General features: G+C 25.4%; 4 protein-coding genes across 7 annotated transcripts in view; 1 reads left to right on the forward strand and 3 right to left on the reverse strand.

Moving 5' to 3' along the window:
* The window catches only part of LOC112599565, a 22,406-nt gene extending 11,199 nt beyond the window's left edge, over nucleotides 1-11,207 (reverse strand). The window contains exons 1-13 of the mRNA XM_025346503.1: nucleotides 10,946-11,207; nucleotides 9,456-9,532; nucleotides 8,420-8,737; nucleotides 8,054-8,201; nucleotides 7,801-7,967; nucleotides 7,489-7,602; nucleotides 6,928-7,079; nucleotides 6,699-6,860; nucleotides 2,979-3,109; nucleotides 941-1,017; nucleotides 535-855; nucleotides 239-386; nucleotides 1-123 (exon numbers count right to left, since the gene is read on the reverse strand). The exon at nucleotides 1-123 is cut by the window's left edge and continues 44 nt beyond it. Of these exons, the coding sequence (XP_025202288.1) occupies nucleotides 1-123; nucleotides 239-386; nucleotides 535-855; nucleotides 941-1,017; nucleotides 2,979-3,109; nucleotides 6,699-6,860; nucleotides 6,928-7,079; nucleotides 7,489-7,602; nucleotides 7,801-7,967; nucleotides 8,054-8,201; nucleotides 8,420-8,737; nucleotides 9,456-9,525 (1,931 nt within the window). The 5' untranslated portion in view covers nucleotides 9,526-9,532; nucleotides 10,946-11,207. The remainder of the gene's footprint in view (nucleotides 124-238; nucleotides 387-534; nucleotides 856-940; nucleotides 1,018-2,978; nucleotides 3,110-6,698; nucleotides 6,861-6,927; nucleotides 7,080-7,488; nucleotides 7,603-7,800; nucleotides 7,968-8,053; nucleotides 8,202-8,419; nucleotides 8,738-9,455; nucleotides 9,533-10,945) is intronic.
* Nucleotides 11,208-15,230: 4,023 nt separating this feature from the next.
* Nucleotides 15,231-44,002, reverse strand: LOC112599595 (protein PRY1-like). Of its 3 annotated transcripts, none has more exons than XM_025346551.1 (10): nucleotides 43,649-44,002; nucleotides 26,225-26,387; nucleotides 25,789-25,906; nucleotides 25,250-25,323; nucleotides 23,162-23,290; nucleotides 21,624-21,831; nucleotides 18,809-18,956; nucleotides 18,556-18,694; nucleotides 18,007-18,205; nucleotides 15,231-15,493 (listed from the first exon to the last, which is right to left on the reverse strand). In XM_025346551.1, exons 1-10 carry the CDS (start codon nucleotides 43,726-43,728, stop codon nucleotides 15,342-15,344), a joined length of 1,410 nt encoding a protein of 469 aa, XP_025202336.1. In that variant the 5' UTR covers nucleotides 43,729-44,002; the 3' UTR covers nucleotides 15,231-15,341. The 3 variants fall into 3 exon arrangements, with proteins under 3 accessions (XP_025202336.1, XP_025202338.1, XP_025202337.1); XM_025346553.1 differs by lacking the exon at nucleotides 43,649-44,002 and adding an exon at nucleotides 35,152-35,241; XM_025346552.1 differs by lacking the exon at nucleotides 43,649-44,002 and adding an exon at nucleotides 29,179-29,504.
* An 11,820-nt stretch (nucleotides 44,003-55,822) lies between these two features.
* Nucleotides 55,823-95,204, reverse strand: LOC112599545 (aryl hydrocarbon receptor nuclear translocator-like protein 2). Of its 2 annotated transcripts, XM_025346477.1 has the most exons (17): nucleotides 94,672-95,204; nucleotides 88,896-89,046; nucleotides 68,970-69,136; nucleotides 68,796-68,875; nucleotides 67,755-67,841; nucleotides 63,136-63,244; nucleotides 61,074-61,250; nucleotides 60,851-61,004; nucleotides 59,365-59,471; nucleotides 59,043-59,299; nucleotides 58,346-58,985; nucleotides 58,185-58,222; nucleotides 57,554-57,614; nucleotides 57,446-57,489; nucleotides 57,186-57,368; nucleotides 57,004-57,110; nucleotides 55,823-55,969 (listed from the first exon to the last, which is right to left on the reverse strand). In XM_025346477.1, the coding sequence occupies exons 2-16, from the start codon at nucleotides 89,033-89,035 to the stop codon at nucleotides 57,042-57,044; spliced, it is 2,313 nt and encodes a 770-aa protein (XP_025202262.1). In that variant the 5' UTR covers nucleotides 89,036-89,046; nucleotides 94,672-95,204; the 3' UTR covers nucleotides 55,823-55,969; nucleotides 57,004-57,041. The 2 variants fall into 2 exon arrangements, with proteins under 2 accessions (XP_025202262.1, XP_025202261.1); XM_025346476.1 differs by lacking the exons at nucleotides 88,896-89,046; nucleotides 94,672-95,204 and adding an exon at nucleotides 84,172-85,271.
* A 22,488-nt stretch (nucleotides 95,205-117,692) lies between these two features.
* LOC112599580 (transcriptional activator GLI3-like) lies at nucleotides 117,693-128,700 on the forward strand. Its single transcript, XM_025346526.1, has 8 exons — nucleotides 117,693-118,516; nucleotides 119,906-120,025; nucleotides 120,751-120,817; nucleotides 123,206-123,453; nucleotides 125,964-126,125; nucleotides 127,593-127,691; nucleotides 127,867-127,948; nucleotides 128,476-128,700. The coding sequence occupies exons 1-8, from the start codon at nucleotides 118,094-118,096 to the stop codon at nucleotides 128,526-128,528; spliced, it is 1,254 nt and encodes a 417-aa protein (XP_025202311.1). The 5' UTR covers nucleotides 117,693-118,093; the 3' UTR covers nucleotides 128,529-128,700.
* Nucleotides 128,701-144,179: the final 15,479 nt, after the last annotated feature.

Below are 144,179 nucleotides of genomic sequence, written 5' to 3' on the forward strand. Positions count from 1 at the left end.
TTAGTGTTGTCTCGAGAGTTGTACATTTCGTGCACTAAAATATTTTCTATGGGAACATCTAACGGTGTCGCACCATCGTTAACCTTAAAATCCAAATCCAAATCTCCTAAGCGTGCCACTGTTCTAAAATATTAAGATTAAAAAAATGTATACGTTTAAAATACTGTATATCAGGTGAATGAATTTGTGTAGTATTAAATTACTATTGACGCATATAAACTATGATATAATTACTTACAACCTAACAGTATTTGGATTAGTTACACATTGTGCAGCTGTTAATACGTGTGTATTTGTGATCAAAGCACCACCACATAGCCAATGTAATTCTTGACTATTTTCATTTAAATCCTGGTATCCCATAGCTACCATCCAAGGCCAAGAACCTATAAAATTGTTCAATATCAGTTTATTGTATTTATTTTCTACTTCACAATGTGTTTCAGTCATCTTACAAATATAATATAGTACAAGTATTTGCATATTAAATCAATTCAAATAAATTTCATTTAAATATTTCAATTAAGTTCAAACCTAATACAGATTTTCTCCCTCCAAAAATTCGATTGTCAACAGAAAAACTTTGTCCACACGTTTCTTGTGATGGTAATTTTGATGATTTAATTTTTTTATTAATTGAAGACTCTTTTATGTTGTTTGGTTTTGATTCATCTGAAAATGTATTTTCTAAAGGACAGCATACTTTTGTAATACCATTTTCATGTCCACAAAAAGATTTCTTCAGAAAAGTTATTACAGATGGAATTTGTCTTTGGTTTTCCAACAGCACTAATAACTTTTTGCAATGCTTAATATCAATACAAGCGCCGTTTTCATTGTTTGGTGTATGGCATACTGTAGTCATAAAAAAAACCAATAATTACATTTGAAATTGACTTAAAAGCTCATATAACCTTTATAAAATTAAAAATAAGCTTACCATTATTAGGATATGCAGTGATCACTCTGGTTATAAATATCATAAAAATAAAATATTGGTATTTCCTCATGTTAAAACTGCAAAAACATAAATTATTGTTTTGTAATGTGAATAACGAAAATCATACATTTTATAATAGGAGGATAAATTCTAATTTCTTAAAAGTATTATTACATATTTTGACGTTAAGTTTTATTTTTAATCATTATCTCTTTGTAAGAGTATAAACTAAAAAACGGGACAAGTAAGTAAGCATTAAGCACTATACCATAGAACAAGCGTGTGAATGCCCTCGTCATTGAGTAAGTTATTATAATGGATAATATGTTAAATTTGAATTCAATAATAAATCATTCTATACGAAAAACGATTCTGTTCAAAGACGGTCTATTGATTGATAAATTAATCTGTCAGCCAATATTATTAAATATATTTCATTACATATTTATATTGTTACTACAGCAATTTTTATTACTATATTAATAATACGGTATAATAAGATAAAGCTTAAAATTACATTAAATATTTTAAAAACATCATTTCGTATAGTAAAATATAATTTTTGATTATATACGTGAAAATTTCAAGTACAATTTTTAAATTATAACAAAATATAACTGAAATTCTTGTTTTTTGTTTTTAATAACTATCAAATTTTATCAACAATTAATCACATATTTATAAAAAAAATTTATTTATTTTTATAATTTTTAAATTTTAGTAAAAACTATTTATAAGAAGTCTATTATTAAATTGTCTAGCTTAAGCTTTAAAAATCAAACATTTTATACATTTCTTATCATAAAAACTACTTTTATTACATTTTCACAGATTTTTTGACAGAGGTAAAACATCAAAAAATAAACTTGCATTAATTTATTATTATTATTATTTATTTATTTATTTATTATTTATATTTAGTATAAATATTTTGAAAATTACACTGTGTATAGAAAATAATAATTTAATTACTTGTGGAATATTTCAAGTTTTTGCGATCAAAACTTTGTTTAGCTCGGAATCTAAAATTAATTGAAATTTAGTTAACTTAATAATTTATTGGTAACAAGTTAAGGCATATTTATTTGTCATATTTTTGTTAGATATACAGTGTAAAATATACAAACATTAATTTATGATGTTTTTCATCATCTAGCATATGTCATAGGTAAATATGACAAATCCTTAACAAATAAATGAAAGCCAACAAACATTTTTTTTCATAAAAAATTACATTAAAATATTTGTATATTCTCATACATAAAAAAAATGGCAACGTTTCAATAATTTTTACGTTCAGTTATAATAATACCTTCTATAAAAAATATTAAAAGAAAAATTTTTTGAAAAAATTTTTTACGTTGTACAGTTATTTTATACAAATACCGGAATATACTGATATACCTACCATTCAATATTTGCATGTATTATATATGAGGATATTGCAAACCAGTTGTTTTTGCTTCTATTAATGATTCATCGTTCTTCAAAATGTTATCATACAATCGATTTAAATACATTTTTGAATTTTACTAACATAAATATCGAAAACATTGAATTTTAGTAATAATTATAAATTAAAAGAAATGTAAAGTTTCGTTATAGATAGGTAAAATTTACTTTTTTAACATTCAATGTTAAAAGTGTATACCTAGTTTTCACACTAATAACACTCAAATCACTGTTATTCCCGTTGATCTTAGGTTGAAATATATTGTAAAATTCCATAAGCTATTAAACCCAATTTATATGCAAAGTATTAGTTCAATCTAAATGTTTGATTAAAACTTAATATGTCACAATAAAGATTTTAAGAAAATATTTTTTTTTTTTTTTTTATAATATTTTATCAGTCATTATCTGAAGAGTCACTGAAGTAAACTTGAGATCATATAGTCGAAGGATTTAAAATTAATTGAAAAAGTAAATTATACCTGAATCGATGGTTTTCTTCCGTTCTATGGGCAACGTCAATGATATATTTTAATTAGACGTTTATACAATGCGTTTGTACAGGTATAGAATATGAATAACTTACTATAAAATGAGACGATCCAAATCTGCGTATACGTATACATCGGAACTGAAAACGAGTATGAAGCAGAACTGGTATGCAAGAAGCTGCCATATGATGACTCTAATATATAATACTACCTTGAATAGCAAGTTCTGCACGTATGGGTAGACGAGTATTTAAGGAGTGGTTATGATTATTTTTAGATAATAAAGTCTCGATATATTTTTTTGATATAGGTGGTCATAAAAAAATATTTTAACAATGTATTGTACATATTTTGAAATTAATTACTATTAGAAAAACATATATAAAACCTTATATTAAATATTCAAGATCTTAACTAACAAATGTTTTTAACGTCAATCTAAAAAAAAAAAAAACTAAAAAATTATCGACCATTTTAAATGCATTTAAATTAATTTTAATTTTAAGTGATTAGTTTTCTCAGATATTACTGTACAGTAATAGATTTTCAATATTTTAAGGCTATATGTGATAAAATGTTTTATATTTTTATAAAATTTTATATAACGTTTCAATAAATTATACAAGTCCATTAATATATACAAAAAGAATTTATCAATGGAATATGTACAAATAATTTTTTAAGTAACATAATAATATTTAAGATTAAGAACGCAAAATGTGTTTGTATTTTGTGTGATGAAACAACTGATTAAAATATTTGTTTAAATTACAAAAAAAATATCTATCCATATTACATAAAGACAGATATCATAATTCTTATATATTCGTGTACGAATGTTCATCGTTATTCGATTATATCGTATATCATTTATGCACCGCTATTGTCATTTAAAGTTTTAGACCATTTTTGTGAGATAATTGTGTATCATTCAGTTTTCAGATTATATATCGTTTTCACATTGTATGTATTACTTTAGGTAAAATTTTAATACGTCAATTAGTCATAACAATATAACTGGAAAAAATTAAGAAGACCCTAAAGAGAATAAATTAATTTAAAACTGTAAGCTTAAAAATGTATACTTATAATATTTAATTTTTAAATTTTTGCTTGAAAATATATACCATAATATTATTAGTAGGTATTTTTGTTTAAAAATGTATACCATCCAAGAACATGACAAAATTTAATAATTAAAGGTATGAGTGACTAACTGTAATTAACACAAAATAATAACGTATTGGTGTATAACAGCTGTGGTTAAAAGGATATTTAGGCCGTTAAGCACATTAATATATACAGTATATTGCCGTTTTTACTATTTATACATATTTATTTTTATTATTATAAATTACCAGTTAAAACAATATTATTAAATTTTCTATTCTTTCTATTATTCGATATATTAATGCGTAAATAATGAATAACATTTTAAAGCAGATAAATAGATGATGCACCATTCATATTATGAAGGTATGTGATATGTATCTGTATATGTTAGTGCGGGTCCAAATGTGTGTGTTCACTTTAAAATTAAAATGAATTAACTTATAATCAAATTTATAGATAATAATATTATTTAAAGCAAGAATATTGTTTTTATTAATATTTATTATTTAAATTAAAAAGTTGGTTATAACTATATAAAATATTACAATTTTAAATAATCATACTTTAATTTAAAATTAAAATTTTTGAAATACTCTAAATAATATAAATACTTTTAAATTTTATAATAAATCAAATTCATTGTAATATTAAAGGTAATAATACTAGATTGGATTTTTTGAACACAATATTTTTGTGTTGTTGGTGGGTCAGAGATAGAAAAAAATTTGTCCGCTGACATCTTAAGTATAGTAGAGGTACATATAATTAGTTGTATACTTAATCAGTTTTAATGACGCACGATTATTTGAATATGTCATGGATTTAATACTGTAAAAATGGTAGACAAGTGAGTACCGCTATAGCTGGTGTCGGGTTAATCACTTGAATGAATTTGTTAAATTTGAATTCATTGATATATCGTTGTATACAAACAATGATTCCGAGTGGAAATGGTCTGTCTTCCTATCAAGTATGATAATATAATAGTAATTTCATAAAATGATTTTTCGATATTGCTATTAAAGTCATTTTTTTTTTTTTTTTTTTTTTTTTTTTAATATAACGGTATAGATTGCTATAAATCTATCCAAATATATTAAATTTATTATGTTATTAAAATAATGTAAATTTTTAGCATATTATATTATCTTATAAAACTTAAAATGTAATAAAATCTTTCTGTAAATACCTACCATAAAACAGTATAAATAGATACAAATCATATTAATAACATTCATATTTATGAAATTATATATTCTATTAATATATTAATGCAGATGTCATAGGTAAATTCTTTATTGAAGCATAATTGATGGGGTTTGGAATACCGAATTTTCTACCTTTATTTTATTACTTAGATAATAAAGTCAGTGTTAATACTGTTATAATATATCTGAGGTAATGATTCATTGTGTATAATAGTATGGTAATTGAAACATTTATATGTTAGTTACATAAAAAAACCTCATATTTGGTAACTGTGTTATTATGATAACTTACTTATGTACCTACTTAAAGTAAGGTTAGTCTCTTGTATTCTTGTATCCAAAGGATAGAAGTCTATAGAGTAAATGAATTTATAACAAAGAAGTAATGTTATTTGAAAGAAATTATTGAAATGTTTCTGAGTAATATAAATAAAACAGTAATAATAATAAAAATAATAATTCTCACATATTATTGTTGTGATCGTCATTGATAAGACGAGACTTTATTACTTTACTAGTAAACATACATATAAATCATTGAAAACTGACCGATTGATTCACTGACGAAGTATTTTAATTAATTAAATTTGGACGTACTTATACAATTGCCTTATTATATTTGTTTGTATATCTTAATCTTCTACTTGATAGAATCCAAATTGTCTACATTAAGTTTGAAATTGGTCAAGTCAATTAAGTGCTTTTGAGTAATAGACTTAAAAAAAGTTTCTATTTCATTTATAAGGTACTTAATTAAATAGCACTCGATTGATATTAAAACAATTAATCAAATAATGAATGTCATATTTTTTTTATATTTTCTACGATTAAATAATAAATTGCTGACTTCAACGTATTTTTTTAAATTTTAGTTTACGTTTAATATAGATGAATAATAACATATACGAATTAAAGTTTAAACTAAAAGTAGTAAAACAAGTGTTAAATAAATGTTCAAGTTATCGAAGTTGAAGTCAAAACACAATCTCAACATTTTATGTTACTTATATATACAAGTATAGAACACGATGTCTATCCAAATATGTATTGTTTAAAAACTGTATAACGCAACTTCTCTTGGTTTGTATGTACTTAAAAAATATATATACATTTATATTTATTTTATGTAAATACATATTTATTTTTTACAGTAAAACTTAACTTAAAGAATTAAATAGACACTTTACTATATTCAGAAGTGATGTTTATTTGAATGATGACCCTAGCTGTTACATATAAGTAAAAGAGTCCAAGCTTACTAATATTAAAATTGAAACACTAAAAGTTATAGGATTTTCTGTATCTTTCTTTTATTAGCATGGATAAAAAAAAGTCCAATATTTCGTATAAATTATATAATAAAACAAATTACAGACTGAAATTTTCATAGAATAATCACATTAATTAATCATTCAAAATGCCTTCATAGCGCAGAGAAATATGAAAATTATTAAGAAAGTTATGACTTTATGAGTTATGCATTTATGGAACTCAATTTTTACCTATTTTATCAACAACCCAATCCATGAATGAAGCTACCTTAGTGTAGACGCCTGGATATCCTGGTTCACCACATTTTTTATATCCGTAAGAAACTATACCCACCAAATAAAATTGTTTTCCTTTTGGAAACATTAATGGACCTCCTGAATCACCCTGAAATCAATTAAAAATTAGTAAGTTATATGTTTTTTTTCTGTATGCAATCGAATGAGTAAATTACCCTGCATGAGTCTTTTCCTCCTTCTGGATATCCAGCACATAATACTCTATCATCAATTACTGAAGCAGGTTCGTTTGAATAAACACGTTCACATTCCTGACTGTTCGTTATTGGAACTTGAACTTCCATCAAAGTAGTTACGGGTGGAACACCTAAATAATAACATTTTTTTTTATAAATTTTACTAATTTTTAATGAATGACATTTATTGGCGGTCACCATTATCGATATTTTATACATTTTATAATCTTAATGAAATATAGAATGTTATATAAAGTTATATTTTAGTATGAACTAACAATACCCAGTTCACGAAAAATAAATTGTACATATAAACCTAATAACACACTCTAAAAATAGAGTATATTATTTTCATACTCCTATAATTCTTTTCCCATGAACTCAATTTTTACACTCAACTAAGGACAAAATTATTGGTTCAAAAACGTCTAATAAAAACAGTAGAAAAAATAAGGTTTATAAAAATACATCGAGTTTTCGATATTTGATTAGTTTTTCTACCGAACAAATTTACCTAAATAAATTCTTACTATCTCTTACTGTAAGTAGCCGTAGGAACAGTGGTACCCCAACCGGCAACAAATGGCAAACTTCTCGACATATCTATCCGTTTCATATTTGAAGTCATTGGCATGCATATAGGTTGTATTAATTCTAAACAAAATATATAATGTATATATTATACACCAAAATGCATCAAAACGACAATATTATTATTTCTTTTTTCAACGCTATAAACATTTATCTTCTATTACTTACTAGGCTTTACACATGTTTTAAGACTTTTATACAGTGGTCGCTTTACTTTTACTACAACTGATTAATGAACAACAAAATTATTTGAAAACTCACCATTAAAAGTTACACTATTTTTTAATTTTAATAATGCTATGTCATTGACTATCTTAATTCCGTTATATCCCTCATGAATAATGATACGTTCAACTGGAACATCTAATGGTCTTGCATTGTCTATGACATTAGGATCCAAATCCAATTCACCTAATCGTACAGTAGTCCTAAAAAATGAAATTGTTCATACTATCAATAGGAGTAAGATTTAAAATTTTAATTATTTACACGGAAATTTGATCAATTCACTTACAATCTTGCATTATTAATATTATAAACACAGTGCGCGGCTGTTAGCACGTGTGTTTTTGTTACCAATGTACCACCGCAACGCCACTGTAATGCACGGTTATTTTTATTTGTACCCTGATAGCCTAGAGCTGCCATCCAAGGCCAAGCTCCTAAACAATAATATAATATGTTTATAGTTATTATAATGATTCAGTTGATAACTTATTGTTTTAACCATCAATCATCTACATACTAAATTTAATCTAGTACATTATACATATGGTTTATGTGTGTTATGATGTTATAAATAGCGTAATAATAATGTTGATCAGTAGTTATGTTATAAACAAATTAATTTTTAATTTTGAATTAATTCTGAAATTCTTACCTAATTCTGCTGGGTTTCCTCCAATGATTCGAATGCGGGTGACATTGCTTATTCCACACGTTGTTTCCGATGGTATTTTTGAATTTAAACCCAAACCAATGCCCCCAGTCTGTTCCACTGCATTTGGTGTAAACGGTGCAACATTATTTTCTAAAGCACAGCACACTTTTGTATTTTTGCCTTCAAATCCACAAAAAGATTTCTTAAGAAAGACTAAAACAGACGGCACTTGTCTTTGATTTTCTAATAGAGTTAGTAACTTTGGACAGCGTTTAATATTGACACAAACACCTTTTTCAAAATTTGGAGTATTGCAATCTGTTGATGAGAATAAAAACAAATATTAGTGTTATCATTGTGACGATTAATTATTTCTAGTGCTGGTGAATGGTGATGATATTTATATTCATCATGCTAGGTATAACGAATGAAAAATCTTAGCGAGTGATAAGTTATGTTAACGAACGTAGTTTATTAAACTACCAACAAACTATAGTTTGTAAACTATACATATAACATTTTAATTCTACTAAAAATATTAAAAACCCATAAAATGTTGATAAAAATGTATGTCTCTACAGTAATTAATTTTCGAATTATAATATGAAACAAGATTGATTTTGTTAAAAACTCTCATTGTATAAATAACAGTATATATTCCCATCTTTCATATTTTTTTTTCAGTTTTTCCGTTTGTTTTGATAAATATTATATTTGACATTTTTTTACTACCTATTAACTCTTTCAAATTCTAACAAAAATTCTTTTCAATAAAAATATTGAAAACAATTTTTTTTCTGTTATGAAAGAGGTTTAGATATAAAAAAAAAAATAAAACGCTATTGTAAAACTAATACAACGTGATATACTCTCCTTTAAATCTAAAATGTTATAGTATAGTACTAAATAAGATAAATGTCAACAAAAATGTATAAACGATAGCATAGGCGGTAAAATGAAAAAAAATGCTCAAAATTAGAAGAAAAAAGTTATGTAGGAATAAAAATATATTAATATATTATTGAAAATGACTTACCACTGTTGGACTGAGCTACTGCCATTCCAAACATGCATACTAAAATAACAAAACACTTTACTTTTCTCATGTTTATACTGAAAATGAAAGAAAATTATTATATTATTGATTGCATTATAAAAATGAATATAATTACTTCCTTATAATCAAACAAACAATGTTTATTTATACAAGTATAATATATTGCTCATTAAAAACTACTTTAAAATGTATTTATTTTTTTAAGTTTTAACTATTTAAGATAATAAAAGTGATTGAATAACAATATTTATGATTTTTTTAGCAGATTCACTACAGATGAATGATTATTATATAATTATTTATTATCATATAACACATAAAGTTAGTCGTTTATAATATAATATTTTATATACAATTTTTTTTCTTAAAAATAAAATATTCAATTTACTTATTATTATGATGAATTCCATTAATTAAGCAATGATTATACAGGTAAAAATATAGTAAAAATACAAAAAATGTACAAACATATAACTCAACTACTTTAACTCATAGTTTTTCGAGAAAAAATTCACTCATACCTATTATTCGTACAACTATCATAGATAGAAATCTCTAGTATCAATCAATGTACATTATCTTCTACTAGTTTACTACTGAGAAACTTGCTAATATTAGAAAAATCGTTACATAAAGTTACCAAACCCATTAATGGTAATACGATTTAATTACAAATATAGTTAGATATAATAAATTAATAATTTTAAATTATCAACAACGTAAAAATATTTATAACCTATAGGTAATCTGAATAACTGTACGGCGTAAATAATAGGCAAATAAAGTACACATTGAGTGTTTGATGATGTTGAACTAGAATGTTATTAAATTTCATTTCATTTAACTTATAATAAAAATAAGAGTATCAGACCTTTATTACTTAGATTTAATGTCACAAGTGATAAAGTTGGGTTCGATAATTTATTATCGAGTGGTTTATAAAGTACTACAGACTAATAAACAGAAAAATATATTAAAATATATCGGATTGAAATTTTTATCAAATTGATCCATGTGAAAACTTCATAATTGATATCACAAACCAGTTTTATAGATTTTTTTTACGTTATTCATAAATTTGTCCTTCAATTATTATTTTCTTAAAATCTGTATACATTTACGCTATTAAATTGTATGTTGATGATAAATTTTTATAAACACAAAGTGATTAATGCTATCTATACCACAATGAAATATTTTTGTACTTGAACATGGTTATAATTATATAGGTATTTTGCTAGTTAGATTTTTAATAAAATTAGATATTTAAAATACTTTATATAGGTTTTCGAATTTCATATAATAACTATATACCCTAGACTGGTTCACGAATTTATTTTAAAGATTTTATTTACCACGTCGAATATTTTTTTCATAAAAGTTTGGCACAGAAATATGCCATACAATTTTATCCAAGCATATTGTAATAATAAAACTATTATGTCAAGTATAGTCGTGTAAGTACTCACTGGTTCAATATTTCTGGTATGCGATCGTTAGCAGTGGTATTCCTCGTAATTGTATAGGTACGACAATACTTGTATTATTATTAATATTCGCTAATTGTTTTCATGTCGAACAATACTAACGATAAACAAATCGAAATTTCATATAGGCGAAATCGATTTCTCGACTTACTGATACGACGCACAACGTTTGTCTGTAATATTCTAATGCTGTAAAATATTGAGCGCCGGTATACGTCTACGTATACCGATATTGGCACGGTAAACTGAGAGCCAATTGCCGTCTAACAGTTTTATATATACGATGCGAATTTTTATTATTGTTTTGTTATTAACCGCCAACGGGTTAAACCGGTATGGAAAACGCCATTTGATATAATGTGACGTCGCGTGTATCATACACTTATACTTCCAATGGAAAATTCGCATCATAAATAATTAACAGTAATTCGTGGGTACGAATATACACGCTGCAAATTTTGGAGGGGCAAAGTTTTTTTTGACTCTATCAAGAGAGATTTAAGAATTTTTGTAATTTTGGTTATGGCGTTTAACCATCGAAAAGAAACGTGAGGAGGCACATTAAATGACGAAATTATAGACGTGTGATTAGTGGTAATTCCAAGAAAACATCTCAATATTTCTAGCTTCTGCAAATTATACACTTGATATAAAATATTCGGTAAATCTATAATATAATATTAATATGTATCTAAAACTCAATGTGTATTATATTCGTGATCAATTGTGATTTGGGTCACACCCAAAAAGTGTAGTACCTATCTTTATTTTGAGTAAAGTAATTTTTGCCCCTGGATGACCTTGAATTTATTATTACCAATCGTAAACACTATTGTACATTTTATTGGCATAAAAATCAATTTTTATAGATTATAATAAGAATTAGGATCTAACAGTTATATTAATACGAGAGGCAAACGAATTAGTTATTTTTAAATCATGAAGTGGACATGCAATCTATCGACTAATTAGATACGTTTAAACCAAAAACCTTAATCATTTAAAAACAAAAATAACACAATTTAAAATATACTTCACTGCCATTGGTATTGGATGAAAGAAATAAAAACAAAAACGTAGAATGTGAAATACCTACCTACTAAAAAATGCATTACATGAATCTTCCCCTATATTCTCCCTTACATAATTAATATATATCACCTTTCAGTATACATATAGATCTCTGAAGCCTCGATCTACTTAAGCGCCATCACAGCAGATAACTTTGGAATATAATATTAGTTTACTACGAATAATCAGCTAGAGGTCATTGAATCTATGTTACGCGTACTTATTCCATAATAGACTTGACTACGAAAGAATTTACATTCGAACAGAAAACATCAGCTATTACAGAGATTGAGCAAGTGGCCAGTTTGTATTAAGTTTTACATTTCATTATACCTACGTTGTTTCAAATTTTTGTTCGTGAAAAACAACCGACTATACTGATGATACGTTGTACACTATACTAAACTATGAATATAATAAATCCATGTTTATCGAATTTTATCAACTTCCGATCAAATGATGATCGATAAAAATTTGAAAATACTTGGGTACATGGTATTTATTTATAATCAAGTCAGGATCAATACTAAAATTTCATAACAAAACAAAATGACATGTAAATAACCTAATTAAAAAATAAAATGTATGACAATAAATCTAAAATTTTAAATACCCGAGTTCTATTCATAGTTATGATAATAATCATAATTTAAATGTCAATGTAAATGAAATAAAATTGCAAAATAATGACCTATTGATGTTAAAGCTTTTTTTCTTAATAAATAAATTATAAAAAAATTAATGATTACAAATTACAATAAGAATACAGTATAATATATTTATCTACTCTACTGTTAGTATTTAGCCAATTCGTGTTCAACAAAATTAATATTTACAGTTTAAGTGTAAAAAACATAAAAAAATAAAACAGTTTAAGTCAAAATGTAAGTAAAGTAAAAAATGTTATAGAAATTTTAACGTTTAATTTTATAAATGATCTTCTTTACGGATTGGTGAGTTAACTATGGTGATGTATTAATGTATTAGAAACATTCATACATGCTTTTAAAAATACTATGTTACGAGTTTCAAATAAATATATAAATAATGAATTTTATTTTCGTATGTTCACTAATTAAAATACAAACTTTTACTACTAAAAATATTAAAATATTTAAACATAATATTATGAGATACTTATCTATATTTATCAATTTAATGGCTTCCAATAAACAAACTCTACAAGACACTACACCTGCCGTCGCATCAAAAAATGAACCAAGTAAGCAACGAAAAAGAAAATATAAACGACGACAATAAATCTTTTTTATGAATAAGCAGTTATATTAAGCACTCAACTAGTTAATGAAAAATCCAAACAGACGTATATTTTATTATTATAAAATATAATAAGCAACCTATTTAATTTATTATAAATTCCTGTATTTTGTTCCTATATTTTAAAAATGTTATCTCTGAATCAATTTTTTTAATCAACTTACAAATTATAGAATTATTAATCACGGGGTTTTTTTTTTATACTTATAATTTTTGTTCACATTTCTATGTTCGAATATTTAACTACGTGTCGGGCATTATAACTATTTATATTTGAACGGAAACTAGTACAATACATTTTAATACAACCGATTGAATCAAATTGCTTTTGAAAATAACCATCGAAATTATTTATGTTAAATTTTACATATTATCTATACACAATTTACACGCATATAATAATTATAATTTACATATATCAATATTGGTAGCAGCCTATAATTTATAGCATGTTAATAATTATTCCGATGCTGACGAAACGTGTAAAACCAGAAGTTGTCAGTGAGTGTAAAAATACCAATTACTTACACGGGAATTTGTCTGGTCTGTAAAAAATTATATTACACGCACCTTAAAATGTATCATAGTTTAGGTATATTTATTGGTGGTTTATCTGATGCATATTTAATAAATCAAAATCGTCAATGTCGCTAAAGTTTTAATTCGAATAGGTACGTTATTTTACAGTCATTGCGTAATCGTTTGAACGTCTAGATGTTTATACGCGAATATACGCCATTTAAAATATTCTGCTGAGCAAAATAAGAAAGCATAATTTCATATTTTACCATTTGTCTTACGAACAATAAATAATACGACACAATGAATAGTTTTGATTTTATATATTATAGATATATCTTACATTTAAAGTTCAAGGAAAATGTACATTTATGCGCAGATCGCAGGAATCGGATAATAATTATTTGATAGTTCAAAACGATTAATGTTTTTTTTATTATACGGGTTGATTAAACTATTCATCAATAATCTAGACGTGTGTAGAACGATAGAAGTATTAAGTAAAGGTGCATAATAATTTATAATATTGTGATTTTTAATATTCTTATATTCTCACTTGAAGCTAAATAGGCAACCTAACCAACGCATTATTTATTTTAAAAATTGCCGATAATACGAACATAAATTTATTTGATATATTGATAAAAATGATTAAAATGAATCAACATCCTGATAAATAATTCAATAAATTAAACTATATATTTCTACTTTAGTTTACTACCTACTTAAAACGTGTTTCTATTGTGTTCAATACAAATTTTATTTAAACAAAATAACGTCATGATTGGAAAAAATAATTTAAAATTTAGTTCAATAAAATTTGAATATTTGTCTGTATTCGAATTTTCTTATTATTATCTAATCGTATTTAATGTATTATATATCATGGTATATTTTCATTGAATTGTCTACAATAATATATTATATAGTTTCATCGAATCGCATTTGTTTTTGATCTAAGTTTTTAGAAAACTTATACAAATGTTTTTAACTAATCACTTCATGTAAATATATAATGATTTATAACTAATACAGCACAAAAAATATAATTCATATTAAAGAAACAAAGCAGACATGATTAAAATATTATATTGTAAATTTTTGAGTTTATTTACTTAATAATATAAATATATTAAAATAATAATCTCGCATATTAAAAATATAGTTTGGCAAAAATAATTGTAGTTATTTGAACATTTTGAACATTTTGATTCTACTACTATAAACTATAATCTAGTACAATCGTAATTTGCGCATCATGTTGTAATATGTAAAAAACATTTCTAATAATTTAATAGCCATATTATGTATAGTATGTAAAATGTACATATATATATATATAAATTATTTATTTTTTTTTTTTAATGAAAGACAATAATAATACTTTTGAAATCAGTATACATAATAACGATTGTATAAAATAATAGAAAAAAAAAATGAAAATAGATATTTGAATTAAAAAAAAAGGAATGAAAGTTTATGACTAATGTGTATAGATAACATAAATGATCTAATTAGGTTTTAGAACGTTATCCATAAACTGTCCCATTATGTTGCCGGGTGGGTTATAATTTGCGACGATCACAATTCTTCCAGACTTGCCTTTCACCATCGCTATACCCATGGAGTGTGAGCCCTTCCACACGAGTTGAGTGAATTGTCCTGTAATCAAAACAGATCGTGTATCCAATTACTGTAAAATGTTTAAATATATAGGTTATAAATCGTACTCTGAGCGTTTACAGATAACTTTAGACGTAAAAAATTTTCAATTGGTTCGTTTTCGAAGAAACTACAATAGATGTACAATGTACACTGTACTTATTATAATGTTTTACTAAACAATTCGTGACATTTCCCGTAGCTCCGTAGGTAATATACGGTTTAAATTCAAATCGTTTCAAAAACATTACTAAAACAATTTGAAACCACAAACCTAATCTAATAATATATTTTTAGGTTTAGCGCGTTAACCAATTAGTTAACTGATTAGGAACATTTTTTGAGTATATATTTTTGCTCAAACGTTAATATTATACTACAGAAAAATCGATCTTCCGATTACAGCGTATTATTAATTTTAATTTTTCATTTTCTGGCTACATCATTTTGCGGTAACCTTCACCGCAAATAAACTGGTTTAAGAATTAAAATATTAAAACAGATTTTGTATTACCACATTTTTATCTAGGTATATTTATGTGATTTATAATAGGTACAACAAAAATATTTAGCTATTAAATACATTTTAATGATTTTCAAAAATTAAATACCTAACTCTTTATTTTTATCAAGAAAAGTACTAGAATTTTTTTATATTTGACGTCCTCTTCTACCAATTAGATTCATTTTCTTAAAAAAAAAAAATATTCAAGTTGAAAATCTAAGCATTTTTACTGCTCCAATAAATGATATGTATAAAAAGAAAAAAACACTCATCATTGTAAAGCAATTTCGTTTAAAAGCTAAAATTAATAATTAATAACAACTATCGACGCATTTAAAAACATCTATTTCATTTATATGATTTCAATACAGATAATAAATATTACTATGTTTTATTAAACCTTCTAACCGTCATTATTTTACCGATCAATTCGTTTAAGCGATAACATTTTTAAAAACAAATTTGACTTTTGTTGAATTCTCTTAAAGAATTTCACGATAAACTATTTGCCTATTTTTAATTTTTAAATTAAATCGACTTATGGATCATAAAATTCAGTAGATCAAAATATTTACTATACTATGGAAGTATGGAATTAAAATATGAAATATTTAGTAAAGAATGAAAAATATTTTAAATTATTCATCACAAATTAAGATTTGCTTTCAGAAGTATTATCAAGGACAGTTTTTTTTACCAATTATTTTTTAATTTGAAAAACAGTTTGTTGATTTCTTCGAGTATTGAAAAATAAAATTATATTAAGTATATAATTTATAGCGTAAGTACAAAATACATTGATATAAAATAGTTTTTAATATCGTTGCGATATAGCATATATTTTTAGCTATAAGTTATGAATAATAAGTATCTAATATACGTATATTAATTTTATTCATTAAAAACCGTCGATTATATAGACTAGATATAAATATAGGATATTCGATAAATTGAATTTTGCAGATTAAAGATTCCCAAATTCAATAGCTAATCCCGGGCGTCGATCTTTAATGGTTGTGGTTTGATTATTTTCCTATAGCTTTTTATTTTAATAGGTATATATATATTTTTCTTATTATAATATAATTACGGTTGTTCAATGTACATATTTTATGCCGAATAACGTCTATGTAACGTCTAAAAATGGTAAGATATGAGTTACTAGGAAGTTTATAATATCAGATAGTAGTTGTTATAGTGTTATTTAAATGTTGGAAGACACGTTAAATCTATGTTAATGAAACATAATTAATGCAATATTATAAAATGTGGATATTAGCTGTGCCATCGATGTTAATTAAGATTTAAGTAATTAATACGCAAAAGAAACAACAAAATATGCTATGTTACATGTTGATTTGAAATTTCCTTTAAATGTTTTTTTAAGCATAATATTGAAAAGTTAGTAGTCAGATATTGTAATAGCATGCGCATGCGTACATTAGGCATCATAATATACACGACGATATTATTATTACACATCACAAGGCTCGTACCTACCAACGTTTCTTCACATTGCCTACATGGAACTCCTTGAAAACGAACCGTTTACAAAACAAAAAGGACGATTTTAGCGGATAAGTGAAACACACTAACACTCGAGGTCTCTACAGAATACAAGATGTTGTGAAGAATTTTTTTTTAAATATTATTTGTAGTCGATACAATTATTTGTGTAAGCTATAAGCTATAGTACATTTAGAAACTTTACGCCGTGATAAAAATTCAATATACAATAGTTTTTGTAATTTCTGAATAGCGAAAAAAAAATTGTGTTATATTTCTGTATCTATGCTGATAAGTAAAAAATACTCATCAGTCATAAATAGTAAAAAAAAACCTCGGTTCAACGTGAACTGTGCAGGTAGGTAAGTTGTTTTTTACTCAGACCGACGTCTGACGACATTCTACGAACTTTCTAATAATTTTCATGATAATATAATAATATGCTCAGAAAACATTTAATGAGCCACTTGTCGTACGCTTAATCGTGTGCTATGATCGTTACCTGATTTTATAATTCTCGGTTCTCTCGAATAATCGTAATCTTTTCCCGCTTTGTACCAGTTGCATATCGCGTCTCTGGCCGTCACTTGATTCGACGACCAAATGCTGAACAAATTCTCGCCAAAAGGATTATCTGGTTGATGGATGAATTTGTCATCTTTGGCTAATGTTTTTGCCCAGGTCAACGCGTTGCGACATAACTGACAAAAATAAAAATAATAAACACAAATTCCAAACCCATAATAATAAAACTTTTACATACAATCTGAGAAAAACTCCTGTATATATATAAGAGAATCTATGATATTGATAAATTATTATTACGTACAAGTGATCGTTTTGATTGGACAAATTGTAGCTTATTAACCATATTTAATGAAGTTATTAAAAATCGTTTACAAATTTAAGATCTATTATTTAAAAAAAAAAAATTTCTTTTACACTTCTTTAAAATATCATCCATATAATACGTATGTGATTATTACGCAATATGTATGATATGTTTAAAATGTTTAAATTGATGTATATATATATGCGTATTATTGCTCACCATTTTGTTCAAAGTCAGCGGCCCGGAACCATGTTTCAGCCGGTAGTCATTATGTAGTTTTAAACTGTCTTTGTACAACTGTTCGTCCGTGTACGACAGTTGTAAAAGATGAGGACTGAGCGGCGCATCTTTAAAACCACTAAAACCAAACGTGTTATATACATTATTATATTATACTATATTATTTCCATTGTGTCTTTGACGAGTATAAAAAAAAAAAAAAACACAAAATAAAACAATAGATTTGATTTACCCGACAGGTGGAACGTTTTCTCTAAACTGACCGAGGAAATTTCCAGCGGGATCGTAACAGGCGACTACGAATATTTGGCCGGAACGATTGGACGCTACGCCGACTCCCATCTCCTTGCTGGTCGCCCACACCACCTGAGAAAAATGACCTGCAGACGCGATGAAAATTAATCAAATAATGTTTTCGACATATGCGAACTTAAACTTATAAATCTGCAGACGCGAGACTATCGTCTAACTAAATAATAGTAGGTATTGAAAGTGCATGTAGACGTGTGGCAAAAACTGCAGCGATGACGTGGTGCGGTCAGAACTCCAAGCGATTGCATCACGATATTATTATCGTGTGATGTGCCCCGAGCACATAATATACACCGCGGCAGACAGACGATGCCGCTATGTGGATCCAGAACGGACGAACACGATCAATATGTTTACAAGCGTCACATCGTTTCGTGCCGTCAAAACTAGCCACGTAATAATATAATATTATGATTTATAATACGAATGTTATGTTTTAATGCATTCAACGTGTTTTACGTTATGCATTATGATATACGCGTGCGCGTGATTATCCGGCAAAGATCATTTCGTGTAATACGGATAGATACAGCAGCGACTCACTGAAGCAGTACGCATTTTTATAGTTCCTTCTCGAAAATATTTTTGTGCCAACGAATCCGACTCTGCGATCTCGGCTGTATACATTCATATATACATTTAAGAAAATTTTCTCCGTATAGTATTATAGCTGATGTGATCACGACGAGGGTTAAATAGTTAAAAATAAAATAGTAAATTATCAAATGTGGAAGTGTGAACCGTTAAAAATGAGAATTGCGATGAATACTATTGTTAAGAATAATAAATGGAACAATAATGCATCTATATAAACTCATTAAAAAAAGTTCAGATATTTATTATGATGACTAAATAATCACGATACATATTATATAATAGAAAATAAAATTCACCAGAGACGTGGCCGTTTATTACTTTGATTGATAAATAAATTAAAATAAATGCTCGTTTATATTCTTTAGAAGATAAGAGAAATAATATATCAATTGCTAGGCAAATTGAACGCAGTAGAAATACATTTTGGAAAAATCAAAAAAAAAAAATAGTCACGTTCCGTCACACTTCATTTATTTGATTAATTCTAAATCTGAACAAATTATAATATAAAACAAACAATAACTAAAAAAATATTAAATAACTCGTATTTTCAATTTATTATCCATTATTGTGAGTATGTTAGAGCAGGCTTTACACTTTGAGTGAGACGTGTTAACAGCTTAGAGTTTAGTGGACATAGTGGACAGTATAATATGCGTCGTCGAGCAACAATAATTATAGACTTGATAATGATGTAATATGTATATGACGTAAGCGCAGATAGCCAACAGAGACATTACAATCCAGAGTATCATCAGTGTCACTTTCTAGAATTCGAATCAACAGTAATTCAAAACGATAATATTTCGTTTTGCAAAATAATGTGCTATAAATTTTAATTAAATTAAAAAAAAATAATAATAATGTAGTCCATAACGTTTAAGAAGTTTTTACACGCAAATATTTTGATTTAATTTAATTATTTATTTTAATGTGCTATCGGTTTATTATGTTCAACTATATATTTTACAATAATTATTAGAACAATATTGTTATCTTATTATAATAGTAAGTATATTTTAATAATTAAATTTGTATATCTTTGATTAAAAATTTTATCACGTAAAAATCACACCAATTTTTCAAACTGAACAAAATATTACAATGTTGTTTAAATGTATGTATTATAATATAGATTTTAATTAATGACCAAGTTATAAATTTATACATTATATTAGTGACAGTGAATGATAGAATGTATTTGATGTATTACTATTTTAACATGCAGTTTAGATGAATATCTCATTACGAGTTTACGAATTACATTTGAAAAAAAAAATGATACATTATTATATGTACTACATGATCTATATATATACTCGTAAACCTATCGGTTTTTCATCTAGCTGGTACACATTATATATAATAGCTTTTAGCACGTACTAATAGTTTATATAGTGTTCATATACCATTATGTAACGTAATTAATAAAACGAAATAATAAATACGCGTAAATTATAAAATTTAAGTGTTAATAATTATTAGTATACAACCACGACATATTATGTTCGTGGTGACACACTAAGACACCTTTCATTGAAAATGAAATCATTAAGTACTTATATACACATAATTTTACAACGAGTTTTAAATTACATTTTGTATTGTCGCGAGTATTGTATCAAATAATGAATGTACCTTTAAATTACGTATAAAGAAACTTACTATGACGGTGTGCGTACGCATTATCTAATACACATCAATCTAATACCAACCGCTGGCTGGAGTATAAAGAAGTATGCTATTATTACGACGTACGCGTGTAAGCATTAAAAAAAAAAAAAAAAAAACTACGTAGGCCGTAAGTGTACAGTAGCGGTAATACCATCGATCGGAGTTATGGCATAATAAATTTATTGGCTAGTACGATGGCGTAACCTATACAGTACTAGATCATTCTCTGGGTGGATTTGACAAATATTGAACAAGTTTAATACATAAATATTGAATCTTGACCGATAACAAATCCGCGGATTCGTTGGCCAAACGAGCAATCAAATGTACCTATACTTAGACAGCCGAACTACGGTAAAGGTAGTATGAAATGCGGCGACATTAAATCGTACAAAATATGATTTCTGACACGGGACATAATATTTTATAACGGTCATAATGATAAACGAGATCGCGCGAATTACCTGATTTCAGGGTGGTGGGTTCGCGGCCGAAAGGATGAAATTTAATTTCTTCGTACCAACTGTCCACTGGTTCCCTGCCTTCAATCCTGTGGTTGGGTAGCGACGTCCAAGAGCAAAACAGGTTTTCGCCATACGACGACGAAGGTCTGTGCTCCAGTAGACCTTTGACACTAAGATAATTCGCCCATTCTTCTGCATATTTACAAAGCTATATGCAAGACATTTTTAAAGTTAAATTCATATGATTATATATTAATTGTTACAATGAATGTAACAACAGTATTATAAGTGGCATACAAATTTTAATATTTTAATTTACAAACAATATTACCAAAGCAGCTTTATTTAAATTATGATAATATTATTGTAAAACTTTTGTTGTTATTCAAAGAAAATTAATTGTGTTAAGCAAAACTAATATTCAAACTGGCATAGTCATAACAAATCATGTTTATTTTTTGTTATCCATTACTAAACTCGATTTCTAACAATAAAAAGAACAAGGCTTGATTCCATAGATTTTTATGGAGCATGGAGTAACTTTTAAAGAAAATCATTAGATCGAGTACAAAAATAAAATGTAATTAATAGGACTTGTAACAGTTAATTGTCTTGTTTAATCTTGTTTAAAGAACTTATGATGGTTCTATATATATATATATCAACATTTAAAGTGAAACAGAGTTTACGTTTGGCAAACATAACGGTTACATAACATGTAATCAAACCATTACGAAAATAATATAAAAACGTAGTGGTATATAATATACGTTAGTCTTCAATCAAACATAAACTAAAGGAAGTGAAAAAAAAACACAAATCAAAGATAAATTAATACCGAGGCAAGAGTATAAAAAAAATAAAAAAAATAAAAGTATATTCTATACTGTAAATTTTGAGAATAATGCAAATTAACTGAACTAGTAAATGTAAATTTTGATTTTCCATTCACTCTACAAACATTAAAACGATTACGTTTTTTTCTTTTTTATATTGCAGGTACGTCAATCATGTTTTAATAATAATGCACGTGATAAAATAAAACGTACAGTAACAAGAGAAACAAGAAATATTTATATTAAATACATATATTTTTTTTTTACATTTTGTCTGCTGACCACGAAGTGAAAGCACAGTTGTCACGTTTTATTATGCGGTTTTGATTCCCCCTGGCCCCTACTATAGAGGTGGTTTGCACTTAACTTCGGAAACCCTACCTACTGCGTTTTGACAGCCTTCGTTGTACAAGACAAGTGGATGTATTGTTATCGTGTCAACATGTAATATATCCAAAATATTTCTATTACGAAGTTCAACACCAACATTATGACACGGAATGAAGAAAAACAAATTATTGTAGTGATGAGGATGGCAGAAACAATTTGACCAAAAAAGTAATTTCATCGATTTCATTTGATTTAGAAATTGCACATAATAAAATAACATACTTAAAATGTAATATATATTAGCATAGGTTCATAACATTATGCTATATACAATACAGTAATCGATATTCGTATATTTGAATATATTCTTACTTTTTTACTCAGAATCATAGGAGGAACCATGTGTTTTTTCCTGTATTGATTGTGTGCTTCCAAACATTCTTGTATAAATGTCTTGTTGTCAATGATTATTTTTTTCTGTGATTTTATAGCTGTACATCTCTAAAATAAATTAAATACACGTTTTATTTTAAATCCTAAAATATACACATGTAAACAAATTATAGTAACAACAATTTAAGTAATGTAAAATACTACTTTTATCTATATAACATATATATTGAATTTTATCATGAAATGTATATAAAAAAAAAAAAAAAAATAGTTACCGATATTTGTTATGATACAGAAACCAAATTATCAATTATACTTAAATAAAATACAATTTTCTGTATATAATCGTGTATTGAAGTTGAGTAATTTGTTTTAATTAATTATTGAAAGTTGGACAATTAAAATGATTTTTAGAAATGTGTTTTTTATCATTGTGAATTGTAGTCTGTAATACATGACTGACTTTAACAATAATATAATACACGTATACATAAAATTTTATCAATATCTGTAATTTAATATAAATTATGAATCAATGATATCTACCGGTTTCATATGTAACATTATATTAAAAATATTAGTAGATTATTATAACTGATAAAATTACGATTATAATGAAGTTTTTATAGTCATAGTGATTTATTTTTATGAATAATCATAATTTTAAGATATCTATCAATAATTATCATAACAATTGTCTTTTTTTGTATCAAAATACAACGGGTTCCAATCTCAATGCATAAATTGGTACTCAATTCTGTATTCATCACGCAGTTCTCCAGTACCTTGATTAAGGGCACACGTGTAATAAATAAGTTTTTGATGTATTCAATCAAAAAATGACATAAATGTCCTTCTTAGTTTTCACATTTAAAAATATAATTTTTTTAGCACAAAAAAAAAATATTCTTGCAACTGTTCGGTATACCGAGTTGATTACCAACAATTAAAAGCAATATGTTTTTAATAAGACTCAATTAAATGTTTTAAATAGTTAATTAAATTTTAATTTCAAGTAAAAATTTAACTAGAACAATCAAACAGGCTTGCTTACGTTTTTAAATTTATACTGATATTTGGGCATATATTACATTTAATATATCTTATACCTATATTTTTAAGTAAAGTATAAATAGTACAGTAACTTTTTGTCTACCTCTTACAACCATGTCTATATATACTTCAGTTATTATTATATTTATTTAACTATACATTTAAAAATGAAAAACTACACTTTTATGTTACATGATATCATTATTAATGCACAAATGCAAGCTTGGTGATTATGCGTCCTTGTTGATTTTCAACAACATGATCACTTGAGCAGATCTGTCGGAATTGTATGACAAGGTTTCTATGCATTATGTATCTCAACACTGATACGTGATCACAAGGTAGTTGCATATGCGTATATCAAACATGCACAAACGTCACTTATGTGATACTTTCAGTATATCAATCTGAAGTTTAATTAACACATCCTATTACAGTCATGCTTAATACATATCATAAGATACTCGTAACTTCATTGAACTATAGAATAGCTGCGAATACGAAAATGACAATATTTTCAACACGTTTGTCAATAAATTTTCATGACAAAACTTACGTTTCCGCTTTCAATTTGTAAATGTACATCGGGACATATATTTATCCTGTTAATATTAATTTATATCATAGGACACTATAAACTCAATATACCTATAGTTTATAATTGAACAAGCAGTAAAAGTAATTATTAATACAGTTGTTTTTTCTTCTATATTTACTACATATTTTTAATAAAATTTAGTTAGTAGATCAATATGTAGATATTATATTATATTAATTTTAAATGAACTTTTTAGTGCTTTTGTTTTAGAAAGTCGTATTAAGTTGACATATATAATAAATTAATAAATATTATTACCTACTTAATTCACCGAAATTTCAGTTACAACGTTTAACGTTTTACATTAAGAAAATGGTTAAGTATACAAAAAAAAAAAAATCAGAGGATAATGCTAAAAAAAATTAAAATGATATTTATACTTAAAATAATAATATTTATCAAACTACACGTCTTACTTGTTTGTATGATGTTTTTAATTCTTGCGATGAAGTTGACGGCGACAACGATGAAAGGAAGTCATCAGATCCATCTTTGAAAACAAACATTAATAAATTGTATATTCAACGACATTTCAATGATAAATTTGAAGTGATGTAAATATAGTTCTTTTTAGACTTTACATATTATGCAAATTATGTTTTAATTTCAAAGTAGTAGCAAAAAAAAAAAATCTTGACAAATTGGTTTGTAAATAGGTAGAAGGAGAGAATTATTTCTGGAACGAAATTGGGAAACCAACCGTTGCATGAAGATTAGATAAACAATTGTCAGAAGTTTTTCAATGTCATTGCCACGAATGTCACGGGAAATATAATTTATGCCCTACGCCAATTTGTTAGAAGATTTAATGCATTTTCTAGGTAATTTCATATACAGGGTACACACGTGTGATATGCGAATTCGTCTGTATAAAGCTGTGCAACTTTAAAAAAAAATATAATACAAACTGTTTTAATGCCATTTATACGTATCAGATTATATTTTCTATACGCACCCAATTTATTATCAATAGTTTCTTCTATGTTTTTCGTTTCAGAAGTCACTTTCCTTTCTGTTTTGTTACCCCGAAACGTCTGCACGGTTTCTTTGGTCAGAGTTTCAAACTTGGGTTTCTATGAAGAAAAAAAACATTGTCAACAAGATAAAATATTTATTAATTATTTTGTAATATTGCTAATATTTATTTTGATTTGAAGGTACTCCCAAGTAAATTTTTATCTTTTTAAATATACCTTGCATCGTTGCATCATATAAATATTGTTTTATTGTCAATGGTAATGGTACTTTTTGAATTTCGATTAACCCATATCCGGTTATACGAGATTAAAAAATAAAATTTAACGACTGAATCAACCATCGACCATTAATTCAATTGGTACAGATGAGTTGTTTAGTTGTTTCGTTTTTTAATATAATATTTAATTATGCACCTGTCCCAATTTTGAAGGGGCGACAAATATCCTCCGTTCCGTTTTTCTGGTCATGACTACTCGACTATGACCTTGATTGAAGTCATGCCCATGGGTGGAGTCTTGGAAAGATGTTAAGTCGATGGAACTACTTGCATATCTTTGTCTCGGCAAACAACGTAGTCTAAAACAAAACATTTTTCCTGATTGTAATTAAGCCAATTATGAATGTACATTTGATATTAGCTATGATCAATGGTTTTAGTTTTAGTTATTTGACAGAAATTTGATTACATTGTTTAAAAAAAAATATTATTTACATATATAACACAACACTTTATACAATACATAATTATTTTTGATATTAATAATCTATTTTATAACGTAGGTACTGTGTTATGCGATAAAAGTAATACAAATTTGTACTTTTATACTATAAAAGCTTATCCTATAATAATTTTTAGAAATGTTTTTCATAACTGATGTCTAGGATACTATATATCATAGTTTAAATTTAAAATTTTAAAATTTAATATTTCAACTGTAAACTGACTTCAAGTGCTTATGTTTCCGAGTTTTAAAGAAAATCTATAATGCATGATATAATATAAATGCACGAACAAATTATGTTTATCTATACTTAAAAACACTACTTGGTACTGACTTAAATTACTTTTTATTTATGTATAGTTCTAACATCTTTATATATATTAAACACCATTTTAAATATGCCTATTTAAAAGTAAAAATAGTTGAAAAGTTAAAACGTTATTTTGCATAAAAAATTTAAAATATTTTTTGGATGTAACATTTAATAATATTAATTAGGTATTATTATATTATTTTATGCTTACATTTATTTCAGTAAAAATACATGTTAAATTTGATACAACATAAATCATTATTTTTACATTGAAATTGGTATCTTATAGATAATGAATAACATTTTTTTTTTTTTTTTTTGATGAATCAATATTAGTATTGCAGTGTTGTATCTATACAGCCGTATATAATATAGATACCTAACAGTAAACACTTCATGACACATTAACTTCTAATATTTATATTTTCATTATTAACATACCGTGTTGAAATTATTTTAAAATAAAAATATAATTTATGTATATATAATTATTTTTAACATATCTTATTATGTATTCAACTATTTACTTAACTAGAATTAACACATGTGTAACAAATCTAAGTTAGTGTGAAATTCATGGATGAAAGATTTCAAAAGTTTTTGACTATAAAAATTTGGTGTTTATTTATTAAGTTATAAATTAGTTATATTAGTTTATGAAAGTATGTTTAAATTGTATAATTAAAAGCATATAATATACCATACATATTAAATTTGTTCTAAATAATCATATACCATGATTTATTAGTAATGATTATGTTTGTTAAGAATTAAGATGATTTTTAATTACAGCTTTATATTTTACATTAATAATATGAATAAAACATAAAAACAAAAAACAAGAGAAAATATGATTTGCAATGGAATACAAAAAACTTACAAATTTCCTACCTATATTCGTGATATAAACCATAAAAATAAAATAGTAATTGGGTTCAACAGTTACAATATCTAAAGTTATTATAAAAATGTATATCTTCAAATAAATATTTTATAAAAATTAATAATAAATCAATAGAAAAAAATAAACCAAATCTTATTTTCCATTTAAGTTTGATTTAATCTCAATTATAAAATTAAAACGGAACAAAGTAAACACGGAAAGTATTAAAATCAAATATAAAATGTATTACGAACATTAATATAGAGAAACGTGCTCATGTTTGCCATTATGGAAATGGAATCATCCTGTAGGGTAATGAGTTAAGTACATGTTCCGGTTTTATGAATCATAAATTAACAATATACTGCGTGATACTAAGATTTCTATTTATTGGCCTCCTTAATCTTATATTATTTATATTTGTTTTAATTTAAAAATATTATTTGAACGATAAGTAAGAGTTGTATTATAGTAGTAGAGTTGACATAATTAATACGAAAAATTGAAAAATATTGATAGATACTTTTATAATAATTAAGACTGTTAAATATTTACAGTTACAACTATATTATATATTATACACACGTGTAATCATATTTCCAGAGAAAATTAATTTGACAAATTTTACTAACATTTGAAATTCTATCAAAAAAGTATTATTTAGCACTTAGTATGAAAAATTGTACCACGGTATTAGTAAAACATTTAGAGTTATTAGATACGTATATGAAATCGTTGACATTTTTAAATACCAGAATGAAACAACACAATAATTGTTTGAAAAAAAAAAATTATAAATTTATCGAGAAATCCATAATCAATAGATAATTAAATTCATTGACCATTACCAATATTACATAAAATATTTGGCTTAATATCACTAATAATAAGAAACAATTGTTATTAGATAAAAAAAAAACACACTAATCATATAAATAATAACTTTAATAGATTAAAACGTGATTCATAAAATATAAATAAATCTAGTTATAAATGTTTAATAAAAATGATTTGCAAATTTAATAATTGTTCGTTGAACAGAAAAAAGGAAGTACATGGTGTTAATACATTTAAATTGCATTTAAACCATTAAAATTAAATAATTACTCGAAGTAATGTATCATAAAACTCGTATGACAATATTAATAGATATATTGATACTGTACGAATAATGTTCTAAAACGAGTGTGTACAGACTTACGATAGCACGATATGCCGATTACATAGACAGTATAAGTATATTCACGTTGTTAACTATATCTTAATCGGATTAGACTAGGAACGAGTACCTAAAATACGATATTATGTATATATATATATTATATATTATATATATCATTTTTTTTAATCACATGTGTTTGTTGTAATATACTCTAACATAGACCGAACACACCCATGGAAAGGCACTTATAAAATTATAGAATACAGCAATGAATTAGGCGTACTAACCTTTCGACGACGTCGGGTCTAGACGGCGGTTCTTTAATCACCATATTAATATAGCATTTAATTGATTAAAAAACAATACACAACGCACGCATGGTAAAAAAATTAAATTTACCTATTATTACCGCTACCAGTGTCTACTATTGCTATGCCACCTATACTATAGGCACTAATAATATTACACTACAACTATGGTTATTACTACGATTACACCGTCGAAATTTTATATCGTCATGATTGCAGTTATTATTGTTATTATTATTATTATTATTATTATTTTGCTACTGTTATAACCACACAAACACTCTAATATTGGTAAATATCGAAACGCTTACGCGGTATATATATATATATATATTATTCGCGCCGAATTCGAACGGAGTTTCGTCAGCGCGCGAGCAACGTACCGCTCTGCAAACGTGTAGTAGGCACACGCAGACACCGCGCGAACCGCATTTCAGAGAGTGATTACTGCACAATGAGCTGAGTCTTACTGCCTAGTGTCTACCTGTACCATCGGCTGCAGGTACCTACGACTGTTGTTCCGAATCGTCGCGCACCTGTGCGCATGCTCTTTACTAAGACTTTTAATGTTTTTTTTTTTTTTTTTCTACTATGATTTTTTTTTTTTTTATTGTTACATTTAACTTTTGCAACGTAGAGCTATACCCATAATAGTACCTATAATATGTCACATTATTATCACGATTAAACGCGCGTAAAATATTTTCGTGTGCGATATTTTTTTGCCAACGCGTCAAAAGCTGTATTTTTATCCCGAATTTTCGTATGATATCCATTCAAAAAATCTAGCCAAATAAACAACCGATTTGAAACAACAATTCGCTCGACTGCAATGCACACATTATTTATTTTATAAGTAACGGGTGCGAAATAAAATTCAATTTTACCCGTATACGATTATTAGTTATTTTGACAGTTATCGTGATAACACACAATAACTGCAGATAAACAAGACTTTTATTGATTTGATGTAATAATAATACATAAAGTTAATTCCCGCGTAAAGGAATGTCAAAAATCTTATATTGTAGAATTTTTTTCAGATGAAAAACTTAAAACCAACAGAGAAACAAAAAATGGAAAACAATACCTGCAAATGTTGATAAATTAAAAATTAATAATACGCAACGTAAACAATAATATTATAATATATATTATACAAAATGCAATACTAGGTATATTATACTAGATTGAAGGTATATCTGCATGTCAATTAAAACATTTAAAACATAATAATTTGAAAATTATTTATTATAGGTAGCTAGATTTGTTTTTTCTGTGCATACTTACAATGGTATGTAATTATACATAATTAGTAGTCTTTGAACATTGTTTCCGTCGATATCCCATTATACTCAAGTAGTGTTCTGTTCGCAATTAAAATGTGCAAAAATTTGTCGACGCTTAAATGTACTTAAACATCTATGTTTTGTTATAACTGTGTACTGTATAGTTTACAAAGTACAACATATAATTAAGTAGATTTATTTAGTTTATACCAATTACAATTTATGATTATTGTGACTTATGAATACATATACTTTTTTAAATTTACTCTCAGACAAATTATACATCATTAACCTAAACAATAAAACTATAAATATGTTAAATAGAAATGTTGAATTTCTCACTGTTAGAAGTAATATTGAAAATATATAAAACAACCATCACTAAATTATTATAATGATATTAATAACACTTACTGAGTGTTAATTTTTTTAATTATGAATAATACCACTTGCAAATAAATTATATAATATTGTATATATCTAACGTATTTAACTTTAATGCATAGGAATACTAGTAATAATAATTTTGTTATACTCGGTTTTCTATTGTTATGGTACCAATATAAATTAAACACAAGATTTTACAATAATATACCGGTCATTTAAACCAATAAAAAATAAATAAAAAGCTAGTTTTTTATATTGTTTTTATTCGTCTATTTAGGAACATTCACATTTTTTTCAAAGTAATAGACACTTTTTAACTAAACAAGTAACATAGATACATAAAAATATTATACAGCTCGTATTTAATATCAATCCATGGTACCCGATTAATAATTTAAGTATATACAAGACCCACGCATTTTTAAAATTTTAAATAATTTTTTTAAATAAACATGTAAACCATTATATTACTAAATAATATTAATAATTTGATAGCTTGTAATAAATACGACAGTAAAATTTGGTATATTATCTGAATACGTTATAAACAACTGATAATTAAAGGACATCGTGTTGATAAATATTAAATAGGTCACTAAATCGTTGCAGTGAAGTTTTAAAATTAATGACAAAAAATTATTATAAAATCAACAATTTCATGAGAAGACATAGAAAAAATTAAACTTTATATTGATATCTGAAAACTAATAACGTCTAAAACTGAAAATTGTTATTAAAATATTAATTCAAATGATCAAATGAGAAAAATAAGTAAATTTCCAAATCAAAACTACTTACTTTTGCTTTTTTTATAAATAGTTTATAAATAACAACTAATAATTTAATAATGAAAAAAAAAAAAATAAATAATTTACACATTTATTAAGGTATTTCGTAATGTACAATCATTAGAAATTATTATTGTTGTGCAACAGTCTTATCTAAATGTATAATAAAAGAGTTCACACGATGCAAATACTAGTACTTACAAGTACCAAGTATAAACCCATTAAAAACATCCATAAAAATATAATATATTTAACATACGTATTGGTACTTATATATATATATATATATATATATATAGCAGTATATACTATATATTATATACTAAAGTACAATACTATAACATTATTTCACGAATAAATATAAAACATACGTAATAAATTTCGACATAAATTGTTTTCGATGTAAACACTCGAATTTATTTTTCACAATAGATACATTACCAATTCATTAATTAACCAAAATTTGAATTAGCAAAAAGTACACGAATATTCGAGTCTTGTATAACAAAAAAAAAAAACAGGGTTATTTTCCGCAATTTAGAATTTAATATTTTATGATAGACACACTGTACGCGTTCATTCAAATAATTCGGAGGTACGAGTCGTATCACGTGTGGACATTGAAAATCCAAATTCTAACTGAACCATAGTCCATATTATATATAATAGTTAATCTCGTAAAAAATACGAAAAAAATATAATATCAGTGACGGGTATCAATTATATTTTCCTGAATAGAAGTCTATTATTAGAAACCTATACGATTTGTCACAAGCGTCATGTATACATACAAATATGTTATTTTTCCATTTTCACTTTTCTAATCCATTCAAAACGCGCGTTTCCTACTGCAACTGAACGACATGACTGTCTAATAACCAAACATCATTATAATGTTACGAAATCAACAATACCAATAAGATATATATTATTTTTGGAAAACGAATTATAATTAATTAAAACTTGAGTTTTTTTTTAATTTTATATCATCGCATAACCGTAATAAACACCTTAAAATTTGAATAAGACTTTCATAAAATCTAAAATTAAAATACTTGAAAAAATATGTAATTTTTCACAAAAATAATACATTTTAATTAATTATTCATAAATTCATAACGTTTGGAACTTAATTACTTAAAAAGACTTCAATGCCTATATGTAAGTCTTAGAAAATATGTAAAATATACTAATAAACCATGCATAAAACGAGTAAAATATGTTAAAAAAAAAAAACGGGTTAAATATAATTAAAATATTATATTCCAACATTCATTATATTGCTTATTTTAGAATAAAACGATGCGGTAAAAATAATATTAAAAAAAAAAAATCCAAACCCATAATAACTAGTTTAAATAACATAGGACATCATTCAATGCAATCACTTGTGAAGAGAAACGACGTCTTTATTTAAAAAAAAAAAAACTTTTCACAAAACCTAAATTAAATAACAATTTTAAAAATACTTCTTATCACAAAAACCAAACGATTTTTAAAAGCTGTTCTCAACGCCGAAACCGTCAAATCATGCCGGTATCAAGCTCAGATGAAGTGAGTATATTTTTCGTTCTCATACATATTATCGTACCTATACGTGTGGCTACTAATATTATATACTATTATATCATAATCGCAAGATCGCGTGTATGCTAATCGGATTTGTGTTTGAAACACATAACATTGTATCGGGATATCGCAGGTTAGCGGCTTTACATGCGGTATTGTACAGTGCTTCATATAAATTGAACACAATTGACTACAATTAGTACGTGGGACGATGATTATACATGTTTTTAGGGCCTTCCCCAAAACAGACTTTGATGAAGACGATGTAAAAAATTAGGAAACAAAAAACACATGGACCGAGTTACGAATATTATTGTGTGTTGTATGGGTACCGTTTTATTTCTCTCGTCTGTCGCGGTCGGGTAAACGCTGATGATTACGGGAGCATCGGAACAATTTTTCTAACCGACAATCACTATTTAATAATATTATTATATTATTTATGCCACACGGGAGTTGTATCTACACGTACGAAACGACTCCACTTCGGCCGTAATGATCGTTATACTCCATTATTATAATAAAAACTGGCATGAGGTGATGACCGCCGCCGATCCGGATACACACACACATACACATATTATATCCTATATTATGTATGTATATATTATTATAATGGCACTGCACCGTAACGGTATATTATTATAGTGCAGCGAATCACTGTGTACAGCGTATGTACGAGCATAATATGACGATAGATAAAACACAAAGCGACGGTGGTCTGCACTCAACAGTGTACTATGTAAGCTGCCACAATCGATTATTGGTAAACTATATCTATATGCCAACATATTGACATTATATTATACACTTATTTATTCCGTCCACATGTATACGGCAATAAGACATCGTATTGTAATAATAACATTATACTTGAGCTGCCTGGCGTGCAGTAGAAATGACGACGAGGTAACTTTTCTTTTTATTTTTATTTTTTTTTAGTACATTATTTATAGGTCGACGCACGTTTTACAGAAAATCACTATGCGAATATTCCGGACGAAAATGGTATATAACTACAATAAAAATATATATAAATATATATTTGAGTTATAATTACTTTTGATCCTTTACATCTAAAAATTGGATATATTCTACCTATGTACCAATATCACACAATACTCAACGATCAAGATTTTAATGAGTAATGAACGAGTAATTTTGGTTTGTTAGTATACATTTTTTATTTTAAGTACACATATATCTCAAGAAAATTCTAAGTAACAAACAACTTTACTATATGATTTAATAATACAGGAAACCATAATGATGATAACACAATATCTACACAAATTATGCTTACTATACTAAAATACTATATGTATTAGTTTTTTTAAATTTTATGTAATCTATAGATATTTATCAGTTGGTAATCATTAAATTGTTTTTAATTTCAAATGCATGCAAAACACCTATAGTATAATTAATTAAATTCCGTTAAAAAAGAAACTATTTTAAAAATATTTTTTTAAACAATAAAAATATATTAAAATAAAACGTTCAACATTTTTTTTTTTTTTTGAAACCCCGCGGCCGATTTAAACAATAGTATATCAATTATTTTACGTAGTGCACATTAGATATTGAAAAATATGCATTCATATTTGAAAAAAAAAATTGTCTAAAGAAAAATATAATAACAATGAGAAATTACTTTCTGTCGAATAATTCAAAATATATTATAAAAATGAAAACACGAAAACAAATTTTATATCATTTATAAAACGTTTACTGACGATTAATTTAAGTCAATGCATAATAAAATATATGTAAAATCAACATTTTATAAAATGATATAAATCGACCAAATATTTAGCTTTATATATAAGTACTTAATGCTTATATTAGTTAATAATTAAAAAAAAAAAAAAATGCAACTACCTACAATACCTTGTAAATAGTAAAATATAGGTACTCACATTTCTCATTATTTTGTTAACAAAACTTGAATAATTCACAAAGACAATTTCTAAGAATTCATGTGTTCTATCAATGTGTTATAGTAAAAGACTAAACAAATTTAATGTAGGTACTATAAATACGAACAAATTTACACACTTAAATACCACAATATTAATTATTTCATCCTTTGTTTCAAATTGTGTGACTGATAATTCTGACTAAATGATTAACAATGTGTTTCCTCTTTTTAATAAATTCATACATTTTAATTTGTATGACTATATAGATAATTTATACAATATGCTGAATTGTTAAATAAATACTTTGTTTAGATTTACTTAATAATTTTATTTATTTTATTCATTATATTGTTTTCTAACATAATACAGTTATTGAAAAAGTTTATTTTAAAAAACGTTCATTATTTTTTTACAAAAAAAAATTATTGCGTGTTTGATAAGTATAAATTCTTATAAACCAAACCTATAATTATTCAGTCAATATTCGCAATATTAAATTCTATCACCCAAAAAAATTAAATTCCTTATAACTTTATGTTTGCAAAATTTAAATAAACCACCATTAGTTTTAGACCTTCACAGAGAATTACTGAAGATTTATAAATAGTCATTTTATCGATTTAGGTATTTATAACAAAATTAACGATGCAATGATATTTTTGGTATTCCTCCATTAAACCCCTAAAAACATACATTTATATATATTTTTAAAGCTACACAGTTTCAAGTGGATTCATTGAGTATTTAAGTAAGTCACTGCAAATAACGTGCTTAATTTGAATATGAATAAATATTGCATACGAAAAATGATTCTGAGCGAATATAGTCATTTAATCTTAACTATTACTAACTATATTACAAAATATATTTATATTATAAAAAAAGTGATTAATTTTACTATTAGTGATATTGTAGCTTAAATTATTTTAAAAACATTACATTCTAAAATATCATTGTATGTATAAAATATAACAATATGCTTACAAGTTTAAAATCTGGACAAGTAAGTAATATTTTTAATTACAATATAATATTTTTTTTCTTTTTTAATTGTTAATTATAAAGTAATAAAACCAATATATAAAATTTATACTACAAATTTGTCGTGTTTCATTACATAAAAATAGTCTATATAATTTTTATTATGATATATTAAAAACAAATCTGATTAGATAATCGGTAATTGTATTTAAAAATATATAACAATTTTGTTATAAAATTATTAAAGCAAGTACATAAAAGAGTACCTAATCTATACTCGAAAAATATATTTAATAACACGTATTTACATGTCTTAATAACTTTGATGTTTTTTTTTTTTTTTTTGAATTTTTGGATTTTTGCTCACAAAATTATAAAATGTTTTGTCAACGTGATAATTATTATAAAACATGCAATCAAAATATATAATTTTCTTATAACATGCAATACAATATCAAAACAGAAAAATTTGATTATAGTGTTTTTCAAGCGTGATAATACAAAAGGTACCTAGAAGCGTATACTTACACTACTAAATGCTATACAATTCTATTGATTTTTATTTTTTTTTAAGTATGAACTACCCATAACTTTATGCAATATAATTTATTATTGATTGTTATTTCTATTAGCATACGTTTTATAAGGAGTCATTTTTCAAGAAAATAAAGATAGTAGCCATGTCCCTCCCTTGAAAATTAATAAAAATATACAATTTAATGAAACAAAAACTCTATAGATATTATGTTCTAATAAAAAAAAAAACACAATAAAGCTTTATTGATATACAATTTGAAATTTGAATATCAAAAATAATTGTATGTGAATAAGTATATACAAAATTGTAATAAAAGCTAAATGCTTGAAAGGTCAGATGAAAAGTTGTAGAGCTCTGATAATACACAGTATAGCTAGACTTCTAACTAATAAAATTGTATATATATATATTTTTTTTTATTTCTGAATTCTATTACACACATAATATGAACAATAAGTTCAAAAATTGTTTAATAACTGGCAAAGTGACAAGTATAATATATTATTGTAATACACTAATACGTGTGCAAATAAAAGATACCTTATAGTAGCAAGTGAAATTTTATTATGAATTAACTATAAATTTAAAAATAAAATGTTATTATATAATTATTTATACATGTTTTATTACTAAACCATTAAACGTTATATTACGTAATAAATAAAAAATAATCCTTTAAAATAAATATTTGATATGAATTATCTTGAAATTATTGTATAATCACTTCAAGGAAACGTTGTTAAATTATTGAAAACATCAGCCCTTATCCTAATAAAGCGTTTAGGCACCACTAATTTTGAAAAACAAAACACAGAACACCAATACATTTAACACTGTATAGAATAGGTAATAATGAAATTTAATTATTTCCTATATTTAAATGCGTCCAAATCTCCTAAGTTGTTATTTTAAATAATCTGTGCACTACTATTTTAATGGAAACTTATATAATTGTATGATATATTTTATAATATACGTACCATGTGTATGCATTTTTGTGCAAAGAAAATATAGAACATATTATATAAATGTCTTTGTTTTGACGCATCGATGGTGAAAAGTGATAAACTAGTATATGTTTTTAGAACTATATATATTAAGTACTTATATAAGCAGTAAACCATCAAATAATTTCTAGTAAATTAAATATGAATAAACATTGTATTTTTTCAAAGATATTCTTAATATTTTATATACTCTAAACAGTCTAAACAGTACGAGTATAAGAAAAATACTAGATGTTAGTTTTGAAATTTTTTTATGACGTGTTAGAATTCTGAGTTATTATATTGTGTTAAAAAATATGAAATCTTAAAAAAGTAAAATTTATTTTTTTTTTTGATAAAATAGATAATGCTGTATGATGACCCATATTTTTAAGAGTTTTTGATAAAATAATCATAAATATTTAAAAGTTATAAATAAAAGCTGTACGTGCACATAAAATAATAGTAATTCAAAAAATCTAATAATGAAATCAATGCTTTACTGCTGCCCTTGATGTTAAGAGAATACACTTATAAATAGGTGTATACATGGGTACATAGGTAAATTGTTTTACTGATGTTCAGTAATATTTCAATAATATTATTGTTTCATCGTTTTTATAATTTGAAATATATATATATAAACTACTGTAAAAGAACACAAGGCATATACTTGTGTTAATAATAATTAATAACTATCGATAAGGATATTATTTACAAAGTAATATTAAATAAACATACTTAATATTTATGTATTGTACATGATAAATTTCTACATCCGATAGCTATATAGTGTTTTAAAACACTCATGTTTATATTTTAATTTTTTTCTTCGAGATAAAAGTACTTGAAGTTATGATGAATGAATTTTATTAGGTTACATTTATATATTTATCAATGATAAATACTTATATAAGTAACCACAACTTTGAACAATTTATCATCATTCATTACAAGATAACACATAATTCAAGGAATTCATCTGTGGATAAACTACTTCTATCACATTTTTTTTATCAATAAAAATTGTTTGATTTAAAATTTACATTAAAAACATTGATGTGTCGATTAGCACATTATATAAAATATTAAAGAAATATAACAGATCTATAGACAATAATAATAATATTTATTTAACGATTTTCTAAGATTATTATCATTATTTTTTTTTGTTAAATTACATACATAGATTACATCATAGGAAATAACAGTCAACAAGTACATAAGTCGTGTTGTCGAGTTACTATATTTTTTTAGACTATACTCACTACTCAGTGCACTCAGCTAAATAATTATTGTTTGTCAATTTTCAAATTTGCACACACAATAATAATTATTATTGTGTATTTTTGTAGTCATGCCAAAAAACATTTTGAAATAATAAAAGAACGATGAATAGTCATAATCAGTTTTGTTATGTATTCAAATATTTGTACATTGTATACTTTTTAAATAATTCAAATGATTCCAAAATAAATGTTGACAATTTTATTTTAAATACTTTAAAAATACTTTTTCTCATTGTTTTTATTCCAGGTTAGGTTAAGTAAACAGATTACTAAATACTATTTTTGTTATACCATTGTATTTTAATGATCAATATTTTTGTATTTTATTGTTTTAAATTTGGTTCCTAAAATAATATTTAATAATGATGCATAAAATTTATAATATTTTATCAAATAAACAAATAACAAAATATCTAAAATTTATATTTACCGATCAGAAGTTGATCTTGACTTGATTAACTGACATAATTATATTTTAATAAATTACATTTGAACTTCATGAACCTATTGATGTATATGTATTTATTAACTATTTAATTAAAATATTTATAAGTATTTTTAAATAGGTATCTATTTATTTTAAGTATAAAAATATTTCAATATCAAATTTATTGAGCTTAAAAAAAAAAGGATTCATAAAATATAATGAATATTTTTAAAAATTGTTTGCATTTATATTCAAATACCTTTCAAATAAAATATTCACAAACGCATTTCAAATACCTAAGTAGCGACACCAAGTACCTAAATACGTATTCAAAATAAATTTTATAAATATTAATATTACTGTTGATAATGTAAATCGAGTAGGTATTATTTTATGTAAATATCTTAATCCTCTATTAATTTTTGTGATAAAAATTATGATTTTTCTAATTTAAAACTTTTATTGGTTTTAAATTAACAAGGATGATGGTATGCACTATGCACATAAATATGTTAAAATAAGAAGCAAATAGACATTATAACTAAATACTAAAATAAAAAACAGTATGTAATCTAGTTTTTTTTCCTAGTAATCATTTATTGCATTTGCAGAGTAATAAGTCAAACAAAATTTATATTTTTGAAATTAATTTAACATTGATTTAAAAAAAATTAATATATATATATATATTATGATAAAAAAAAAAATGATAAGGAATATTATCATTTTTATAAAAATTATAAAATAATTAACATTATAATTATGTTTATTTCTGTGTTATTAAAGTAATTAATGTGCTACACTTTTGTCCTATTTTTTCAACGTCTTGCCATTCATCTATTTATAAAAGATATAAAATATATTAGAGCTTATTTAATATTTAAATTTACATATTTTTATTACAATTTATTACTATATCTACAATATTAAAATACATATTATCTTAACACATTGATATCAGAAAACATTTGACAGTAATTCCAACTAAAAATATATTTACTGTTTTTCTTTTTTTTATTCATAATAAACATATTATAAATTATGAGGTAAATCCATTTAACTTTTTTTTTTTTTTTTTGAGTTCAATAGCTTTTTTGTAAAAAAAATATAATAACATAAACCATATTTTTAATATTTAAAAAATTAACTGTTTTCTTGTTTCTTGCATAGTTTTTATGACTTAAGTGCTATTTAGGAGAGAATTACTAAAGATTAGTCTCAAAAATAATCCTCAAGCTATCCCTAAAAAAATAAATAGTTTAACGTTAGAATATTTTAATCAAAAATAAATTATATTGAATTATTACCAAACTTAAAAATATTCTGTTTTTTCAAGTTGAATTTCGGGAATATTTAAAATTTAAGCTAGTTTTTAAATTGCAACACTTTACAAACATGAATAAAACTTGCTTGAATATTAAAAATCAACAAAATCAGAAAACGACACTTCTCCTATATTACAATTTATGACAATATTACTACTGCTAATGAGAATAAACATGAACTAATGAAGGCACATTTTGCTGTTACGCGCCTACAAGACGTACATAACAAATGCGGGTGTGGCGTCTTCATGATAGTTTTTACTTTTTATCATAGCATGTCTCACCCAGAAAACAAAACAATTTTTTTTTTTTTTTTTTTAGTTGTTATAAAACTAAAATGTTAATTTTTCTATAGTCATAGAAATTCAATGTTTGGTTATAATTTATTTATAAAATGTTTCGAGAATAGATTTATTATTAATTTATTACACAATAGGTCATATTTAAGATATAATTAACAAAAAATTTAAAACATCTTAATGAGGGGGGTTGATCATGGGAATTTATTTGTCCATTTAATCAAGTTTAATTTAAGTACCACCTCAACTTCAAATAAATCTTCACTTATGATTTTTTAATTGGTTTCACATGAAGTAAATGCTCATGTAGAGAACGTGATTTTAAATCTACTTTTTACATCGTAATTTATTTAGAGATATGACTATTTAATCATAATTGAAGTTTAGTTTATGTTAGTTGTTGTAATATTTAAATGTATTTAATTTTCATTCTCAACAACCAACATATATTATTCCTTCTTATTTTTGTTAAACTGAAAATATTATTGAAGTATAGTTTTCGAAGGCTATGAACGGACCAATATTTCTGTATATATATATATTCTATTTATATGTAATAAAAATGTTTGATACCATTAAGATCGCTCATTAAATAACAATTAGTCAATACTCCGCATATAACTAAAATTTAAATTTATCTTAAGCTTGTATATTATTATTATTATTATGTAATGATAAATATTTATACTATTAAATTATATAGTTTTCAAATTATTATTTATAATAAATTAAGTCAACAAGACTAAGTTTATCAAGATAAGCATTTGATAATATTGATTGTTTTTACTAAAATAATTAATGGATTATAAATAATAATACAACATATGCAATTTTTAAATTATAGTATCTCATAATTAATAATTATTTATTTATAGATTACGACTGTAAAATATAAAATCTTATATAAAAATATTTAAATACAAAGTTCATCCTGAATTTTACTTAATATTTGATTATTCTATTTATGTACATATATGATTTTAAAACTAACATTGTTATTTTTTACTAAATATTATTACTTATTAAAAAAATCAAGATAAGTGTATTGAGAAATGAAATATCAAATAAATTTAATAATAATTTCTATAACAGTTAATAAATCTGAATAAAATTAATTTGAATAGGGATACCTAAAATGAAAGTTTTTTGACAAGAATGCATCAATTAAAAAAAAAAAAATCTGAATTTTACTTAAATTCATCTTATTTATTAAAATTATATTTTTAATCTGAAAACAATTAATTTTACCCACTATGTATAAAACAATAAATCATATTTATTATTAATTAAATATATGTATAATAGAAATTCAAGAAAAAATTCATGATTTTTTTGTATTAGTTATTTTTAAATATAAATATGTCATATTATTTATGTATATTATATATTATGTACACTATGTTAATTTAAATTAAAAAGGTAAGAATATTATATTATAAGTTTTTTTTTACAAGACAAATTTATTAATATAAAAACATTAATTCCAAAATAATCTAATATGTTAAAAAATTAATTCATCTGTAATTTTTAAACCGAAAATCTTAGGAATAAAATGACATCACCAAACTTAATCTAAATTTTTAAATTATAACAATTAAAGTAAAAAAAAAAACTTAAAGCCGTCAATCATGAAGTATCATTCAGTTTTTTTAAAGTACATGTGAATTTAATAATCATAATTTATAACACAACGCACAGCAGCGTAGAAATACTAAAAACGCATTAAATACTTATGACGTTTTATTAATTGTACATCTGATTCTTAGTCGAATTGAACACATAAACATTTAACTAGGTAATAGGTATATACCTACAAATTTAGGTTCAAAGTCAAATATAGACTAAACAACCAAATAGTCCTGTAAATATAAACAATTAATTAATTATTTTTACCTACTCTAATTTTATTATAAATTATAATATAAATTATATAAATATGTTCTTGGACATGCTATAGGTAGTATTTTTAAACGATATATATATACGTAAAATAATACCTGGGAAATACACGCAGTTGTATAACCAAGGGTTTTTTTTGTCCTATACAAAATGTGTTTTATAAATAGATATTTTAAAACTCTTTGTATAATAAATTTATAGTTTTTGTACTTTCTAAATTTTAAAATAAAACATACATTTCATGTATATATTATTTTAATTAGTTAATGCGACTATACTAGTTAAAAATAAATTATTTAAAAGTACATAATAATAATAATAGTGTATTCTATGTATTTTCTTCTGACCAACGATTAATTAATATGTGTTTTATTTTAATAAAAACGACGATGAGTGGCCGCGTTACTTACTGGAGGAAATCGGGCCTCCATGACCGCTTAATAAATTTACCCCATCTATATGCACAAACGTGTCGTGTTCTTTTACTGGACGTAATTTTAATTATTGTAAGTATAGTTAGTATCTACTAATCAAGGAAATTTCTAAGCTAACGTTACGTCCGTAACCATAAATTATTTTCTCAATACATTATAAATAATGTGCGTAGAGTACTCCTTTGCACCCTTGTCCAAGTACTAACCGACTATTATTATACGATTGGATTAATAATAAATTAATCGACGATATACCATGTACGATACCTATAATACTGTGTAGTGCAATTTATACGTCATAATGATTCGCACTTACGATGGTTCCGGTGCATCTGCGGTGGTAGTACGGCTGGCGGACGGTGCTGAACGCGCCGTCGTCGGCCTGGACAACATCATCGTGGCCGAGGAAATGATGGCGCACAGTTCAACGCAGTGAATGCAATCGTTTCTATGTCAAACAACGTCTTACATGTTGTTCCGGCGAAGTGTACAAACGTTTCCGACAATATTGTACAAGACCACGTTATTATTGGTTTGATTTTCCACGTTTTCTTAGATGAAAAGCACGAATGCACGGACACGGCACAGCGGTGAAAACGACGAGCGCAACGATCGACGGGCGGACATACTCTGCCGAGTGCCGGCGAAACGCGCGGACTGCCGGCAACGCCGACCCTTATCGCGACGGCGCAGCACGACCGGCGGTGGCGTCGCGCATCGTTACTATGACGATCCGAGAACCTCTCAAAAATGCGTCGGAAAAATGTTATTTCGTCGGGGGTAGAAATTGAATGACGGGGAGGTTGTGTTGCAGTTTTTCCGCAGCCTCCTAGTTCCACTGCGGACTACGGAAGGCGAATGGAATTCAATCGACATGGGGCTAGGTCGTTTTACCTAATATTTCTACATGGTTCGGGGGAAATTTGGGAAAATTTATTTTTATATTTAGGTCATTTTTATACACTATATGTCTATATAGGTGATGTAGGCGATTGTTTTTTTTTCCTTCCATTCCTATAGTAATAAAACCGATTTAAAACAATCTAATTAGGCGTAGAACAATCATTCTTGGACTCAGAGTAATAAAATCGGTTGCCTAATGCCTAATAATGTCATGATATAAAATTCCCACGGCCTGTTGTCATATTTGGACGCGTTATCGATGGATAAAAATATTCCGTTTTAGGTACCGGACTTATCACTAAAAACGGACGATCATTATATCATAGTGTTATCGGGTCTTTTTTATCTGCATAATCTATAAAATATACAAGGACGAGAAAAAGGAAAAACTATAGTGAGTGTTTATTTTTAAAATCAACGCGGATTCGATGGTGTTAAAATATTTTAAAAAATTTCGAAGCGGGCGTATAAATTAGTTTTTTTTTAACGACACGTTACAATATTTTATGAGATGCGATTTTACCATGCATGGCATCTGCAACGCAGCTGCTCTCGTTTTTTTACGTCAAACACGTCCATCACCAACAACTCGATCGTATCCACGATGAAATATTGGATTAATATCACTCGCAAGAGAATTTATAGGTACTCGAAAATTTATCAATTTTATCATATTATGTTTGATGATCGATTAGATATCTCTGTTCGTAGCGCGTTCAAAATATTATGTAGTATTGTTATAGCAGCATGTGTCATAGGTTTTCATACGAAAACCATCACTACGACTCACTGGCCACATTAAGATATTAAAATATAAAAATTGAATGTATTACATATTGACATAATGATTGTTTGTTTGCAATATGCATTTCTATGTTTTCTCGAAAAGTGCGATCGCATGTGTTCACGCAGGAGGAAATTAGACGCTCACGCAAATTATTACATAACATAAAATAATATTTGGAGGCATCCCGAATTGATTCAAAATACAATCCAAAATGACATTACCCATCACACGCATACACATGTTGTATTCATGTGTATGTAAATAAATAGAAACACTCGAGCGATTTTTACGTTAATAACAGTTTTCGTGACTGAAGCTCGACCTAGTGGCTGGTGGAGGGAGTGATTAAAATTTCTTGTGCAACCACTGACATACAGGGTTCTCCCACCATATCCCAAATTAATCAATATCTTGGTGTGTTTTTTTTAATAATAATAAACAATTATCATATTTTATTTATTTATATTTATGTGTACACAATTGTACCTATTCGTATACTAGTAACAGGCAATTTAAACAGAATAATAAAATAAATTAACACTTTATCGACGCGTTCAAATTGGTTTTCTAAGTTCGTTTATCGTTATATAATAATACGATCAACAAAATGCGGTCTTTACATAACATATGGTGCGCATCATCTATAGAATAAAGAGATACGTAGCAATAATGATCGTAGGTACACATTAACACTTAACATTCGTGTTTCGTTAATTATTTCAAAAACAACAATACAACTGACACGGTGACACCAATAATCAATAAGGCTATTAGAAAATACAAGTACTCACACATAAATGCGATATCGATATAATAAATATTTTACATTATATATAGGTACAAAATAGGTAGAATTGATTATCAACTTTTATAATGTATAATACCTATCGCTAATTCTTAATAGAATCATCCACTTGTAAATAGTCCGACAATGAGGGGGTGTAGTACGAGTATAATATAAATATCAATAATTGAACAAAAAACATTCAGAGTTTGAAAAACTGTTAAGATTCCTGAAAATATTTTTCTTACATAAATTTAAGTGATTAAAACACATTTAAAATATTTATATTATGTATACATATTATATTTACATGTATTTTATATTTTTTTAGTAAGTGCTTATTTTGATGTATAAAAATCAAATTTCGAACGAGTTACGAGTAGTTCATTTTTACGACTCATAACTTAAGTCTATATTTTCAAAAACGTCAGGATTTTCCGAAAACATAACGATCGTCTATTGTGTTATGTTAAACGATCACCTCGTATACATAATAATATTATGTATATTGTGTGCATATACGATAAACCTCGGGCCGATATCATACCTCCCAGACAGACGATTTAACCTAGCCTAACCTAACCCAGTATTCGCCGTCTACTAACCTGCAGCGGCAGACGTTAATGCTAAATACAATATATAAACACTATACATATCACGTAGGTATAGCTAGTGCAAATACGCGCGTAAACCCGTTTGTCCAATTATTATCTTGTAGTCGTCGTTTCGTATAAGTATATACATGAGAAATTCTCACAAATACGCATCACTCTACAGCATAATAATATAATATACGTTCTAATCGAATTTCGAACGGCTGGTTCGATTATAGGACATCGTTACAGCGACCCTATAGCGAGTTGCGTGCGGTTTCGAGTCTTATCGAAAATAATATCACATCGATCGTTTTTTCTCTACTCGTTTTAACGCAGCGTTCGATTAAATAAAAATATATCATTTTTAACTCATATATTAAACATTATAAAACACGATTGTATTTGTATAATTGCGTACATCGAATAATGATATTGACGAATATTTTGAGCAGATACCAAACATAATATTATTATAGTCGTAGGTACAACCAATGCAGTCGTTGCTGCGACAAAATCAATAGCGAAGTCTGAGAAAATAATAACTCCATACATTTTTCCGTATCGTATACGATACTATAATGCGAAATCATGATTTAGGTAGGTACCATAATTATTGCGATTTCGATTTCGTCATTTAATCGACGATTTAATGATAAAATATTTGACGGAGTTGCTTAAATTGTTTAAGTTAACACTTACTATATATGTTTTTTTAGTATATGTATAGTATTATACATTTGTACTGAATATGAATGGTTTAAGCTTCTTTAAGCATCCAAAACATTGTTACGCCAGAGCTATGCATTTATCCAATCCTGATTTCTGAAATGTTTAAGTATACCTATGTCCTATTAGCTAGGTACCTAACTAGTCTTGAGACCGTATTTTAAAATATTTTATTTTTGAGGACGATGTGACTGATATGCATTTTACTTCGACGCGACACATTTGGTGAAAATCATGTGACGCGGCAGACGAAGAGAAAGAGATCGGTTACGATCGCGTTTTCTTAAGACTTACTAACCAATAACCGTCGACGCGGAAATTATCGTGGTTACCATCTCGTAAATAACGTGAATCTTATGGACGTTGGTCACATCAACCGTGGTATAAGTTTGACGACCACATATTACAGTCCACATTGTACATTATGCAGTATGTCGCAGCGAGTGGTTAACCGCGATAATTGTCGTCGTTAGTCAATCTGACAAAAACGCTTTCGTCACTGGCCTTTTTTTACGTATTTGAAGTGTCGATCAATTATCAATCTACTCGTTTTCGCATCGTCGTGTGTTCGCAAGCGCATACAATATTTAAAAGTGATGGCGTCTGATGAAACGCTCGCGATGAAACCAAGTATAGATGTAGCTCGCGGAGTTTCTGTACTAAATATTATATATGACAGAACTTTATAACATATATCATATGACATAAATGTGCGGCCATTAGTATAATATAATATGTAGTACATGTAGGTAACCTATATACACTTTAAAAATATGGGACTGCACACAACTTAGAATTTAATGGCTCAATGCTGAACATAATATGTTTCAATTATTGATGTTTAGCATAATCATCAATAGCTTGTTGTTCCTTCGTAAATTTTTAATATCGGTTTCCGTATTTTGGACACAATGTCTGAAATCGATTCGGTGTTTTCAGGTTTCCGCGATCCTAAAGCTACATCTTGCCAGCCAAGGTGAATCTTTCAGTGCTCGCGTGTTAAATTAAAAATATTGCTTGAATTTTATTTGTTCCAAGTGTCAAATAATTTGATGATCTTTTTCTATTCGTCGAATTAAAAAAATGTAAACAAATTATCTCGTTTTGGACAGTTACACAAGTGCTACGAAAAAAACGTGTGCGTGTTATTGTAGGTTCTTAATCTCTACAGTAGAACCTTAAATATAATCTTAAGTTCCTAAATTTAATATTTATATATATATATATATTTATGTAAAGAACATAAAACTGAAGTAGTTGTAATTGATATTGGGAATGCTAATTTTTATAGATAGGACTAAGCCACACCCTGTTCGTGCCCACATATTTACTCGACGAAGGTTACTAAAATATTTTTACACTATCCTTAAAATTTTAATTGAAATATCGTGTATACGTAATGTACTTACTCATATTACAGACCAAATACAAAAGTAGCGTTCGGTTGTTAAGTATTTTTAAATATAGGCTAACTTAATACATTATATATAGTTTTCAAACATGTGCCACTCGGTCCTTGCAGGCCGTTGGTTCTTCAATGTACTCATCCAGAATTTTCCGTGTTATTAAGCCGTACCCTAAGGACTTTTCTCCTCACACATAGCTACGCTATATATATATATATATATCATCTACTATACAACACTCTGCTGTACACTCGTACACCCTTGGATTTTCAAGTGGGGGAGTTGTTAATAAATTTTAGATGAATGAAAGCGGACAAATTCGTACGTTAACATAATATGCATGAATACTCATATTTCAAAATCAATAACCATGCGTATATATTATAACACATGTATCTCAGAGATTTTTCTGAAAATACGTAGTATTTATTCAGACCGCTAATACGTAGATATGTTTATAGCTAAATATAAAAGTGTATATGTAAATAAAAAAAAAAAAACTCACAGTAACATAAAAAATATTGTAGGTAATGTTTTATCTTGGATAAAATAATAATTTTTTGCCCATTAATTGAACAATACAATGAAGTAATTAATACAAGTATGATCATATATTATTAGGTTTTTGTATTAGTTTAAAATAAAAATGAAAATGTCTAGATTAAAAGCTTAATACCTACACTTATATTTATGTTTTTTAGGTTAAATATTAACATTTTAATATTTATAGCAGGTACCTGTAAAATTGTTTTTGTTGTCAACGTTGCCCGTAATGTAATATAATATCATTATATTATTACATATAAACGTACGTGTACATTCGCATAAGGGCTATATAATATTTATTGTTATACAATATACATAAACATAATATATATTATACATATTCGTTCGGTTTGTCAACGCCATAACTTAATATCCGCCAGAGTAAAAGGTATAGCGTATACACACAAAGAGAAACTTATAAATAGTTTTATTATTAGAGCGTGTTTAAATTTCTTGTACAGTTGTACGGATAGATCAAATCAATACGTCTTATGTTATACACGTTGTATGTTGTTGAATGTTCCCACGACACGTTATTCCCTCCGATAACTTTGTGCGAAATTGCAAAAGTTATACTACTAACTACCTACTGTCTACTTGTACACTTATATAGTTTTATGTATACCTACTAATAAGTTTTATGCATTATGTATACATTATATACATATGACATGTGACATGTCCTTGTTTTAATGATATCAAAAGGAATTTAGGATGTAAACATAATATTATTGTTGCTAGTTTTATACATCTATCCATGGGCGAGTACAATTGGTAGAACTGGAAGGGGCTACGGGGCTGAAGCCCCAACTTTAGAGATACTATATTTCAAAAATATTTTCTAGTCTACGTTTCTATATTACGTTATAATTTACAAAATGGTATAATATTTAATAGTCCTTACTAAAAAATAGGGTAGAAGGTACAATATCTATGTATTTTGCCGTAGTAGTATTTTATACTTAACGATTTATCACATATTAAAGCTATACTGCTATAGGTATTTATTTTATACAATATTTGAAGTGACACTCTTATATATTTTGTGTATCTTGTGTATGTTTTGTGTTGAGCCCACTACCCGCCCTTTTTTCATTTCAAGATCCGCAGCTATATCAACGTAATATATCCATACCTAATTATTAGTATTTTCAATTCTCTTTTAGGTATTGGTTTTACTGCGATAATATTTAACCGATAGAATTATTGTTAAACAGCACAGTGCGATATTTTACTTTCGACTTCGCGTTTGGAAAATAATAAAACCATTGTCTGCAGATATACGAGTAGGTATACGGCCGTATGCAAATGTATTAATACAATGTTCGTTTTATTTGTTTTGGGTTTTTAGACAAGGTGCGCTTACTATTAAGGCAGTATGCCAATATATGCACGAGGAGTCCTATTTGATAATTTTACAATCTGTTAAACGCGTACCTACGTTAGTTCTACTAGGTTGGTCTATATTCCCTGTCGGTTGAAACTCACTCTAAAAAAGTTTACAGACGAGCGATGATATATTATATAACTTACAGTACGGAGTGGAGAATATTTTTTAAATCTCCTTGTACATTTACGAACTTAATTATGTTAAGGTAAACTAATATAGGAATAATATGGTAGAAATCTACTTATAAATTACCCTGATTTTAACTAATTATAATACCTATGTACTATATAATTAATAATTAGCATATAATAATAAGCTCTTTGATTTAAATAAAACATTCATATTAGAATTTAAATTAGTTTTTCAAAATAAATTTTGCACAAAATAAATTCAAAGGGAAAAATTGAGAATCTGGTTATTCAGTAATGCTATTATTAAAAAAAAAAATAATTCAATTTTGAATGCTGCAGTTAGATATTTTATAAATAGAAAAAATAACACATACTATTTTAGGAAAGTTTAATAATTAATGACTTATAAATTTACCAAGTTTAAATTTCTTATAATAACTAACTGCAAATTTATTTGAATAGGTATACCAAATTAATAATAACTCATATTCATTATTTACCATAATATTTTTGTATCTATTATTATAGCAAACCAATTTATTTAAAAATCATAGTCGGTCATTTCTTTTAAACAACAATGCGTGTCAACATTCATTATTTTTAAATAATTTAAATTTAACAATAAAGGAAAGTTAAAGAACTTTATCTGGACCACTTTGAATATAAACTGTTATAAACACATACTGAAATCAACATGGGAAACGCAACGTACGTATCATAGGTACGTGTAATACATAGATAATATGATGTTGGAGGAAAAATAAATATTTCTAGTACATAGAGATAAGTGTATGATGTTAGAATATTCGCTAAATAATATTTTGTTGACTAGGTATGTGCACATCGATGACGTAAAAATACAGATTGTAACGTGTCCGCGCACCCGACACTGAAACAACTGAACAGTGTTATGTATCATTATTGTATAAATGAATAACATAGGACTATAGTATTATGTGCTATACACCACCATCAAGGATTTTTATTATGTAAACACGGCGGGCGTATTACGATACCTGTGTGCGTGATGTTTAATATTTTGTCTTCTATAGTATCATCTTTGCTATATTGTAAAAAATATATTCCAACATTGAATTGCGACCGCTGTTAAATCGCATAGATACCCACATATTCCGTTGAAATATATACATTTATCATAATATAGTATAATAATATATACATGCCATACATATACCACAATACCAGCTATTGCTTATGTTGTTTCTTAATCTCTTAATGGAAAGAATAGTGTAGGTACCACAATGTATGAGTAAGTATGTAACTACAGATATTTGACTAATGACGTCTAATATCTTTAAATCACGTAAGGTACGCTTGCTATTTTCACATAGTTAAAATTCTGTTGTAGGTAAGCTAGAACGTTTTTGCTCACGATTACACGTCATGGCCTGAAACTATAAGATGCATTTCAAAAGAAAAACATTTTACAAGGCGATTACACAAATACTATCGACTATTAGTAGTTAGATTACTGATTTAGTGTTTGAAGTAGACGATTGAATTTATAATTTGAATGCATTGAATGTACTAACCACCAAACCAATAACCTGTAAGTAGATAATTAAAATAAATCTATAGCCCAATATTTTCGAAACAAGTTCCAGATGAAGTACGTGTTTACAGTGTTGTGTGGAAGGAGTAACCTAAGAATCATATCCCAAACATTGTCATTTTTTTTTTTTAGATATCCCTTATATTTGAGTTTTTTTTTATATACTAGACACTAGTTATATATTATAATACCTCCACTTTCCTCCAAATCTAAATCATACGGAGTGGCTAGAAATACGTATTTTCAGCCTCATTCTAGTAAAAACTAAAATTTTTGAATTTTTATTTCATATAAATATAATGTACACCATGTCCGTGAAATACGCAAGCTTAGTTTTTAAATAGCTTAGACAATATTTTTCTATAAAACGACGTAAAATGAAAAGTGCATCGGAAACAGTCAACAATTGGTTTCTCAGGTCCTATATCGATTCTAAACATTTTTTTGTTAAAAAAAGACACTACTTTTGAGAAATAAAGTTTAATTTCAGAATTTGCAAGACTCTCCTCAAATACTAAATAATATTGAGTGGCAAAAATTAAGTATTTTTATCCATAGATGCCTTAGTAAAAATTAAAATTTTAGAAATGAAAATATTGAATTTTTTTACATTATGTTTTAACAACACTATATTATACTATACACTACATTGTAAACACTGAATACTTGAATTATTGTAAAAATTTCAGTTATTCGACTAATATTGGGTGGGTGAGACTAAGCTCTTTGTGAACAAAAGACCTAACGTTAGGTTCACCACGAGAATTATATTTTGAGAGGCTTCTCTTAAATGAAACTCTCTACGGAATCTTAAGACACAATGTCAATAATAGTAATGTAATCATTTAACATGCATAATAATATATTATTATTAAAGTTTAACTTACTGAGACGGCGTTTTGGATAGGCAATTTAATGGCGTTGATTAGTTTAGGCAAATGATAGTTTTTAGGCAAGTATGGAAATGATTTATTTTTTCATTGATTTGACTCATTCATTGAGATGATGTAGTATTTTATTATATAACTTGGCCGCGGTCAGTTTGTGTGACGTTCAGCTGCTGTCATAGAGTTCAGCTGGAGCGTAAGATGGTTGTACACGGAAAGGGTGAACAGCTATTATACGGACATCATCAGTGTATTATTATTATAAACTATATTATGTTAGTTTGCATGTAATAAAAATGTTCCAGACCATAAGACCATAAATTGTGTTTAACTTTTCTTGAAACCTTTTAAGAATGAACTGAGCTGGAATATTAATTTCATTAAGTATTAGAGTCGTTAATGAAAGACATTCAATAGAAACAATAGTAAAACGATAAGTGTATGTCATCGTATCTCACCCAAGTTAACGGCATAAGTCAAATTAAATTTTGAATAGAATCAATAAAATAATTCTATTAAAAAAATTGAAATGATTTATTAGCGATGATTTTTTTGACGAAGTTACACCATCTTAGGGCTGTTTTATTCAATATAATATTTTAGACATACAAAAAATATACAACTAAGAATAATTATATGTTTAGTTATACTAATTCTAGGTTTAAATATTTTCTACCTGTACAATTATTGTGAGCATTAAAAAATGTTTGAAATAGTATTTTAAATTACTTAATTTTACATTTCTTGAGATTCAGACACGAGGCGCTCAGAAATAAACACTTAAAAATAGTAAAATTACCTAAAAATGATAAAATATTGTTCTGAAAATAGAAAAAATCAAATAGTACAAAATAAAAGCTTCACTTTTGAAGGTGTGTTACACTAATTAAATTATATACTTAGAACGCATTGTTCTAGAATCAGTAGAATCAAGCATTGGTTTAACTCCCCCCCCCCCCAGAAAAAATTCAAATTGCATTGCAATGCAGCCTCTATTAAATACTTACCAAGAATAGTATTGTTGGGAAGTGTTAACTAATTACTAATTTATTTAAATTAGGGATAAAAAATATTATGAATAAAATGTGTTAACATATTAATCTATATTGTGTAAGATCTGAATCTCCTTTCAAAATATAACTAATAAGTAATAATAACATACCATTACTAAAATTTAATGATCACAGCTAAAATAATGTTAGGCTTTAAGAGAAATACATTTTATCAATGATTAGCCCGAAAGAGAAAGAGTCATGGAAATATCTAGTTTGAAATGTATACCTAACTATGTTCGATACCTCACATATTCATTGGGATATTGAAGTTGGTCAAGAACCACAAATTAATGATTATGCAAGAATCACTAAAACAATTAGTATTACATTTTTGTAGCTTAAATTTTAAGTAATTATATTCTGAAATGATTTTGTTTGTTATTGGCAAAATATATTACTTTCACACAAAGAAATTATATTTAGAATAAAAGGAAATTTTTATTTTATTTGTTTAGATTGTAGATTAATTTATCGAAAAAAACTGTATATGTGGTTTTGATGATTAAAAGTTCTTAATACATGCACATGTATATTATGTACTAAAAGTACTTAAAGATAAGCTTATGGTTGAGAAGTTAATTATTTGTTTGGTTTTACTTGGTATTTTGTCGTGTATTAATGATTTTGAACATAAATAGTAGTTTTGGTAAAGGACATAAACGAATACAATTTATAATTGTGTATAATATATGAATATGTAAAGAATGTATTTGATATTATATAATATCGTGACACATACAAATTAATAGAAGCGATATAGAAAACAATGTAATTTTAAACTTATGTTTTGACACACATTTAACTAATATTATAATTTATAACATTTAATGTTTTGCTTTTCAGTCTTCACATAGAAAAAATAAAAATAATAATAGTTATATTAAAATAATAATTAAAAATAAAATATAATATGTATATGTATATGCATATATATATATATATTATATAAAAATCATTGGACATAAATTTTTAATTCATTTTGTATTAAAATGTTAAATATAATAAGGGCAAATTATAAATTATAGAACACTCGTACATAGTATAGAAATACACACACATACATACACACACACACACACACACACACACATACTATACACTATCATATTTTAAAAAATACAAAATAGTTTATTACATTTATAACTAACTTGTTACAAATCTAATATAGTAAACACAGTATAATATAATTTAAAATTATAAATGGAAAGGATAATATTGTGGTAACATATAATTTAAAGATCATTTCATGTTGACATTGGGAAAACTCATGGCACTGACAAAAAAATTTATTAAAAAAATTGTTAATAGTTTGACCACCTGATTCAATGATACATTGAATAAAATTGTACTTGTAATGCTATAAAAATATATGTTTGAATTTGTTGATAACTTTATTAAAATATTACAAAAAAAAAAAAAAAATAAATAAATAAATAAAAATGTATAGTAATGAACACGAGTCAGTCACTATTAAATTTTTTGAGCATCTGCCATATAAAAGAATGTAAAACAAAACAACAAAAGGTAAAGAAACTCAGGGAGTCTTTGTATCTACTTTATAGTAGCATTAAACAAATACTAGGTAACAATAATAATAATAATAATAATAATAATAATAATAATAATAATGATAATAAAAATAATAGTAATAATAACTATAACTATAACAAATAGATAACTTAGGAAATAAGAAAAATGACACTAAATAAATTTAAGTTAAAAGAAAATATATATATAAATACAAATTAACAAGTAGTTTACAATTTACATTTTTAATTTGGTTATGACATTCTATACTTAATCAGCATTTCTCAAGAAACCAATATCATAAGGATGGAAATATATCATGCCAACTGAAAAAAACCAACAGGAAAACATTTAAAATATTTACATAACATTATACATTATTATCAGAGCTTGAAAGTTGTAGCAAATGCATATTTTTCTTGGTTTGTCCTAGAACATCCAAAATAAAATATAAATATGTTTCACACTTCTTTGATGTCATACACGAAATTTTATGTTGCTTTTTTTTGCATATTTATGGTTTTTATTGCTATTTTGGGCAATATTTTCACATAATATATGAAATATTCACATTTTGTTGAAAATAATGATTTACTTGGTTACATTCTCAAAAATATTTGAATTATTTTTTGAGCTATTTATAGCGTATATTTTGGAGTTTTGAAGTGTATATTCAAGAACTAAAATGTAACATTTTTAGTGATACAACTTTCAAGCTTTTATTATTGTTAATCATTGTGAATTCAATTAAAAATTAAGAATTTGTCAAGTTAAAATAATTTAAAATTTATATTTTTTTAAATAAGTAAATATAATTTAAACTTTTACTCTTGCTTGAATTTCAATAGTTAAGGGAATATAATAAAAAATTAAAAAATTAAACTATAGAGATACTCTTAATTTTTAACTGAATGGAAATGTTAGCTAGCTATACATAATGTTTCATCAAAGGCAACTCATGACAAGGGGCACATATCCTACTAAAAATGAAATAGAAATTAAATTATTTATAAATAATTCAAATTTGAAATACATATCTATCAAATAGGTATGGAAAAATCATAGATTATAATTATTATACTTTATTTTTTTAGAGATATAGAAATAAGACTACTGGCATGATAAACAAAGTTCACTTTACTCTGATAAGCTACAAAATATTGTTTTGAACTGTTAACACAAATTATAAGGTGATGCAGGACACAAAAAAAACTGTGTCAGAATAATAAACATTATTTTATCATTACAATTGTGATAATGGGATAAACTATTTGTGATTAGCCTATTGTGAATCACACGAGCTACTACAGAAATTAATAGATTATCTAAGTTTATGAAATTAGATATTCACTCAACCTACCAAGTGAAATATTAGATCAGATAATATGGTATTAATAGTCAAACTCCAATATTTTGGTGGACTCCTTGTAGCTCACGCAACACTTGTTGTTGGTGCTCATGTTCAGCCTAAATAAACATTTAAATACATAGTATTAATTATTATCAACGAATCTAGATAAACAATAATAAACTATAATATACCTTTAAGTGAGAAAAATCTGTAGCTAGGAAATGAGTGTTAGCATTTGAAGAAAGCGAATTTATTTCAGTCTGAATTTCTTTCAGATGACCTTGTTGTTGATCCATTTTCGTCTTAAGTGTGTTCTGTTTTTTCTCGAGTAATGCACTTTCTAAACTTCTGTTGTATTGTAGACTTTGAATTAACTAAAACATAGATTAATATTATGTTTTAGAGTTGAGTTTATTATACATATTAAATAACAATATTAAATAAAACATACAGGATCTTCATTGATATCTATTGAATTTACTTCATCATAAACATCTGCAATCAAACATTTTAAATTTTAAATATTGCATAATATATTTTTAATTAAACATTATAGTACCATTAACATATGAATCATAACTATCTGGTCCCATGAACAAGTCATTATCGCTTATCGTTTTCTAAAACATGCAATATAATTATGCAAAACTTAAAGAATACATTTAATATAATATACAAAAATAATATAAGGATACAATTTAACAATAATATTGTTAACAAAACCTAAAATAGTATTAAAATTATTTGACAAAATATGCATTGAACTAGGATAATTTATTTATTTTTTATTCTATATTCAATGAACTATTAGTATCAATTATTATTAATTTAAATAACGTTATTTAAAACTATAAGTTCAGTTTCAACCACATCTGATAATTGGCTAAGTATAAAACAATGTATAAATGAAACTGTTTTATTAAAATTTTTTATTAATTAATTTAAATTAATTGTAAAAGGTAAAAAAAAAAATATATATATATGCTATATCGGGTAAATAATTGATTTAAATTAATATTATTAGTTTTTACTGTAAGAATAAACTAAAAAATAAAAAAAAAAAATTATAAAGATATTCTTTATTAATATTTAATTTGAACTTAATTAATTAATGAAATAATAGTTTTACTTTGGTGTTAAGTTAATATCAAAACTAAATGGTTTAATTAAAATTATTTGAGAAAACTTACTGGAAAATCATCAATATCTGTCACATCAGCTAAAGGATCTGAAGAAAACAAGAAATATATTTTAATTTATTTCAATGATTTGTGCTAGGATAACAAATTATACTTGAATAATGATATATATTTAAAAGTTTAACTATTAAGTATTTGAAAATAATCATTACCAATATCGTGTTCATCTATGTTGTGTGAAATTAGTTGGATTGAAGTACCTTGGAAATTAGAAAAATTGTCAATACAACTATTTGTGTTTAGCTGATTATCAGACAGTGAATCTGCTTGATTGCTGTAATTGTTACAGGCAGGTGATTCAACTTGTGTCTCTAAAACTATTTTTGCTTTTTTTGGCAAGTTATCTAATATGACTTGAGAATCGTTTTGTCTTTTGGGTAAGACAAATATGCCACCTCTACGCTCTAAGTAAGCTCGGTCTTTCTCTGTAGTTTTATCATAAGTTTGATGATTGTAAACTAATACAGGTTGTCGAGAAATTGGTGGTGCCACTCGAAGTACAGATGGTCGATCCTGAGTTACTGGTTTAAAATTAGGCTGAGGGGATAGAGACGATCGTTTATAAATTTTTGGTGCATTAGATGCTACTGAAACTGGTGGTATTGACTTGGACAAAAGTGCAACCCTCATATACTCCTGGTTATCTGGCAAAGGTCCAGGATTCTTTGCAGTAACTTTAAAATTGTCCATCGCTGGTTCAGGAATATTTTGAATCATTTGTTCGACTACTTTATCAAGTGTTTTCAGATCTTCAGTAACATCTTCCAATGTCACAGTAGATTCTTTTTCCATCTATAATAAAATTTAATAAACAATTGACTCATGATATAACAATAATAGTACACTTACAAACTGATTATTAGTTATTGCAGCTATTCCAGGTTCAGATGCAGCAACTATTAATGGTGTAAACCGTTTTTTCATTTCGATTATTTCTCTTTTCCCTTGTTCTGGGGGCACTAAAGTATTAACACATATGAACGATTCAATTGTATCTTCATTTGGATTCAATTGTAAGAAACCATGTGTCCTCATATACACAAATTCTCCATTTTTTGACAACAATCTATAGCAACTACTTCCAAAACTTTGACCCTTAAAATACACTAATAAAGCATAACATTATTATAAGCATTACACACATTTTATATATTAAAATTAAAATAAATACTTTGTCTTAAAGCAATCATCACCCAACGCACATCATCTCTATGCATATATTTGAATGCCAGTTGTCCAGATACTTCTTGAGGCATGAATCCAGATACAATAGAAATTCTAAAAATATATTTTATATAGTTAGATTTAATGAGTATTATTTTAAAAATTCATAGAAAAATAATATGTATATTCTGTCTCATATAAGGTATAGGCAGAGATTGATTTTTGTCTGGTTTGATCACACCATATTTACTAATAAATTGGGATTTGTCATTTTTGTTGTATAAATTTTAGCAAACATTCGGCATACATTAGCCCATATAGTGACAAAATTTATACACAAAAGCTTACTGTCCAGGATTACTAGTGGCTCATTATGACGCCTAAGGTGAGGTGCATCCAGGGCAGGCTATCGGGGTGCCTGGCTCTCAGGAGCTCACCCTGGTCTTTCGCTCAGAAGAGGTAACCTCGCGGTTAATAAAGGGGTGAAATGCCTCTGGAGTAAAATTTGGAAGAACTTGTCAGGCTCCGCTACACACGAAAATATGTCTAGGGTTACTTTTATATGAGATAGGGTATAAATGCATGTTCGTGGAAGTAATGCGTAAGCAGTTCCCAGGCATCGTCGATTCAAATAGGAAAAAAAAGGGTGTAAATGCATGTTAAAAAATACAAAAATTTTGTAGTCTTATTGAAGAATATAAATTCTTTTTTACCAAGTCTTTTTTTTTATTTTAAATTAAATAAAAAATTACAATATAACTCCAATATATTAAACAAAATGTCTTACCATGTTTATTCCAGTCTACAACTATTTTTTTTTTAATTATAAACAATATAATTTTAGAAAACTATTACTGTATTTTACTGTATTAAAATTAAAATTATTATAATTTATAATTTTTATGATTTATCTAAATTCAAAATTGATGATAATATAATTTTGTATGTTTAAAAATGGTGAATTAATGATAACTAAAGTTTATTAATTAAGAAATGTTCAAGTTAGATTATAATTGCAAACTTTTAATTACTGTTACAACACACTATTATTGTGAAAGAGTAATTTAAATTTAGTGCACTGTATTTTCTAAAAACATAAGAAATGCACTGAAATTTTGAATATACAACTATGATATGTATAATATACGTCATGTATTATAATATTATAATATGTCTTCATAAAAATAAACCAAGATAATATGAATATTATTTTCTATAGTCAATGAGTCAATAAACACTTGTTATTAAACTTGATGTGAACAGAGCGTGCTATATTTTTGAGTTTTCTGATATAGACTATAGATGATTATTAGTATATAATCCATAATATACATTATAAATATAATAATTTATTACTATTTGATACTGAGTGAAATTATTTATTATTAAATAGGCATGTTAATAAAAGTAATATTGATGGAATTCAATAATACCTAGTTATTTATTTTTTTCTACTCACTAAATAAACACTAATAATTAAAATAAATGGTTACCTATGATCAACATATATTATACGACCATCAATTTGATGTCTGGTTATATATTCTTCACGGGTTGCTTCTAACATTGATACTTCAGTCACACGCCGTTCATTGAATGGTCTGACAACAGCATTCAACACCACATCGTTTTCACTAATCTCATTATCTATAAATATATACAATTTTTTAAGTTGAATTAAATGTTATTTTATTTTTAATAAAACTACAACATTACTTTTTGTTCCAGAATTTTGAATCATTAATGTTCCCATTACATGTACCAACTCCAACTCTGGTTGTTCATCACGAGAAACTACTTTCTTAATCAACCGTAAATAAAATGATCGACGTTGTATTTTATAATTTCCATTACTATTTTGTTTAACATTTAACAAAGGATCATTACTTGAAACTAAAAAAATAAAAAAAACAAAATGTTAATAAGGATTATTAATAACTTAATTAGAACAAGAAATAATGTACAGCAATATTTATAGACATTCCAAGATTCATTGAAAGTGTAATCACATAGATCACACTAATTTTTCAATTTTAACAAAAATTATAAGACTTAATTCTTATAGCTAGATAAAATAAATAAAATACGAGTGATCAGTAAAACTTCTATGCAACAAATTTCCATTTAACAAAAGTTCCTGTTTAATGAAATATTTTTAAGGACTATGATCTTCATTATTAATTATAAGTAAATCATCTCTAAATAACAAATCTGATTTTCTATAAAACAAATAAATTATTTGATTTCAAACCATTTTTTTTTCTTTAAGTATTATTACTGTTAATTATTAAATATGGTTCTAAAATTAACTAAATGCTTACAATTTTATTGTATCCATAAAAAAATACCGAGGTAGCAAGCTAGTTAATTTTACAGCAGAATATCAGTTTTGATATTGATATAAACGTATAAGAACCTTCAAAGTTAGATTTAAAAATGAAATAATTGAGACTTATGTAGAAGTTTCAGATGTACAGCGAGAATGAGTTAGTTCACTGTGATGATGTTACTTTACAAGATTATTAGAAAATTTATGAAGATATTGCTATTCATGAATCTCCAATCAACTCAATAAACAAAAATATTCTTGAAGAGGTTAAAAAAAAAGAAAATTTTAGTAAGAATGAAGAAGATAAAGAGGAACACGCAGAAAAACTATCCATAATATACTGAAAATGAGAAATTAAACACATTTTGTTTTGTGAAAAAATGGTTCTAGGCAGTTAGAAAATATCTCCGGAGAATTTTTTTTAAATTTATGAACATTTTTACAAAAAAGTACAATTTATAAAAAATACAAAACTCCATAATTATTTCTTTTAAATAAAAAATGTGTAATTCTATTAAACAAATTTCTTTATAAAACAATAAAACGAATTTTTTTTTATTACCCAATAAATAAATATAATAAATTATATTGAAATTTCATAGTATAACACTTAACATATATGATGTAAGTCTAGTATCTACACTCGAATCACTCAATATCCTGCAATACGTTAATTATTGTTCATATTTTCTATTTGGTATAAAATACAGCACAAACAGTAAAATTAAAAGTTAGTACTTTTTAAATACATCCAAAATATTTTTGGATGCTTTCAAAACACCCAATTTAAATTTGAAAACCCAATATGAATTTAGGTAAATTTTTTTAAATGCAAACCCCTGTTTAAATAATGTGGTTATAGTCTGCTTGAACATAATTTAGTAAAGTACCTTTTAAATTGAATACCATCACAAATAATATTTTTTCATTGTTGAGATTTAATATATACCACCGGAATAATAATAATAATTATTTTTTATAATAGCGACTTCTATTACATATGTTTAGTATTTTATATTCCATTAATATAAAAGTTAAGGATTTTCATTCAATAAAGCACTCCGATCTGAAAGTCTTCATAAAAAATTCTCGTTTTACTCATAAATACATTTATTGCTTAACTATTGTTAGTTATAACTTATAAGTTATAACCATAGACATAATATAATATTATTAAGTCTATGTTTATAATAAATATTAAACAGGTTTTCAAGTTTCAATAATATTAGAAATTAAAAAAAAAAAAAAAAACTTGTCGAGAACACAAAATAAGCGGTAGTTGTGGTTAAAGAAAAATACCCTTATATAGATACTACTTATATATTATTATAATGCAATAGTATCAATACACATTATGCTGATTAAATTATACATTTACAATTTATTAGCATACCTAAAAACTGCACGTTGCGTAAATTCAAAAAATGAATAATAAATTAATAAACTTACTGATACTGGTGTCGTTTGAGGTTTCGTATTGATACTTCAGGTTTTTTTTAAGCTCATCGTGATCTTTGGGATTGGCAATATTAAAGAGTGATTGGCCCATGAGATCGATCTACAATCAAGAATCAAAATAATTATTATTTAATGAAAGTGATTTTTATTTTCATCATACACATATATTATATTAAATACGGTAATATTAAAGTCATTTTTCGATTAAATATAAATACAATTTTCCTTAATTCAGGGAAATTCGAAAAAATTGACGTTTTTATAGAAATATCTTATATGGGACTGACATGCACAGATTTGCCATATTCAATACAAAGATCTTCAATGATCGGTCCTTAGTTCTCAACTCCCATAGGTTATATCATATTGAAAACTAGTAGCAATGAAAATATCATTAACATTTATTCATCTAATAATTATATTTATTCTACGCGTGAAATAATTATAACATTTTGACATTGTAAGTTCCTCGAAATGTGAGAATCGCCTATAAATAGGTATAATAAAATAATTTTATCAATGGTTTGAATTCTTTAAATTGTCTCTAATTACATAGTGTTTATCGTAACGAGTTAAAGATTAAACTTATTTTTTGCATAATAACAGTTATAATTGTGTACAATAATATGTTTTTTATAAGTCATAAAACGAAAATTGAAAAGTGTAGGAAAATACAATGAATAATAATATACAACATTCCTAATTATAACGTCTTATCTCATACATCTTACGTATAACACAAGTATTTTAGTTCCGACACCGCATAGATTTAACATTTATTATCATCATGGTATATTAATATATTATAATGAATATTGTTACTAGTTTTTAATGCTAATAAATTTAAATGCATACAAAACATAAAAGAACAAAATTGTTATTTTGTAATATATAAAAAGATCCACCTAATAACTTATATGTATTTTTTTTTTTGTGAGTGGGATTCTTACAGATGGATGAGGGTAAAAGTAGTATGAACAGATTTTCTTTCGTTGAACTTCGTCAGTGTAATATATTATACATAATCATGAGTATACTATAAGTACAAACTACGAGATTATGTTGGTTTTTCAAGTGTTTAGCATATTGAAAAGTAAGGAAAATGAGATTGCAATTTGCAGAACAATCGGGCTTATTAGATACCTAAATAGAAAAAAATTCAAAACTTAAGTCGGCGCCTAAAAAGCAATTGCCTAAATAAGGAAAAAAGAGACAGCCTGGGAATCAACTATTAAGCTATGACAAAAACTTTGTGATATTTTAAGCTTTATTTATGGTGAAAATTGTGAAATATTATAGAAAATATCTTTGGTTTTAAACTTTGGTGTATTGATTATGCAACAAGTGATACGGTTGGCATGCGGATATTGTTTCAAATCTACAGTGAAATGAGAATAAAATCGATTACAACAGAAGAAAATAGGCACACAATCTTAACAAGCGGTTCAGCTAAGTATTTATTTTATTTTTTTATTGCAACCCGTGGTATCATAGACTGTTGGGAATAAGGAACTGGGTGAAAAATAAAATACAAAATTTATGTCATAGTTTTAAGATGACAAAATTGATTAATATTTATTCTTATCTAGAAAAGAGCTAATAGCTAGAGATATTTGGTCCAGAAAATAATATTACATAGTTAAATATTATTGTTCAGTACGAGTTGGGTTACTATTTTAAATATCTCAATCACAGAAGAGTATTTCACAATACAATAGAAAGTGTAGGTCGTATGATAATAAAGAAATATACATTATATATAAGAAGGAAATATTATTTTAAAAGTAGTAAAGGTTATTTTTAAATTACTATAACAAATTATGTAAGATTTAAAATAAGATTTGATTAAAAAATACAAAGATTCAAAGATTTGGAAATATTTGTTCAGTTTGTCTGAGTGCACTTAATACTATCAACATACAGATAAATTATTTAATTAATAATGATTTAAATAAATATAAATATATTGATTGAATAGAAAGCTAAATATCTTAGGTTTTGCACAAACGAAAATTGCAAATGTACAATAATATTATATGCTACGATTTGATAATATGAAAAATATGTAGATTTGTGTTTACAACGAATGAGCCACTAGTATATACGTGATAAATTAAAATCTAATAATAAGAAAAACCGTACTATTATGTTAAAATAAAAAAAAAAACTATACGTGTTTACTGTAATTTCAAAGCACGATTCAAAGAAGAAATAATGATCGGTTGACCTTGATATAATGTGCATGCATGAGACTTATAAGTAATTGCAGAATTGCAGCAGTCGCAATAAAATTATAATAAGCCCGGGTAAATTTCTACTTAAAAACCCTTTCCGTGGTTTTATTTACGAACTAACGTTATAATACAATGATGGGCTTTGTGATAAACTTGTAATTAAATACTCGTGGTTGAATGCAATTTTCAAGGATATGTATTACATTATATATATATATATTCAAATAATAATAATAATAAGGTTAAAACATAAAACGGATGCAGTGCGAGTAACCCATGTTGTATACAAATGTGTTTATCGTTCAGGCAACGATAATAATAATAATATAAGAACGGTGTCCTTGGCCAGTGCATATGACGGTTGCGTGGGTTGAGGTGGATGAGAGGGGAAATCAATAGTGTTATATGCATCGCGTCCACAATATGAAATCAAGGTAAAAGAAAACGTTTTTATTAAAATCAAAATAATTTATTCTACCGTTGAATAATTAAATAACAATGACACGCAGCCGATGCTGGTGCAAAAATATTATAATAATGCATGTTGTAAGTTAAAATATATCCGGTAAATGATTGGGAAGAGTTTTAAGCGGATTGATAATAATAATAAAATTAATCACAAACCACACCATTGTGTAATCAATATTGATAATGATATTTATTATTAATATAAAACAACTATTAAGTGTTATTATTAATTAGGTAAACTTTTGTAATAACGGCAGACACAATGCACAGTTAGAACACACAACGCACTTTAGTTTCGAGTGCGATTAAATATGTGTGTGTATGTGTGTGTGTGTGAGAGAGAGAGAGACAGAGAAAGAGACAGAAAAATAAAAATAAACTTAGTCTGATGCGACTGCGTACTGCGCAAAAGGCGGACATACTCGGGACTGATGACATACCGTAGGGGTGATGGTGAAGGGATAAAACGGTTGCCTCTCTAAATTCGAACACGGCGCATGTCTAATAAAATGGCAACGGATGATAAAAATGCATTACGACAAAAACAATAATATTATTATTATGTATGCGGTATGCGTTTTCTGCAAAACAATGTGGGAACGATCTGAAAAGACTGCAGATGAAAACCACATCCGTCTTACATCACGTATGTGGATAATTTAATTAATTTAATATAACAACATAATGGCTTAAGACCGAAATGAGCCATTACATTTTTCCCTTGATTCTATTAACTTCGATGAGAATAAAAAGAGGATAAAGCACTGCTATACAGCATAACCTATATTGGTTGTATATATTGGTAATTACTTTTGTCATAATACTTTTATTAGTTTTCTAAAATTTGTTATACGTTGCAGTAAGTGTAAAATATTTTAAACTGCTATATAATTGTGCATCTGTTATACAAATAATATTATTCGCATTTTCAATAACACATTAAAAAATGACGGAATTTCTCATAATCCAAAATACAGTTAAGCAAATTTAAATACAAATAAATATCTACACACAAGGTTAGTATACAATAATTATATTTTAATTACGAACATGCGTAAATATGTTTGTGTTGTTGTGAATAAATATACAATTACATTTATATCGTAAGTGATTTATACAACAGTTGCTGTATAAAACGATAAAAATAAATAATGATTTGCAACTTATAGTGCAAAAGTAAAACTTGAGGCCTGCATAATTATTTTCAAACAACATAATATTACGACGGCGATGTTTCGAAAAAATACAATAAATACCGTAATACTGTTGCGACTACATAAATAAAGGTGTATTATACCATGTAACTACGTAGTGCAGAAACAATAATACAATCATTTTAAAATGTAAATAATAAGAAATATTCTGTATAAAATCATTTTATTTTTACTGACTCTGGACTCTTACAAGTGTTTTAACTAAGTAAAAACAAACACTCAAGGTAAAATGATTACCGATTGGTGCAATTTAATAATAATAAGCATGTTATTGCTTTTTAATGTATTATTTAAGAGTATTAGATGTTTTAACTAGAACATTTCAAATATTTATAGAGCATACATTTCCAACTTGAACACTATTTGTCAACGCAAACACTAATGAATACAAAAATGATTTGCTTTCGTCATTGACTTAATTTTTAAGTTAATTAATAATTACAACCAATTGATTTAAATTATTATTTAAATTAATGCGGTATAGACAGTTTTATTTAAGCACTGTGTATGAGACGAGTAAACCAGATAACTATTCAAAAAAAAAGATTTATGTACATATAATAATATAATAAATACAATAAACATATTTATAAAAAATAAAATGCAATTAACTTAATACTTATAAAGTTATAAATTATAATAAGTCATTTTTAAAATGTAACTCTGTTTTATGGTTTACGGAAAAAAAACTTACCTGAGAATAGCCTAATATATTTTCCACGGAGTGAGAAACGAACACTATTTTTCCACTCGACGTGACCATAAGATATATATCATTATCCTAAGGAAAAAAAAAAATTATAATAATATTAATATTGGCTACGAAGAAAATTTAATTTTATTATATAATGTATAGAGTACTATGGACTATAGGTAGTTCAACACGAGTTTTAAAACAGTATCAAAAATAACTTTAGTGATTTGTAATAGGTATTAAGTAATAATTAGAAAAAAGTATTGCCATATTATTTTTTATAATTATTAGAAATAACTGTTGATATTATGTAAAATTGTACATAAAGATCTGCGTAGTATTTTAACATTTATTTTATAAGGCTCACTTTTTGGTTTAACATATTATATAAGAACATTATGTCAAGTTTTTAGTGAACAGACTTTTGGCACAGCATGCACATAATGAAAATCTTTAAATAATAAGTAAATATTAAACTTATAAAATAAAGTAGCACCGAAAAGGTAACTTAAGTGTTTATTTTGCTCTTTCGGCAAGTCTTTAACATAAATATATTAAAAGTATAGGTAATAAGTAATAAATAATAACGAATAGTTTATAAGACAAAATATGCCTTAGCTAACAATAACTTAAATAGTTATAAATTATAATCCTAAATTGTTAAAATTATAAATAATTTTTCTAATGAAAAAGTGATTAAAATAAAATTTACAGTACGTTATTTACTTAGATGTTAATATGATTTTCGTGTATTAGATATGGGTTTTATGTGTCACGTTTAATTTGTTAACAACCTAGTCTATAAATAGAATATAAAAATTATAAAATATATTATATATATTATATTAGCTACTAACTAAGTATATTTAGTTTATGTTAACAGCGACATCCTGGCCTATATAAACTGATATCTCCAATAGAGTGAATGAGTGAGCGACTGACTTGGTTGTTTATAAAAGGTATAACGATTTAAAAAAAAGCAACATACTCTCATAACTAATTATGATACCTTAAGAAAATTATATAAGCAAGGATACATACATCTAACAGAAGATCAGCCACATTAACCTCCTTTATGTAATCTGGTAATTCTTTACGTTGTTCTTTTATTCCTACTAAGACTAGAAAACATTTAATTGCAATAAATAATAAAACATATGATAACAATTAAATTTTCAATTGACAGGATACACATTATTCAAACGGTAGACTTACATTGATTCAGCCGAAGATACGCAGCACTGAGTCTTAGAACACTAGTTTTTTCAATTTTTTTAGAAGAATTTGATATCAGTGGAACAAGTTTTGAAAGTTCTGTGATACAATTATTTAACTTCTCTCGTCTGAGTTTTTCAGCCAGATTTCGACTTTGTCGGCTGGAACTGAAAATTAAAAAAATATTATTTGTAGTTAATCTACGAATTAATTACATAATATTTGTTTTTAATTCTAATTTTAAGGGTATTGGTAGCATTCTGTTTCTAAAGTACCCAGTGAAGCATTTATATAGTATTTTGAAAAAAAGATTTAAATTTTTCAATTAAGTCAACAATACATTTTTATTTTATCTCTTTAAATCTTATTAAGTTATATTTAAAAAGTATAAATTAAAAATTAAAAATGTGTGAAAGTAGTTCTAAGTATACTTAATAGAAATTTCAAATCTGTTTTCAAAATTTAATCGCTAAGCTAGATCATAATACATACAATATACATAGTTATCTCTTAAATTATATTATAACATTTTTTTAGGATTGAGTAATTGTATGGTCAATACGAATCATTTAAAATTACATTTTGGTGGAATGTAAAAAGTAGCAACAGTATACGCCTTTTCAGTCTTCGAGCGAAATGATAATTATATTAATTTTAAAGTTAAAGTAAGTTTTTTCCATAAAAATTGGAAATATTTTGGGGCAAAAAGAGCTAGTTAAGGTTTTTATAAAGCTTCGAGAAGGATTTTAGTAAGTACCATGTCATAAAAAAATATAACAAGACTATTGCTTTCATACTCTTTTTGAAGACTAATCAAGCGTAGTTATACGTTTTAATCTTGTTATAATTTACAACTTAAATAAAATGTTCATAAATTATTGATTACAAATACTTTAAGTAAAAATTAATTAATAAGTCTCACGGGGACAGGGGACGATCATTTTTAAAATTTATCAGGAATTTCCTTACACGAAAGGGATAACAACTATGATATGTCCACAGAAGTATTGAAAGAATTAAAGAAGTTTACACAAGGAGATTTAACCAACGTGAATTTATAATCATAAACATCAGCTCCTACCTAGTCTGTCTTATATTATATATTATAATCTATTAAATCTATAAGCATATCACAAAATTACGTCGAATACAATGAAATAAAATCGCATAACTTTATTTTATGCTACTATACACACAACACTTCTATGTTTTCTAAACTCAAATGATGCGATAAAAAAAAATAGATCTTTCGGAACTCGGAAACAATAGAACAACGAAGCGTAACCCGACTACTTATGTTTCTAAATCGCTTAAGACTTAATAATGTACCTATACAAAGTACGACACATAATTATTGAATTTGGCAGTGAATTGCATAAATTGGCCTTGGAATGGACTAAACTTGCATCAAACTGCGTAGGAGAGGAAGGGGGATAGACAGTCAGTTTAAGGTTCATACGTAAAGAGCTGAATTTTACGATATTCTATTTTTGCCGTCTACTAAATAAAAACGCCATTGCACATTGCATCACCATTCTCTCACTTGCACACAACTGAACACGCACTAAGCCATCCTATCATCATCAATTTAAATACACCGCAAGGTATATTAAATATACATAATATACATTATAAATATTTTGAATAACGCGAAGAAATGTTTACGTGTTTTTCTAATTTTTACCGACAAGTCCTTTGCAATACACACACACACATGTATCAAGCGATGTGTATTATAAATGTAATTATTATTTCTAAGTAAAAGACGAATCGGATTTTCATAAAAGATTTTTTTTTTCAGTAATGATGATTATGTAACACCTTTGTCGCTAATCATACATACATTTATAGAAATTAGACTAAAGAAATTTGTGAAGGGATCTTTTACATTAATAATCTTAGTCAATAACTAACGCACGTGCTGGGTGTTATCAATGGATAACTTCCCAACCTTAATATTCGCCGTCAATTTTATATTCTCTTCTTTTTTTTTATCAAATCTAATTATTGTACAATAAATTATGTAGAATTTAGATGTATTTAAATTAAATAAAAAAAAAAAAAAAAAAAAAAAAATAAGAAATTAGATTAACAATATTTTTCTTTAATACGCAATTATATTTTAGCAGCAACTACAGATAACTATGTAAACGGATAATGTCAGTTAAAATAAAGACATGATATAACAATCAATTTAATTATAATGCCGTTTGTGGGTCATGGGTATATATAGTTGAAGTTTTAAGTATTTTTCAGTGAAGGGATTTAAAAAAAATGAGAACCTTTATTGCTATAGCTTGATTTATAGATCCTGCTTGTTTATTATTTGCCTGGTTTTTAATAATTTTTAACGCAAAGCTGTAAAGGTATTTAATCTAATAAGAAGTTTTTAGTTTGTATATAATTACAATCCACATAACATTAGGTACTTTATATTTAGGCTATAGATTATGGCAAAAAGAAAATAATAAATGGCTGCATAGTGATTTAAATAAGTAATAATAGTTTTTTTAAAAATTTAAATTCCGTAAATTATTACAAAGATTATCCTCATAAGTTTCAAAGTATACGTAGGTTAATTAATCATTTATGAATTGCTACCCATATATCATTTAAGATAAGATACTGTAATACAATTCTTTTCAAAGACATCACGAAACTGGTAACTAAATGTCAAAATAGTTAACAATACCAAATTATATATATATATATAAACTAATAAATAAAGATTTCTCCGGAAACAAAATTTCAATACATTTAAGTACTGTAAATCTACATGCGTGAAAAATTTGCAGATATACTTAAAAGCCAAACTAGTAGTAAGTTTCTTATACACCAATCTTAGTTAAATGATTAACAATACCTTATAAGTGAAATTTATTTCTTTTTAAAGAAAAATATCTTAAACGCACATGAGTAAAAAAAAACTGGAATTTATAGTCGATGCTATTAAACAGTTTGAGGTCAACGACATTCATATAAATTCTCTAACAACTGATATGTTGTTTGTACATAAATAAATAATACAATTTGCAGTTTAATAGTAAGTTAAGGTTGAAATGTCTACACTACATCAAACGAAATGTTTAAAACAAAAATTGAATCTTTTAAATTTCAATACTTATTAAAAGTTAGTTACATCATAATGTATACTTACTAAATTCTTATTATGTATTATTTTTGTATACAATTATAAGTATTACATAAATTATTTTGTATTTAAGTAAGTTACATTTTAATGATATTTTCATTTGCGTTTACCAAACATAACTTTCAAATTATTACACTGATAAAAGTAATTCAAGTATCTACTTAAAAATATTCAAGCCATCTAAGTCAGTGTATTTTAATTTTAAATGCACAACATATTATACATTTAGACTAATATATTTTAAATAAAATACATATTAATAATTTTAAAATAAATTGTATTAATTGTTAAGTACCGTCAAGGTAGACTTAGGTTGAAAATATTATAATTTTTAAAATGAAATAAAGTTTTATTAATTAATTAGTTTAAATTAGGACAATATAAGTACAAAACTATTTAAAGAAAGAAAACATTAAATCCAAATTTTAAATTATTTGAGTGTAACTTTTCATTATAGATATTATATAGTATTAATACATTATTTATATTATTGAGTTTACACGAAAAGAATTACGATTTATTAAAATAACTGATCTAAAAATAAAATATAGTTGAAAATATAAACGACAGCACACCTTAATAGTATTTTATAACGATACACATCATATATAGATATGGTATATATTACAGGCCTGTACATAACAAGAACAATAATTATATGTAAGCGTTGACACACATATATATAAAGTTTTATCAATGGACATCAATCGAAACAAGGCGAGTGGTGAGTACAGAGTCTATTGTCCAGCAATACAGACATATTTAAGTATGTTTTATACAGTTTGGCTATCATTATATACCTAAATACACTTACTAAAAAATAAAAGTAAAATAAAAATAATAAAAAATGAATGAATTAATAAAAAATAATAACAATGCACTATGTTTCCTTACACACAGTGGTTTGTATTCGTGTCGATCATTAGCGACTATTTATTATAAAAGGTTACGCGCTTAAATAACAAAAAGATTTCATCTAACTAACCGCCGGATGATATACGTTATTATATATTTATGTTGCCTTTGTATCAATGAATATACTGATAACATTAGCCATAATTACAGTCATATTATTGGCTAGACAGTGAGACTGAATAACTTGATAGGTATACACGCGCATTATGCAAGTATTAGTGCACATTAATATTACGTGCGTATTAAGAGTACCTAAGAAATTATAAAAGTTGTTAACAAACGTTTTAAACATATATTCTATATAAAATGAAACAAAAATCTCATGAGTACCGCAATATTGGAATTACGACTATACGAGGCCTACGGATGACAAAGATTTGTCTATAGAATACACTTAGAGAAGATAAAAATCTATTTTCACTTTTGTTATTATTAGAAAAACATAAAATTTATCTATTCGTCAAACTTTGATAACATTATACTATTATGATGGTGAATAGTGTAATATACAGTATACAATGTAAAAGGACGAGAGCGCGTGTGTGTGGAATTTCTGTTCAGCTATTTATTTAGTTAGTTTGCATAAAAAATAAACGTATGTTTGAAAACTTCAAATGCCATTGTTCACAATAATGGTAACTCGATGATAATCTGGATATATTTGTGTTGTTAGAATACACATATTTAAACTTTACTCATATCGAGTTATCGGTATCAAATGTTATATTTTCCACTTGGCATCCAAAACATACAATATTATTAAGTCGTGAAAATTTAGCTGTTAACATTATAGACTATAATAATTAATTAAAATTTCTACAGATGCCTTTACGAAATTGAATCTATTAAACAACTATGCTTTTTAATGAGAAAAAGAAAAGTTGCAATGCAACAAAATCATTCAAGATGTGAACAAGTAAGGAATGTCTTCACTGCAAACGCACTAAGTTTCCAGTTTTTAAATGTATTTTAAAAGATACAATATAATACCAAGAACAATGTTTAAACGATTTGTTTTCTATAATGTACGTACTTATTTAGTTGTTTAATATAGGGACTTAATTAGATTAAACATCTTAATGAGCTTACAATTGACAGAAAAATGTTCAAGAAGACGAAAGTTTTTTTTTCTTTACTTTTTCTATTATTTTTTTTATCTTTGATATATTTAGGTATTTTTTAATATTGAGCAGTGTGGATTTATAGTAAATTATCTTCAAATACAATCACTATAAGTATATTATATTTTAAATCAATAAATAAATCTTTACCAAAAGTTAAATCATTTTCATACTTTTTTGAATTACCAAATTCTTTAAATAAATACATTGTATATAAATTAAAAACAACGTATCAATCACACTAAAAATACAATGGGACACAATGATGATAAATTAGATATCTAGGATTAGAAACCTAAAAGTATATCATTTTGTAGAATACATAGAGTATAATCATTATGTAACAATGATGCGCGCCAGGTACTCGTATATGCAATTTTTTCTAAGAGTTCTAGATCTTTGTTACTATTACTATAAAAAAATTTAACTAGGCATCTTAACAATTTTAAGAATGTTCTCGTTGCTAGTAAATTTATTCGTATTTTTAACTGCGCACTTTTGTACGTCAGCACAGTTGTAATCTCTATAAATATTCCATGTACCAGTTGTGAAATAAAGCGAACTAAACATAAGAAATCGAACAGTTATAATCCTCACATAAAAATAAAATAAGATTTTGTTAAAAAAAAAAATCAATATTTCAGTTTACTATATACGTAGCAAATTCTGAGTGGTCGTATGCATATTTTAAGCAAAGTAATCATGTGCTTACAGTGACAATTTTAGAGAGAATAGTTACCTCCCTCCTTTCCCAGTTAATATAATTTTTATTTGATCATGTAGTTTTAATTTGTGCCAGAACGAATATTGGAAGTATAAAAAAGATAAGATTGTTTAAGTATATTTTGATGATGAAGCGACGACAATATAGTGGTGGAGAGGGCAGTGTTTAGACAGCAGACTCTAAAAAAAAACAATAAATCATTTGTCCAATTACAACAATGAAAACATCGAATAATTCATTTAATTCAAAAATGTTTATTTACATCCACCATTTAAAAATAATAACCAATGTAAAAATTGGATAACTATCAAATTTATTAAATTGTATGAACATTTGATAGTTATGTAAATAAGTTATTTCAAGAAATAAAATAAAATATAAACGTACACATATTTGTAAATTATCCTGTATAAAAATAAGTTAGCTATTAAAATATTGAAATTATACTTTATTTCTAAAATTTCACCAAGATCTACATTTAATTTGTTCTTACAAGTTAATTTATGATAAACAGATATTGTATTTCATAATATAAAACACAAATACAAATTAATTAATAAATAATAATTTTTTCAAACTTTTGTAATTAATAGTAAATAATAATAGAAAAAACTAATTTTTTTTTTTGATATATTATTGAAATTACTATCTAGTTGAGAATTTAAACTATATATGTTACGCTATTAATGAAAAATGTTATTTGAATCTTTATTCGTATTTTTTTGTTTCTATACATACCTATCAATAATTTATTGAAATAATACAAACGATAAACATTTTACCCACGATACATACCATATTAACTAACGAGATAAAAAATTCAAGATAAATTAAATTTTTTTAACTTAAACATTTTTTTTTTTTTTTTTTTTTTTTTTTTTTTTTTTATCAATAGATATTGGAACAATTTTGCTGCCGGTGATCCCATTCATTGCTTATGAAATACACGAGTAAAAAAGCACAGATAATAGTTTTATTATGCTTATTTGACTTTTGACTTATTATTATTGTAACCAAGATATAGCTTATGCATATTATTTTGTATAGAAATCCTATATTATTTTATAATTGAACAATTCAAATTTGATTAAATTTTTGTTAGTATCATTGCTCAATTGTTAATACTTAATTCTAAACTACATAAGTTAAGACGATTTTATTCTATAAAGTACTATTATTATAATTCTGGTTATACAAAATTTCATGAAAATAATGTAGTTAATAATAAACATGATTTATTTTTTAGACAATTTGGACGAAATAAACTGTTTTTTAAATATAATAGCTTGACATTCACGCTTAAATTAAAATTAGTGGTTAATACTTTTTTTTTTCTCTAAGGATTCCACAATAGTAGCCGTAAATAATTAAATAGTTGAGTTTGAAAAATACTTTTTAGGGTAATAAAATACATTTTTTTGATTAAACATAAATGAACAGTGTGGCATTTAAAAATAAAATAAATTATAAAATATTACCCGGTTTTTAACTGAAATTTCATAAAAAAAAAAAACGAAATTATCCATATAAACACTAGGTACCAAGTACTAGTACTACTGAAACTTATTTACGGTACGTACAAATTTGACGATTAAAAATATAAATTTAATCCATTCTATGTGATGTTTGCTTTCGATAATAAATCAAAAACAACAGATATTCGATACTAAAACTTTAAGAACAATTACGTCATCAAAAATGATGATAATTTGATGAAATGTGTACAATTTAAAAATTACCTATCAATTCTTTGAACACAATTCCAATGATACAAAATAATTTTACTAATAAAAAAAATATATATTGTTTATTTCATGTCTAGTGGCGTATTTATGGAAAAGAGTTAATGGGGTACACACCACGAAGCAATTTACTGTATGAATTACTATTCATACCATTCCTTATTTCATGCAAATGGTCCCAAAAACAAATAAAAATCTAAAAAATTATTTTAATAATTATCTTAAATTATTAATATACATGTATAACAACTTCAATCCGATTGTATAATAATGTGCATTAGACGCACTTTAGACAATAGTGAAATGTAAAATCATATACGTGTGCATTTGTTTTGATTGCATAATCATACATTGTAAATATATGTAAGTGATCAAGTGGGAGAAACGCTGAAGTGAGACAAAGTTAGATAGAATCAATTTACATATGATGAAACCCATGTAAATACGAATATATATATATATATATATATATATAAACATTATACGTGCTATGTGCATACATAATGATAAAAATGGAAACAATATAGAAAATATTTGTTAGAATTAGTGAAATAATATCAAGGTTAATGTACAAACGAACATTGAAAGATTATTTCAGTACACTATATTCTGTTATAAAGAAACTGCATTAAAGGTACACGTTCAAAATAATACAAAATATAATAATAAATAAGCGATCATATATATATTATGCACTTACTATACAGTTGTGTCTATTTAGCCAACAAGTCACATGAAACTAAGGGGGAATACATACGTTAAAGAATCTTATTTAATCCCAACCTATAAATTTCCGTAGATAAAAATTTAAATGATCCTGTATGTATATATAGTTACATATATAATATACACGTAGTACGCAGACGTATATATTATTATGCATATATTGTGTAGTTGAACGTGCAGTGATTAAAATGCATGTACATAATAATAATTGCAACGATATGGTATTAGGTTGCATATTATGGATAAACTATTCAATCGAAAACATGATATAAATTAATTACGTAAACTAAACTAGACGAATGATTAATAAAACGATTTCAACTTTAGTTTATGCATGCACTTAGGGAATCTCGTGGGTATTTACAATTATACATGCATACATAATACATTATACATTTTAATATTTAAAATATTAACGGTGATATACCACCACATATATCAATCATTCGACAGACATTTATACGCAATTTAATATCTAATTCGATACATTTTAATGTTTGGTGATTGTTGATGATAATTAATGACAACAGAAACAATAGATATATTTATTTCATACTGTTTAACTTAACTTAAAATAAAAAATGTATAAAAAGTTATTTTCATAAATAAATACATTACAATAAATAATGAATAGCGCCCATATGATTATTGATTAAGTTTTAATTCACACATAAATAGCAATAAATAAGAGTAGTTTTTTTTTATATTGCTAGAACTTATTAGTTATTGCATTTTAACTTATCGGTATATATTTTAAGTTAATAATATCAAGAAAGTAAACATGGGAATATGTAAATCACATAAAATCAACATTTTATTGAATGACCTTTGATAAATGTTATATATATAATTGATTACATTTTTTAAGTAACTTTGCACTGTACTGCACAAAAATTTGCCTGTTTTTTGATAAAATACTTTTATTATAATTATTACGATAAAATAATAATAAAAATGGATTACATTTCTCAATTTACAATACAAGAGTCTTATTTATCTAGTCTCATTTAAAAAAAGACAAGTTGATTTTTAATCTCTGTAGTTTCAGACTAGGAAAACATAAGTTGTTAACTATACACCGATGATTATTTAAATTACACTAAAATATTAAATATACGTAGTGGAGTTTCATAACAACAAAATAGTAAAAATATTTTGTAAAAATGAAATTAAAATGAACTTTGATTCAAAAAATTGTGAAATAATAAATTGTTTGTAAAGAATTTTGTTATATTATTAAATAATATTAAGATTTATTAAGAATAATAAAATTATCAATAATTATGCATTATAAATTTTAGATTTTTTTTTGTAAATACATACAAGTGTGATACTAAAAATTTAATAAAAATAAGAGAAATTATATTACTTATACATAATATGTATTAAATAAAGAATCATTATAAATATCAAAAACTATATTTTCACCAAGAAAAACAATAATTAAATAGAAATATATTATAAACATTTATTAATTTTAGATCACCAAAAAAGTTACCTAGGTGTGTTGGTTCTTAAACAAAAAATGAAAAAATAGCATTTTAAACTCCAATGTGTTTAGTAATATTAACAAGAAACTACAAAATAAATTAAAATTATTAATAAAGTAGATAAAAGATTTTTTTATTATTTACGTTGTATTATAGTCCAGAATATTAATCAATGACATTTAATTTGTCCTCTAAGTAAACTATATTTTCCACATAATGAATACTACGGATATTTTAGAAGTTAATACAGTAAAATAGAGAATGGCTTTTTACCACGTCCGACGGGACTGGGATAAGTGCCATAAAATAACTGTAAAATTTTTTTTTAAATTAAAGTACCAAGTGTTATTCAAGTGATTAAAATTTAAATTTACATAATGATAATGTGAATTTAAAAATAATGAATAAAAATATACAAAATAATAATTATGTTAAAGGTAAACGAAAGAATACGATTAATTTCTCGAAAATGATTACATATATATATATATATATATATATATATATATATATATATATATAATACAATACAGAATATTACTCTGCCTTGATAATTTCAATTCATATACGAGTAGGTAGTCGAATTTTTGAAAGTTGTTAATTACTTATTAGTTATATTATAATGTATAAAAGTATTTAAAAAAAAAAAAAGTTTAGATAAGTAGATTAACCCACAAAGAAATCTCAAAATGTTGGCCGACTATACATCGAAATTTCATTAAAACATTAAATGCTATAATTAGGTAATTAATTTATTTAAATTAACAAAAGGAAGTCTACTTAGAAATAAAAAAATTAAAAGTGTAAGATTTCATTCATTCATTCATTTAAAAAATTTCAATTTATTACGTTGATACTTGGTGAGAAAATGTATGTTGTTAGTGTGACCAAATAAAACCACATAAGACATTTAGTCCTATTTATATATTAAAGATACCTTTTAAAAATACATTTGAAATATTATGATTATTTTATATTATGTATCATACATATATTACTTTTATTTTTAAAACTTAATATAAACAATCATTTGAAATCAGATGAAAAATTTTGAATACCTTACCCTATATTACGTTTATTTTTTTTAATTTCATTTATCAAAGACATTTTTTCATGATAATTAGTTTCAAATAAATTTTAATAGTTGTTATAGATCATTTATAATAAATACAATTATTTTAAAGTTGGTTGTAAACAAACTGAATATTTCACAAATATTTCTTATGTAAATTTAATTACACATTGTATGCATTTTTTTTTTTATAAAATTATAAAAATAAATATGCTATATATAAGCATCATAGGCTTTATTGTTCAAAAATATACCGAGTATTTTAATGTTAAATTCATAGGATAAATTGTACAAATACATTTAATAATATTTATTATCTTATGATTAGCAAAGTAATCAAGTGAATTAAATGGTTTTCTAATGTATTGAGAATTTGTAAGCTATTTATTTGCTTCGGTATTTTAAGGTATTTTATCGCGCCATGATATATATGTCAATAATTCGATAGGCAAGATAAAATAAATTGAAATTACAAAAATTGGTCCAACAATATCGTGCAAAACACATATAATCAATACTTACAAAACTATTTATCAAACGTTAACGTTTGTCAACAGTTTCTTATAACGAAGGAATGATATTTAAAGGATTACTGCAAGACATGATTAATATAATTTAGATTTAAGTATAGAAATATTAACACATTTGTGTGGTTTGCAAAAACAATAATTAAAAATTTAAACTACATAATATATTATACGAGTATATACGCAATAATAGAGTTATGTTTTGTTTTATGCCCATACAAAAATAGGAAGTCAAAAAAGAATTATTTTTAATAAAATGTTCTTTTTTAAAAGAGTATAATAAAACTACCAATGTTAATTATAAAAATAATAACAATAAAACAAAAAAAAAACTATAAAATTCATTAAAACCTGTGGATAACATATTGATTTTTCTATTCAAACAGAACAAGTTTATTTATTAGGTATATTAGGTATAATACCTACTCTAATACATATAAGTCAAGTAATTTATAATTTTTATTTTTGAACGATAAAAGTGTATTTGGCGTCTAATCAAAAATTATATAATCTGTAGTTTTAGATTTTGCATTTTTAATGAGCACTCCAAAGCTTATATATATATATAAAAAAATTAAACCTTTTTTTGTAACACAATAAAAGCCAAATATCTATTTGAAATCAATTTTTAAGTAAATAATCAACAATTTTAATAAGAAAGATATGGCATTATTATTTTCAAAATAATTAATATTTAATTAAGTTATTTCAATTTATCAAAAAATAGATACGTAATAATATAACATAATATTGTAAAAACTATTTAAAAATTATATTACGATTCATACTATGATTACCTATTTTATACTCATGCCAAGTCGTTCTTGAATATAATATACCTATATTAATAATAATAACTTTAAAATTTATAATTTAAAAGAAATTTATATTTCATTTTATTATAATTTGGTAATTTATTATAATTTTAAATTAAGTATTATAAAATATGGATGTTTGACATCTTACAGATAACACATTTGTTATCTATAGTTGAATGCATTGAGGAGATATTTTATTAGACTCTATAATAATGTACACAATTATGATTTATTCAAAATTTTGAAAACATTTAAAAAGTAATAAATGTTACTTTAAACACTTAATTGCTAGAAACTTTAATTTTTTTTTTAGTTAAACTGACTTATTACCTATTAAAAATGATTTAAATATAATACAATTTGATACGATAAATTATTTTTGAAAATACATTAATGTACCTATAGCCACACATTTGTTTCTAACACAATAACAATTTAGATTGAACTAAAACCACAGAATCTAATAAAAAGCGAAAAAGTGTTATATACATAATATCTAGACAAGGACACAATTTATAGGTAATTTTATAGCTATAACACAAAGAACTGTTTTTGTAGCTTTGTACTGTACCGAAAATAAAATAAAAAATAACTAAATAACTTAAACGGACAGTTAAAGATTCATTTTTCGATTATCCAAATAATAACCACAAAACTAATGATGAAATTAAAGTTTTTAAATACCTTTTGTACAGGCCCACTTAATTTACTCAAAATACTAACATTTAAACTTTTTAAATTATTAGATAAACAATTTTTTTTTCAATATTTTGATTAATATAATAGGTGATTCCGAGGGTAATTCTAACTTTCATATTAATATGTAAATTTTTTTTAATTGACTCTCTTAAACTAAATATTGATAGTTTTCGATTAATTATTCATGGTTTAATACTAATTTGAAAAATTCGTGATAAAATTATAATAATAAATTACTAATTAAGAAGAAATAGGCAATAATAAAAAATAACCTTATATTATTTATACAACTGTATAATGTTTAAAATTCTTAAGTCAAAGAATTATAAATCTGTGTTTGAAATTTTATCATGACGAATAATCGATTATTTTTTTTTATTGCAGTGGTTATTTAACATATTGTACAGAAAACAAAAACCATGGTAAATAGTCTTATACTTTACGTCGGAAACGTTAACTAAAATAACAGTTTTATGCAAACAGATATATTATTATACTAAAAAAAAAGAAATCATTAGCCTGATTGTAATTTACGAGAAAATGTAAAATACATTGAATAATAAAGGTATTAATGTTGAAGAAAATAATTTTATAAAACTTAATTCAAAGAAACGTATTTTTAAAAATGACTTGTTTTCAAATAAAAGCTTGTAATTTTATATTATTATCGAAAATTGTTCTGTTTTCTTTTAACGAACCAGAGCGTAGGAACTATACTATTCATAATTTCAAGGAATATTTTGTCCATATTATATAGAATTCCAATACAAGTTCTTCATTACAAACAAGAGTTTAGATTAAATATAATATATTAAAATGTATTCATAAATTTATCACAAACGTGCATAGATATATAAACAAGTAAAATTATATAGGTATTACAATTTACCGATATAATACACAGATCATAAATCTAATGGTTAGGTTACGTAAAATATAATTTATTAATAATAATACATTTTTCGACTTCGTCATAAATGCACTAACATACGGTTGTTATGATGTATTAATGTCGATAAGTGTAAAAATACATAGGTTCCGATGTTAATTAATATTAGATGACAGATTTTAGAAATAATTACACATTCTAGTAGAATGACTAATTTTCTTTTAATATTCAAAATTTATCCAAGAATTCTATATTTATTTTTCAAATAAGAATTGTTTTAATTTAGCGGACACGCAGAAAGTTAAATTTAGTTCATAAGTAATGTATACAATAAATACACAAGGCACAGCCAGATTTATTATTTCAACGGGCATTTTCAAAAATATAAAAGGAAATTATTTCTTGATTCGTAAACAATACATAAATAGTACGAGCGTTTTGAAAAATTGTAACGTTAAAGTTGATTAACTATTGGTTAACACAACTTCTGGTAGTATTGAGTAGAAAGCAATTTATTTTAAAAACCAATAACCTAAATGCATTACAGAATAATAAATATAATATTATAATAAACCTTTGAAAGTCGTTCGAGCCTAAATTAATGAGTACAGAGTGATCGATGATGATTATTGATTAGAACTATTGGACGAAATATACCTATACGATGAAAATCGTAACTGATGAGAATAACAACAACTGTGGGTCCTGTAATCTTTTTGATCACGCGAAAAGATTACTATTAAACTTTATGCTCGAAAATCGCAAGAGTGTGATCGCGAGACAAAAATCGACTTACTCCCAACGTAGGTATTATATAGGTAAACGTTATATACGATAATGATATACACTTGTGTAGAAATCAAGCAGCGAAGATGACTCAAGTCCCGCAAAAATCTCCGCGTTACCGTTGTCGGTCGGTCGGCATTAAAAACGTTCTACGTAAAACACGCCTAACAACTTACTCCAAAATATCGCGAGGACAAGAAGAGACAAAAAAATGCAGTATTGAATTTATTTCAACGTTTAAAAAAAAAAAAATAAATAAATAATAAGTACTTATAATAGTGATCGTATGATTATCAATTTCATTGAACCACTGGGCGCCGAATACGACGGGAAACATATAATGAATTGCGTGATAAACACCAAAGATCAAGGTGTTATCTCTCTGTGTTGTGTTGTGAAAACACATCGCTCCAAGTGGCCGTCGTTATGTAAGACAATCTCGCGTACATTTACATATTTTAAACAACAAAGCGGGCGGCGGATGAAAAATTTCGCATGCCATAATCATATATCGCTATTCGTTACAGTAAAATTATTATTACTTGTTTGCGGTGGGTTTGTTGGCGACAAAGTCACAGTATTCGTAGCGATCAGTAAAAGGGTTGTTGTTATTGTTGTATCTGATGTTGTAGTTATTGTTGTTGTTGTTGTTGGCGTAATAGTTGTTGTTGTCCTGCAAGGCGTGGACCGGCAGCCGCGCGGACACCGGAACTTGCGCGTCGTTGAGGCCGACCAACGCGGAATGATTGCTGTCGTTAGTCGTGTAATACCGATTGTGCGGCTGCGGCGGAAAGTCGGCCACCGACGGATGAGCGGGCACGCCGTGACAGTCGTACGACGGTTGATTGCAGGGCGAGTAGACGGGCCGATACGACACAGGCGACAGCGACGACGAGGACGACATGGGCGACGACAGCGACGACGACGACATGGACCGGTAGCCGTTGTCCAGCGACGTGACCGGAGACGACGACATAGCGGCGCACAGGTTCCTGCGGTCGCGGAGTTGGTGGTACGACAACTGCGGGCTTCTGCGTTGTTGGTGCTGCTGAAGATGTGGCGCGTACGGGTGACGATGCCGGTCTACTGCGGCCGGCACGAAACCAGTTACGGCGAGGGGCATCATCGTGCCGCCCGCGTACGTGGACGGCGGTGCGGTCGAGGACTCGTCGCAACAGCCGTCCGGAAACATCATGACGATGCCGTTCTTGTACCGGTGCACCAGTTTTTGGATTACTCAAATCGTACGAAATATTATGTCTTTCTTATCCTTCGATAATGGCGAAACGCACAAAAACGAACGGAAATCACAAAACGACAACACCGTGCGACGTGCGCTAACCGGAAGCGGCGATGATAGACTCGCAGATTAAACGGTCAGGACACTAATAATAATAATAACACCATCCGCGATGTTTAGCGGCAGAGCGCGGTAACGGATTCGTCGGCGACACGAGCATCAAAAACCCTAACCGCACTCAACTCGGAATTGCGTGTACAGCACATGTTGCTTCCGACTCTCTGACTACTTCTAGCGGCCGTGGCGAATCGCTCGACATTGACACATTGAAGAAAGGGAAAAAATTGCGAGCAGGCGGACCGCCTCTGCCGGTGGGTCGTCCCGTCGCGTATGCGCGCGTGGTCCGGACCTGCAGTGCAGCCGGGCTTGCGCACCGTAACGTAAAGAGCGGCGGGCATGCGCGCGCGCTCACTCGACTTGTCTCCCGCGGCGGCAACACTGCACCGGTCGCTTGGCGATGCTCTAGGTGCGCGTGACGCAGCGTTTTGTGCATCACGCGCGGCGCGCTCGCGCGAGCTGGCCGGTCGGGAACCGCCGTTGCACCGTCACGCCGCCGACGGTAACGATGCAATTCTCGTAACCCGAGGTCAGGGTCTGCGGCGACCCAGAGGAAGGATACACCGATCGCGATACTGACCCATACCTATTGTATATATTATGATAAATAATATGGTTTTTGACTAGTAAAATAATATATTGTGCCCGGTAATTGTAAGTTATTACATTATTATAGGTTTCCGAGACAAGAGATATAGTCGCCGAATCAGTATGATAAAATAGACGTCTTGGGACGGGAAGGTTTCGATTTTAGACCCAGACGATCATTAATCACGTAATCGTTCATGATATCGTTTAATTCGTAATTAATTCAAGTATTACCACGCATAAAACGTTTAAATTCCGATATTACACGAAGATAAATGTATATTATGTTAACATTTAAACACTTATGAATAGCATACTACTTATTTTCAATAAAATATAAGTTATACGTATATAACAAAATTAATACATTTTAATTTCTTAGTGCACCATGTCTTTTAACCGATTTAACTTATCAGCTAGATATAGAGTAGTAATAGTATATCAACAAGTAAAATGTTAGTATCACCTCATACAACGTTGTGAAAACTTTTTTACAAATACAACATTTAAAAAAATGTAAGTAGTTGTTGTTAAATTGAAACAAGTTAAGATTAAATTTTAAGTAATCATAAGTTAACTTTAAAAAATGAATTTTACTATGAACACCATATTGCTATGAAAAATAAAATGTATTATTCAACAATCTGATAAAATAAACAAAATGCAATGCTGTATATCAAAATAAAAAAAATTTTAAACGTAGGACGTAGGTATAGCCGGTATATGTAGGTTGGGTTAATTATATATAATATAAAATTATTTTAATTTGTTGCAATGAATATATTTAAAAATCGGACAGGATATAATGTTCATGAACAAGCGTCTCACTTCGCTCATTTTCGTGTAAAATGTAATGGCATATTATAACTTATAAATAACCTATTATACATTTTAATTTAATAATAAGCTAAGTATTCGGAAAAAGATTCCGAATTTCCAAATTAAGTTCAGTTTACTATACGATATATAAAGCTTATAAGACTATTTCAAAATGTTAGTTAGTTAACATACATACCCAACAAAATACACAATTGAAATAATATCAATAACTCACAATGATTCATAAACAAAAATCATTTACATTTTATAAACACTAAGTTTTAAGCGGTTTAAGATAAGTATACATCTGGGCGATTACTTTAATACGATTAAAATATAGAACCCAGGCCTCTGAAAGCTGATTTAAAATTTTGGGTTTTACTATTATTTAACCTATCTCAAAAAAAATTAGTAATAGCCACATTATTACAAACATATTATGATAGAAATGTACACAGAGTCATTCATATAGCATTCATCAAACATGCAGTAATCAAAATAAATGCAAACGCCCATTTTCAACTATAAAATATTTAAAAGATAATTTTTTATGACATTTTAATATATAAGTAAATTAAAATTTGAACATGCAGTTTTTAAGTTATACAATTTTATGTAATAATGATAATACGCCCATCATAATGGGTTCAAAACTATTGTTTAAACAATTTAGCAAGGAATATTAATCTATCAACTTTTATAATATGTAAAAATGATCTAAATACCTATAATGAATATAAACGTTAATTTAATCTTGATTAAATTCAAATATATTTCATAGATTTCCGTCAAATATTTATTTTTATTTTTACTTAATTTCAAACTTAAATTTTAATATAAATTTATACTTTACATTAATAACATAATTATGAAACAAAAACACAATTTCATTATTCCGTATGAATATTGAGTACTTATATAGTTTACAAGTACAATCTTTAAATATCTTATACGTTGCGAAAAAAATTAAGTTAATATCAACATAAATTATAAATAATACAGATTAATGTATTACTTATAAATTTTAATATTTAGATTCATTATTTTAGATTTTATGTGAAGCAAGTAGGTGCTTATATAATAAATATACAATAGATATTCCTATATCATTTTAGTATCAGTTATCTCCTTTAGAAGTTATAAAAACGTTTAGAATTTTGACGTCTATATTTTATTGGTAAGATAGTTAATCTAGAAGATATTTTTAGGGAATTAAAACAAAACAAAATCCCAAATACTTTTTTTAATAATCGAAAAAAATAAATTAAATAATTAGTAAAAATGAGAAAACGAGAGTTTTTACGTAAATCAGTTTTCGACAAAGTAAATTCTCTTACTTTGTTGTTATTCAAAAACGAATAACCGTAGAAATAGATACTTGATATGTTCAATAAATATTTATAATAGGACTTTCTGTCTATAATATAATTTCAAAAATATTTAAAACATTTTTGATCTATTTATACACATTTGAATTTTTAATTTATTTTCAATAATTGTAGAATGAAAAATTTTAGCTTGCTCTAAAAGCTTAAAAATGTTTTTCAAAATTGTTCAAGAATTATTATTGGAATTAAATAGAAATTTCAGCGTAAATTTACAATAATTGTTTATGAGCGTTTGATATATTTGGAATTAAAATTTTTACGAATAATTTATAAAATGTTCAATTTGTATAGTTAAGTATTAAAAATATAACCTAAAGTTCCTCATAACTAATTCGTCTAATTCACATTGAAAACAAATCTAAAGAATATTTAAACACAATTTTTTATGAACATTTTATGATAAAATTTGAATGAAATTAGATATTTAAACAAAAAATAAACGTTTACGTATATTATTAAATTGTATAATATAATGTATATACACTATACACAATGACATGTTCGAAACATTTATACCGTTCTTAAGTAAAGCGGAGATTATACAAAAGTTAATAACAATAATAAATTATATGAATATACTTATTATACAGTATTACAATAATATATTAAACTCATTCAATGTTTTTAGAAAGATCAAATAAACTGATTGTAATACTTTAATAAATTACTTTATTAACAACATCAAAACACATATCATAAAAAAATACTTAGTAATACAGTAAAGAGTGACCGTTTTTGCTCAGAATATATTTCAAATCGAATTCAAATTTAACACATATATTACAGTGACTTACTCAATGACGAGATCCACTTGACTTTTATAGCAAATAGCAAAGCAGTAACATACTTTCCCACTTTTTAATAGTATGGAATGGTTTTAATCAAAAATATCATAAAGATTATATAAGTTATAAATTACAAAACTATAATACTATTCATACTGATAATACGCTTATTAAATCTTACTATCCACCTAATATTTTTCCATTAATACATTTTTATTTTTCATCATGAAAAATATGAATATTATATAAAAAAAATAAATCTTAATTTATGTGTTAAAGTTTAAAAATGTATATCTCAGACAGCTAAACGTAAAATAATATTTTCTTACCTTGGTGGATTTGAGCATACAGTTCCTTCTGCACTATATCGTGATGAAGTAGACTTTTTATCGTCTATTCCTTTCTCTCGGTCTTCTTCTTCGCCATCGCCGCAATCATCTACACGGGACGAGTTGCTATTGTCTTCCATGACTGCTATACCTAGAGAAGATTCAATAAATAGTATAAATCAAATATTTATTGGTTGGGTATAAAAATCTTAATTTATAACAAACAATAAATTAATTGTATGTGATAAACTTAGAAACAATAGCATGGAAAGTATTCATGTTAGCATCTATAATTTAACACTTATGTTTTACACGCTATATAAATTATAATTTTGTATTATTATTTAAAATTAAAATTATTTTTATTGATATTATTTTTTAGGCATTAACTTTAGGAGAATTATTGGTAAATAGAAAATAAAACCCATTGTTGAATACTCAATAAAATAAATAATTGAGTGCTTAATATTATTCAATCAAAAACTTTAAAAAAATACCATACATTTGAATAATCTACTATTCAGTATAAATACCTAATAATTATATACAAAATATTTTAGTATATATATTCTTATGATGACTCAATATGTTAATTATATGTATATATTTATTTATTTAATAAGTGTTGTACAAAATTGATTAAAAAATAAAATATTTTAAATATAAGGACCATAATATGCATTTTGCATTATAATTTATTTTTATTCACTATATTGTATATATATTTTAAAGTGCAATTCGTTTAATAAAATAGTTAAATGTACTTTTAAGATATTTTCTCACACATTTTAATTTCCTCTTAAACGCACTCAATCATAAGTCATAATAACAATTAATATAGTTGTAATCATATACTATTGTATCCATGTATTTCATAATAGACATAAAAAAGTATGCAACTTTAAAAAGAACTGGAAATTATTAATTAATAGATAATTATTGATTTTGATGTATGAGAATAGAAGTAAAAAAAATACTTTTGTAGCTAAAAACTATACAAAAATGTTTATACTTTATGGTAAAAATAAATAAAAAAACAAATTACAAAATTGATTAAAGTTAATAATATTAAATGATAAAAGAAGAAAATACGAAATTGAAAATTTCAAACAGAGATAATGTTTTTTAATTTTCGATCATATTTTTAAAAGATTTCACACGGCATTTATAAATGCATGTGAAACAAATAAAATAATCATTGATTAACATAAATAATTTTCTGATTGTAAAATTTAAAAATGTAAAGCTAAATTATCTATTTTTATTTTTTATTTACTGAGCATGTGCATATACGATATTCAAAGATTAAAATTCTTAGCTAGATTACTTACTAAAAAATGTAAAAAAAAAATGGGTATTTTTACAATTAAATTAATTTAAAATACTATATTTTAAAAATATTATTGGTTCTAAAAAATATTTTATCGACTATAGAATTAAAAACGCCGAGAATATATAAGTATAGGTAAAACGAAGGTAATGACTAAGAGATAATTATAAGACGTATTTTTTTACTTTATTAATTTTTTAGACTACAATATTTTTAAGTTAGATACTATAATGTGCAGCAGACTTGAGTTTATGTTTATCATAAAAAATATACGTGGCTTTATGAACTTTTTTTTAAATACCTACCGATAAAAAAAAAAAATTATAACCAACATTATATTTAAAAAAATTCAAGTTTTAAAAACTTCGAACATCTACATAATTAGTGTGCATTAACCACAAGTAGTTATTGATGTTTTATCATTAAAAACAAATTCAGTAAAATTGTTTAATAAATTTTAAGTGAACTTACACAATTTTTTATTATAGTTATGACTTATAAATATATGTCAGTTTTGTTAAATAAATGTATAACGAACTTAAAAACATTTTTATCATTAGTAATATCAGTTTATTACCAGTGAATATCAATATTAAAGTAGGTACCGATTAATGAGTATTATGTAATTAATAATCTACAATATTTATTATAAAACGTAAAAAATATAAATAACATATACGTTTTATTAGAACTGGAAGACTTTAATAACCTAAAAGAGTTAGAAAAACCTAAATATTAAAATATATATACATTATACATATTTATATGAATTGAAATGTATTAATTTAATTTACTAAATATTTTTAAGGACTGGGATTAGGTAAGGTTATAAAAAAGTTACAGCAATGAACCTCAATTGTTCATAGATAACCAAGACGAAGATGAAGAAGAATAAGAAAATTTATAATATACACCTTGGAAATTAGAAATTAATAATTATTACAATTAAGTAATTTTACGTGTGAAAATAAGTACATTTACATGTACTATAGATATAAAAAAATGCATAGATGTCGCGATGTCATGATACTTAATAAAACGCATCAAGTTAAAACAACGGTTTTTCAAACGAGGACTGGTGCATCAAGTATAATACACTGCGCAATCTGAACACTATTGATCGAACGAATTCGGCGTCAGTAACGATAGCTGTTGACCTATTTCGACCGGTATAAAAGTTTAGAATATGTTATACATGAACGATACTACGTGTATACACTAAATAGAACTAAAGTAAAAATAATAATGATTATGAATGTTAATATAATATAAGGCTAAATTGTCATATATTATAAAGATACGATTGTTTTATGAAATTATAACTTTCAAGTACCTATACACAATGAGATTATTTTCAATTTTGCAGTCTTCATTCAGACATATTGATAATGACTAAAATCGACGTAGTAAGATTGCACACTTTTTAATTTATTAACCACAAAAAATTGAAAAATACAAATCGATTTCGAACCAGAAGATATACCTTTGAGTTGTTCCTTTACATCTACCGCAAATACAACACTATTGCGCATCAAAAAAAAAATTAAATTGTAACTTAGTTAATAATTCTAAAAGAACATATTTTAATTATTACGATTTGTATTCATTCATATTAAGACAGTAGTTTAACAATATATTATAGATAAATATATGTTATAATATCTAAGTACATACTTAGGAAAATATTTTAATCAAATGCTATTAAAAAAAAAAATTTAAGACGAATATCCTATATAATAACTGATTAATATAATAATTTACTTATATTTTATGATTTTTATCATAAAACTAATACAATTTAGTATCGATATGGTATGTATACTGCTGTTATGCGCGTTAAGCGTGTTTTACAGAAAATATTAATTTTGTACTTTCCTACTATGTTTTGTAAAATATACTATAGTATAACAAACAAGAGTTGAAAAATGAAGATACATATTCATAAAAAAAAAAAAAAAAATTAAACTGAAAAATTAAACCATAAATAAAGGAAATATAGAGTATTTAAAAAGTATGGTGATATTCGATATCAGTTTACATATTAAAAAAAAAAATCGTCGATCAAGTATACTTAACACTTAATAATCATAATCCTTGAAATAATCATAAAATAATTTCGGCAATATCTATAGTAAAAAAATAGTAAATAAGTAATTACCGAATAAAAAAAATGTAATATATTTACAAGACTAAATAAAATAATTCGACACAAAAACTCCATGCATTTAAAATCATAAGACAAGACCATTCATTCCGATATTACTACATTATTGGACAAAAAAAAAAAAATCATGAATAATATTTGTAAAATTAGGAACATATTATGTATTTTCAATATTTCAATTTTTTTTTTCTTAAACCCTATCAATTTCATTTTCAAGCCCAAGTAAGGTTTATAATTTTGACAAATTTTATCAAAAATTTAAAACACTTATAAAAAAATTTGCACTTAGATAAAATGATGCATTTTTGATCGAAAAATAAAAAATTAAAAAATAGAAAATTTTCAAACATAATAATAACTTAAAAAGAACCAATTTATTTTGAAAAATATATCATGTCTATAAAATAGGTAGTGCTTATTAAGTGGAAATTCCAAATTTCTATGAATATTTATTATATTTTTGAATTATAATAAAATAAAGAATTATAATTAGAAAATATGGTGTATCTATCAATGAATAGATGCAAGAAGAGATCCATTTGTTTAAGTTTTTTTTTTTTTGAGAATTAAAGTTAAACTAATGTATTTAATATTATAATTGCTAATTTAACATACTCATATACAACAGATAACCAATCTTTACAAAATATAGGTACAAAATTAAAACAAAATAAGTATTATTTTTGAGAATTGTATGTATGTTATGAATTATAAAAATAATTTAGAAACTATATAATTTAATAAATAACATTAATTTATCACAATTGTATTAGTAATATAAATATTATAAGTAAGTAAGCAAGTATATTTTTTTTTGATAATTTGACAATCTGTTATTAATCCAATAATATCTGGCAGATCTGTGTTCTACAAGTATTTAAATAGTGTAATGATATGTGGGTGAAAAGGTTTTCAGTGATACCAATTCCACAAGATAAAGGTATATTATAAAATAAACTATAGGTAGTTTGATAAATAAAATCGCATTAGCATTAAATAAATATTATCTGTTGATCAAAATTGTATGGAATATAAATTATCATCCATACAAATATAATATTATAGATTATAGTTGGATTAGATATTGTATTTTAGAAGCACAATAAAACATAATATTTAAACGCATCAACAAAATAAAAATTGTAGAGAAAACTAGATTTTTAAATAAATGAGCAGGTACTATCCAAAATAAAGACTATCTTATATACTATTAAATTGAAAAATTGACTTTGATTTATTAACATAAAAATGGTACATAATATTTTAATACTAAAAAATTCAACAGTTAAAATTAACTATTAATATTATCTTTAAAAAATATTTTAATTAATAATTAGTTAACTGTAGTATGTAAATAATACCATAAGAAATAATTTCACAAAATATAATTCTACAAATTATTATTTAAATTCATTTAAACTACTATTAACATAATATAATAATTACCCAGCTATGCAACATTATTATTGTTAAAAAAAATATAATTCAATAGAATTTGTGTTTACAGAACAACCTATGATAATTAGTTTATTAACCTCAATGCTAATGTAAAATAAATTTTGTATGTTGTAGAATTCATAAAAAAATAACTTATAATATATAGAATGCACTATATAAAGTGATAGTAGTTGAAATTCCTTAAAATAAAAATATAAAAATGTTATGTTTGCAAAAATAAGTACAGCTGATTAAATTGCAATATAATATATTGATCAGAGTAGGTATAATACCTCTTTCTAATTTAACCATTGATTTTTTTTTTCAACTGTATGAAAAAAAATAACCGTTAAATAAGTATTTACCAACTAACCTATTAATAAATAATGTATAATATCGGCTATGTTCATAATTTATCCAAACTTAAACTTTAGTTATTTTCTGTTATTTAAAATTAAAGTTTTTGATAGTTTTTTCATCATAATACTAATGAAAAACAAAAAAATAAGCAGAAAAAAACTTAAAATACACTATCTAAGCACATCAAACATTTTTCTTATGTAATTTAGTCTACATCTGATCAAAGTATGTGTTAATAACATTATTAGGAAAGTATTTATCAAAGAATGTAACACTTATTTGTTATTTCATTCTTAATAAAGGATGTTGGTGGCATACTAATAACATTGTAAAATTTAATAGAACATAACCTAGGTAGATAGAATATTAATGTTAACTGTTATGTTACCTATACAGCAAACGCCATCACCGTTCACTAGCGTTATAATCGTAGCAAAGCTACAAAAAAACACAAACTTACAATAGGACATAATAAATATACAAACTTGTACAAATTGCTTTTCGTCAGTCTTATATGCGATGATGTTCAGTCTTGTTGTGCAGTCTTATCGTGCGGCTCATATGTGCGCCAATTGAACTATTTTATTTTGTGGTGGTCGTCCGTTTACGAAACGTCTAAAAAACGTTTGTCGCACGTCTGCTCATAAGTTCTGCGACCGACCGACATAACTGATCGTTTCTTGATCGTACACTGTACGTCATGATAGCCACCTTAGTGTCAAACCTTCAATAATACATTAATCGCACCGAAATCAAATATGAGACCCGCACAGACCGAAATACCAAGCGAATTGTCATCCAAGTGTGATGCACCAGTACCGAGACGAAACAACGTAGAAATAAATTGAACGATATAGTTACTCGTGATTATCAAAAATAGTAAAATGTAAGACTAATAAGTAAAACTATTGCTAATTACTATTATTATTGTTATTATTATTTCAATTATTATTATACGATTACATACGATTATACGGACGACAACAAACCCGATCCGACCCATCAGACGCCATGTTTGTTGTTGATGGTCACATTATCACTCGGTCGTTCATAGAAGAAAAAATCAAACAAAAAAAAAGTAAAACGAAAAATCATGCATTACATAATACTACCAAACTCTAACTAAGGTGCTGTTGACTATAGCTACGAACACTTATAGCCGCTGTTCGATGTTCAGTGTTTAGTTGTAAACGATCATTGTTCTGCTTTTATTGTTGTTATAGGCCTGTATCGGCCATATTTACTACGAACATCTTAGACAAATAAATCGATTTTATACTTCAATTGATTTTCCGTTGCTTTATGATTTTATGTATCATTCATTATTAGTTATAACTTATAACGCATACCTAATAGGTACCTATTTATAAACTTAATATTACCAATCCCCATCGATTACCATTCTTAATCACGTCTCATTGTAAGCAATTAAGTACGAGCAGTGGTGCCGAATGAAATTAAAACTGGCAGTTCAAATAATTTGATTGGCCTCTAATGCCCGTTCCACGCATTTGTACGGGCAACTGTGAAACGGGCTTAGAGGGGCTGCAGCAGGTCGTGTTTTAAGGAAATTAATATAGGCAATATAACATAAAGATATTAAACTGACTGGTGTCTGCAATGTAAACGAACATGATGTGTGTAAGAGTCTAATTTTGAATCGTTTTCGGTCAGTATTTCCTAGAAACCATCCTTCGTCGCCACCAAACATCGTAAACAATGAACAAATTATGTGGGTCATAAAATATATCGTTTTAAATAGTAGATCATTGTACTATTTTACTATATTTTATTACAGTATACCTATAGGCTATAGTAAAGGTATATATTATACATTTTTTTATAATTAGTAATTACCCAATCATTCCATAATTTACAATTGTTCAGGACACAACTGGAGCATTCACTGTTTACTGTATTTTTTGTTAGTTTTTTACTTTTAAATACCACATTTAAATACGAATACTGGAATACTGGAATAAATATGATGAAAATAAGGAACTCTGAAGAAGATGAGTTGATATAGTTGTCACTTGAGTAAACGAATGACCAAAACTTGCATAAGTACCTAGCGATTTATATGTAATGTGTTTGAGGTAATAATTGATTGTTTAGCTGACAGTTGCTGCAATCAGTCACCCTCTACAGCATTTAAAAACATATTTAAAAAAAAAAACCTCTTAATTATTTAGTATAAATCATTGAATAGTGTTCTTGTATTTAACAAAATTATAGCAGAAAGACTCAGTAGTGCTATATTATTTCACCCTCCCACCTAATTTTCAAGGTACCTAGTTCAATTGAATTACCCGCGAAGTACGTGTTCAGTGCCACTGATTAGGAGAAGAATATCAATTTTTTCATTGTGAAATGAATTTATGTTTTAATGATCTACAAAAAATAAGCAAACAGCTTATTGTGTTCAGGTACATAGTATTATGGTACCTATCTACATAATATAATTGTAAAATTGGATTCAAAATTATTTATTGTTTACAAATTATAGTTTGCCTTAAACGTTTTAAACCAGTATTAAAATATCAAATGTTTAAGTACTAATTTGGATATACGATTTGTATATTATAATATCATGTTTGTTGAAACCATAAGAAAATTAAATTGTGAAAAAAAAAACCACCGGAAAGTTTCTCTCTTGAATACTAAATTATATTATTACTACTAATAATAATATTATAATATTATATTAAAATATATAAGCTTAGTAGGTATACTTAATATTGCTTCTTAAGGTGATATCAACCACAGATTATCATAACTAAACCAATATAATATTCATCGCACCGCTAAATCTAAAAATTAATTAATAAATACCTACATCGAAGTATATCATATTATTTATGTTATTTCAAACGTAACGTCCAAAATAAAATAAATATTACATGAGCTAAAGAGATGAACTAAAATATAAGCTCTTTATATTATTTATATATAGATGGTCCATTTAACGTAAGAGATTCATCATATTAAACTCATTAATACAGTTAATAAATAATTACGCATTTACACGAAATAAATCACTCCGTATATAAGTGTAATACTCCCTAAGGTTCAAACATTTTATTATTTTCAAAATTACTAAAATATTATTAATATTAATAATTTCAAAAAAATATTTATCTGTGATACAGTTAATTTGTTATTACCTAATTGTTATGAGTATAAGTTTTAATTCGTGATGTTCTACATTTATGCGTTTTAATAACGATATCATAATCGATTAAAAAAATTCATTTTTACCCTTTTTTCTCTGATTTAGAATTTTGGAACGTCAATCGTTTCTGCTTGATTGCACCATTTTACAATACATTTAGACTGAAAAGTTGCATTAAAATTCTTATAATTAATCAATATTAAATCATAACATCCAATTAAACTAATCTAACTAAATAAGATAGGATCACGATCTCGGGGCATATTTCTTTCTGCAAAAATATTTTTTAATTGACACTTTTAAGAAAAATGTACACAAATTAAATAAAAAATATTCATATCACGAAAATGTACTAAACTATGTAATTATAATAAATGTATTTTTGATAAAAGTATGATAAAGTTTGTAAACTAATAAATATGTTAGTTAAAAATATTGTAGTCCAATTTAGTCTGTGGTATTACTTTGTAATTATTGAATTATATTCAATAATTTATATTATTAACATAATCAATTATTAAGTTATATAAGGTGTTTTTAACCTATTAGTGTTAAAAGGTCTAAAATATTATTCGTTCCTACGGTGATTGCTAAAATCTAAATTGTTATGGTAATAATAATTATATCTTTATTTAACTAATTTTATTGATAATAATTGTGAAGGTAAAATATTATTACAATATATTACATAATTATATTATTAGTCTTATTATTTTTTTTTTTCAAATATCACAAATACTACAAGACTTATTATTTAGTGTTCTAGAAATAACTGAAATAATATGAATATTTAATCCTGACTAGTATCTACTTTATAATATTTAATTTACTATTGAATCTAATTGGAATTGATTATCAAAAAAACATGTTTTCATATTTCATAAATCGTAGACTCATTGAATATTTTTAGATTATTATTTTTTTTTTTAACTATTAAAAAGAAAATAATTTTATCTATATTCAATCGGTAATAGTTTTTATGGGTATTCAATCCTATATTATTTATGTCTTAAAAAAATAAACTGTTAAAATAGCAAATGCAACTAAAAAATGTTCGTAATAACAATCATATATAAAGTTCTCTTATTTCTAATAAAATGACAATACCAATTATTTTACTATAATAAGATCATTCCTCAAGTTGCTATTATACTGATGAAGAAATACTGGATCATGGTTTTACAGCTCGATGTAGAATCACAGAAAATATAATAACAACCAGAAATTGAGAATATTATACTTCAATATAATATTCTGCAAATCCAAATCGATTAGCTCATAAATAGTAAATATGTATTAAGTATAGCTATTTAGACTTAAAATTTTACCTTTATGATAAATTCAACATTTTTTTAGTGCCTACAAAGATTTGTTTATAGGATCAGATCTATCAAAAAAATGCTAAGATCAAAATAGCCATTCAAATACTCAATATAATCAATAATAACAAATTTACCATTCGAAAATACTTATGAAACTATTTTTGTTATGAATATTACATGTTTTAAATTATATTTCTCTCGATTTTTTTTTTATAGATCATCTAATCAAACACGGCAAGTTTTATTTAAAGAAATAAAAATAATAAATAACGCCGTAAACGTGCTTGCATAGGCAACATAATATATATTAACGAGTATTCTAAATGTATTTTTTTCATTTACGTTTAAATCTTTGTTTTGTATTTTAAGAAAGATTTAACTTTCAAAAATAATAATAACAATCAAAATGGTTATCTCAAATTTCATAATAACTTTTGTTGCTTTTATTTTTTATTTCCACTTATCGGGACAGGATTAGAATGTATGTTAACTGTTAACAACTGTAACATATTGAACTAGAAATTAATTAGCGCTTAAAAGCCAAATAAATAAATAATAAAAATTCTTTTCTTTATTGAAAATAGTTGAACACTGTTTCAAATTGAAACACGTGAATCTATTATTTAACGTTATTATACAAAAATACGACAAATAGTAAGATAATATTATGATTTTTGAATTATAAATAAACGTACTAAAAGTACGACTACAAGATTCTAATACGAATAATATAAATAATTATCTTATCTATTCTGATCACTTTAAATAAAATAAACATATTTATGTGTCAGTATATAGTACTTTAAGCTCTAACAATAATAAATAATAATTAATCAAAAAAAATATAAAATATAAGAACCTATAAAATGAATAACCTACAATATGCTAATAAAATAATCAACTTCCACTTACAAAAAAATATTCAACACTGAGTTTTATAAAAAAAAAAAGTTACATTTCATCCATATCCATTAATATACAGTATTAATTTAAAACGAAAAATAGTAAATTACAAGTAGATTTTACATTTATAATTTTTACCAAAATAATATTTTAACATTTAAAGATGAAAAACATAAAACCATGTCCATAATATACTTTATTGTTATCGTGTAATGACTTATTATAATTTTTTAATAAAAAATATTTGATACTTCTAAATTATTTCATTTTAAAATAATGAATATTTTATTTTACATGGTAAATAATTATAATACTAATTTGTAAGTTGTAAACTTTTGATGGATATGTACGTCTTATTATTTTACTATTAGAAAATACAGGGAGTAGAAATTGTGGTTTATAAGTATATACAACACATACTATTACTCAAAAATATGTAAAGCACGATCGTAATACTATTATTGTGTAACCATTAATTTTTATATAAACTATGTAAACACCAAAAATAATTTTGACAAAGTTATAGTTAAAATTTATAACAATTTTGATATTTTTAAAATAATAAATTAAAGCTACTTTAAATTATTTTGTAATAAAAGACAATGTTTGGTGTGTAATATAATTTAAAGAAATAGTAAAATATTTTATATCATGAACAAAAAATATTTTTATTTCCCACTGAGTATAATAGTCGTAGGTAGTTTGAAAAATTAAGAATGAGTAAATACGTTTTTAACATAATAATGATTATAAATAATTTAATTCTACGGTTATTATCTCATGAATCATGATATGAAATAGTTTAAAACGCACCTAAGCTTTATATATGAATTCATTATACTTATCATATTTTATAAATTTTATAAAATTTATATATATATATATATATATATAAACGAAATAAAAATCTTTACCTTGACATATTTTATATTGATTTAATAATATTTTAATTACATTTTATAATCAGCAAGATGCGTACTTAAAACTGTTTAGTTACTTGAATTTTTCGGGAATTTGTTTTTTTGACACTTTCTGAGTCAAGGATATCATCTATTTCGATTTAAGCGTATCTGACAGCTATAAAAAGGAGAAGGCTCTGCCTCTTTTTTTTTTTATTTTTTTTTTGAGAGGTTAAAGATGAATTAGTATATTTTGCAATTTTTGTTGATTGGCTTGAATGAGAAACACAGGTAGTATTTAAGGCTTTGAGCCGCTCTGTAAATTATTGCGTGAGACGATGGGTTCATTAGTTTTAGTTAGAATTTAGATTGTGATGGAAATATTTTAATTAATATTGATTGCGAGATAAGAATTCGGGGTATGCATATTGCGTGCTCAATTTCAAGTTTGATAAAATATAATATACATTATATTTAAAAGCTAGGTACCGACTCCGTTTTGGAGAAAAAGGCTTATATTAATTATATTCATAATTCATATCGTATGAATGTATTATAGTTATCAAGGAATAAACATGTTTAGTAAATAACTCTGTACTGTATGCTATAATATTGTGCACGTTGTATATGCATGAGCTATGCATTTAATCTTTATTATATACGAGGGATGATCGTAATAAATAAAATAAATTATTTAATATTGTGCTGCTTTATCCAGTATAACTGTTAATGTATATAATATTGTCTAGGTTATCGATTATCGTTAAGTCACTATTAAATTGTACCACAACATACAATCGTCTACTAGTAATTTAATTAGAACTATACAGATTTATGTGAGTATAGTCGAAAATGTTCATTCGAATCGGCTAACAACCGTGTAATAAACCTGTAAATCCATTATATGATTGGTCATTTTACTGATCGTCGCAGTAGGTAATAACGTGCGATTAACAGTAGGATGTGTCAATAGTCATTTTATAATAAAGGCTATTGTCATAATTAATTCAATCAATATTGATATTGATTTCGTCCACAAAACACAATAAAAATTATTTACGTATTATAAAAACTAGCAAGTGATTTATAGTAGAGCTATATATTTACACAGGTAACATAAACATATGTGCTGTTATGTTTCAAAAAAAAAAAAAAAAAAACCATAAACATATTTTATACAATTTAAAATATAGATATCTAATATAAAGCTTATCAAAATGATTTAAAATGCATTAACTTTAAGTTTTCATGAACTCGATCATTTTTAAAATTTATTTTAACTGCATTAAACAATGCTTATAGGGTCAGTTCAGACCTTAATATATTGTAATGGCCGTACTATAGTATATTGTGATCAATATTGGCTATTAAATTTATTAAAGTATACAAAAATAATACAAATAATGCAAGATATTAAATAAATAGTTTAATTTAGTTTTCCTTAGCAGCCTCCATCAAACCATTTTCATGTAAGATCAATGATATGATTATTATCTCTTTGAAGAGCGTATACTAAATAAATTGATGCAGTTTGCAGCATTTGCTACATTGTACATTTCATTTTGTACTAAGTATCCGTGTTTTATTATCACTTCTCACACATACTAATTTTAATCTAAAAACGACAAACAACGACCGAAGTCATCGCAATTCGCGTCATAGAGCGTTTTGATGAAGTGTTTTATGTAGGCCAATATAAGAAAATGTATTACATAATATCAATGAATTGATAAACTATGATCTTTCAGTTTCTTACATAAATCTATTTCTAGAGTTGTTGATATATTTTTAACAAGTCTTTCAAACAACTACTAAAAAGGAAAAATTAGTAAAAGATTCATCCAGATACCATTTGTGTCTTAGCCAAAAACAGTTAGCAAAAAACTTCTAAAATCTTTCTATTAATTAATTATTTATCGTCTGCATTATACGAGTATTCATTTTATTATTATTATTATTTATCATTCCGTAAAATATCTAATATAATGAAAACATTTTTTGACACATTCCCATTAAAATGTTATTCCGTTCTCCAAAAAAAAAAAAGTAAATAGCTTTGAGAATTTACCCCCATTTCTCCCTAATTATGATACTGAGATAATTGTCAAGGAGTAAATTTACAGCACAAATATTACAAGTTAATCAATTAAAACTAATCATTTAGTATTATAAACCTGCTAATAAATAATTTATAGTAGTTTGTGATGTATTTAATTGATTAAGAAATGTATGAATAGTATCATATTCCATTAAATTTCAATGAATAAAATACTTAGCCAAAGTAATAATAACAATAAGGCAATTGATTTTATTAAAAATAGAAATTTAAGTATTTATTTGGTTGTCTTAGGATTAAAATAGGTACACCTGACAGTTATAATATCATAAAGATGTCTATATTATTCAAAATGATGTAAATTTCATAATAATATTGACATATTATACAATGATTTGAATAGGTGAAACAAAGTACTTATAAATAGATAGGTATACTTAAACTCGTAGTGTAAACCTATTAAATGCGGACATAGATTACAGATTTCACGTCGTTACGTCAGATTTGATCGTCTATAATTCAATCACATACTCGTGTAATTATATTGTTACATCGTAAAATCAATGTAAAAAATAAATATATAATTTATTGAAAATAATTTACACCTATCTATTGATAGTTATTGATATTGATAATTTTAAAAATTAATAAAAAAAACTTTAGTTAATATCGAAATGTAGAAAAATGAGATAAATCAAAGTTGTTCTGCATATTATTTTACTATGACTATTCATCTTTAACACGCTCATGGACTGCGTAAGTATTAAATATTTTACAATCCAATCGTAATGTCTATGCGCATGTTATTTATAGTACTTTCTCTCTGAATTTTGCGAAGTGGAATAATAATATAATATTATAGTATATGATATACAACTAACTATTATAATTTATAAAAGGTAATGGGGTGAAACAATTTTAAATGATGTGCGGTTAATTATATTGTGTCGTCTCCGACACAAAAATTTTAATATTTTTTTTTTTTATAGTCGTATAGTTATTCCGATGTTAATTTTTAAAATAAAAGTAGGTATACTACCTACCTATTATATGAATGGGAGTTTATAAGTATATAATATTTAATATTACAAAATGAAATGTGAGCTATGTCGCTATGAACAAGTGATCTCATTTGAGTACCTAGTACATATAATAACTATAAGTGAAAATAGAGTATAATTTATTTATTTGTTTAATTTTATTTGGGAAGGAGTTGGAAAAGATTATACAAAAGTTAAGAAGATTCTTTGTGCCCATAAATATAAAACCATATTTAGAACCATAGATAGCTATGTTTTTAATTCATTAAAACTCGAATTTAAGTAAAAAAATATATTACAATATCTTATATTTTGTACTAAAAATTGCTCAACCGTTGAAACGTATAGTAATTAATAGATTCAGATTTGTGTTGCAACAGCAGGTCAGTTCTAAATATTTGTATTTATACATGGTAGTATGTGCAATAAACTTTATACTCATATACCGATCCTGTGAATGCAAATTGAATGAATAATAGAGGGCTGATAGCAGCTTAAACTACAAGTCTACAACTATAATCTATGTAATAATTTATTACTAATAAATAATACATTAATACCTCGGACACATCCTTTGTCATTAGTATAAGGTCTGTATAATAGTAATAGGTATATACTCAATAAATGGTGAGTTAAAAGTCAAGTCTAATTTAAAAAAAAAAAAAGATTATAAATAATATTAGCTAAAAATTAGATTAAACATTATAGCTAATAAATAGTCGTTTAAATTTTAAAGAATTTTTATTTTTTTTGACCGACTAATAATATGATGTCTATCGGCTATAATAATAATCAAATATATTACACATGCAGAATGCAGATACTATATTATATGAAACAAATGGTCGTTATTTCATCATTTTTTTCTATTTTAAATAATACATAGATAATAGTTACTGCTTATACGAATAAATTATGTTAAAATTTTACAAAATTATCGACACCATGATTTCTCATAAATCGGAATATTCAATAAGATTAATAAGATTAATAAAATAAATATAATGTTAGTAAGGTTATTGTTTTCACAAGTTTTGACTCTAATATACATATTATATATGTAGTCTGTAGACCAACTTGGTATTTATTGTTTAATGTAGGCAATAACGTGATGTAAAAATAAAAATAAAAAATGCTTATAACAGTTTTGTTTTTAGACGAATGAGAATATATTTCAGTTGTAGTTTATTGAGTTAGTTTAATTTATTTTTAATTTTAAAAATTGTATATTCTTGACGATATTCCTATTATATTAAATTTATAATGAGATATGAAAAATTAATTTATCTTATATCATTAGTGGTTTATTATGAGTTTAACCTTTACGTCAAAAAAGGAATTAACTTGAAATCGATTCAAATTATATAAGATTAAAACACAGGATCTAGAACAATAATAGTACATAATCTAACAGCTTTAAGTAAATTAGAAGTTATACACTGTATAATGTATATTAGCTAAAAGTGAAAGACAAATATAGGTAGTTGTTAAAACATTTAAACTAATAATTTTACTTTATAAATTAGATGCAACGAACAAAATCGTACAATATAAATTATTTTTATTTGATTATTAACATGTATACTTTAAAGATCAATGATTTTAAAGTAAAATAGCCATTTGATGAAGTATCTATGTACCAATATTGATTATATTATGTTAAAATAAACTATAATATCGATTGAACAAAATTATGTAGTAGATATTAAAAACTCACAAAATATAACTAATAAATTATTCATATTTAGAATATTTTATAATTCGTTGAATAGTAATCTAATTTTAATTTTTTAATTTTTACTATTATTTTATTGACTTTGCAAAACAAAACAAAACAAAATTAATTATATTTTTAATTAGATGACCTGATGATACATGTACAATATACAACTATGTATATAACAATTAATATGTATGCTTTGTGTTCATAACTAGAATATTATAGTACAATTTTAAAACTAGACATTTTATATTTTGCAGATAAAAATAAACCATTATCTAAAATAAATATATTGTTATAATAGTGTCAAGTATATATTTTTTGTATTACGACATCCAGATTGACAATAATTTTATGTATAGCACACAATTATGCAATCATATAGTATCCTATACGAGTATAAGTAAAGAGATGATATTTCACCAACTCTTTTTATTGTAACTGACTATAATATAATATTATAATTGTATGCCATTAAATTCTATTTGTGTTTAAATTAATCGATGATACATATTAAGTAGTAATATATTAATTTACATATGTAAAATGCATAATATTTTAAATTAACTTTTCATCTGAAATGACATTTTGTAACAGTAATCGTACGGGTTTTCATGTAAGTTCTATCATTTCTATAAATAATGTAACGATGCTGTATATATTTTTTTAAATAATACAATATGAAACAAGAGAACTTATATAAAATCTAATAATAATATTGCTTTATAACATAGTTTTATAAGAGAAAGTAATAAGTTAAACATAGGTAGTAAATATTATATATTAATAATAAATAATAATAGCCTGCCTGACTGCTCGAGAAGGGTGAACGATAATGTTATTTTAAAGAGATTAACGTATATATATAGTACACCACGAAAATTAAACGCTATAATATCACACATATATATATGTTACAAATTTACACGCACATACGTACATATGAAAAAATTATGCCTCTGTGATAGGCCGTCTTAGTGAATATCCAAGAGGGTTGTGAGTTGTGACTTGTAGTGTATTACGATGATGATGTATGAGGTGCAAGTGTTAGTTTATTATATTATTATTGTATATTATACTAACCTATTACAACATCGTTCCCCCGCGTTTACACATATTATCATGCGTAATTCGTGTGTACGTGCGTATGGGATGTAAAATAAATTATGGGGTCGAGGGCTATTGAACTTGACGACTCGGTGTCTAATTACACTCGCAGTCACATGGTATTCTAGTCGATATCCCCATATAATACCACGTGTTTCGTGAAGACCGACTTGACATTTTTTCTATGTAAAAAAGTAATAGTATTACATTATAAGGTTAAACAATAAAGTAAAAAAAATAAAAAATGACTTTACATTTTATTTAATTATTTTAATGGTATACGTTATACAAGAAAAAAAAATGTATACAATATGTATGGAAACACACTTACGATCAGGTTTGTGCGTATGTATATACACATTTTATATTTACTGTACTTGAAAAATGAAAGGTTAAAATGTCATTTATAATTTGTATGTATTAATTCACATAGGATTACAACTAGTACATACCGGTTGTAAATTTGCACATATGTCCAGTTAGGTACCAATAGGTCTAGGTTAACACTTACAAAATAACAATAATTGATTTACTCACTTTTACAAATATGAGTAAAAAATTTTTCAGTCTCAGTATATCTGATATCATTCAGTCTCAACGGTTTTTCAATTACATTAAAATGATAATAAATTATAAATTAGTAGTAAATCTTGATATATAATAAATAATCCCAGTACATCTTATATCAATTTTAAATGACGTACACAATGTAAACCAGTTTACTCCAATTAAGAATAGTATACATTTGGAGTAAAATGCATGTAATTGGCTGTCAATTTAGTTTAATAAAAATATAAATAATCCATAGTTTGTATAAGACATCTTTACATACACAAAAACTTTCAAACATCCAAAACTCCAAGTCCACACTAAAAATTTGGCTGAAAATGTTGATATTATTGCTAGTTATTATTATTATTATTATTATTATTATTTTTAATTATTATTATTATATTATCGTGTTTAATTAGTTAGAAATGTACATCACTGTAAATATTCATTAATATAGCATATTATTAATATAGCAAACTATTCACATTGATTCAATGTGAATCAAGTTAAATTGCATTAATTAATGTATATAAACATAAACGGTATATCAAAATTAAAAAAAATCTCTGAATAAAGTAAGTAAGTAAAATCATATTTAATATTATTATAATATTAAAATACTACAGTAAAAATAATTATGTTGTGCGTAGCTTATAATAAACTTAACTATGCAAATAAACAATACATACCTAATTAATCCAGTCATATTATAATTCTGAAGAAAATAATTTTGAAAGCATTATGCTACTTTCTAAAAATAATCAAGTTTCCGTACAACCTTAAAATGGTATAAAAAAATATTTAAGTATTTGAAAATATGATTCTTAAGTAAAATTAAAGTTATAAAAATTAAAATATAAATAAATTGTCAAAAAACAAATGTGGTGAACATGCTTGGTGAATTTTAGTATAATACATTTATATAATAATATAATATATACTTTTAAACTGTATTAGTTTGATCCAAATTATAGTAGATAAGTGTTTTTTGTTAGAAAGACAAGCCTAATTAATAATAATCATTAACAGACCCACGAGATATTTAGTCATCTTCAACTTCTCTCCCTACTCAATCGTCAATGTTTTACTATTTTTTTTTTTAACATAGTTTATAAAAAACTTTTTTTTTAAGTATATTATAATTTTAAAATAAATTTTTTATGAATTATAATATAATATGAAGAACAAATAAAAATTAAAATCGAGTTGATTATAACAATAATTTGTATCTATGTTTTTTAGTTTTGTCATGCGTATTAATACATATTTTATATAACACAGTTAAAGTGTTGAATTTCGTTATTTTATGAAATAAATAAGTAGTTTTGAATTAATTACAAATGTCAATTAAAGTATAAAATAATATATAAAAAACTATTTATTATAATTTAACAAGTCATTTCATAAAACATCTAATTATTTTATAAAATTTTAGTTTGATTTCCGTTAAATTGTATTTTTTATTAAATAAGCCTACGGGAACAGAGGCCATTAGTTGGTCTAATTTAAAAAAAAGTTAGATTATGAGTTATTATTAGGTTATTTCATTTAGTTTAAAAAAAATTGAATACTAATAATATATTTTCAAGTTTAAATGTTTTCTATACTTTAATGAGCATCAACCACGTGATTACCGAACGCTGTATGTACATAAATACGAGTAATAGTGATTTCTTCACTTTCGGAATCACTTACGGCATCTTTAAACCAAAATACTAGAATTTTTATCTCAATCAAATTCATAATCGCCACCAATCTGCATTACAAAATTTAACCCTTATCAAGGACTATCATTGAGTATTTAATTATAAGTTGATAAATCTCACTATCCATTAATTTTAATATCACTATAATAATTGAACTAAGATCACCTTTTCATTTTTAAACATTATTTTGATATGAAATATACAATCAACATAAACAATCACAAGTTTTGTATTTGATAAGTTCATCATTTTTTTGTTCACTTTTCCAAATTTTCTTTAACTTTTCCTTTCTAAAGTTAAACAATATGAATGAAATACTATAGCAATATTTAAATGAACTGTATCTTTTTCTGTGCCAATAATATTGGTCGATATTCACCATCCCATAAATAATTAATTTTATTTATATTTAAATTCAATATTTTTTTATTGATTAATTACAATAATACAATTAAAAAAAATAGATAACATGCCATATTAATAAATTAGCCAATGGAGTTTCCATTATTTGCCTAGAAATAATAACTTGACTTCCAACATTTTCTTTCGTTTTATTAATTTTTTTTTTTTTGCAATATTTAAACAGGTAGAAGACTTGAAAACAGTCTAGTTTTTGGTATACTGCCAAAAATTGCTTTATATAAAGCAAATATTGTACAATACAAAATTTTTATATTTTAATGCATTAAGTAAACAATGAGAATGTATAAAATAACTAAATGGTTAATACTTAATAGATTATTAATATGACATCTTACATTAATTTTTAAGGGGCTTTGAATAGGCAATTTCTAGATTAATAGAAATGAAAAATTAACGATTAATATATTTATGTTATATATATATATATATATATATATATATATATATATATATATATATATTAATGCCAATCGACAAATTCATATTTATAAATTAAGCTTAGTTTACAGTAATAGTAATAAATAATACACACTAACACAAAAAATTAACTAGGCAAACACGATATAAATTTATTGGTAATTACTACTATTCTACAGAAACTTATATCTAATTTATTTATTTAAATATTAAAATAAAAATTAATACTATTTAAATTACGAAGCATTCTATGTAAGGGATGGTTTTGTCCATAGGATGTATTTTGGGTTGGTATTTGGAAAAGGGAGTTATTTCTGGAGAAGAAAAAGGTATACGAAAACTTACGTTGTAGAAGAGATCTGGGGCATCTATAATATGGTCTCTCCTAGGAGCAAGGTTATAAAATGCTCGTCAACATTTTATCGATGAGATAATATTAAACAGTATATATATATAATGTACTATGTATTAAGGAATAATCATTTATAGGGTGTATTATTTTGAGAATATAGGCAATGTAAAAATAAACCTATTTTTGACACGTTCAAGTCTGAGTTCATCTTTAGCCAAGTAAGATTGCCATATTTCCATTACCTTTTCTAATATTTGACGTACTAACGTGTAATATAATGTTCGAAAATTACGAGCAGAAGAAAATTGTTTGATGTTGCGTTTAATAAATTCCAAAACTCTTAAAGCTTTACCTACGGCAATATTTGTATGATTCTCAAAGTTTAACGATTGAGTTAAATTAATATTGATGTCCTTATAAAAAAACACAGTTAAGAATGGTACCATTAAAATAATAGTTGTGATGAATAGAAGACCGCTGTCTTGAAAAAGTCATGACATGATATTTGATTTTATTAAAAATAAGACCAATAACATACGTTATTGGTCAACTTACAAAAATATCAACGTCAGATTGTAAAATAAGATGTTGATTAGGATTATCAGTTTTAAGGAAATTTTATGTCATTTGCAAAAAAAAGAAGTTTAGCCTTTGTAACTTGATAATAACTGAGTTTAAAAAAAGAATAAATTAGAAATACCACTTTTAATCTTTATCATTTTTAATTGGTTTATGTCAATGATTTCAAAGTACAATTATGAAAAAAAGGGATTTCTAATACTTAAGATTTAAGGCTTATTATTAGAAAACCGTGGTTCACTCTATCATATGCTTTTTGAAATCTGTAAAGTTGATATAAACTTGATCTCTGTACTTCATAACTTTTGATAAATGAGAAGTGAACGTTACTGAACTTATTAGAGTTGATATTTGTGACACAAAACCATGCTGCTTAATAAATTATAATAACACTTGTTTAGTCCTAGTCGAAACATGTAAGATAATTAGAATGTGATTTATGGTTTATTGTATGATAAAAAATAAAAGTAAAATTTAAAAGTGAACATCTTTATTCAAAAATTTGCTAAATAGTTTATAAATGAACAACTAAAAAATATACAAAATCGTATATTATCATATTTTTACTTTTCTTCTTTGATTTACTTTATTTTTATAAATGGTTCTTGTGCATCAATCTATTATACAATAAATTTAATTAAGTACTATGAAAGTAGATATACAATTTAATTATAAATATTAATTTTTGTTCGAATATTCCCGAAATGTTTGTTAACTTTTATATTTTTTTGATTTATTATACGATATTATTTTGAATTATGAGTTACCTATGAGATACCAACTAATAAAGCGTTATTTGTGAGTTCGAAACTGTTATGATGTACATGTACGAGACTATAATTTATCTTGAGTAATAAAAGTCTTAAGGCATTGTATAGTTTTGGATAGTTACATAAACGAAGATCAGCCCATCAGTTAACATATTATACTTATATTTATTATACTATAAATCTATTTTTTACAGTAAAATACAATAAAAATAAATGTTAGAATTTCTTTTTGGCTTATTTAAGGTATTATTTTATGCTTTTATTTACACCTATATTAAATGCAATATTTTTTAATACATATTATAAAGGTTTTTTTAATACATAATTTTGTTTATTAAATTTTATATTATACTAAGCTGTAATATTATTTCTTATTGATGTTTTTGATAAATTAAAATCATTACAACACATTTTTATTTAAATTCATAAATGTTTAAATGGAAATTTTTGTCATGCTGTTTTTTGAAACTAATCATAAGATTATTTTGATTTTTTTTTTTTAAATTAAGGTTTTCTGATTCTGATTTCACAAATTAATGAAAAATCAAGTTAATAATTTTTTCAGTAATCGGCAAATACCCAAATAAAAATACATTTATTTTCCCTCTATGTTACTTATTATTAGAAATTATTTTTTTAGAGAGTAATTGATAAAGTATAACAGTATAAAACGTTTTTGTTGTTTTTGGTCTACACTATTGAAACTTTATATGCTGTTCATTTTTGATCTAGAATGAAAAGGAAATCAAATTTGGGTCGTTCAACAAAAGAAAAATTGTTGCTGATATATGGTTAAAAAAATATAACACTGGACGGGACAGCTATGTAAAGTTCATATATATACCTAAACCATATCAGAAAACCAACGATATTACTTATCTATACGTGTTACACTATATTTTAACATTAAACAATCAAATTTAACATGGATGCATTTTTTACGGGTAATAAAGTGCAAGAGAATAGGTTATATACCTGCATGAAAATTAATAAAATTAATACGAACATTTAATGTATGTGATTAACATTAAACTGCAACAAATTATACTACAAATTAACTACATTTAACAAAATTTAATTATACTAAAATAATTTTTTTTTTTTTTTTTAATGGCAATTAAAAATCTTTTTGTTTTATTGTTTAAATATATGCTTACAAAAAAAAAAAATTCAGAGCTCTGCTGAAACCAATTATTATAAATTTATAAACAAGTAACTACAATAATAATAACAAAAAAAAAAAAAAAACTATTTCCATTAGAATTCTAGGAAAGACTAATTATCAGTAAAATATACATGTTTATACAATATTAAACACTGCTTGTTCACTGAAATTCTCTTACAAGTGAGCGAATTTGCAAATTTCTATTGAACAGCAGTGCTTCTCGTGAATGGTTGTCACGCGCTTTGTTTTTTGTCTGTAGTACACTTTCAGTATTGATTGGTTATTCATTTAAATTGATTCAATAACGAATTTTGATTCGTCTGTTTCATATACTATGGTAAAAAAATTGTGTACACTGTACACATTAACTTCAGGTGACATTATATAAGTACACATATATGTACCTATACTATAATATAGTAATGGATAAGAGATGTGTATGTATATAGCGGTGGTAAGACGAATATGATAAGTCAACGACGTGAGCTCGCCCTCCCAATTCACCATGACAATAAACAATATTATAATATTATGATAATAATTATGTTATTATAGTAATAATGTTATTATATTATTATGCGGAATGCGCGTGACCGTGTTACAGCTCTGATGGGTCATCGACGGCGGCCCTGACCTGTCGACTATATCGGGTTGAAATTTTTGGGAAGGTCATAATATGAAATCGCCATTCATCGTCATAAATAATAAAGAATACATATCTATACATTAAGTACGTACGAGATCGATTAAATGTTGTCACGTACGGAGCAGTGTAGTCATGGTCTCCAAAAAACGCGATCGTTTACATATGCCTTCGCCTTCTGGTGTTAATTATATAATAACAAAAAGTCCCCAGCTCGGCGCCTTCTTGATTTTAGTGATGTGAGTATATGTGTAAATGTTTTTGTAAGTGTAGTAGCAGAATTATCGATAAGTACCTTAACCTCAATGGTTAAGTTTTAAGTGTCAAAGTGTCCGTCCAAGCGCTATGTAAACAGTATTAAACACGAACGATGTTTCTGAAGAATCTAGGTACGGTGTTCTATGTATAATATTATAATATTATAGTTACATGCGATTTAACTTTAGAAATTGTGTTCAATTCAGAAAAATATTATTTTTGAATAATATGAATATTCCAGTATATTTTATACTAATGAAAATGGTAATGCTCTATAATTAGACGTTCAAAACATATTATTATGTACTTGAAAATGTATTTTTTAATTTTCAATTTTGATTATAAAATGCCTTAAATTCAAGAAACAGGTTTGTACAAATCAAAGCTTAAACGAAAGTGGTACTATTTTAAATATTGTTATTACACCGATGCCGATTGGAAAACCTAAATGTGTACGATAAATACACACCATTTATTATTTTTCTCTTATCTCTACATATTTCCATTAAAATAAAATAAAATAATTTTTTTTATGAATTTATTATTAAACTTATAAGTAATAAAATACTTATGTGTTTAGTCTTTAATTTTAGTATCATATTCATTTAACTTTCCATAAAAACTAGTGACTACAAATGTGTGCTGGTCATCTTAACCAATTCACCTTCATCCACAGTTAAATCTCCTGCTGTGTTTTTAACGGACACGTGTCTTCAAAAAAATTATTTTTTTCTAGCTCGAAATAATAATAATAATAAAAAAATAAATAAACAAAAGAAACGATTACAATATACGTATTTTTTCATAACATATTATTTTTCATTCTAGTTCAATTATAGAACAAATATTAATAAGTGTCTTGGCACGTGTTCTAAAATGTCATAAAACATATGTTTGATTATAATAATTTGCAGACCATATTTTTATAATATTGAATACATTTTTGTTTAAGACATATTCAATGCTATATCAAGCTTAAGAGATCTATTTGCATATCAACAGTAAATAGATTTTCTAAAAGTTTTTCATTATTAAAAATTATAAATGATAGAATACACTAATTGATACTTTTTTTCTTTTTTAGTACAAGTAGTTTTATGTATTGTTTTATTTAAATGCTTACAAGAAATATACAATATATACTTTAAGATATAATAAGTATAAACGTAGGATTGGGATGAGATATTTAAAAAAAAAAAACTGATAATAATAATATTATATCAGTGCATAAACTTTGAGGAGAGAAGCCATTAATGAAACTCAAAGATTGATTTTTTCAATCATTTTATTTGAGTACCTCTACAAATCTATATGCTTAATTTTTAATTTATATTAATATGATGCATCTAGAATGTCACATTATTTAGTTTGAGACGTATTTGACAAATATTAGTAAATTATGGGGATTGCCAAATTTTTAATAAATGATAAACACTTATGGGTATAAAATTAGACAATTTTAGAAAACTTTGTGAAATAGTTTAGATTTTTAATAGACGGTTTTAAATTTGAGATTGGAATGAAGAACGATAGAGTATCGTTGATTAATATTCTTAGTAAAATATTTTGAGAGCTTAGAGTTTTTTAATATTGGATTTTTACGTTGCTTTTTATAATGTATATCGTATTTCGATTAAATTATTTTATTATTTATATAATTGTTAAAAAAAAAAGAACATTACATGATTTATCAATTTATATTACCTAGTCACCTAAGTTATTTAAATCAAAAAGTGTTCTAATACTTGAAATTTTATTAATAATTTTATAAGCGGGGTGAATAATATAAGAGAGGAACCTATAACTTTAAAAAAAATTTTTACAAGCTCTTTGAACAATATTCTAATGATATACTAAATATTTACTATCTTTTTACGAATTTATTACTTGTTAATGTAATAAGTAATAACATTTCGTGGATCTCTCCTTAAAAAGTATTCTATTTTAGTCATTGGATTTTATATAAGAGATCTATGATGTTATTAAAATACAAAATTAATTATTTTACAATCTATATATTTTCTAAATTATTATAGCTTGGTTGGACTAATAACACTTTATTTAATATTGTATGATTTTAATGAACCATTAATACGATCAGCTGCTTGACCATCCATTTGATCTTAATAATCGTTTTACATGTCTGGCAATATGTATAATGAGAAAACTGTTACTTATACAATTCTACAGAATCGATTTTCAGTCTATAATAACTACTATATTATTTAAGATGAATAAAAAAAATATTCAGTTCAATTCAAACTCAATCATTATAGTTAAGTAATTTTGACTTTCACTTATGGTTTTGACATTTTACGTTCAAATTTTAAGCTATACCTACTACATTAGTATACTTGGTAATTTTAAACTACCCGGTTTTCAGTCGTCAAATATTACTACATATTTTCATAAAATAAAATCAAAATTTGTATAACCATATTTTTTTCAGTTTTCATTTTTTTTTTTTTTTCATATTACAATTTCATTATTTCCGTTTAAGTAGAACTGAAAAGTGTTTAATAAGAGTAGAATTGGATATTAAAAAAACATTAAAAATGAATGTAATATTATTAAATAGAATAATATGGTTATTGTCATCTTTAAACAAACTCAAAGCAAAATTTGTTTTATAGAGGGGTTTGAATTGTATTAAATTATTTTTTAAATACAGGACAAAACAGTATAATATTAAAATAAATACATATTTACATGCAATATAAGTACGAAATAATAGTAAAAACTGTATAGACTATACAAAAATATATGATAGTAAAGAAAATTTTCTTTTTTTTTCATATTTAATATAAATTGGTTGATTTATTTTTTTATTTTGTGATAATTATTAACTTTTATAAAATGCTTATAAATATTGGTGTATTAGTTAAATTATATTTATTTATTTTTTAATAAATAATTAAATACATACTAAATATTTTTATGTGAACAGTGGATAAAATATATAACTATATCACATTTATCAAACGACGCCATTTATAAATATATTTTCTTATATAATAGAATCATGAAAAATTGAATCTTTGATAAGTATTTAAATTTGTTCAAAAAAATATTATAAACTTCTTATCAGATAGGTACATTGAAAAATAATTTAAATGAGATACAATATATTTTTCCGAGTCTTGTAACAATTTAAAATTCGAATGTTTTTATTAATAATTTAAAATCATTCTATAATTATACCTGTGCAAAATTGTTTATGCATTATATTTAAAACAAATATGGTATCTATAGTCTATTACATATTTTTAGGCAAATAATTGTTTTTAATATTATGTTCTCTTTTATAAATTACAATGCAATAATAAATTATGTATTTATATTAACGATTTATATACTTGATCATCAACATATAATATTTTAAATAATTGTTATTTGTATGTACATTTTTACTTTGGTTTAAACATTTTGAAAAAAAATTAAATAATAACGTTTTATATTGAAATAAAATTAATAATTAAATGTAAAATTGAATTTAAGTTTTTTGAATAAACCAATCTCGAATCCTTCCATACTGCGAAAAGCGAAAGGAGAATATAAACAATCAACGTGATAAAGATTTTAATACTAAAACTATTATTTTATTAATTGTGTTTAATACAACCCAGCTTAACTATCAAGATTCAGCAATAAATCAAACAATATTTTCTTCGGTTAAAACAAATATAAGCAGCAAACAATATTAATATCGATAATACTCGTGTATATTGTATTTATATGTATATATATATATATATATCTGTATAATATACGTGTCCCTTTGCGTTTTTCTTGCAACGTTATTTTACCGCTTCATTACAAAACGGTGTATGCTCAGACCTCAAAGATATCGAAATACGAAAAGAAAAAGTCTGTAAAAACAAAAAAAAAAAAACAAAAAACGTTACGCGCTCGTATATAATATAATATTATTATATGCATTTGTGGTCACCAAATGTACTCCGTCCCGTTTAATTGACATGTTGCGCGGTTGAGGAGGTATTATTATTAATTATTATGTACAGTATATGATATAATATAGTTGCATAGTAGTAAAAAACAAAAAAAGGGGACGACCATCGATGGCGTACACATGTTTGTGTACATACGGTATGGTAGCACTTGACTGTTTTTTCAACACAATATTCAAACTTTTTTTTCTACAGTTATTGTCGTCGTCTTATGATGGTTATTCGCCGTAAACACACATACGCATGTGTATATATAATAATAATAATTAATAACACAATAATATTCATCAACTATTATTATCCGATTGAAAGATGACAACGGAAAAAAAAATAAAAATAAAGAGTAAAAAAAAAACATGACGTCTAAAACGCGAGCTAAACACTCGGTAATGGCGACAGGGATCGAGGCGTTGTACATAAAGACAGTGGACATGGGAAGGCGGAGGAGGTGAAAATCACGTGTGCGGACTCGGTGATTAATATACCAGAGGAATAAAAAAAAAATGTCCCTTCGAACCTATGATGTGTTCTCCGAGGTGACGAGGAGCCAGTCTTGCACAGGACACGAGGACGAACGCGTACACATGTAATCATACATCTAAGACTAACGCCACTAAATACGCTATACCTACGTTAAGATACTATACTGCATTATTGTTTTGTTATAATTTTAGTGTATTGTGACAGTAGTTAATCAACGTTAACAGTATTTAAGTCAGTGTTCCATAACAATTAAAAATAAATACTCAGGCAATCAAAACTATACTGCTGCTTTGAAAAGCCTCTGCGTAGGTTTACTTTTATTTCTAATTAGTTTATCGCGAAAATATTGAAAAGACCAGCGAAAGATTTACGATGAAGATCGAAAACGACGCGGATCCTTACATGTGGTTTGCTGACTGTCTGGGACCCGAACCACAGGATTGGATGAAGGATGTGGGGTTAGATTGGTTTGACGAAGAACTTTTGGGTCGACCCGAATCGCCCACATCGTCGGCACCGGTATCACGATCCATGGCTACAGAAAATAATAGTGACCACCAGAGATATCGTGATGGTTACCCGTCATATACTATCGAGTCGTCCGCATGGCTCATCCAACAACACCAACAATCAGCCGATTCCGAAGATGACAACGATGAAGATTACTCGTTACCACCGCCCGTTTTACCACCCATGATACCCGGCACCAGGAGTTTCTCCGACCAACTTCACAGGATCCGAAAACCATACGCCTTAGGGTCACCACCATCTACCTCAACATCATCTGAATTATTGGTGAGATGTTTTCAATATTAAATTAACATATTATTTTTGTCTATATTATAATATCCACGACACAATTATTATCAAAACGACGCTTTTATCACGATAGAAATATGGCTTTTATACAAATATGTTTGAATTTATAACATATTTTTATGTAATCGGTTTGTGTTAAATTTCTAAAAATTTTAAATGATCGGAAAGTTTTATATAAAGCATACTCATTTTGATTAACAAATATAAACGCAATGGGCAATAGGACGTGTTTGATTTCAGAAACCAAATAATCATTTTTAGTTACGACTTATGTGTTAACAGATCGTTTTAACTTTTAAATCATTCAATAATACTTAAATATTAAAATAAAATAAACTTATCATTCAATTATTTCTTTGTTCTAATATTAAGGTATAAGATGAAAATAGTTAAAAATCAATAAAAATAAGATAATAGTAAATTAATTCTTATAGCTAGGCTAATACTAAAAAGTAATTTAAATGTTATAATTAAAATTTATAATAATTGTAAAATACAAAATAAATAATATTTTGATTTATATTTTTATACAAATAACAGTAAGATATAGTTTTTCTATTATTAAAATGATTGTGTTTTTTTTTGTATCACGTATACCCATATAATACATGTTATATTTAAACTTTTATTCTGCACAACTAAATATACAAAAATAATGTAATATACCAACAAAGTATTTTTTTATTACTTAACATAACATATAATAATGTATACATAATATCAAACAATCGTGTTTATTTTTAAAGATATGGTTTTTTCTTGTTAAATCTACAAAGAAGAGAGTGCACTTAAGTACGTTACTAGAGTTTAAAATAAATGAAACAACATAGGTTTAATTATCATTTAGCTAATATTTATCTATAGTGGTGCAGTTATAAAATAATATGTCATGTTTGGGTCTGATAAGTGATGGGGGTGGACAAAATTAATGAAAAACCTACTTGTAAAGGATTTTTTAGTTATTTAATATTTATGCATATAATAATAACTCAATTCTCCACTAAAAAACTATTGAGTTTATTTTTATTTAATTTTTTAATTTTTTTTTTTTTTTTTTGATTTATTACGCAAAAATTAGTACCGTTACGTGAAACTTATAATAATAATTTCTATATCCACGTTGAAGTAGTCAATATAGTTAAAGCATTTAAAATTTATCGTAATAATGAGTAATTGTGTTTTGTATTAGCATAGTATTCTAAATAAAATGTATTAAATATTTTCGTTGAAAATCTATATATTTGCTTATTGTTATACCAAACTTGAAAGTGGTTATAAAATAATGAAAATGTATTTATTAAAAACATAGACTGTATAAACATTTAAACAAAATATTTCTTAAGTAATATTAAGGTGATATTTCAGAAAGTCCAAGAATTTGATTCATTTGGACACACAATTATCGCCGATGAAGAAGTTTGTTTTGACATGCCATTTTTAACGAACGACTCAGTTAATAAATCGTTTCTAGCTTCTGACAATCAGGTTCGTATAGAAATAATCATATACTCGTAAATATTAAAATGTATAAATGTATATGATTTTATAATTATGAGGATATACATTTTACACATAACTATAATTATTATTATTAAGGGATAGAGAGAGTTATAGTTGAAATCAAAAGGTAAATTTATCAAACAGGTTGTGATCCTAGTCATATGGAATTTTGAGCATTATTAGATAATAAAACAGAACAGAGGACAGTTTTAGCAGATATTGGAGTGCTAAAAAAGATGTGCGGAATGACTAAGAAAGATAGAATAATAAATACATTTATTAATGGTGTAGTAGAAGTGTTACCGATTTTGTTGAAAAAATAGGGGATAAGTTTAGATAGTTGGGTCATGTTATGAAAATAGGAACCTCAGAGGCAGTAAAAGCGGTTGTAGAGATAAAATATGTAGAAGGAAAGACGGGAAAAGGAAGAAGAGGAATTCTAAAGAAGTTATGGATAAATGGATTAAAGAATTACTTAAAAAAGCTGTATAAATAAAGGAGGGGAGTTTTTAAATATCAGTGCTATTGATACTGATCTGTAAATCAATACACAAAATAAAAAGATATACATATTTCAATTACATAATACATGTAGTTTATTGTTTTGTTTTATGTATTTAGCCATTGCCTGATGGTGAATTATTATAATAACTTTGTATTATGTTTTTATTAGTTGTTACTTGATACATATTATAATTTTTTTGATAAAGGTGGTAATGGCGAAAGACGATTGTGATGCTATAATGTACGACACATTCTTGGAACCACTTTACCAAGGTAAAAATATATATATTTTATTCAAATCAAATTTAATCTGCTTAAAATAATATAATATTATGTATAAATATAAAATTACTATATTGTATTTTTAAATCCCAAAAATCTATACACTTAAAATATTTTTTATTTCCTATTACACTTTATGTTTAAAATATGCCTAAATTTAATTTTTTGATCGAGGAAATATTGCAATATATTTAACTACTTTCCATGTTTCTCAAAATATTAATTATCTATATCTATAATATAATTTAACTGAATACATTTCATAAAAAAAATAATGATAATAATAACAAAATGTTAGAATTTGAACAATTAAGAGTTGTTGTTTTTATTTTTATAATTAACACGTACATCATACTTATTATTTTTTTTATTAATGCTTATAACTTATCAATAGTAATACGTATTTTGCATAGTATACTCATATGATTGTTGCCCACACATATTCTTAAATACATGTACTTGACTTTATTTTTGTTTTACCAACATCATAATAATACAAATATACTATTAAATTAATAGAAAAAAAAACATTGACATTTTGACATCGAGTATTTATTACGATGAATTCGTGGTTACTAAATAATATTATTATATAAACTAATAAACTATATTATAATTTCTAGTATCAAAATATTGCTGTACACAATAAACTTGAATTATTTGAAAATGTAGTAATATATTCTAATATTTTTGCCATAATATCATTTAGTACGAATTTTGCATGTATTTTCACGATTATCAGGTTTGCATTTTATAAATTTAGTTGTTGTATTCATTTTAGTATAAATGTTCATTGTGATCTAATTGAATCGGATTCCCATAATAAGCTTACAATTTACCTATAATAATTTTGTAATTTATTCTCCTCTGCGAATTTATATAGTAAATAATTTAATTTATGAAAGATTCTGAATTAAATAAAATCTGTTATATTATAGTATGAAACGACTTAGCTAATTTATGAAAAATAGCGGTTCTCCTAATTTTGGTGCCTAGAACGCACCGGTCTCACACGCACCGACAAATCATTTTTTCGTACACTTGTAAATCAATATTAAAAACGTTTTTAAAAAAAAGTTAGTAGTTTGAAATACGTTGCATGTTAATAGAAATAGGAAAGATTGTACTAACGAAAATTTTCGTTAGTAGATGAAAACAAACTATTGATTTCCATTCTAAGAACGCACGTACTAGCGTGCGGTACTCCAATATATTACTTGTTATGCGCGAACCCTGTGTGCAATATACACTGTATATGTTTAACATTACATGCACGTACAACTACGAATATGAAAACCAAGACGCCGGATTCGTAACCTAAATAGTACTACGTAGTCGACAATAACAGGGTAGTTGGTGGAAGATAGGATGGTCGTGGTAGTGCTCCAAGGAGCGGTAGGGTATGAGATAAGGAGTTTCAGAGAAGTTGCTTTTAGTCAGCAACGGGAGGAAATAAAAACTCTATAGTTTTACATATTTATATGCGCGTATACCCTAGAAAACCGGGGCCAATTACGCGAGGGTGAGCACAGCAGCCATGCTTGGGGTCTTCGACCTTTAGAGTGCTTTTCTGCAGTAACGATTGTTATATTTTCCTATCGTCGGTCGGTGCACGTGATTCACTGTCGTCGCAATGTCGCATCGCGTTCGCTCCACTTTGATACGCTATCTATAAACACCGAGTATAATACAACAATATATATATATATATTATACAAACCTTCCTCGTAACTATAATTTCTCATCCTACACCCATATCCTACGATATATATATACTGATATTATACTCACCCATAGCAATCTCGGTTCGATGCCTTTTTAAAAGTTGCGCTTTATATGCACAACATCTCCCTCTTTTGGTCTATAATAAAATCGGTCGCTTGCCAACAAATATCATTATAAATGTGGTTTACTAGAATACAAGTTGTCTTATGTTCATGCATATATATATCCTACCACATACTCTTTTGACCTTGATCGTATTTCGTAAAAATTAAAAAGTTCATTATTATTTCTCATAAATATTTTATTAAATGATTTTATTGTTTTGTCAAATGAAAAAAATAATGAATATTCTTTACGTGTGTTAATGTACTGACAATAAAGCTTTAGATTTTATTTTAGATACAATTTTGTCATCACATTATTTTTTTCAATCGAATAATAATTGTGCTTTTTTTTTTTAAACAAACTATAATTCACCTACTTGATATTATTTAACGATACGGGTACCTACGATTTGTTTTTAAGTCAATTCTTAAAAATTGTGTAAAAACAAACAATTATTAGGTTATGGTATTGATTTCGGTGAATACATTATTTTGCCCCTCCTAGAATTTTATACAGCTAGTTCATATTGTTTCTCTGTCATTTTTGCAGGCAATCCCTGCGACGGAGTATTGGCGTGCGAATGGGAAGGGTGCACGGTAAAAGTCGATGGCCCAGGTCAAGAACCGCTGGTACGGCACATCGAGAAACTGCACGTGGACACCGCTCCCCGGGGCGCCTGCGCGCAGTACACGTGCCAGTGGCGAGGATGCCCCAGGCGCGTGCGTCCGTTCAACGCCCGGTACAAGCTGCTCATACACATGCGAGTGCATTCGGGCGACAAGCCCAATAAATGCACGGTAAGTGCCTCCTACAAACATAGTATACAATATAATAAAATATATACGTACGAGTATAAACTGACCAAAATCACGGAGTTTAAAAATGTAGTATATACACATATATAATAATATATTAATACTGCGCGGCCTTGTACACATCATATAGAACGTACCATGTAATATCGTTCTTTCCCGTGTCCAACGTTAAGATCCAAGCCCCAAGGACAATTGCTCATCTAAAACTTGACTGTTTATTCATATCGAGATGCATGAGATTTCTCCCAAATAAATGGAACTATCGAATGACCCATATTAGTTTAAATTATAACTATAAATTAATTAACCATTATTATTATTATTATTGCATACAACTGTCAGATAATTTAATTTATAAATATATGCCTTATTTGAAATTTCTAACAAGCGGCAGAATCCGGAAATTGGAGAGTAGTAGGAAACACTAAAAGTGCAACTGCATACCGAATATTAAGGGTGGTTAGAATACAATTATAGGTATACTATATATTTTTTTAATCATAACGTTCACACATAATTGTATAGTTTGTATACAGAATAATATAATATAAAACTAACTATAAAGTAAATATTTGTGACATTAAAAATGACCTCTTCATCGTTCATACAAATATTAGATATCAATATCCTACTCTTGATAATAGAGGAAAATGCTTATAATAAACAGGACAACAGATAATAAAATATGAAGACGGTGACGACGAGGGGTGACATTGAATTAAGTCCCGCAAATATTTATGGGTTATCGGAGTTGAGTCCGACCAATATATAGGTTATTTGCGTTGAGTCACTTTCTTTAATTGTAATAATAAGTATTGTATATTGTATGTAACCGGCTATTTAGGTAGTTATGACATTTTAACTATACGGACTCAATTCAAAAATAATAAGATAATAAGCTAGACTTAATTCAATATCACTAACGACAATAATAATTTGTATTAGTACCTACCTATAGTAGTTAATTAATAATTTTTCTGGAAATATACTTGAGAATGTCATGATCTTGTTATACGATGATACATTTAGTATCGATTTATATATCAAAATTAAAAAGGAAAAATTAATAACGTTTTATTTTGAATTTCAAAGGAACACAAGTTAAGTCGATTTAAAATTCCCACCATACCCGTTGTGGTGTATTATATGGGTTTTTCCACCTCCATTATCGCTCGACATGTTAACAATAATGATGTTGTCATTTTTGTACAGAGTCTATACAATAGATGTACACTGAAATTTCAACGTACCAAATTATATAATATCATAAGAAATTGTGCTGCACGTCACGGGCATGTAACGCGACCAACTATACGTTATAATAATAGTTCTACCCACCGTTTATATCGTATCGCGACGCGCATTTAATATTACGGGCGATAGTGATATTTTAATAAGTAATATCTATATACCAATGCGCTCGGCGCAGTATGATGTCTAATGTTACATAGAACGCAGCATCCAAATATCCAACGCCGCCGAAGAGTGCTAATATCGAGTGCACATGCGCATGGACTGATACTCTGCGTGCGGCGTGTAGATGTACAATATAATAATGTATACCGTGTACATACATAGATAAAATATGTTTGCAATGTTATGTCCAATCGACGTGATCAGTGACAGCTATATTTTACGAAAGATTAATGTGTTTTTTTTTATAATGTCGATTCCTCGATAAAAAAAATCATATCAGATATAACTTTTTTTATATAGACAACACTCGATGTGCAATTTGTATATATATCGTCTGATATACGCAACCCGGTTACTCAATGCATAATAAGTAAATATGTCGGTGTGTCACCCATATTTGATCCACTTGACACGCGTTATCGAAACGTCTTAAAAGTCAATCAATCCTTAATAATTTGTAATAGCGTCAACAAAAATAATTGTCCTCATAACACAAATAAATAAAAAATCTGATTTATTATTTCTCTAGGTAATTAATATTAATAACAAAATATGCTTCTTTACCGTAAAAATATTATAAAGTTTTAAAATAATGTATGTATTCATTATAATTTATAATTCCTTTATATTTGTGAATTTATTTTAGTAAAATTACAAATTTAATACTGATCATAAACATTAAATAAGTATTATAAAATATAGTTATAAGCAGCGCATGTATCGGAAAAAAATATTAGAAAAGCGATGAAAAAGTTTTTTTTTTTTTAATGTGCGTATTTAAAGCTTAGGTAGTATTTAATTATTGTCTCATTAATTAAGATATAATAAGAAAGGTTATAATAGAAAGAGTACGTATTTTTTTATTTTTTTTATTAAGAATATAAACTCCTTATTCAGTCCTATTCTTATATCCATGGACTGTATGTAAATATATATAAATTATAATAGCTGGTATATCATCGATTATTCTCGATCTTAGTTATGCAATTTATTATAATATTAATTTTTTATTTACTAGAAATTTTGTTAGTAGGAAATAATTAAGTATACCTATAATTTTATGTATTTACTAACAGTTTGCTGGCTGTCCAAAAGCATTCTCTAGACTAGAGAATTTAAAAATTCATCAGCGGTCACACACCGGTGAAAAACCATATTCATGTCAATTTTTGGGATGCTCAAAAGCGTTCAGTAACAGTTCGGATCGAGCGAAACATCAAAGAACTCATTTTGAACAGGTAATTTATTATTATTATATTTAAATAGTACTAATACCTTTATAAGCAAATAAAAAATATTAACAATGGTATAATATTAGAAATACAATTATATTATAGTTATACTATCTAACATAAATACACAAAATATTTTTATTTATTTACCTACTATTTTAAGTACATACTATTATACGTATCTTATGATAATTTGTATTTTAATAAATAAAAGTTGTGTGGTATAAATTACTTTTAACTTTATGAACGTAGAAAAAACGTCATCAAATAAATTACATTATGCTAACGAATAAAACTTATATCAACAGTTATACGAGAGAAATATAAATTATATCGAAGTTATAAAACTTTCTCGAATGAAAGTCACGAACAATAAGAATAGCTTATTATTTTGAGGTCGTGATTTTTTCGATTACCATTTTCTATATCAAGAGCAATATAATTGTATAACAACAGCAAGTTATTATGTAACTATAAACTATATTCAGAATAGTAGAGATAAAATTCATCATTATTTTTATGATTCAGTATACCAATATAATAACTATCACATCAAAATATGAGCTATAGATAATATTATGTAAAAAAAATATAACAATTTACGGAAGACAAAATTGTATTTGAATAATATAGTGTAAAAATTGTTTTAAAACTATGAATATTAAGATTGTTCTTGTTTTATTTTCATCGACTAAACTTTCGCTAATATTATCAGTTATTAAATCACGTTCGATATTATTATTTTATTCTTCTAATTTATCTCATTTAGGTACATTAAAATATATCATTCAATAAGTTATTAAAGATTAAATAAACACATACTTAGTATTAACTATTAACACAACATTTTAAGTATCATTAGTTATTAAAAAAATATTTTTGCATTTATTATTATTATATAGTCTATACAATCAAAAAAAAATATATAAAAAAAATAAAATAATATTGTATATGAATAAGCCTATTTTAATTGTATACACATGTTTGTTAATAAATTGCATATATAGAATGCCGTGTCTTCAAATATAAATACTTACTATTTAAAACATATCATTAGCTATAAGTCATAATAATTTTTAATAATATTTGTTTTTTGAAATATTGATGCTATTTTTGGCATCTATTAAATCAATTATTTAAAAATGAATGACTCATTAAATATGTTTTTTTTTTTTATAATTTACACTTATTAATTGAAAATCGTATAAGACAGTTCTAAATAGCATTTTCATACTATAAACCTTATCTAACATGTTAGACACTGTAATTTAAGAAAAGTAATATTATAAAAATATTTTAATGATTCAAATTTTCTCAAACGACTTAATAAAGAATCCTCTCAACAGATTATTTAGTTTTCAAGATCATATTTAAATAAACGTTAAGTATTTATGAAAAAAACGAATCAAGCTCTTTCAACGACCACATTTTAAATTTGATTTCATATTTCTAATAAAATGTTATTATTTACAGAAACCATATGCCTGTACAGCAAGTGGATGTAACAAACGGTACACTGATCCAAGTTCACTAAGAAAACATGTAAAAAACCATTCACCACAATCATCTACGGTGAGTTACATATAAAACTTACATATTAACATTACAAACTCATATTAATTATGTAAAATGAAAATATTTTTAATAATATGGCTATTCGTTGAAATTATAATAAATTATAGTTTATAATATAGTTTGCATTAAAAAAAAAAAAACACTGATTATTATTTATTTTTGTTTGATGTAGAAACATTGGTCCAAAAATAATATTTTACCCAAACCTCATATTCAATCGGATTTAGCCAGTACAACAAATATTCAGACAATACGTAAGTATTAAAAATAAATTTAAATATATGACATGGTTTACACAGGAAGACCGGATAAATTTACTTTATGAGCATTCTACTTACAAAAGTAAAACATATTTCAATATAGACCACTTTTTATGAAACCGGTACTATCTAGTTATGGAGGTTATAGTTATTTCAAATGTATAAATATAAAATAAATAATTATTAATAATAAACCATTAAAAAAAAAAAAAAAAATTTAAAAAGGTAACATTAATATTAATTTTTTAGTTGATAAAAATAATAAAAAAAAATATTTTTTTGAATATTATCAATATTTAATTTATATTATTAAATAAAAACTACTTCTAAATAATGAAAAATATTTTAAATATTAATCATCTCAAAAATATTAAACCATCAGCACTTCAACATAAAGTTGTCATAATTAGAAATTTTTTCGTATTCTTAAGATTGTTAAGTGAACCCATTATTTTAGGTAAGAAGGAAAAAAGGTACAAGCCTAATTTTCTATTTTCTTTATTTTTATTTTTTTGTTATAGATTACCCCGATGAAAAACAATTCAAAATCAAATTAGAAAAGACTCAATGGTAAAAATCGATATACATTTAAGGTTTATGAAGTCTGTGATTTAAAAAAAAAAAAACTCATGAATCTATATTAAATTGTTGTGATTATATTATAGTAAACAAAAGCTGTTTAAATAAACTGCCTTAAGTAGATTAAGTTTAGAGATGTATTTAAATTTCTAATGTCTCTCATCATATTATAATCATAATCATCTCATTTATTATTATTATTATTTTTTTTATGTTTAATTAATATGTATACATTAGTTGTTTGATCAGTTTTCTTAAAATTTTACGTACGTTTTTTAAAAATTTTATTTATTATATTAAATTTGTTTTAGAAAGTAATATTTTGTACATAAAAAATAATAAGTTAAATATTGTGAAAATAAAAATAATATACCTTATTATTTTGCTCATATTTCGTATTACTATCATTTAAATTAATGAAAAAAAATCAAATATTGTCTTCATTTTAATTTCTTTTACATTTAACACAGAATTAATTCATTCAACATTTTTGATATATACGATATTTATTAAGTCTATGTATTTATCATAAACAGAAGCACCTAAAAAATTAAAAATTCAACTCTTAAAATATATTTTTGCTTCAATGCGATAACTAATATCACAGTCATTATATTTATTATTATATTCTATAATTTATAAGTTATACATTAATATACAATCAACCGATGAATTCAATTTAATATTTTCTCAATTTAATTGCAATGAGTTATCCCAGTTTCCCGCTTGTGTCGAGCGCACACAAGGTAAGGACGAATAAGTGAAAGGATAACTAAGTAATAACTTTTAAAAGTTTAGGAATTGTTTTGGTGAAAACGTGGAATCTATCAATATCTCATTTGATGACTATGGTTGTATTTCTGGAAAAGGAAAAAAAAGAATACATTTGGTAGAAAGGGGTACCAACCGTATTTCTTTCAAAGAGATTAAATTGACTTTAAAAATCAAATAGCTATACCTATGTTTGTAGATAATACATTTTTCTTTACCAACTAGGAAAAAAATCAATAACCTTTTTTATTATTAACTAAAATAGATTGCGAGTGAATTGTTTATTTGCAGAAAATATTTATATGATAGAATAAATACATAATCGCCTTAAATCGTGTTTTTATTGTACTAATATATTATAAAATAATATTTAACATTTCTAGTTGGTATAACATTTTCTTAGTATCGGTTACTTTTAGACTAAGTGCACATTTTTAAAATATACACTTTTTATTACACACGTAAGAATAAATTTAATCGTAGCTATATAATTTTATAATAAAGGTAACTTTAACGAATTGACAGTGTTAAGTTACATAATAATATTTTACTAACTTTATCTTAAGATCGTTGTACAAATTCAACACACTCAATAATAATTATATTATAGGTAACATCGATTATATATACATTAAATTAACAGATGAACAGTATATAGCATTGATAGTAAAGTAGGTAGTATCATGTTGTCAGTTAAATTAAATTTTATGGATCATCGTAATTGTTATGTAAACCATAAATACCAACACAGCAATCATGGTTACCACTGTGATTGTAATAGTGTTTAAAATTACTTAAGCGCTATCTAAATTCAGACTCCCAAACTACTATTTATAGGTTTCTATTAACTTGATTTCTTGTTAACAGGGCTATTTAGGTATATTTAATCAATGATAGTAGTTATTTGCAATAATATTATAGTTCATTAAAGACAGTGTTAAACAATTTAATTATTCAATAATTGCAATTAATTTTTGATCTAGACCCAAAATGGTAAGCTTAATTGTATGTCATAATTTATTGATAATATATGTTCACTGGCTGTGAAGACTCTTAATACAAGGTTAGGAATCTATGTTCCTAAGCACATATTGAATGTGAATAATATATATACAAAATAATTAAACCAGCAATTTTCTAGAATGATTTATGAGTATATATTTTATTGATTAAATATCAAACCTCTTCTTTTAGCTTAAAAATACATTCACTTTTAAGTTTATTTTTTCTCCGTTGGTTTTTAGAAAATTTATTGACTATATAAATTGCATAGAAGTACAAGAAATAAAACAGTTGAGCAACGTAAATATTGTAATCACCAATTAATAATCACGTAGTCGGTGCCTGAAATAATTATCATAGTAGCATGTTGTTATTTTAAACATTAAAAAAAAAAAAACAGTTGACTGATGCTTCATACGTGATTGCAAATAACCGATTAATCATGTATGTATACTAATTATACAAATGTTTCCACCAAACTACAGTTACATTAAATCCAGTGTAATTGCTTAAACTCGATAGTTGGTGAACAAGGCGTTGTATAGACTTGTGGAAATTGAGATGAGACCAGGGAAATAGCCATTATTGGCGCCAGAACAACTAGGATTAAAAACCGATGTCGGCAAGAAGAGAAAGACTATTGGCCGCCGCCAGTTATTGGGGTTATGTGACAAAAGAGCTTTCAGATCGGCTCAATGATATATATTCCATTATGCGTACACAAAGTTTATAAATAAAGCATTTACATTTGGAGGGAAAGACCAGAATGTCTCTTCTTTCTATACTTCTTTTTATATTTAAGAATATTTTTTTTACATTTTCTTAATATTATATACTTGCAAGTATTTAGAAAAGTACATTTTGAATGTAAAACATAAATGAAGTAATTACATAATTATTTTCTTTGAAGTATAACAGCAAAATTGACAACCTAATCAAAATTAAGTGTTCTTCAAACTGTGGATCATTTAAATTTATAGTTTATTATACATTATACTATTTGAAAGAGTTTATATAGTATAGTAGGTAATTTTTTTATTATCTATTTGTTCAATTAGCTATTTAATTAAAGATTTTATTTTTAAATGTAACAAGTTTGAGGTTTGAGATTACTCCAATTAAACGGTGCAAATTTTTTAGGAAGTCAAACAAAAGTCAACTAATTGGAAATTACAATTTGAAACTTTCTTCTAATTATATAAATAAATACCTAATAATAATGTATCTATCAAACGATATCATCAACGATATCAATGATATCGGTATCAAACGATTCAATTTTTAATTACTCGTGTCTTAAATTTGTCTTGAATCTATATTTAGTTATTATTAGTTTATCATAGAATAATCTTGTCAATAGCTCTACATGTAGTAGTGCAATGTTTTTGGTTCGCATCCAATCAAAAGTCTATTCAGAATTCAGTTATAGAACTAATAATATGTTTATCTATATATTATAATATACCAATGGTTTAAAAATATAATTTTAATTTCTTAGTACATACATAATATATATATATATATTGCATACGCATAATATTATGAATATACATAATTATAATCGACGAGGCGTGCAAGAGAGAGGATTGGACTTCGTGATTTGTATATATTTATACATACACACACGCGCGCGCGCTCAATGATGTATAATAATAATTTAATTAACGCAAAAAGCGAGATCGTGACGATATAGTTCGATGAGCGGCGCACAATGTGCCTGTATGGACAGTTATCAGAACGCGATTGAAATAATATGCGGATGACGATAGTAAAATATTACTGCCCGAGTTAAAAATCCAAAAGGAAGTACCATTGTATTAATATTATTATATAATAATATAATATAAAATTAGTCAGCTATATAGTAATCCAATGCTATGTTTATATTTGAACGAGTAAAATATAGGTACCTGATACTTAGAAGAAAGTGGCTATAAGGTGCGAACGCCTTGGGAAGTTTTATACCTTTATAGGACCGTCACTTTTCCATAATGACATGCTTGGGTTTATTATATTATTTTTATAATAATTGTATAAATATCAATATAATAAAATTATTATTAAACATTTATTGTTAGTAATAACTTTTTTTTAGGTAACAGATAATAGGTCTTCTTGGACCGGATATTATGAAATTTCTAACACGTATTGATACAACAAGAGCCGTTCCATTGGAATTTCGTCACACAGTCACACATTTCACATACACTCTTCATGGATACATATTATGAAATTAATGGATTTCGACGTAGATACGTTTTGATCGAGAATTCAACAGCTCGACAAAGGTTGAAAGTGCAAATAAATAATAATGACCGTGTTTTTCTAAGATTGGCTAGCCGACGATGGAAAAGTGCTCCGCTTGCGAATATACCTTTTACAATGTGGACAATTCATACCTTGTAATAAATGCATGAACAGTTGGTGTATATGTGATACTGGTGTGATATTTGATGTAAATAAATAAATATATTTAACCATTGATACTACAAATTGAGTTTTTTATGAGTTATTTGTTTTAGAAATGACCAACGTAATAACATAGCTTTTTAATAATAATAATAATAATAATAGGTAATTATAATGCTTTATTATACGGCTGGATAACGCGTACAAACGTAAGTCTTCGTGTGTTATACGACAGTTAAACGGGCAATTTATAACTCAACAAATTATACAATATAATATAATTTAACGCCGTGCTACGCCTTACTATTAAGTATTAGTAACCAATTAATGATTAAGTGTTAACATAATACCATATTGTAACACATTATTAAGAGGACGCTAATCATACATGAATTGTCTACCCGTTTCTATCATATAAACGTAAAACATATTAAATTTTAATTCAGCAGAACGGATTTTTCGTTGTTAGCTTAGTGAATTGATCTTTTATCAAACTTAAAGATAGGAAAATTATTAATGCCAAAGCATAAGGTTCTTCTCAATATTTTAATTTTCAAAAAAGGTATTAGCAATTTTAATATTTCATATTCTCATATCCTATTTAAAATTAAAATATTGAAAAAGCCGACGCTTAATCCTTAATTATATTATTTCCTTTAAATTTAATATACAGATTAACTTTAACATTAAAGCTTAGCTAAAAACATTGGTTCTATCTAAAATGTAATATATTTTATACGAAAACAACATACACCATAGTTAGCGTTTTATTCTCGCCTAAATTTCTATTATTAATAAATAATACAACATTTTTTATATCTACAATCGATACCCAAGATTTACTCGTTAGCTATCGCTTGATAATCCCATCATCTAAATTGTAGACCTTTATTTAATGTTACTGACGTGTAATATACTTAAAACGGACGTTATTTTAATGAAATAATATTTATACTGAGACCATTTTGTCAATCGGCTGATAATAAATGTGTAAATAATACTTTAATGGTTTATTGTGTGAATATTTATTTAATGGGTAATAGTATGATATATGTATCATGTTACGATCCATCGTTTTTCTAAAATTATATAATATTGCGCAACAAAAACTACCGTAACTCCATTGCACTATTCAACTTTACACGTTTTATGTATAATATAATTGTTTTATTTTTATAGTCAACATTTTAAGGGAATTTATTTCACAGAGAATGGGATCAGTGACAAAATTGAACAATGCACTGCCACTAATCAATATTTTGGAATTACAAGATCGTAACACGATTTACACCAAAGACGAAACTACGATAATATATTATTATTTATTATGCATAAATGTATAATAAATGAAGAAGAGTGGCTTGGCGTGGCGCGTTGGCTGCTACCAGTCGCGGAATGCGACTGAGAGTAAGTAACGGCCACAGCTACTAGCTCCCGGATGGGTGACCACTCGGGATCATAGTGGTTAAAAACCTTGCCACACATACACGTGTTTGCTATCAACCGTAACAATCATAAAAAAATACAACCTACCGTACCAACCTACAACGTAACCCTTACAAACAGCTAATGGCCCTAGTTGCCGGGCTTAAGTTCAATAAAAAAAAAAAAATGAAGAAGAACATAATAATAATTTATATTCGTAATAAATGCGGGCAAATCTTTGTAAAAATAAAAAAATAAAAACGAAAATTTTTGATTTTTGAGCAATTATATTATATTGATTTCTTGTCTCAAAAATACATTTTTCAAGAGAATTGAGTTGTGCCATAAGAAATTGACAGGTATTTGCAAAATACGCTAGGCGATTACTCTGCAAAATGGTGCATTATAATAAATTAACTTATATTTATATTGTATACTTTGTCACTGTAGCGATGTTTTGCCTTAATAGAAATTTTACGTCAGTACGTATGTCAACGTTTCATATAATTACTCTCACTGAGAACATGATATTATACTAAAACATTTCGAGCATAAAACATAATTGTATTGTTATTGCATGAAGACCATATTATATGTTTGTAATTGTGTACCTAAAAGATATAGATTACTGTGGCTAGACTACTTCCTATTTTTATAGTAAGTACCTATTTATATAACTAGTCAGTATCCACCTAGACACCATGCATATTTAATTATGTACAGTCAACTCGTGATATAATAAATTTTAAGGGATCAAGTAAAAAATTCGGTACATCGAAATTCGTTGTATTAAAAACATAGATATCAACTAAATTCCTTTAACATGATTTAAAAGAAAATTCAAATTTAAGATTTTGTTAGATTATTATAAAAACATACAAATCGGATATAATTATTTTATTAGATACACATTACATACATATCTAGATGAGTAATTATTTATTATTAATAAGTACGAGTATAATATGCTTTATGTTTATTAAGCGTAAAATATTTTTATTTTATTTTTTTTTTTTTTTTTGTGTGTGTGTAATCACTACCGCTTACCCAATTAAGAGTGTTGTTCAATTTTAAAATGTTACAAAAAACATTGTTGTCGATGTCGTGTCTTTGTAAATAATTTCAGAGAGATTGCGGAGATCTGATTTTTTTTTCTTTCGAGGGTACGGAGGGCTCTTTAAAATATTTTTCTTCATTACCTTCTTCATCGTCAGCTTTGTTCAAAATCTCATCGTCACTATGAGAACCACAGTCAGCCAAACGTTGTTAAAGTAACACAAGTTTCGTAGTCATTATATACCAGCAGACGTTTATCTTGTACATTATAACGACGACATGAATTTTATCTTATTTCATGATAATAACCGAAACAAATTTGTAGAATTCATTACACTGTGAGTACTTTGGTCATAAAAGCTTCGTTGAATGGAGAGAAAAACTATATTTCATTTTTTGTTATATCACGATAATTTCAAGAGAACGACTGTTTTATACATTATATCGAAATTTTTGTTATATCGAGCTTCGTTATATTACGAGTGACTATATTAATATATTACTTATCACGGGTAATGTGGCCAAATTGTTGAATAAAACAATGTATAATAAAATATTTACATATTCTGAACCTATATACAAATAAAGAATACACGCATTCGTCACTGGTTCCAAAATTAGCAGCACATGCATAATTTATTCATTTCACAAAATTCATGACATTATATGAGTCAGAAAGTATTTATTTATTTATTTATTTTATTTTTTTTTTTTTTTAATTGTGATATACTAAATATTATCAAAGTTATAAATTTTAAACACTTCATAAGAATATATTTTTGTTTAAATCTTAATATAGATATCCATTTAGATAATATCAAATTATTTACTTTAACTGTTTCTAAATAAATTATAAAGTGTATACAATAGAAACATATACATTAGTAAAGTAATATACGTATATAATGTTGTTAAAAGTTTTTGAAAATAAAATTCCATTCTGAATTAGAAAAACTAAAAAGTAAAATATGACAATATTCGTTCCGGGTATAAACGGAAAGGTTTACATTGCATAAGTGTAGCGTCTGTTTCCAACCAGAAGAAAGAGAGAGGATCCTCGCACGCGCAGATATACACGTGATATGGTTGTATAGAATAGTTAAATCTTTGCATTACACGATTATTAGGCAATATAATTATACATTGGACCGACCACTGTTGGCTGTACAATTTATAAGTCATAACAACATAATATTACTGAACGAAATATATACTAACTATCCCAGCGTACTTCGTTGTCCGTACAAAATGCATCCGTGTTTAAATTTGATTACCTAATGCTAGTAATATTTAATAAAACGCGTGTGAATAAATATTATTTTTGATTTTCTGGTTTGATCTAGATATAGATGATATTTCCGAAATATGAACTTTACATAACTGTCCGGACAACGTTACAGTTTTTTGACCATTTAATAGTAGTATTTTTTTAAATTATTTTTCTCTTTTGAATAATAATTGACATTTGATTTGATTTTTATTTTAGACCAAAAGCACATAGCTTATATAGTTTTAATAGCGTAAACTAAAAACAACGAAAAAGTTTTGTACTGTTATACTACATTAATTATTCACCAAAAAACTAATTTCCAATAATAACTAATAATTGGTAACATGAATAAAAAACAATATATTTATATGAGTATTTGCCAATTAATGAAAAAATCAATAACTCGATTTATCATTAACTTACTATAGAATCAGAAATAAGCTTAAAATTTACTCTTTTATAAATTTTTGTAAAAAAAGATCAAGGTAATCAAATGAGTAGTTACAGATAAGATGCGCATCATAAAGATTTCCATTTTCACATTTATATATGTATATAATATTGATAAACAGGAAGAAAGCATAGAATTACTCTGAGTTACTGTGTTATAATAATGTTATTATGTCTATAATTTGAGAATAATACGTGTCGACAATACAAATTTTATATCTATATAGTATAATTATTTTAATTACTTGTGCAGGAGTTGTGGTACTTTGTGAGATATATTTGTCCATTTCCTTTTACCCAGAATAGTGCGTGTGAATACATTGAAGACACACAATAGTAACACGAGTCTGTAACGAAGTTTATGATTGAACATAATATATGATATAATAATCTAGTTTGCACGATTAAAAATGATTAGTTTTAGATCAGTTTACCTGAGTGTTTTTTTACATAATATGCTTTTTCACCCGTGGTATATAGTGACTATATTAGTTTAACTTCCCAGTTTTCATTGTTTAATATTTGTCAAGAAAACAAAATAAATGAGTAAAAGTTCTTTTATTAATTTAACTGAAATTATGCAACTCAAAATATGACTAATGAAATATGTGAAAGTCAATAATAAAACAAAAATATGAAAATTACAAAAACTTTATATTTAACATTATTACGCCCAAGTTATATTATATCATAATGATGTTTTGATCTGATTTTTGATTTTTATTTAAATTTTTAATCAAATATAATCAATTAGATTGTAAATTTTTTTTAAACTCGAAATTTATTTTTAAATTTTCATAGAACATTTATAAAAAACGTTTTAAAAATATTAAGTTTATGTAAATAATAATATATTTAGCATACATATCGTTGGTTGTAGTTTTCAAAATGATTATGATTAATTTCACTTTTGTTTCATATACATGACCCTATTCTCGTAATCTCGTATACAGTATTTATCACGTCATATTGCTCATATTTTATAAGTATCTACTTATTGTTTCAGTGTTGTGTTGATATTAATATAAACGTTATTATAGGTAATAAAAATTAATAACTGTTGATTCTATTCCATTTCCACAATATACACGTAAATTATTTAATTTAATATTAATCAGCAAAAAGCACTAAAGGCAAAACGTTATTCGTTTTTTTAATACTTACCAATTATCATTGCTTTTCAATTAGTGTAATAGAAAATATTATCTAACAGCTGTTATATGTTGGCTATATACAAAATATCCTATTAAGATATTATTTTTATTTTACAATTAATTAGGCTTAAATAGTTAAATTATAGGTTTAATTATTAATAAGAACAAATTCATGCTGAAAGTTTTTGTTTTAATGAACACGAGAAGTGAATGTAACAAATGTTGATGCATACTGCTACAACTGTTTTATTAGACTTCTTAAGAAATATTAATTTGACAAATATACGTTCTTTACGCTCCAAATATTTTCTAGACAAACTATTAAGAAATATTTCGGGACAGATAAATGATTAACGATTTGTTCTGATTATAAAAATTTCAAGACTTTGAACGACCTCCAAGACGGAATGCTATATTATATTATTTTATACAGGACCTATGCATTACATATACCTATAAATACATGTATACGGTAATAGATAAACATTTTGAAATAAATAGTGAGTTATATCAAAAAAATAGTATAAATAATCATGTCCGATAGTAATATATGTGTTATATGTCCAATTCGGGCAATAATAATTGTAAAAAATGTATAACCGTAATCGCCATGGGGATGCGAAATATGATGGGAAAACATTGAAGGGGATAGCAAGCGAACATGTCAAAGAAAAAAAATACATGATAACAATATCATTATCTAGCTATATACCATAATAATTGTTGTACTAGCTGTCTAGATTTAGGGTTAGATATAAATTAAGATAATATTATGGTTATTAATGTGTTGAAGCCACAACATTATAAGAACCCGCACTATACAGTAACGAAAAAAAAAAATCGTAAATATAATTGACTTATTTATCCACTAATTTCTTTTTTCTCATCTATAATATATTTATCATATACATTAATCCTATGTCATTTAATAACGAACACATTGTACAATTTTTGATACAATTATTCAAAATTATATAATATGCAATATTGTAGTATGGGCACGACGCAAAACCACAGACTTATTCGAAATATTTTTAAATTCAGTTAATACACAGTTATTATTATAGAGTTTAAATTACGCGTGTCTTTTAAACGGTTTAATAAGAAACATCTGTCTGTCATTCGTATGTATTCGTATCATTATGATGTCGTATGTATACGGTACCGTGTACCGTGGGTATTGCTAGTATCATTTATTTAACTCCATTTAATTTAATTTTTTTTTATTCAAATAACAATATATAATATTATATAATATATGGATAAGAAAATATATATCTAACAATATCAACATTATCTAATTAGACCAAACAAAAAATGAGACCAAATGTATAAGAATGTTTAAATTTATAATTAAATAAAATCAAAATTATTCCAAGCACAATTATTTTTAAAAGTTACACCGCGCCAATAATATTAATATGCGCATGCAAATCCAAATAGATAGACACGAACACATCATTTAAAAATCTACATCAATGGTTTATTTCACAGTCTATGGAATGTAGATTTTACAATTTTAATTAATTCATTTCATAAACAACAAAATTAAAAATGTATTTTAAATTATTGATTTGATCTTTGACCAGGCAAATATATATTTTTTATAGTATAAATAACTTTTGAATCAAATATTATACAGATTATTTAATAAGTACTTAAAAACATTGCGAAATGTAATCAATATGAAACAACTATTTTATTTTTATTAACTTTCCGGTTGTATTACATTTTAAGTGCTAAAAATTGAAAAAATTCATACCAATATAAAATGTTACACAAATTATTTTTAAAGATAATCATTATGTCACGAAGACGCTTGCGTTAGTTAAAATTTGGTAATCTCAATTTATCTATGATTTAATTTGTTTGAAAATAATAATACGGCTTAGTACCATATTATTATTGTAGAATGTAAGACAATTTGCTCCCGGCTATTTTTTGTATAATATGAAATTTTTACCACGTATTTTTTTAAATTTATTCAAATACAAGAGATCTAATTTTATTTTAATGTATAATTTAATTAAATAAAATAAATAATCAAATTATTTCTATAAATTAAACTATTAAAAATGTATATTTTAATTTCAGTTAATAATAATAATAAGAAGAATAAGAATAATAAAATAAATAAATAATGAGTAATATTTAAATTAAGTATTTTAATTAGCACAATATTTTATAATAACCATTACAATAAATTATTATAGTACCATATGATCTTTATTAGGGTACCACTGAAATCTAAAATATTACTAAACAATTATGTTTATAAAAGTATTTAGAAATTTATTCTGTTTTATTTTATTACACATTAAAACAAAAGTAGACGTTATTAAACAAAAAAAAAAAAAAATGTAATTTCTTATTTAAATAATTAGCGTTTTTCTTAATGGGGGTAAATATGTAGTTTCCGTCATGAAAATATTCCCGGAGAAAATTGAACAACGTTTTTACTGAATCAAAAACAGTTGGGAGTTTAATTTCTTGTGATGAATCGCTTATTTACCATAATTTTAAATGCACGTAGGTATGTGATATGCATCAATATTAAGTTAATACACTTAAATTGTGGAATCAATTATAATTTCCAAATCGCAAATTTCTACAGTAAGGTTGCTGATAGTTATTTACTTATTTTCGATATAACTGTTTAATTGTATGATTCATTTATTTTATGATTAATTTAGATTCATCTGAAAATAATTTAATAACTAATAATAGTTAAATGTAGAATTGTAGAATATTATATTATCAATGGTATAACGCTCGTTTGGTGTCGTTAGAATGTTAGACTGCGGGAGCCGATGTAAAAATAGATATATTTTAAAAAATTAAATTAAAAACAATCTTGTGATCATGATCACATGCATTTATAAAAAATAAAATTATTAATAGGTACATGTTTTCAATTTAAAATATAGTTTAAAAAAAGGTAAAAATTACTAAGAATTGATAAGGTATTTAAAAAAAAAAAAAAAATTACACCTAATTATAACATTATACTTTATACTATAATATATACGTGTTTTGGTTTAAGTAGGGTAAATTATTAAAATAATAATATGATGTATGTATTAATTTTATTATGTACTAAATTCATTACTTATTATTTTCACTTAACTGACAATAATATACTACATATGTAATTTAATTATATTAAGTGTTTATAAAGTAAATATTAGATACTATTATCCTTGTCACTCAGTATCAGTTAAGATATTTTTTATGATTAAAAGTCAGATTTTAAAATTGTAGACTCACCGATAGTCACTTTTGAAAAAAATATTATCTTTTAAAGTTGACAAAAGGATAATATGATTAATAAATATTAATAATTGATACAGTAGTATATTATCATATTTATAATCAATTTTTAGTAAATATATGTTCCTATTCTAATCATACATAATTTTTTTAATGTTGATAGTTATTACTTGTATTATAATATTCAATATTTTAAGCATAAAATATAAATATAAGCCATTTCAATTGGAATTTTGTTATTAATTTTTTATAATTAGCAATAGTTATTTTTGAATCATCTAAGTATTATTTAGACAATTTAATTCAAATGTATTTACTATAAATTGTATTTTAAAATACCTAACTTTTAAATCATTGAATGCATAACACTACTTATTCTTACATTTACTGTATACTTAAATACTAAAGTATAATGATTACACTGTAATCATTGTTTATTTGCTGATAATATATAATGCTGTCTATTTCTATAATATTATGTATAATTATATTGTTTAATCGTTATGAATATAAAGAGTGACTATATTACATTGTAAATGTATTTAAATACATAGAATATAGTTTATATATATATATAAACGAATAAAAAGCAATAAGCAAAATATTTAATAATTTAATTTACTTTAAAAGATTAGTACGTAAGTAAATAATCAATTTCATTTTTAGATAAATTTGATATTATTACTAAAATTTAAATTGCAAAATATGTACATATTTCAAATTAGTTGTTTAGTGAAAATATATTACATTTAACTTCGTGTATATTTACTTTGATAGAGTTTTCAATTTTTAGTAAATTAGTTTCAAATCATAATTTTCAACATTATATTATAATTTATAATAAATCAATCAAATACATTTTTTATTTTTCTATTACTTTCACAACAAAAATGTCATATATTGATATATATCGTAATAACATATAATGATAATCAATAGCTATCGTTCATCAATAAATTATTTCCAGAGAAAGTCAATTTGAATTTTCACGTTAAATCTTGTAATTTTAAGAATATGAAATACCTCCGAAATTTATTATAAAGTTATTCCCATCAGTTTTTTAGTCACCTATTTAAGCGTAATATTACTTGTCTGATGAAATACAGTCCCTGAAAAAACATTCTTGTAGCGATGGATTTTTTTTAATGGGTTTTAAAGTTATTTTATCATCCTGCTAATGGAAATATATAAATATTTTAACTAAAATTATTCATAATATTGTACAATATATGTATATATATAAATTTTATTAGATGAAAAGACTTCAACAACACAGGTTTTTAGCCTATATTTTATATCATATGACTCTATACAGCAATACTATCACAAATTATTATTTTTTATATTTTTTTACAACACTACCCAATTCTATTTCACGTAATATGTACAATATTATTGATGTTTTCATAGAAGGGTAATATTTTTTCACGCCTACAGGCAAAAGTTCAATTATAATTTACCTTAACGTAAATATTATATAAGTATATATTTCAATTTTAATTCTTTAGCACTCATATCTTTTATGCCCTGAGTAAGTTCTCTGTAGAAAAATCAATAGTAAACGTAAAAGATATTTATCCACTACACGAGAAAAACATTGAATCATAATTATTTAAAAAAAAAAAAAACTATTAATAACGTAGCTATAGTAACGTAATTATATTATAATGCATTGATTAGGTTAGTACTTAGGTTAGATTTTACACAACTTAACGCAAAATAAAATTATAAAATATAAAATGTTTATTTTGATTATGCGGATCCGTTTCAAAATAATGTAATTATATTATTCATTTGTTGCTATGGATAACCTGGGTATTGTAATACAAAAGTATAACAATAAAAATATAACGAATAACGAATAAGAAAAAATAATAATATCCAGGACAAAAACATAGAATAGGTATCTATTTTAAAACTATATTTTACTATTACCATTATTATTATTATTTCTATTTAAATTAATCTGCGTTTACATACTAATATTAGGTTAGGTTAGTATCTCTCTTTTAGTAGATGTTAGGTGTTAATATCATAACGATATTACCTACTGTTGAGTGTCTGTTAAGCCTTTTAAGTGAATCACGACGAATAACGTTCAATAATAATACATTGTTAGTATAAATTTACAGGAACTATCTTCTATACTGAGAAACTATTTTAAACATATGATTATAATAGCTAGCGTATGAATCAATAGAAAAAAATTTATACAATAAGAATACAACATTTTATTTTCAAAAATATAGGTCAAAATAAAAAAAGTAAAATAATTTTTAAATTATCAGATACGATAAAAAATGAAATATTTTCTAACATTTATCAAATTGTGTAAAAACATTTTCTGGAATAACGTGTGTTAATCAAACTTAAATGAAAAATGAATCGCTTTGTATAATAATATGCTGATAAATTATAATGTACGTTGGCGCGTGTGTGGGTCACACAAAATCGTTAAATCATGGTATCTACGAGTACATGGTATATTTTCATCTAAACTCGTCCATTAGTGAAAAGATTTCACGTGTCTAAGCGTATCAACTAATAATTGCTGTTTGGTATCTGCAGCCTATATACCGAATAATATTATTAATAATAAAATAAAACATAGCGTTCATTGCAAACACTCATTACAACACGTTCACGTCTTATACCGACAACGATTATTTATAGTTACCATTTGATCATCGAGCGCACATATCGTCATCATCTGTGCGTTAACATACCATATTTACGGATTGAGGAAAACGATCCAGACAACTTTCAAATAAACTATTCAATTACATAACTAAATAATGACAGGATCTAACCATCTGTCTTTCACCCCGGATACATCACC

Source organism: Melanaphis sacchari, unplaced genomic scaffold, assembly GCF_002803265.2.
Source record: "Melanaphis sacchari strain LSU unplaced genomic scaffold, SCAv2.0 Contig53_pilon_pilon, whole genome shotgun sequence".
Lineage (NCBI taxonomy): Eukaryota > Metazoa > Arthropoda > Insecta > Hemiptera > Aphididae > Melanaphis > Melanaphis sacchari.

Bases quoted from the DNA above. Each gene is read 5' to 3' on its own strand.
- LOC112599595 (XM_025346551.1), bottom strand. From the start codon at position 43,728: ATGATGTTGTCCAGGCCGACGACGGCGCGTTCAGCACCGTCCGCCAGC. The intron at 26,388-43,648 runs GTAAGTGCGAAT...GTTTTGTTTTAG, and splicing joins GCAGATGCACCGGAACCATC to ACTACGTTGTTTGCCGAGAC. The intron at 18,206-18,555 runs GTGAGCAATAAT...TATTTTTGTCAG, and splicing joins CGCTGACTTTGAACAAAATG to TTATGTCGCAACGCGTTGAC.
- LOC112599545 (XM_025346476.1), bottom strand. From the start codon at position 84,824: ATGATGTTTCCGGACGGCTGTTGCGACGAGTCCTCGACCGCACCGCCG. The intron at 59,472-60,850 runs GTAACCATTTAT...ATATATTTTTAG, and splicing joins ATAATATATGTTGATCATAG to AATTTCTATTGTATCTGGAT. The intron at 57,490-57,553 runs GTACTATAATGT...GTTTGATTGCAG, and splicing joins TTATGATTCATATGTTAATG to ATGTTTATGATGAAGTAAAT.
- LOC112599580 (XM_025346526.1), top strand. From the start codon at position 118,094: ATGAAGATCGAAAACGACGCGGATCCTTACATGTGGTTTGCTGACTGT. The intron at 127,692-127,866 runs GTGAGTTACATA...TGTTTGATGTAG, and splicing joins ATTCACCACAATCATCTACG to AAACATTGGTCCAAAAATAA. The intron at 127,949-128,475 runs GTAAGTATTAAA...TTTTTGTTATAG, and splicing joins AACAAATATTCAGACAATAC to ATTACCCCGATGAAAAACAA.